The following is a 126,705-nucleotide window of genomic DNA, read 5'->3' on the forward strand; positions in this document are numbered from 1 at the left end:
CTGGGACTGTTCAGCCTGGAGAAGGGAAGACTGAGGGGAGACCTTATCACTGCTTAAAAATGCCTAAAGGACAGGTGTCAAGGGGATGGGGACAGTCTTTTTTCTGTAGTGCCTTGTGACAGGACATAAGCTGGAACACAGTAAGTTCCACTTGAACATGAGGAAAATCTTCTTTCCTGTTGAGGTGAAGGAGCCCTGGCCCAGGCTGCCCAGGGAGGGTCTGGAGGCTCCTTCTCTGGAGGTTTCCAACCCCACCTAGACATGGTTCCTGTGTGACCTGATGGAGGGGAACCTGCTTTAGCAGGATGTTGGGCAGGGTGATCTCCAGAGGTCCCTTCCAACCCCCACCATTCTGGGATTCTGTCCACTCCTGTTTGGTCTGGGGCTGCCAGAAGGACAACAAGCATCCTCTTTCAGCTGTGATCGTCACCTGGGCATTGTCTGCATCTTCATTATATCTGCTGGGGCAGCATGGGGCCAGCCCTGCACCCTCTTGTGCACTTACACCTTTATGAGCCCAGAGCCTTCAAACCTTGCTTGGATTTCAGCTTAAGCTGTTTGTAACCAATACTTAACCAATTGCTCTTACTCTCTGGTGTGAGCCAGGCTAAGAGGAATCTAGATGGACATTTGCAGAGGGTCTGTCTGTCTGCACTCTCCAAGGTATGTTTGTTTGAGGAGGATCAGTTGGTAGATGGGTACCAGCAGAGCACAGTGCTTCTGCCACTGCTGGCACAGGCACCTGCAGCATGAACCTCAGTCCTGGCTGTGGCAACCAGCTGGGGAAGCCACAAAACCACCTGAGCAATGATCTCAGCCTGTGTGCCAGTGTGCAGTCACCCCACCTTACCTCATGTCTGCTGCTCGCTGTGGTTGTTGGGTTCATCCTCATTTGGCCCCAGAAGGGCAGGAACTGCTGGCTACAGAGACACAAACTGTGTTAAAATGACAGCTCCAGGGTGCTTTTTCTTGGTTTTTTCATCCCTCTGATAGCCAAAGAAGTGCTAAGCTCCTTGTTGTCTCTGAAATACCATCTCTCAAGGGACTTACATGGGAATTACATGCTGGCTATTCCTAATTATTTCTTTCTGGGCAACACTCTCTTCTCCTGTAAATTAAAACTGATTAGTCTGAAGATTGTGCTTGTGGTAACTTAAATAAACACATGAAAGAGATAAGGTTAAACCTTGAACCCAAAATATCCTTCAGTGGTGTGGCTCCTTGAACAGGAGCGTGGGATGGGCACAGCCTGGCAGAGGGGATGTTGGGACCCCCTGTGCTTGCCCCACTCTGTGCACCATCCATCATCTCTCCAGCCACTGCCACTCAACATCCCTTGAGAGATCTGAGCTGGGAAGGCCCAAATGGCCCAGCCTCAAGTATAGCCAAGATGGAGAACTCCTCTGAGCAACTCCTGGTCAGTTTATCACCCCAGAGCCATGGGAAGTTTGAGTGGGGTTCAGGGTAGGTACAGGGGAGGCTCTGACTCACAGCTCTGCCGCTTGTAGCTGAGGAGGTTTGAACATCACCACGAGATGTTCACGCCTGCAGGTTCTCCAGAGGTGGTGGTAACTGCTTCATCAGCACAGCTAATGCTTCTGGAGCTCATGAGTCAGAGGTGTGAGTAAATGTGAAAACACACTGTCAGCAGAGCTCCTTTAATGGAAACACTCCTTCTTTTACACACTTAGGAGTCATAATTGTAATGAAATCTAAATGAGTAGAACACAGTATGAGCAAGAGCCAAGGAATTTATTTGCCCATGTGCTTGCTACCTCTCTTTCACACCTCTGTCTGTCTGCAGCTTTGGCCATGTACAGATCTGTGTGGAGTGAATATAGATCATTTTCTTAACGGGAATATGGGCTTTTTTGCATGGCTGCATTTGCACTCCTTGCTTAGCAGACAAGGGAGAAAGGAAGAGCTTTGGGGGGGTCTTGCATGAAGAAGAGCAGATGAACAGTAATAATGGCTCAGTTCTCATCAGAGGAAAAAGTTGTATCAATCTTAGCTAAATATTCAAGCTTCTGTGTCCAAATTGGTTTACCTTTCCCCCAGTTCTTAGCTCTCCTCATGGAGGGGGAAGAAGATAATGCTCAGAGCAAAAAGCTATGCTGTCTATGCAATTAGCCTGCAGCTGCTGTGGCCCCATTGCAGTGGTCATTGTGTCATGCCAGCCTCCCCATTGCCCCTGCTCAAGAAGGAGGAGGGTATTTATTTGCTCCGAGGACACATGTCTTTAATAGGTACTGGATTTTGGAGGCAGATTATTATGGGATCAAGGGAAAAACCCTGTGCAAAACAAAAGTGGATTGGGTACAAGAGGTGATGCAGAGAGCTTCAGAAATGCCCTTTCTGGAAAAATGCTGGCTGTGGTAGTCCCACTTTCTGCTGCATGTCTAAAACAAGGGTTCTTGCCTGTGTGACAAGCTTCCCTCCCCCATGGGTTGTGCTGAGCCCTGACACTTCATCAGCCACAGGCTCAGGAATGTCCCAGGGTTAAAAACCATCTCCAAAAGCATGTGTGGGCTCCTAATGCCCCCCTAAAAGAGGCTGTGTGCCTCTGGTGCTCCAGCTGGGCTTGAATTCATCTTTATGCCCCAATGCAAATCCCAACAGGAGAGACAGGAGAGGTCTTTGTTGGCTTCCAGAGTAAAGTTGCTCATGTTATAAAGTCCTCACACATGAAACTTCTCAAAAGCAAGAGCATGGACTCTCCAAACTAAATCCAGCCTAACAGAAACCAGTCAAAAGTGTGAGCACATGGCAAAATATCTGCATCAGTATCTGGGTGTAGCTGGATTTAGGGATTAGCTGAGATCAGCTCCAGCACCTGACTCCAGGGCATCAGGGAGCTGTTTCTGTGAATGGTACCTGTGAGAACCATCTGGGAGTGACTCAGCCAGACAACTTCACCATCCTTCAGCGATCACACCTCATTTCCCTACCCAGCTGTAATGCTGTGCTGCTTGCTGAAAGCAAAATTGGCCAGCTGAGGCGAATGGCAGCTGCATTACCAGCTGCCAGCCCCTTGGTTTGCAACAACTAGACCAATTACTCTTGGGTTTTTACCCAAAACAAAGTATGGAAATGGCCCTGGGAGCACCTGTGCTATCTCTATCTGAGGTTGTGGGAGAGCAGCACAGGCTGCAAAGTGCCACTTCCCAGCGTTGCTGAGTCTGTGCTGACAGTGAGATGAGAGACAGACCAGTGCTGAGGGTGCTGAAGCAGTAATTTATCTTGCTGCCCTGGAAGTCTTCCTTCAGGCCTTTTGTGGGTGTATGCCCAGCATTTCCTTTCAACAGCAGGCTGCCCAATGAACCAATATGAACAAGATAAATGCTTTTTTTTTTCAGATGGGCTGTTTAAAAGAAGTCTGGAGGTGTGAGAAACCTGCTGTCTGCTTGTCTTACACCAACGAGCTGAGATGCAGCAGTGATGAGATGCTTTATTTCTTCCTCCATTCATGTTTCTCTCTGTCCACATTTGTTTGCTCCTGGACATGTGTCCACTGAGCTTTGGATCATTTTCAGTTTAGTTAAAGATGTATCTCACTTATCCAGGAGGGTTTTCACTGTTTTCTCTGCTGCCATCACCCTTCACCACCCAATGAGTGAGCACTGCAGCTGCATCAGCCTTTGTTCTCCTTGCCAACCTAAAGTTGAACTCATTTCTTCCCATAGTCATGATCAAACAGGTGAAAGTCCTGCAGCCAATGAGTCCTGGGTTATGACCTGGTCACTTCAAGGTAGCATGTGCTGTCTTTCAGTATTGCCTGTTGGGTGTAATGACATGCAGGAGGCAAAGTTTTTAGGTCTCTGTGGACAGAGCATGTGTAGTCAGAACTAGAAGCTTTCCTGCCAATGAATCAAATGCCCAAAAATGTCAAACCATGGGTGTCCTTCACTGTTGATGAAGTGCAGTCACTGCTGGGCTGGGTCACTAGTGTGTCTTTATCACCTATGCTCAGCATTGCCCTGGCTCCAAAGGGATTCTCTCAGAGGTAGTTTGCAATTTCTGGGTGAACTGATCTGCTTGAGGACTCAAGAGGATTTATGACCCACTTCCAGCCTTACTGCAGGATCACTCTGGTGTGTGTCAATGTTAACAGTCACTAATATTGCACAGTCTTCACAACCTCTCCACCATGTCATCATCCAAGTTAAAGCTGGTCAGGTGCCTTAGGATGAACAGTATGAGGGCACTATCAGACCTTATCCCCAGGGCAAATGTTCAAGTGGGCCCCAGTTTTTACTTCACAAGGGCAAACCACCCCCTTTGACCAGATGCAGCCCCTCAGTGCCTTTGAAGACCATCCCTCAGTGGCTGGGGGCGCTGCTTTGCTTTGCAACATCCTCTTCTGAGGCCACAGAGCCCAAGGGAAAGCTGATGACCCATGTCACTTGACCATGTTAAAGCTTTGGAGCTTTTGTCTCTTTCCCCTCCAGTATTTCACGAGCACAAAGCATCCCTGGCTTTGTTTGCTGAGAGGGAGATGGTAGCGTCTCATGTCTCTTTGCAGCATGCAAAGCAGCATCACAGCGAAACAACATGAAAGAGACGGGGAATCTCTTTAAATCCAGACCAGAGATCTTAGTCATTTTTGCTCAGCTGTCTTTTGAGGCAGTGTAACTGCTTTCTGCTGGGGACTGTGCCTGCTTTCTCCAGTGAGAAGCAAACCAGAGAAACACAATAAGTGGAAAGCTTCAAGCTGTTGACATGTGAAGGAAAATGGAAGCGGTACAAATTAACCAGTGACTAATAGGACATTGTAACCATCTGCAAACACAACAAGGGTGTACACACTAACAAGTAAAGGAAAGCAATTAGGAAAACATTAGCCCTATACCTAAGAGAAGTAGAATGACTAATTGAAGGAAAGTGTAAGCTGAATGTTGGGAAATAATCCCTAACTGTGAGCTGCTCTGAGTTGTGGAACAAGCTCCTAAGAAGGGAAATGTGATTTCCTGAGCTGTTCAAACCTGAATCACACACTGAAGGTCCAAACCCACCACTGCCCTGGCAACAAACCAGCCCCTGAGCCAGTTCCACCTGAGCCTCTGGTCTTGTCACAGTTGCTTTAAAAGCAAAAACAATGTGACTGCCTATAAAATACAAGTTTCCACTCAGCCTTTACCACAGGAGCCCTTCATTTCTTGAAACTCCTGGACAGACACAGACCTTTGGTTCCATAAAGCAGCGAGGAGATCTCGAACTCTCACTGGGTGCATCTGCCCTGAACTCTTTCTGCCTCTTGAATTTGAGCAAAAAGCTGAACAACTTCCAGTCATTATTTTATCCTTATTGTCCACCCTGGAAGGCGCATTCATTTTCTGATTCATTTATTCCTGTGATCAGTGTCACCCTCATCTTCTAAATTGCCTCTCTAGGAAACCACTGCCTGCCTGGGAGGGGTGGTTTGGTGTTTTCCAGCTCCAAGGGTGCCCTGTGGAGCTGACCTCCGCTTGCCATTCCTTTCTCAATGTCCCTTGCAGTGCTGGCAGTACCCCTGGCCCTGGTGAGCACAGTGTGCCAGAGGAACAGGAAAAATGATGGCATCCTGACAAAAATTGCTATTGTGAAATTCTAAGCTCCAGGGGAAGATAGTAACATCATTGGTAATAAACAAAGGCAGCCCAGCACGCGGAGTTTCTGTTGATCTTGAATTTCCTCCAGCCTGTTAAGAAGGACTGAACTTTAGCAGAAAAGAGGGACACAGCTTTCAGGAAAACAGGCTGAGGAGAGTGCTCATCCCTGCCTGGCTCCATGCTAGGGGAAGGGATGGTGTGGGGGAGGGCTGGGAGTTGGTTAAAGGAGAGTGTTTATCAAACAGTTGCTTTTTATCTGCAACAAAAGGGCCAAAATCAGGGGGAAGAACAATGAAAATGATGTTTGGTAGAACCTAAATGCTTGATACCGAGAAACAGAAAAAAACACCTATTAGATCTTCCCTTTCATGCCCTGACAAGCACAGGGCTGCTCTGCAAGTCTTGGCTGGTTTCTAAAGCTTGCCAATAGATTCCACCAGTCTCCTCAGTGTAACGTACCACTCTGACAGGAAACATCTCTGAAAATTCAGCCCATCCTGGTCCTTGCTTTCCCTGTACAGCCAGTGCGTCACACACCACACGCTCTGACAGAGTTCTTGTATTGTTTTGACATCTTGGTGCAGGAAGGAGAAGGTGTACTGTTTCCCTGAATGGAAATTCCCTCCCAGCCTACTGAATACAGCTGTCTAGAGGATGTTTCAATTCCTACGAGGACTTTGGAGCAGTGGCAAAGTTTGCCTGAGAAGTGTCCGAGGGGCACACAGAGATGTGTCCCTGTTTGCAGGACTGATTTGTAAACCACCATGAGTTTCCCAGTGCTGCCAAAGTGGAGATATAAATCATGGATGACAAGAGAGGCTCCCTTGGGAAGGTGTGTGTGAGCACAGGCACACACAGGGTGCTTTAACAATTACCCAGGGATAATTCCCACCACACGCTGGTGAACTTTGTTCTCTTCACCACATGTCATAGAAAGAGGTAAATAATGTTACTTAACATTTGGCTGTTTTTCCCAGATTAGATGATGTTGACTCATTTGGTAGCTGCATAACTTCTTTGGAAAGGTTAAAGGCTTCCAATCAGCAGAAACAGAGAAAGATCACTAACCCAATGGTAGATGTGGACCTTCTGACCTTCAACTGTTGTTCCCAATGGGTCCCTCAAACTGCTTTGTTGTTCTTGTTCACATTTTTAATGCAGAATAACTTTCTTATAACCTCAGACTTTAAATTTGTTGATTCTGATGTCACTGATTCACGGCATAACGTTGTAAAATTGAAATCAGGTTTTGAGTAGAAAAGGCGTAACTTGAGGGTGTAAATGAGGCACAGATCTCATAAGTTACAAATGACAAATGTTCCACTGGTGCAGCAAGAGACTTGTGCTGAGACTGGAAGGATGTGACAGTGACAGCCCTTTTTGCATGCTACTAACTCAATAGCACAGATTAGACAAATAGAAAGACTTACATTAGTAGAAAAGAGAGCATTAAAAGCAAACAAACAAGAAAGAAAGAAAGAAAAAGCTCTGGCCTTTCTACAGACCCTTCGTTACTTCTAAATCTCATGTCATTTCAGAAGGTATATTAAGAGATATACACCTCTGGGGGGACTGCACAGGGCTGTGTTAGCCACTGTATACTCTGCAACCACACAGCACCGTGCATCATTTCCACCCACTGTGCTGAGAAAGGTTGCTGTGTTTATTGGATCACTCATTCAAAATGAGCCTGTGCCTGTGGCAAATTGCTAGTGAATGGTGGATGTCTGTTCAGCATCTTGTGCCCTGGGTACTAAAAATATTCTTGGCACTCAACACCCATGCTCAGCACTTGACCCACCTCTGCCCATGTCTCTGTGCCATGTCAGCCTCTGGTTGGGCATAGCTTTTCACTACAGAGGATGAGGGCCATGCTGAGCTCATCAAAGAGCTGAGCTCTTACTAAACGACAGGTTGTTATGCTTAAGTGGCCTTGAACTTTCTGTCCTCTTGAAATCTGTAGTGTGTCCCATCTTGATAGCCAAGAATAAACCTAAAGCCCTTCACAAACACACTTGCAGAGCAGAGCAAAGAGCCCTCCAGCAGGAAATAGATTTTCTGCCCAACTGATCTTTAAATGGCTCTTCTGCCTAAACCAGACACCTCTTGGGGCATCCCCTTGGGTGCAGCCATGGTGATGTGGTCAAGGATAGTCCCCCTCTACGTCATGGCATCACAGAAATAACACTTCCAACCAGGGCTCCCTGGTGATGAATTGTGACCCGCTCCTCCCTCTTGTCTGAAATTCAGCCAACAGAGAGGTATCATTGGATCCACTCATTTGCTAGTGTAAGGGAATCTGGAGAGAAGGGCTGTATGTCCTGCAGCAGTCCTCTGCAGGACAAAGATCACCCTGCCCATAGCCACTGTAGGTCATGTGTGCTGTCTTGCCCCTCTCTCTGCTTCGTACACCACTGACACAGGACCTCTGTGAAGCTGTTGCTTCAGTTACCACCTCAGCTGAAGGTTGGTATCGACGTTTCATCCATAGCAGGAGAAGCTTGTTCAGCAGAGGGCCTCCCTCAGCCTTGCTTCAGAAATCCTCACTTCCTACCTCTGAAACACTGCCATTATCACAGATTCCTTCTCCCCTTCTTTCTCCCACAGCCACAACCTTCCTGGTATTGTATCTGTGACTGGAAGCACTGTTCCTGGAAAAGGTTTCTCTGGAGTCATCGAGGGAATGATTTTCCAGTCTCATGTGGGTACCAGTACCAGAGAAACTGCTGGCTGGACTATCTGTCCAGCTGCTCTGTTGCCATAGTTGTGTGTATGTGTTCAAAAATCACATGGCCCTATCTGCTGGCACTCAGCCATGAAAAGACTACATTTGCAGTCTACTGTTTTTTCCTTCAGATGCACTGATGTTTTAATTCAATGTGTGTGTGCTGTGTCCTCAGCAAGATGACAGTTCTCCACTCTCACAGCTGAGACTCAGTACCATGTGTGGGGTATCATGGGGAGGGATCCCTAGGAGTTTTGCCCTGGACAGCCCATGGTTGCTTTGGTCATCAGCCACGAGCTCGATGTGATGCCAAGCTTGGAGCAGGACCAGGCTGTGCCTGAGCGTGCTGCTGCTGAACTCCCCAGAGTGCAAGGCACAAGGGAGTATAGATGACAACTAGCAGAGCAGAGAGTTTACATACCTTCATTTCTCAGCGTTGGGAACAAACTTAGGTCAGCAGCACGAATCTGCTTGTTCAGGGATCTTCAGTGTGAGGCTATAGGGTCTCAAATGTGGTCAAGCACCCTAAAACTGCATTTAGCTCTTGAATTTGTGGTCTCATGTTAGCACAGCTGAGCCATGTCTATCTGACACTACCTTGTGAAGCAGTCAGCCACCACGTCTCAGCTAAGCCATGACACAGTAGCATCAAGAGCAACTTGGGGTATCCCTTCTCCTGTCTCCTGCAGTTCACAGAGACAAGGGTCAAAGCTCTGAATGTTTCAGCCTCCCTGACAATGAAGTTTAGGTGAAGACTGCAGCCTATATTGAGCCTATTGAGTCTATTCATCAGCTTTTCATCTGCATTCTCCCAGAAAAAAATAAAAGTAATGGTGGCAGCAGCACTTATGCTGTAGTTTTCTGAGCTCCAGCAGCCCAGCCTGGGAACTCCATGAACCTTTAGTTGCTTTGCTTCTGCTCCTTCCTCAAAAAATGAATTAAAGTCACAGTGACAAACCTACTTTACCAATGCTGGACTCTGTCCAGAGCTTGAATACGTGACTGCTCAGTTATTTTCAGCTTGGAATCCCCTATGATTTTCTATCATGGTTTCTCAACCAAAGCACTGTATTTCAGAAGCAAGATAAATGCAAACATGATCTGGAAAAGGTCTACCTAATCTTGTCATCATCTCTTAACTGTGCGGTGTGAATGGTATGACGTATTGTGCACAATACTTGATCCAAACTGTGGATTCTTGTGCTTCCAGATGCTGTTTATCAGCTTTCCCGAGCAGTCCCTTGTGAGTACAGGGACACACTCTGCTCTGAGCCACACCAGGATGTGTCTGAAATACTTTAGTTGTCTGTAGTAGCATAACCGGATTTTTATCAATGTAACTGAGACGAGATTCTGTCCAAGATGTTCTAATAAAAACAGGAGTCTGCCCTGGGAACAAAAACCATGTGATAGGGGTTTTTTTTTTCTTTTCCAGCTCACTCAGCACTGAAGAGCTGAGAACAAGATGGTGCTGCTCACAAACTCATGGAGCTGCTGTCATTCCTCATGCCTTTCATGCTACGGGTCCGGCGTTACATGAGGCTCCCAATGTCTTAACGGACAGAGGCTTTGCATGGAGGTGAACTTTGGTTCTGACAGGCTCTGTTACTACCTGATGAAATATGTAGCAGGGGCAGGAGGTCAGAGAAAAGTAGGGGCATGAGGACTTGTTTTATGCACAGACACTCATGGCACTGCAATAACTAAGTGCTTGCACAGTTGCATGCTGCAATTTCTATCTTGTTACAGTGTTGGCACTGCCAGTTATATTTTCTTTTATGCCCCTGGATCAAGAAGGGAGTAATTCTGCAAAGGTGGTATATTGGCTGTACAGTACTTCATGGCTGATGGTGGATACATCACTTGTCAGCTATTCATGTGCTGCTAAAGTCCTCTGCCATAGCTTGCTGCTATTTTGTAATCAGATGAGCAGTAGTAACCAGTTCAACAAAAATGAGCCTTCATTACATCCACAAAATATGTGACAGGAGCACAGTCAGGTTTTATCCTGCCAGCAGGAGAGATGCATGACACAAAACTAAAGTAAGCACAAATGCAGAGCAAAACACACAATAGCACAGTGCTCATGTGGACGTGCCTCCTCCTTCCAGACACAGATTATCAAGCAAATGCCTCCCTGATCCACAGCATAGGGACAGATAAAATGCCAAGGCCCTGACTTCCCTTCTGATGGGCTGTCCAGAGGTGTCTTTGATTCCTTTGACAACAGCTAACTCTTCTCTGCAATGATCCCATGTTATACGTGAGGTTTGAAGATCTTACTGTTTCTGGTGTGTCCTCTCTGCTCATGTCTGTGATTTGGATGTAACCTCTGGCTCAGGAAGACCTTCAGCTGCTGGCTGCCAGAACTGGGAGTGCCTCTGAGAGAAGGGTTCATGCAAGTTTTGTTCTGCTCCTTATTATCTCTCCCTGATCATCCTCAGTTGGTCACAGCTGGAGGCAGAATACTGCTCAAGTTGGACTTTTGCTCTGGGCAGTTCAGCTTTTATGATTTTTCCTAAGAGATGTTTAATTTCCTACAGGATAAAATGTGTCTCTTAGTGAGATCATGCAGAGGCTGTTTGACAAGGCAGAGTCTGGGTTTTTTCTTTTGGGACAGGCCACGTGTTGAGGATAAGAGGAGACCATGCAGCTGGACCTTGCACAGAGCAGGGAGGACAAAAACCTCTGGGATTTGCTGTCTAATGTGGCAACGATCAAGGATTCACTTCTGCTGGTGTCAAACTCGCTCAGGAATTATGTCTCTCTATTATGCTGTCTTTCACCACAGCAGAGATGCCAAGCCCTCTCTCACTCAGCATGTCCTCTTTAGCCCTTCGTTTGCCATGTTGGAATGAGGTGGGAGACATACTGAGAGCACCCCTTGTACAAATCCCTCAGGAGGCTTCCAGATGAAGGGAAGTCAGCTGAGCCCAGAGAGATGCAGAAATTAATCCAGCATTGCAATTGCTGAGCTGCAGGCATGACCTCTGTCCTGTTCTACGTATCTGTGGTCAGTCCTTGGTATCTTCTGCTGTGGGAAGACTGTGGGATCACAGCCAAATGGGACATCCCAAAGACATCCCTGTCCTCTGCCACTGCCCACTGTTCCTTTTCTTCTTGGAAAGCAAATACCTTGTTATGGGAGCAGGGCAGGGTTGATGACGGCTTTATTGCTTGAAACATGAAGCATCCTGCTTCATGTAGTAAAAACTGGTTTGCCCTTTTCCAGAGCTGCTTCATAGGCTTTTGGGTTCACAGTAGTTCAGTCTCATCAGGTCAAAGGCAGCTGAGTGCCTACGTGCACGATCGTTTCACAGTGGGAACACAAGCAGAAATTCAAGGGGATGGGCTGACAGCCAGTCGAGATCAGTATGAACTGTACTCCCAGAGTGGGCAAAACTGCAAGGAGGGAACAGACGTCACCTGGGAGATGATGGACAGAGACTGGAAGGTTCATGAGCTGGAGTAAATGGTGTTATGGTGTAGGGGAAGAGAGTTATGGGACCACTTGTGCTCCAGATCTCCAGTTTACAGGTGTGTTGCAATCCCAGTGATGCTGATCGTGTGGATAGTGGCTGAGGTGGGAAAACACTCAGCAAATTATCAGAACCTGCAGGCTTGGACTAGACTGGGTTGTGCATACAGATGTTTCTGGTGTGGATATCTCGATGATACAGTCATGAATATGAACCTGAGTCCATGTCTACCTATTGCTGGCAGCACACACATGCTGACACTGCTATTCTGATTCTAACTATTGAGATCTAATTCAGGTCTAAACCAAAAACCTTTGCCAAGCCAAATTTTATTTGCATGGTCTTTCTACTCATTCTCCTTTTAGTGCCAAAAAGTTTTAGATATTGCACAACCCATTTGAAATTTTAAAAGTACAAAGATTTCTCTGTTTCATCACTGCACTTTTGGATCTGAAGGATCTACATGAATTTCCACTTTTAAGACGTGAAAGAATGTCTTCCTGACACTTCCAGAGTACATTATTCACTGTTGCACAGACATACAAGTGGTAACGTGGCAATGAAGTGTTCTGGTCCTGTTCCAAACACTATTCTTAAGCAATCCACTCAAAACTTGTCTCCTGATTCCAGATCTTCCACCTGGACAGTGTGTTGATAAGCCAGAGGATTGCAATGATGAATTGACTCTCTTTGGAGGTTCCCCTGTGGAACTGAATCACTGCATGACAGATTCCTAAGGTCAGGAGGCTGTGAAAAAGCCTGCAATCTCATAGAACACAGCCAGCATCTCTGACAAATGGCCAGATCCTGATGTCCTGCTCTGACAGCAGCAAATGAAAACAAATGCAAAGGCTAATGCCTGGAGGGACGTGTTACCTCGGGCATGGTGGAGTGCTCTTGCTCTTTTCCTGCTGGGACTGGAATAGTGCAGAGCTGACAGGACTTCACTGCCTGGTTCAGCAGCTTCAAAGCCTGTTGGTATTTCCTTTGAGTCATCTTGGTGAAGAAGCTGATAAGGCTGGTCCAAGACCCAGTGCAATGCCAGTGCCTCTCTGTATCTACCTGGAGGCACAGTCTCTGGGGCTCCATCTGGGCATGAGTCAAGGCTGGAGCTTTTGCTCTTGTTCCTGCTCAATACAAACATGCTTCTATGTGTACTGGCTGTTTTGGAGGAAAGCTCTGTAGAAAAGATCATGCCAACAGGAACTAGTTGAAGAACAGACCTCATACAGTGGATGGGGATAAGGATGTTCCAAGCCTCATATCCTAAAGCTTTCAAAACTTCCTCAAGCCCCTCCATGATATTTCATACTTCAAGACTGGGTCTGACACACATTTCTGACCCTCTGCAACTGTGGGAGCACAACATGCCCTAAGTATATTCTGAAGGTCCAACTCACACTTGCAAGTTTTCCAGGAGCACATGCGCTGCACAAGCGCTCCTGAGCCATCCAGCAGCAGTGGAATGTGGAGACAGGACCTTTATCAGCAAAAGAGCAAGCTGCAGTAATGTAGCTGTGTGTGAATGGAAGCTCTCTTTCAGGGATGGGCAAAATCTGCAACTGACTCTCTTAGCTGAGCTGTTGGTATGTGGCAGTGCTGGAGTCTGCAAAGCTGCCATCCTCCAGGCAGGTGCTGTGACTAATGTGGTAGGTAGCATAGAAAGGTCCCCTACCTGGCTGATTCACCTCCAAGGACTTTTAAAGACAGCCTAGTGATCACTATCTGAACAAGTCAGTGTATGTGTGCAGAACACCCTGATAGATCTTTAGAGTTATATCCCTGTGCCTAGTTTATGCTCTGATTTTGATGGCATTTCAATGGTTTTACAGCAGGAAATGTGCTTTGTGCTGTGATAAATGTAGCAGGGATGGAGCTATGACTTTGCTTTTTAGCAAAGGGTCAGTTAAAACAGATACAGGGAAGCTGGAACAGCAACAGTGTCCAAGGGGCTCATGTAAAAGGCTGGATGGGGTCATTTCCACCAGTCACTTCCAACTTCCCCTGTGATTCCCCGAAGTTCTTCCAAGACAAACAAAACCCTGTTTGCTGAGGCTTTCCCAATCCTCCCTCTGACAGCACAACTCTAGCAGAGACAAATTCCCTGAAGCTGTTTGCAGTAAGTGCTGTCTAATGACCATCATGCTGCCGATTCCTTACAGATTACTTCAAGATGCTGAGAGATCCTGGCTGTCTAATCCAATTAGCTTCACTTTGGATGCCTATGGGAGATGAAGTTGAACAAAATACATGTAAACTGAAGCAAAGCTCTGATGTACGCTGCTGGGGAACACTGCTTGTCAGGCAAAGGTCAGCTGCTGTCAGACTGCTGCTAAATTACAGCAATTTCTTTCTTCTCCTGTCTAGGAAACAAACTGAAACAATAGGGCAGACCTCCAGGTGGAAGAGATACAGACTTGAAGAGAAGCAGGAGTGGGCTGTATCACTCTCAATGGATGCTCTGGGCCACTGCTACCCAGGCAGTGGGAGAAAACCTGCTTTAAGGGCACTCGGAGCATCTGGGAAGCAAGACTTGGAGCCTCTTCTCTGCCACTGATTTCCTACATGTCCTTGAGCAACTCAATGTTTCCATATTTCATTTTCTCTTGGATTAAAAATAAAGAGCACTGATACTGTTTCTCTGCTTCCACAGGGAGCAAGGACCTTGAGGGGTGGCTCATGTTCTTTTAAGTCCCATAGATAGACATCAATTCACGTTCTCATGTCAAACACTTCAGATGGTTCCAAGCAAAGAGATAGAGCTTTGCATTTGCTATGGAGTGGTCACCACAAAATTATGTATCAGTCTGAGTTGTGCCAGAAAAATCTCTTTAGCTTGCTTTCCACAGTGAGGAGTTCTGTTTACATCAGCGTGTACAAACTTTAAAGAAGCTTCAGGCTTTCTGCACCAGGCTGGGAAGCTTGCAACAAAATCCTGGGATGAGGTTAACACTGTCCAGTGTCCTGGCCAAATGTCCTGTACAAACCCTGGAGTTTTCTGCACGTTCAAACCGTATCTAGACTAGTTTATTATGCTCAAAATCTAGGAGATATGGAAACAGGCACTAGGGATGATCTCCTGCAGCGTTGGTGGAACATTCATTCTGCACCAGGAGGAGTTCATCATGTATTCCTAGATGTCACCACCAAACAAAAGAAGAGGAAAGCTGCAAAAGCTCCTTGTTTGTCTCTGTGGTTTCTGTCTTAATCCCCCTTGTGCAGCTGCTGTCATAGCCACTGATCTCTGCTCTCACCTTTCCTTAGTCTGGAGGAGGAAAAGCAGAAATATGACGTACAAAGGTCCTTGACACTGGACACTTTATTTTCTTATAGTCTGGATAAGTTACAAAGTCTTATCTTGTTATTCTTCTAATTTACCTTCAGTTGAAACAAAAAGTGAAAAAGAAAGGAAAATCCAGAAAGCACCTCTCAGCAGAAGGAATATTCTCTGCAAGTCCTGGAAGAAGGATGTCAAGGAGGTATTCATATAGCTGGACAAACTTTTACCTCCACAGACAGTATGAAAACTTACTTGGTACTCACTGCATATCTGAAACAGGAGGAAGCAACAATAAAAACTTGTTTCTGTGCTTTCTTCGTGCCCTTGTTTTGCTTAGGACAGAGTTCATTTTCTTCCTAGTAGCTGGTACAAGCCCATGCTTTGGTTTTAGCATGAGAATGATGCTGAGGGCACACTGATGTTCCAGTTGTTGCTAAGTAGTGTTTATACTAAATCAAGGACTTTTCATTTGTTCATGTCCTGCCAGTGAGAAGGATGGAGAGGCACAAGAAGCTGGGAGGTGACACAGCTGACCCCAACTGCCAAAGGGCTATTTCATACCATGGGACATCATGCTCAGAATATAAACTGAGGGGGAGAGCTGGCTGGGGGCTGCTGCTCAGGAGCTGGCTGGGCATCGGTCAGCGAATGCTGAGTATCTGCATTCTGCATCACTTGGTTTGTATATTCGAATTTATTATCATTACCTTAAAAAACCCCAAAACTATTCCTTTTGTGTGCTATTAAACTGTCTTTGTCTCACCCCACGAGTTTTATCCATTCTTCTCTGATTCTCTCCCCATCTCACTGGGGGAGGACAGTGAGCGAGTGGCTGCACAGTGCTCGGTTACCAACGGAGTTAAACCACAGCAGTCCATAAAGCTGTTCCCTTCTCCTTTAATAAAGGCTTTGGACCTACAGCTAACAGAGGATGTGAGCACTAATAATCTTCATCTGCATGTCAAATACAGCCTTATCATAACCAGGCATCAGTAAGGCCTTCTTAATCTTGCCTTTACATGGAAAATGAACCAATTCTTGCCATGTATAATAGACTTTATCTTAGTGCTCCAGTTTTCACCTTTCTCTGGTCTGTGTCTAAATAAGAAGGACACAGTTTTTATGGATCTACCTTTCAGATTATTGTTCCTGGCACTTAAAAACCCCATTCAGTTTTGCTTTTCTTACTGCAGACAAGTGATGTCTTCCCTACTGTCACTTAGTTTTTTCTGTTAAGCTTTTTTGTCTTCTTCAGGAACAGTAGGGATGTATCTGAAAAGCCCTTTCCCTGCATTTTGCAATACATAGCTTTCCTCATTACCTATAACCACAGAGCCCAGTTATCATTTCCACATGTTGCTCCACTTTAGGACTTTGAAATGTTCTAGGATTTAAAATGCAAGGAGCAATTTCTCAGTACACTGCACAGCCACAAGCTCATTTCAGTGCTTGTAAATACAAAGTTTCACTGGGTGCAGAATATAGAATTCCTGTTGTTTTCTTATTAAAACAGTTTTGGACTGTGGACCTTAATACCCTATTTGGTCAGATATGAAGACAATTCACTACTAAGAGCACTGCCAGCTAATGTCCTAATCATTCCTCTGTTGCAGCGTGTTCCACCCCTTGAAGATGGAGTACAGTATGGAAATACAGAAGGATGAGATGAATTTTCATCCCTCTACCCTGAGGATGTCAGGAGTTTCAAATGCAAGCTCTGAATTATACTGAATGTAGAGTCAAGTTGAGCTCCAAGTGATGTGGGGTTTTATGCATACCCCTAGGAGACTAACTAGAAAGGCATCTTTTCATACTGTATGACAAGAAGCTGTAATAGGATTCCAACACAGATAACCTTTACTGAGGCAGACAGAACACCAGGTTTGTCCATATGGAATACCAAGAACATGAGCTGTGGAACAGGCAAACAGAAGCTTGAATAGTTTTAGGTGTTGACTGGACACTAACAAAATCATCTAATTATTAGACAAGCCTGGCTTGCCAGCATTGCAAAACTTCCTTGTAACTGCACATTGTTTCTTTCCTCTCATTCCATGTTTTCCTCTGCCTGCACCTGCTTTGGCTCCAAGCACCAAAGAAGAATCAGATCAAAGCTGAGATGAGGGCACCAGTCAAGGACCTGCTTGTTCCCAGCACAGAGGCCCTGCTGCTGCTCCAGCATCCCCTCTGCACCTCAGACAAGCCCAAACACCTGGGACCACAGTTTGCTTGTTTGCATCATTTATGTGGCAGCTCTGCACCAAACAGCCTCTGTCAGAGAAGCTGATGTCAGCCACAGAGCATTAGGGAGACAAGCTGTAGGCAAACAAACATTGTTTTTTAAAACAAGTCATCAAGCATAACTATATCTTCACATCGTGGCACCCAGATTATGCACAGGCACATGCACACCCCTCCAGCACATCCAGAGCCTGCCTGGTGAACACCAGTGTGTCATTTGTGAGCTCCCAAAGTTTTGCCTGGTGTCCATGCTGTGCTATATGTGTCCTCCATGGTGACACGTGTCTTCAGTACATGGGGTTCCTGCTCTGGCTTGTGTGCATTTAGAGACAGATGATGGAGCCTGTGACAGTGGGGAGGAAAAATAAACGAACCTTCAAGCTGAGAGGAAGAAAATCCTCTCAGAATTAGGTGAAAACATTTCTTCAGCAACTGTTTAGCTTCTTTCCTCTTTCTTTGTCTACTCCACTGGCCTGTTTTAAGGTTAATTACAACATTCAATAGCCTGTTAACAGCATGTCAGGAAGACGCTAGAAGAGGCTCAGTAGAGGGTCTCTGGTCTGTGCTAAGGCCAATTTTACAAGCACTTCTGTGTTGAAGCACTGCAGGGATAATAAAAGATCTTTCCTCCCTATGCTGCTACTAGAGAGAGTGTATTAGGATTTTACTTCACATCAGCAGTTCTGAGTCATCTCCAAGCACAGAGGCTTTCCTTGTTGAATAGAGGAGGTTCATTAGTGCACAAAGCAGCTACTCCAGTGCAACCACCCAGGCTGTGGTGCTTAACACCTTCAATCATTTCATTTGCCTCTTCAAATCAAATTACTGGAACTTTACATTAATAAAACTAGTGCTCACCCTTGGGTGGATTCCTCATTTTCCTGGGTATTGTCTCTTTACATCCCAGAACCTGGCTGCTCTGAAAACCAATAAAGGTCCTTGAGGGCAACTGACTGCCCTGTTCAGTTCTCCTCTGCCATTCTGAACTGTAAGAGCAAAAGAGGCTTTAAACAATTATCTCCCAGGTATGCTAAGCACAGTGCAAAAAGAGGTGCAGGGAGCAGCAGCCAGACACTAAGGTGTTGCAGGTTAAACTGAGTGCAGGCACATGTGTATTAAGTTAAAGCATCAAGACATGAAGAAGTGGATCAGTGAACTGGGAGGTAGCAGCAGTTGTTGGTCTGGAGTTCTCTCCCTGACACTTCTCTTTCTTTATCAGGGTTTTCCCTTCCTAATCTGATAACAAAACCTGTTTGTGTGGGTGAGTGAACAGCACTGGCACCACATGTCCTACGCAAGGTGGTAGACAAGCAGCAGATGGAGGGAGCACAGCGGAAAACTGTTCTTCCTGGGGAAAAAGAATTCAGGAGATCCCTCCAGCAGCACTACAGATCCATAGTAGCCTTTACCAAACCCATCTGTTTTCATCTCTTCCTGATTCAGGCAAACCCACTGCTGAAGAAGCTTCACACAAAAATAGAACAGTCACCACCTTTGCATGTCTTTGCCCTTTGTCCTGTCCCTGCTGTACCAGACCTTAGTCCCAGCTCCTGGCAGCATATTTATGAAGGACACTGACCTACTCAATTCAACCCTTCAAAGACCAATAGTGCTGTTGTGCCAAACCACAACTAAAAGCAATCTTTGAAAAAAAGATTATGAAATCCCTCCCTAATCCTTCTGTCTTGGCAGAACTTAAAACCCTGCTTTAATGAGTAAGTCCTGAGACATCTCCATGTATCCTCTTTTTCTCCTAGCCACCAGCATGATGATCAGAAACCTGCCTGTTTTGCACTGGACAGCACTCCAAGAGTTGCCATGGCCTGCCAGGAGCCTGGGCATGGTCCCTGGCTGTCACCCCTGCAGAGACTGTACCTTGCATGGCTGTCATCTCCTCTCTTCAGGCCACAAGCTGACAAGCACCAGTCACAGTAGCATTACAATGGCTTTAACCCCTCCCCTGGCTTTACAAACTGCTGTGCCAGGTGAAAGTGATCTTGAGAAAGGTGTTTGAAACTGAGGTTTCCTTGAGTGCTATGAGACCTTCTGCTGTGCAAAGGACACTGACAGCATGCCCTTCTCTCCATGACTGGCTCTTAGTGTCTCCTCACTGAAACTAAAGGCTATCCATCATGTGAAAGCAGTCTCCAAGAGAAGCAAATCAGACACCTTAGTTTCACTGTCAGCCAGCAGCAGCCATGGGCTGAGCTATTGATGATTCAGCTCTGCAGTCACCAGTAGATCCTTTTTTTCTCGTTTTCCCAGGAGAGCACTCCTGACAGTGCAGAACAAGCAACCACCCTTCCTTGAACAACTGCAAAAATGGGAGCTGGTAGCAACATCTCAGAGCATTGAGGAGCTCTGGCTGCCAATAAGAAGCCCATGATTTATAGTTTGCAACAGGAGCTACATGCTCATTTTTTTCCCCTTTGGGTGAAGGATCCAAAGTACACAAAGCTAAGTCCTTATCAGCAGAAACATTTGTTGGGGAGTGCTCCAAAAGTGACTCTTCTGTAAAGTGCTTTGTCCTATTCCCAGATGAAGCACATTTGCCTCCAGTTAAATCCTTTGAGCTTTATCAGTGAGTGTATATATAGATGTGAGTAAGAAAACAGTGATGGACCCAGTAGCAAAAATAAAATACCATAAGGCTCCTGCATTCTTTATTCCAAACCAATCCATTACATGGCAAATGGAGAGACATATCTGTGCTGTGCTGTATGATAACCAGACAGAGCATCCACTTCCCTAGCCATCATCCTAGAAGCAGACGTGGATATCCACCATCAATTATCCAATAACACATACAGAAAGCTTCAGAGATTAACAGATCCCTTAGAGATGAAGAACAGATGATTTGGCTCCACTGACAAAATGGATAAGAAACTCAGTAGTTCTTCCACCAGTAGGCTGGAGGGAACTATAACAGATGCACTAAATACATGTCATTTCTTTCCAGTCTTGGAGGTGTGGGTTTCTAAGCAAGTTCACAGGTCCCAGAGCACTGTTAGCCATGGCAGATTCTGCTCCCCTGGGCCAGGGCTCACCCTGCATGACCACTCTCACTGCTCAGCTACCTTTTTTTTTCTTAAAAGGCTGTACTATTTAATATTTAATTATCATCTACATAAAGAATAGCAAAGCAGCAAGCTTGCTTTTCATTTAGCCAGAAAGGAGGCAAGTAAAATTAAGATTTCACCCAAGAACACAGCAGACACTGCACACAGAGTGAAGAGTGAAGGTGGTTTGGGGATCATGTGGTAGTATTATATTCCTGGGTCTAATCTAAGGACATCAATGGAGTTTTGATGCATTTGAAGGAATACAGAACTCAGGAGGATTCTTCTGTAGTCATGATATGGACTTGAACTTGGAGGAGAGGAGCCTGAGAAGTGGCTGTGAATGAGGTGGTGAAGCCACGTTAAGGGCAGGGCAAAGGGTCTGCAGACTTTGTGCTCAGCTTTCACCTCCTATTTTTCCTTTTTGGGGTTCAGTATGAGACACCTGCTTCCTGACATGGGCTCCCTTTTGAAAGATTTTAACATCAGAGAAGCAGCAACCAGGCATGAAACACCATGAGCTGGGTCTCACGGGGCTGAGCCAGATGCCTTCATTCCTCCTGCTGCAGTGAAGCTCCTGTGAACTGGGGTCTCCCACATCTCCCACAAAAGCTGCTGACTTCACTCAGAATCATAATAATAACACAGACTGTGAGCTCTGTTTAGTTAATGAGCTTCACATTCTTGGGGGAAAAGAAAGAGTCAATGTCTTGGCTGGCAAATTGAGTGATGGAGCCAGGACCCAAGACCTCCTGGTCCCACACTTGATTTGAAGGAGAAAGTTGTTACTCTTGGCACCAGAGACCAGTGAAAAATGGCTGCTCCATATGCTCTGGACTGCTTTACCTGCTTCAATAAACCATCCACATCCCCCCTTGCTGGGAAATTCAACTGCTGAAGTCAAGTTGCTAGCAGGTGAAGGGCAGGGGTGTTGTTTATTTTAGCTTGGTTTACTTGAAGCCTTATAATCACTTTTCAAAAGGCTATATTCATGATTATTTACTTTGGACTTCAAACAGGATTTTCCCTTTTAAAATTGCACCCACTCAAACTTGGCAGCTGCCTTAACTCATGCAACAGGAATGAACTGAGACTTACAAGGAAAGGGAATGCATACCCTCCTATAAAATGTTTCTGTCTTAATAGGATCTGTTGACCACAATTACCCTAAAACTCTAAATCTGGCAAGGGACAAGGGGTTTTTTGCCAGTTGAGAAGTCTGGGATATGCTGCACAGGACAGTTATAGGTGGTGCAGTGGACATCAGACACTGCCAACCTCCAGGTCTCCTCCACACCTCTGCTTTGCCTGTGAAATCACTGTGGTCCTTTAACTTTAGACAGTCTCTTGGAAAGCTGTTTAAGTTGTTATGGAAACTGTTTAAAGGAGTGTGTTACTCTCAAAAGGAAGCCTTCACCTCAGTCACCTGCCATGATTTGGTGGCAGAAAGGCCTGTTCTACATTTAGTTGGTGGTGGCAACAGACCCTGACCTACCTTTGTCTGCAGCTGAGTATCAAAGCCTTCAATGAGAGCTATGCCCTAATGGGGACATTGTACTGGGGTTGCTGTGATCTCCTCAGTCTGTTTCTTTCAGCAGAGCAAGAGCAATTTAGGAGATGAAACTAAGGATCTGTTGCAAAACAAGGAGTTTGTAAACAGGACCAACTTACTCCCATCCTGATGGGCATAGCCTTGTGTTGTCAGCTCTGGGATGTGAAAGCTGCTCCTGTACCACCAGGGATGCACAAGGGGCTCTCCCTGTGAGTGTTTTACCCACAGGACACATGCATCCTGCTGGTTGCCTGTGGTTACATGACAAATGAAACAGGTTCATCAATGACAGGAACAACAGGGAGAGTGGGGAGCTGTGGTGACTTGCAGAGAGGTTAAAAGCTGGAATAAAAGCCCCCTGTGCTCCTACTGTGAAACACATGGTCTCCTCCTGTGCAAAGGAGGTGGGATGAGGACAGCCCAGCACATCAGCTCTGGTGCTGGGGTATAGTGGAGGAAAGCCTTTCCAGCTGCAGGATCCCCAGGACCTTTTTATTTTAAGGATGAAGTTAATTTGTTTGACTGCATCTGTGTTAATAGCATCCCCCCCACACAGAATGTACGACTCCACAAGCTTCATGCATGCTGCTCCTGTTTGGCCATGCAGCAGAGCTGCCAGGCACAGGTATGACCTTTTGGCAAAAGCATTCGAACTGTGTCTCAGAGAGACCGGGCAGCAGCTGGGAGAAGAGCTCAGTGTGGTTTTCAGGTTCATGAGCACCTCAGTAAAGGAGCCAGGTGGGCTGCTTGAAATCTCATAGGGAAAACCATGGTGGCCTGGAAGAAGGATTTCTGCCTCACAAGAGGGAATGGTGTTTCTGCCTTCTCCTCTCTCTACTCCTCAAGTAGCATCTACATTTACCTCTAGCTGTGTGTTTGGGAAATGCAGGATTCTCCCTTGTTGCACCACCTGCTGCTGCAGGTCTCTGGGACACCTCCCTGCTTTCCATTTCCATCAAAGGGTTACACAAGGGATTATGAAACCAAATGGCTTTGACCTTTGGAGTGGGAAATCAAGGGCTGGGCAGGGCTCAATTCACTGCAGAAATATTTATAGGAACATCAGAAACATTGTATTAATTTCTTTCATTCTGGGGTGAAGGCAAGGAGCCAGCACATGTTATGCTTGATTCTTCCATAAAGATCTTCATTATGACTCCTGGTTTTCCTGCCCTTCTGCCATGCTCTGGGGAGCAGCTCAGCTGCAGTGTGGAATTCAACGACATTTTGGGGCAAAAATGTTTCTAGAACTGGAAACAGAAGTGCAGAAAACTCCCCATGGACTCAAAGAGCTGGTGACTGGTTGTAGAGATTCCTGGAGAGCTACCCTCCTTTCTGTACTGGCTGCCACAGCTGGAGCATCCCTGCAGCAGCATCTCCAGAGATGGCATCAAAACACTGCTCAGGCACCATGCACAACTTCTTTTTTTGATTCAAAAATCTGAGTCTTTGCTATTTTCCTGGCGAACAGGGTGGGGAGAGCTATGGGAAACAAGGAGGAATTCTGCAGGATACAGGGTTCTCAAAGCTTTGAACCTGTGCCTCTGTTGATAGTCTTTGAAGAGGTAAATAGTCTGAGAGGTCGAGAAAATCCAGGCTTGCAGCTTCTCAATCTACTTAGCTGGTCAGACTTGCAACCTTTCTTTTATCCCAAGTGTTTTGCCATGAGCTGGAGGAAGGGAGGAATTTGAGTTTGCCAAGGCTAATTTTAGTAAGAGACAGCCTTACACCATTTCCCTCGGGGTTAGCTACATTAAAAACCAACCACAGATTCAAATCAGCCAATTACCATACTATAGCAAATAAAAACACCAGCCAGAGATGTAATCTCACGTGCTATTAAAATGCACTGAGACACAAAACACCATTCACAGATACCATCTCCTAGATGAATGCCACACACAATAGCCCATCTAAAAGCCATTACTTTCATTGTTTAAGGAGATCCACGCAGTGTTTGTTTTGACATTCCAGAGTGGGCTGGGACAGGTAAAGAGTCTGGGTGGTGATGAGATGAGGTGCCTTTCACTTTCATGTGCTGCTCTGAATTTAGCCCGACTTTCTTAATGAGCAGAGAAAATGAGGACTTCCTGAGGTATAATAGGTGGGATATGTGGTATGAGCTGGAAATGTGCTGCAAATTTCTCTCAGGGCTAAGGGATAAGTTAAACAGGCTTCACATCAAATGTCATGACCAGGCTGAGAGGGGGCAAGAGATGTGCAAGCTATGGAGACTGAATTCTGCCTACCTTCTTCTGTTGCACACATCACCTTCATATCGTAGTGCTTACCACTCTTCTTGCTGCTAAACATGGTCCCCAGATAGACAAATTTATTGATGACAACCAGCAAAATAAGTATCTTTGAATGTTCTGGAGACGTTTGTGTTCAAGACTCTCAGTGTGACCATCTTCCTCATATGCATGCACTTCTAAAGCATCCTCTTGTCCCCTAAACCTTGTGTAGGCATCGATTCACTTCCATGATAAGAGCAAAATCTCCACAATTCCTACTGCCAATGTCCAATCTCTGTTTAAAACAGGAAGGCTGATGGATGCCATTATACTGAGGCAGAAATGAGACAAGCCTGGGCTTAACCCTAAGCCACTTCTGAATTGTGGTTTCCTGTTTCCACCAAGGTGCTTAAGGAAAAGATGGGACCATATAGTTGTAACCACAGAGGAAACCAACCCTTTTAGCACTACTCTGTGAAGTCTGCTCCAGAAGACCTGACAGACATTAGCAGATGTCCTCTTGAGATGCCTGGAGAAGTAAGAATTGGTTGATTCTGCACCACTGCAGGGAAAACAGGAGATTCTGGGCACAATGACTGAAAATGTCTAGGAATCAAATGGCAAGAAGTATAGTCTTTACTCCTGTGTATTCACACTCAAGTCTGGAGCCACCTATGTAAGTGCTAAGCACCTGCCCAAGGGCTCAGAAGACACTGCAGCTTCACAGGGATTGCACAGCTTTTGACAGATGCCGACAGGATGGCCAGGCTTCTGCTGGCAATGTGGGCACTGCAGATTTGACCTACCTGTACTCAGGCTAGTCAGGGTGCCACAATCTCCAGCATGGGCAGTTGAAATGTGTCCAAGACCTTGGCAGTGCTGAAGCCCCTCCTCCTGCACCCTTTTTGCTGTGGTTGGTCCTCCTGGCCATCCATACAGTGCAGAGCTACAGCTACCACTAAGCCCCGTCTCCATTTGACCATCATCTCTATTGCAAACCTCAGTTTCCCAGTACCTTGCCAAGCACTGGGAACCCAGGCACTATACCTGCTCTCAGACCACACCAAGGGCCTTGCCCACAGTGGAAAAGGCAATTAAACTAAACCAAACCCCCCTCAGGCTTGCACCAGATGAAGAGTATGCACACAGCACTCACCATGGCCATGCCACCCTGCAGCAGTGCCTTAGCTCCTGAGCCATCCCTCTGAGCTGAGGGAAAGCTTGGTGTGACCAGCAGTCACACAAGCTATTTTGGGTTTAATATGCTGTAGATTTGATAAGAAAGCTCTCAGGAAAAAACAAATTTCCTCTTGGACTCAGTAGAACTGGGCACATATTCCAGCACACAGAGTTCCTTTTCCTATAAACTCATGAAGTAGCCTTCTAAAATAAGGATTGAGAGGTGAAACACTGGTCCCACTGCAAGCTGGGACCTATCCCCAGGACCAGGATTCACCTTCAGTGTACAGTAGACCCTCACTGATGGTGAGAGGTGAAGAGGGCTGAAGGCCCAGTGCTTTCTGTGTTGCTCCCCTGGTTTGCCTCCTATACATATGGCCACTATTTTGGTAAGTCAGAGGTTTACATTGGATCAGTGCAGGTGTCATACAATTTGCCACCTGCCTGATGATACTGAGCATTATCTGAGGAACTCAGACCACCTTGCAAGAACAAGGGCAGGAAAGAGGCTGGGAGTGAAAATGTTACCTGAGTATGGCCACAACTCAGTGCATCTTCCTATGCAACCTGATCTAGGTGACCCTGCTTCTGCAGGGGGGTTGGACTAGATGATCTCTAAAGGTCCCTTCCAACCCCTACCATTCTATGATTCTATGATCTGTGTTTGAAACAGGCTTGTTTGCCTCACGCCATGAGTGTGCAATTCAGCATGGCTCCAGCCCAGGTTCCCATGAAGTTAGGGCTACCTTTATGTAGTCTCATTTGCTCTATATCCCTGGATGCCTATTGCACCTGACTGATGTCTCCTCTGATCTGCTGAGTCAAGGAAATGGAGCAGAAATCACCTCTGTGCTGATGATGCTTGGAGGATGGGGTGCATTTTGCACCCAAAACAACTCCACTATGTGGCAAACTCCCTTGCTGCAGCCTCACACCACAGCTTTGCACCGTGCAGGGAAACAAGATACTGGGGAGTGGACAAGAAAAGACTGCTGGGCAGCATGGGCTTGGAGGTCATTGCCAGGGACAAGCCGAGAGGGAGGTGTGGGTTGGAGAGAGTGATCTCTGCTTATGAAACCATCTTCAATTATGGGAAAAGCAGGAATGAGAAGAAAAAAAATGTCTTGATAACAATCTTTTATCTCTATTATTCTGATGCTCTCTTCTGTTTCCTCTGCTGCCCTCATGTTGTGTCATTTTGTAACCTGTATTCACCATCAGTATTGATTTAAAGGCTAGCAGTTCAGTATTTGGCCCAGAGACAATGAATCTCTGGTGTTCAGCTGTTCCAGCCAGTGTCATGTTCCATATAAAGCACCTCAGTTTTCACTGGGGTCACTGCTCATATTCAGCAGCTTCCTTTTTCCATGGGCTAGCCTCAAAAAGAAAGAAGAAAAGGACAATAACTGCCTCCCTACAAATGCTGGTACTCCAGAGATTGCTAGCCATCATCTGCCAGCAAATGCACAGAGGATCGTGCCTTGGTGTGAGACAGGATCTTCCCCTCCCTCACTTTCACACCTCCACAACACCCTCACATGAGAGGATGTGGGGCTGGGTGCTCTTTAACAGCGGTGGCACCTGTGGTAGCGTTAGGTATGTTCCCCTAATGTCAGATGGATGCTCTCTTCAGGCCTTGCACACCATCCTGCAGCCCTCAGAGTGCAGAGAAGCCTCTCTGCTGCCCCATCCCTCTGAGGAGCACAGGGTGGGCATGGTCCATGCTGGGGCTTGGGGACAGCTCCTTGAGGGAAGAGGTGGCAGCATTTTCTGTCTCTTCTGCTGCCCTCCCTGCTGCAGGTGGGTGCCAAAGGGAGCATTGGGCTTCTCCTTATTGCTGCAGGCTCTTAAAGCAAGAGATGCCCCAGAGCTCCCACCAGACTGAGTAGGGGGCTCCAAGAGAGAAGTGAGCAAACAAAAAAAACACCCCACTTTATCACTCAAACCCCAATTTCTAATTGCACTATTGTTCCAAATAAGCCTAAACAAGATTAAAGGGACTGATGAGTCACAGGTGGCTCCCCCTCATGGCTTATAAAGCAGGAGAAACCAAGAGCCAGGAGGCTGCCTGCTGCTACCAAAGCTGCCCTGCTGAAAGCTTCCTGACCTTGTCAAGCTGCTTTGGAGCAGGAGAGTGAGGAAGGCAGAGGTGACCCTCAGAAAGTATCCCTGAGCCTGGTGAGCTGCCCCAGCACAGCACTTTGCTGCAGCAGTGCCAAATGGCCACCGATGCCCAGAGCTGGGCACACACAAACCAGTGCAGCTGGACCAAGGGGAAGGCAGCACAAAGCTTCTCCAGGCAGGCACTGCCAGATGCTCCAAAGGGTGCCTGGTGTGGCACAGGGAGAAGAATGTTTCCATGCTACCTGCATTCTGCTCTGACATGCCAGATAAATACTGCTACTTAACCAGTTCTCTGCAAGAAGAGAATGTTACACATGCCTCTCCCACCAAACACATGGGAAGACAGTCACTTCCAAGAGCTTGCCAAGGGCCTGATCTGGCCAGCTGCTTGACATCAGAGTGCTTTGTGCTTTCCATCTTGTGATAAGCATCTGGGAAGGCAGAGTTAAGGCCAGCAGCCCAGCTAGTCACAGTCCTGAGGCAGGTCTTGTACGCCCAAAAGCCTGGCTGCTTTTTCCAATTATGTCAGTTGAGCTAATAAAAGTGATTACCAATTTCTACCAACCCTGCCTTTCTCATTGATCCCACAGCTCGTTCTTCAAATGTCACTCAGCAAGGAGGGAGCACACATCCAATTACAGAAAGAGAAAAGATTAGCATGCTGACAAAGCAGCAGGGTCAGTGGTGCAGATGTGCCGCACGAAAAGAGATGTGCCTGGTTTTCACACCCTCCAAGCCCAAGGAACCCAGAAGGAGGCAACTTGGGGCTCTCCCCAGCACTTTAAGCAATTTAAGAAGTGCAAACTTAACTGCCTTCTTAACCTGTCCTCTGAGGTTTAGTATTGCATTTGCTTAAATAAGAAATCTGGAATATGCTGGAGAGCTAATAACTACTCAAAAGCCCAGATAAAGGCATGCAAACCTCAAAAGCAACTCAGGCTTTGAGTGATGACCTTTATATGAGGCAAATTCCTGCCTGCATTTTGAACCTGTGGTCACTACTCCCACTTGGTATGGATCATAGCTGGAGAGCCAAGGGTAGAAACCAGCTCAAGCCATGGACCCACCCCGGCACACCTCACAAAGGTGAATTGCCAACACATAGGTAATTCCCAACAGAAGCACAAGCTGCATAATCAAGGAAGAAATAAATCAGCCTGTCTCTGCTTCCTCCACCACACACAACCAAAGCAAAGGCTCAGGTTGCTTTCAATATAGCCCAACAAAGACAAAACACTTAGATGTAAGGTGGGCTCATTGATTTCTGTAGCCTGGACCACAGAGACTTCCAGGTTCTGGAGAGGGAGGTAGGACTGTTGCCAGGGATGTTCAGGACACTTGTTATAAAGCAGAGAATTTAGCATTGACTCTCCTGTGGCTGGTGTTTCCCACCAAGTCCCCAAATTTGCATCTCTTCCTTTTGAGACCCTGTGCCTCATGCAAGGACGCACATTTGTGTGTCTATTAGGATGAGGATTTAATACATTTTGAATGCTTTGATTTGGTGTCAGGGTATTCCCAGATGTTAGCCTAACAGCACAGCACCCTCGATGTGTTGTTACCAGAAACTTACCTTGAACATTCTCTAGAGCTTTCTGATAGAGCTCTTAAAGAAAGGTGAACAGAAAGCTGACAAAAACGTGTAGTTCTTCCCTTCCACATTCTGCTCTGCCTTCTCACTGTCATACTTCACTCATACCACTGCTTTTCCAGCAGCTTCTTGCCACGTTTTTCCTGCAAGGTGAGTGCTGCTGGCCCCCAGGGCAGAGAGGATGTGGGGCAGCCTACGGGCACAGGAGCTGGGGAGCTGATATTGCACCCAGCAAGTGCTAATGAAGCCTCCATCTGTACAGGCCAGACCTTCAGCTGGTGTGAAGCCTGTGGAAGCCAGTGAAGTGATACAGATCCACAGTGACTGGTTACAGTCCTATCTGTTGAGGTGTGTGAGGGAAAACCTTCAGCAGTGGGCAGGGGAAGCTCCTGGTAATTAGCTACAGTCATTAGCACTGCACATGTGGCTTCACCAAACGCCCCTGCTCTCTGGAAGCTGTGTTTATCTGCAGTGGAAGGGGTGCCCTGTGACCTTCTGATCAGGCCTCTTTGGTTTTACAACGTCTGAAGCGTGCAGATGCAGAAGCAGAGTGTGCAAACACTGCAGGGAAGCCACCAGGGGAGGAAGATTCCTGTCTTGACAGAAACCTCATAGCGCTGACGCTGCCTTTCATCTTGTTTCCTCATTCCAGCACCTCACTTGCCCCTCTTTTTTAAACCACAAAGTTTCCTCTTCATACACCCAGCTCTTCTCTATAAATAGCCCAGGCTTAGTCAGGGGTGCAGCACACAGACACACAGCCAGCCACAGCCCGGGGCTGGTGGGGCAAAGGGTTCTCCTCAGTCAGAATAACAAAGCCCCACCAGACTCTGGGGATGAGGTGCTTCAAATAAGATTTAACATAAATAAGATTAACTGTTTCATTGCTAACAAAGGTAGAAGTCCTCTGCTGCTTCTGCCATGGTTTCAGCACCCGACACACTGACCTGCACCTACTTCAGGTGGAGCTGGTGGCATGGGGGTAAAATTTAGCAGAAGCAATCATTTCTGTTCTCCCTTTCACAGGGCAATTTTAGAAGCACAGACATCAGGCTCATAGGCAGAGTGGTGTATCTCTGTGGGAGAGCAGCACGAGGCTGGACAGTGTCAGTGCAGGGCAACGGGCAGAAACAAAACTCCAGCAGCAGAGTTGTCGCCTGCTAGAAGGAAGTTTGCAGAATTTCTAAGTCCTTATTTAGCAAATTTGTTTGCTTTGGAGAAAAATCCTTGTGGCAGTGTCCAGGGCTGAGCACATGCCTGGCTGCAGCGTGGCCAACAGCAGTCACACAGCCTCCCCGCCTGGCCAGCGCTCCCGGGACAGCTGAGGGGTGTCTGTGCCCTTGACCTGCTCCAGGGTTTCTGGGGCTTGGCTGCAGCTCCAACGCCCATCCCGCAACCCTGGTGCCTGAGGGTCAGCCGCAGGGCTGGGCTGGAGGTGAAGGCGCAGCAGCAGGGCTGGGCTGGGGAGGCGGCAGGGATGGAGAGCTGGGTGACGTCCTGGCACGGAGGGGCACGGTGAGGGTGGGGGCTCACAGGAAAGCCTGGTGCTGGGACAGCAACAACGGCTCTCTGAGCACCTCAGCACTTTGCTGGTGCCGCGTGTCCTGGACACACCGTGGGTCAGGCAGCACGCAGGGTGCATGGATTGGGTGGGAGGTGCAGGGACACCACGGGGCACGGAGGGCACGTGGGGTGCGGGGTCGTGTTGCGTGGGGTGGTGGTGGGACACCCCTGAGTTAGCGGGCGCGCGGGTGGCACCCACGGCGGGGGGGGCGAGGAGCAGGGCAGGGCAGGGCGTGCACGTAGGGTGGAAAGCACAGGGACACGCTGGGGCGGGGCGGGGGCAGCGGCCAGGGGCGGCGGGGACGGAGCGCGTGGGGCCGGGACACGCGTGGAGCCGCGGCCGGGGCGGGTTGGGGGGGGCGGGGGGGGGGGGGGAAGGGGGGTGCGAGGTGCGCGCGGGGCGCGGCGCGGGCCGCCATTGGCTGCGGCGGGATGACGTCACGGCGCGTGTCGATATAAGCTCCGCGGCGCCTAACGGGCTCGCGGGTGCGGGGACGGGACGGGACGGGACGGGACGGGACGGGACGGGACGGGACGGGGCCGAGCCGAGCCGAGCCGAGCCGAGCCGAGCCGAGCCGAGTCGAGCCGGAGCGGTCCGGTCGCAGCCACGCGCAGCGGGAGCGCCTCAGCCCGCCCCGCAGCCACCGTCCCGTATGCGCGGCTCCCGGCTCAGCGCTGCCGCGGAGCAGCCGTAAGCAAAGGCAATCCCCCCACCGCCTGCCCGGGGGGCTGCCGGGGGGCCATGGGGGTGGCAGGCACCGAGCTGCCAGGCGTGAACGTCAGCGCTAACCAGAGCGCCGCCGACCCCACGCTGTCGCGGGACGTGTGGGTGGTGGGCATGGGGATCCTCATGTCGGTGATCGTGCTGGCCATCGTCTTCGGCAACGTGCTGGTGATCACTGCCATCGCCCGGTTCCAGCGCCTGCAGACTGTCACCAACTACTTCATCACCTCGCTGGCCTGTGCAGACCTGGTGATGGGGCTGACTGTGGTGCCTTTTGGCGCCAGCCACATCATCATGGAGATGTGGAACTTTGGGAACTTCTGGTGCGAGTTCTGGACCTCCTTGGACGTGCTCTGTGTCACGGCCAGCATTGAGACTCTCTGCGTCATTGCCGTGGACCGGTACTTTGCCATCACCTCTCCTTTCAAGTACCAGAGCCTACTGACCAAGAGCAAGGCACGTGTGGTCATCCTTGTGGTGTGGGTGGTCTCAGCCCTCACCTCCTTCCTGCCCATTCAAATGCACTGGTACCGGGCAGACCGTGAGGAGGCCATCCTGTGCTATGAGAGGGAAACCTGCTGCGACTTCTTCACCAACCAAGCCTATGCCATTACCTCTTCCATCATCTCCTTCTATGTGCCACTCGTGGTCATGGTATTTGTGTATGCCAGGGTCTTCCAGGTGGCCAAGAAGCAGTTGCAAAAGATAGACAGGAGCGAGGGCAGGTTTCACACCCAGAACAAGGAGCAGGAGCAGAAAGGGGGAGCTGGGCACCGCCGTTCCTCCAAGTTCTTCTTGAAGGAGCACAAGGCCCTCAAGACCCTGGGCATCATCATGGGCACCTTCACGCTGTGCTGGCTGCCCTTCTTCATCGTCAACATCGTGCACGTCATCCAGGACGACATCATACCCAAGTATGTGTACATCCTTTTGAATTGGTTGGGTTATGTCAACTCTGCCTTCAACCCTTTGATCTACTGCCGGAGCCCCGACTTCAGGTATGCCTTCCAGGAGCTGCTGTGCCTCCGCAGGTCAGCCCTGCAGATGTATGCTAATGGCTACTCCAACAGCAACGGCAGGAACGACTACAATGAGGAGGACAACGGCTACCCCCTGGCATCGGATAAAACCTGCGAGTTGCTCTGCGAAGAGGGTTCCTTCCCTCACCCCGAGGGCTTTTTGCACTGCAAAGGTACTGTGCCTAGCGGGTAGCTTCGAGACGTGGTGGGCTCTGGCGTGGCACACACACATTATAAAGAGGAGCCTTTCTAAGGAAAAACACACCCTTCCCTTAATGATAATAATAATAATGATCCTCTTTAGAGCTGCAAGAAACGTCAAACCTTCTGCAAACAGGCGGGGGGTGTCCCGGGCAGGGCTGGGCGTGCTGCTTGCAGTTTAGGGACACGAGCAGGAACGGGATGGGGGGGAATTTAAAGCTGTGCTGAAAGCTCGTCCCCGCAGGAGCTCCCTGGCCGTGGCCGGTGTTGAACTACCTCATGACCTTACCGGCGGCTGTCTGCGGGAGCGCCGGGCGGGACGGGGCTCGGGCTGCTCCTCCATGTCCTACCCGGACACCCCGTGAGAGCTTTCCCGGTCCCCTGCTTAAACTCGAGCCAGTGGCCGGGAAAGCAGCCTCGGGAGGCGGCGGTGCCGTCCAGCCCAGGGAATACTCTGCGACGAAACCGCCGTGGAGGGCATTCTTAGGAGTGGGGCTCGGTAGGGCTGTGTTGGATCCGCGACTAGTGCCATCGGCGGGATGGTCTAAAACAAAGAATGCTGGGGTATTTTTTTGCCAAGTGCTATAGGATTTTCCGCCGAAATAATAATGAGGCCGTGGCTGTGGGTCTCAGGAATGTGGTACTGGGAAGTCGGGATGAAATGCTGCTCCAACCACAGACCATCGTTTTGCTGAGCTTTTAAACTGCCCGGTTTGTTTCCCTGCAAAGCCTCAAATGACGGTGAGCCCGACGAGGTGGAAAGGGAGGAGGATTTTTGTTTTCCGGGGCAGACTGGAAGCTCAACTTTGGCCACGGGACGGCTGTAGTAGCTCGGTTTGTTCGTTCAGGGTTTCCTCCACCATCACCACCTTTCTGTATGCTTTGCGTTTCGTTGCCGGGTTGCAGGAGTTGGCGGCGGGCGCGCAGGGCTGTCAGGGGGGCGGCGGACACGGGTGGGCATATGTGGGCTGCGGGACGCCGCGGGAGGGGACGGGGCTGGCACTGCTGCCAAGGGCACGATCCCTGCAGGTCCCGAGGGGGAGCAATGATCGGGGTGGGGAACGAAGCTGCCCCCTCGCTGCCCTCACCCGCGGCTGCTGTGTGAAAGGCTGGACCCGAGGGCTGGGAAAACGTGCAAGTGAGGGGGTCTTTCCAGGGAGGAGCGGGGGGCAACGGTGCCCACAGGATCTATAGGCACTCCCTGGGGCCGCGATGTCCCGAGGGGGAATGCTCGGGCACCGTCGGTGGCTTTTCTTCCCTCCACGCACTTGCCCCGCACTAGGGGGGTTCTTGCTGGCGCTGCTGCTGGGGCCGTGCCGTGGGCTGTGTGTAGCGTCTGGGGGGGTCTCTGGGTCCCCGACAGAGCTTGTGGGGTGGCCAACCAGACTCCCGGAGCCGAGTCCCCTAAGGGCTGATCCCCCCGGCTGCAGGCAGCGCAGGGAGCTGGGACAGCGCTGCGAGGAAGCAGCGTGTGCTGGCCTGAGGAGGTCGGAGGCCGGGAGGGTACATGGAGCAAGGTTCTGGCTGCCGACATCTCTTTGCAGTCCTCATGTGGCCCTGGCTGACTTGGCTGCTCCGAGAAGGACTTGCCCCAGGCGCTGGTACCTAAAGGGGCAGCCCTGGGCTGGAGGGGAATCGCCCTTTGACGGCCGTGAGGGTGGGTGGAGGGGCAGCAGGGATTGCTGCTGCTCTCTGCTGCGGCTGCTGCAGGCTGCAGGGCAGTGGCAAACCCCTTAGGCTGTCTTCCCTCTCGTGGTAAAACCTCACCTGGCTTTTGTGGGGCTGAGGCATGGAAACTCCTAGTGCTCTCTTCCTTCTCTCCCAAAGCGGGTCCTGATCCTGACAAGAAAGGGTGCTGGGAAGGAGGAACAGCTGAAAGAGCTCCTCTAGCTCTGTGACTGGGGCACTTGTCACCTTTACAGCTCCACCACAGCAGAGGCAGGGGCTGTGCCAGAGAGCCTTTCCCTCCCACCTCTCCCCACTTGCTGTGGTACCCGTGCCTGTCAGAGCCCTCATCCACTGCCTTGTGGCGGTTGGCAAGGGTGCCCCTCTGCTTGGGCAAAGGAGGAGTGATGTACTGGTGTGGGGTGTGAGGCCTCAGGTCAGCAAAAACATCAGGTCAGATAAACATTAACAGGCTGTCCTGAGCAGGGGCAGCCCCAGCACAGGGCTGGGCGTGCTCAGGTGCTGTTTGCTGGGGCTGCAAAGGGCTGAAACGTGAGAGGCAATGGGCAGTGGCCGCAGGGAGACACGCCCGGGCTAGGGATGCACTTTGGCTCAGCCTGAGCCATGATTATTATGTAGCACTCAGGGGGAAGTGAGAATTAACCTCGTGATTGTAGCCATCAGTATCTGCGGGTTTCTAATCTTGCCAGCAGTTTGGTGTGAGAGCACAGGGGGAAGAGGTGTCCCACAGGCCTGACTGGGGGCCAGCCCACCCAAACTCCCACTGGCTTTGGGGCAGGAGCTTCATGCACAAAGTCCACTGTCCACATTTCAGTTGCTGTCTGTATTGTTACTATTGTTAATTACATTTTGTAGCACATGCTGTGGACCAAGACTTTGTCATCCAAAGAATCGCTCTGTTTGTTTGGCCGGCTGTGTTCATGCTTCAGATGTCCTGGCTGTATGTAGCCAAAGCTGAGAGATGAGCAAGTGGCTAATGGTAGAATCTCTGCAGCATCCAGAGCATGGGAATGTGGGAGAGATGGGACATTGGGCTGTTTGCACTGGGCAGTTGACCTCGGATACTGCAAGGCACAACTGTAGTGTTTGGAAACCTCAGGCTTGTGGTAAAGTCTGAGTGATGAAGAACTAATTGCTTTTCTCTAAGGCAACATTAGTAAAACTGGTGAAATACAAACTGCACGGTTCTGAGCTGGCATCGAAACAAAGGAATGTTGGAGGAGAAAATACAGTGGCACCGTCGAAGCCAAAGTGACAAAACTATCCTGGTCCGTGGCTCAAAAGCTGTGTAAAGGAATCCTTTGGCTTGTTGAAGTATTTTATAATGAAAAGATAGTTTTCTAGATACACAGTAGGCATTAGAAAGTGAGGCACTGCAGTCAGGGCACTAGCTGCTTAAATTGATTTTAGGGTACTTAGGATTTTACACTAGCAGAGAGCTGGCTCAGGTTAAACACATTTGATAAAAGACACAGCAGTGGCTTAGTCTGAGGGAAATCACTGTGACAAAACACTGAATTCTTCCTGCAAACAGAGCAGCCTACCTTCTGTGCTGCTGTGTTGTACCTTAAGCCACTGCCCACCCCCTGGGTATCAGTGTATACAACAGCTTTGCAGTTCATTCCCAGCTTTTAGTCACTTTAACCAAACAGAGTGTTATTGTTCTTAAAGTCTTAATTGAGATGGGCATCACAAACACAGCTTTTGTGTTGTTACCAAATACTGTCCTTGGTGTAGGTGCTGCTTGTGATTTGGGCAGCTGTAGTTTCCACATCAGGGGCTGTCTTTGCTTTGTCCTCCAAAACAGGCAGAGTGTGGAGAGCTGCTCAGCTATGTCAATCTTCTGCTTCTTGGGAGCATTCCTGGAGAGCTTTTGCTTTCTGAGAAGCCAGGCCTTGAAATACAACCTGTTGCTTGCTCTGGCACTGGGTGGGGGTGTGGAAGTGCAAGGGGAACCGGCAGAAGAAACAAGATCTGGATGAAGATCCCCACCTCAGAGTGCGATTGGAGCATCTCTTGAGGATGGGTCAGGGTGAGCCTGGCTGTGCCTGCCCCAGCCTTGCCTGGGCATCAGGTGAAGGTGAGACCTTTGCCTGAGGACACTGTTGAGACAGTGGGCAGAGCAGAGAGAGAGGGAAGAGGCTTAGGTTACCAAATGCACCCAAATGGTGGAAAATAGGCCAGTGATGTAGAAAGGAGAGCCCAGCTTCTCCGCAGAGGGAGCGGATGTGTGAGCAGGCACACAAAGTGCTCTTCAGCTCTCCCACGTCACAGCCGCTGGGCTTTTCAAAGGGCTTATTTATGTATTTATTTACTATAAGGGGCATGTTTTTGCCATAGAGGGGAGGGCACTGACAGGGCTGGCTAGGAGTAAACAGCAGGCTGCAATCTATCTCCCAGCATCTCTTGCCCTTCTGGTATTACAATGCTCCTGCTGCCAGGAGTCTCAAACACTCGCACTGGCTAAGGGCGGGGGGGGCTTTCATCCCTTCCCTTTGCCAGTCCTCTGCCTCCAAGTGTTTGTTTTCACCGGTGTGATGAATCCACTTCCCAAGGAGATGGGTTTATGAGCACATTCATTCCTCTGGCAAGAGGGAGGATGGCCTCTCTAACATGTTCCCTTCTCTGCTCTCTGTCAGCAGATAGAGAACGCCATCCTTGTAGAAGCAGCAGCAAGGAAGCAAGGATTTCCTGACTGTGGCAGTGCCTGGCTGTATCCCTGGGCTACAGGGATGCCAGGGAGAGCAGGGTAAGGTGCCTGCTGATGTGCTCACCAGTGTCACTCCAGTATTCCCCCTCCTCAGCTGCCTCTGCAGAAGCAGCCAGTCCTGGTGAAGCCCCTTGTACCTTGGCTGACTCACATCTGCTAGCTTGTCAGAGAAGTAGCGGTGCCTGCACTTCAGGTTTGCATTATGTGTGTGGTACTCAGGATGGTTCTTCAGGTTCAGATGAGCAAGGGCTGTTTTAAAAAGCCACCCTAGGCTGGGATGCTCTCAGCAGAGAGGTGCTGTGGCCCCAGGTTTCCTGGGGTTAATGTGCTGCAGCTTCCCTTTGTTGCTGTTTTTACACTTGTGCTTGGTTTCTCAGGTCCACGAGAAGGACCACAGCCTCTCTTTAGCATCTCCTTCCTGTGCAGCAAGGCCTCTTTCAGTGTGAAAGTTTGGTCCTTTTTGAGACTTGAACTTAGCAGCCCAAGCATTTCTTCCCCTTGTTACTCTTTTACTGGAGCTGTTTTGAAAGTCAGCATTAGCTCTAATCTTTCTTCCTAGGGGCAAAGAGAACATTTTGCAATGGACACTCATCCCAGGCTGTGAGGACACTGTCGTTTGACAGCTGGGGTAGCTAAACCCTCTTATCAGATGCTTTCCCATGGGACCACCAGCTACATGGGCCACCCCTGGGAACTTGGAGGTGCTTTTTGTCATATTACAGAGTAGGGCAGCAATATTTCACCTAGCAATGCCTCTTGGAGATGCACTACAGCTGTTCCCCAAGGGCCCAAGCCACAGCTGGTGTCATGGGCAGACCCTGTGGCACAATCCCTCCCTCTTGCACCTTTGTCCAAAGGACTGAGGCTCATGTTTGCCTGTTGCAGAACAAAGTACAGCCAGCTCAGACACTTCCCCAGAGCCTTAGTGACACAGTTTGAGTCTAGACAGAACCAATGGATGCTGGAAACTGGAGTTTCCACAGAACTTAGAAGGAGGTTATCTCTCCTAGTCAAGTGTTGAAAGAGCAGGACACAATCTCGATTCCCCTAGATTTGACAGTGGATATCTGCTGGAATTGCTGTGTGTAAGTGTGCTGAATCAAGCAGAGTATTTCAAAGGATACTTGGCCTTCATAAACTTTCTTTTGTCATGAGAAAAATGGGTTTGCTGCTTCTGCATGCATGCCCTTTCAGTGTTTCTCCTGTTTTCTCACCCTCCCAATGGCAGGAGCATACAATTGAGTTTCTGTGCAATATTGCCAGTGCCAGTGAGAGTGCACTGGGAAATATTTACTGGTTTACTATCCTTGGTAAGGTCATTTTTGCACAAGTGCAAATATATTTAGGTGAACATATATGTGTATATATCTTGGTTATGTATATACAGTGATATATAGATCTGTGTATAAAGAAGGAAACATAAAGGTGTTTGCTGTGCTGGATAGATACATAGATAAATGTCTGTATGTTCAAAGGCTTGAGTATTTATGGCAGGTCCTGTGGACTGACATTGTGTTTAAATAAAGACTATTTCTAATATGCTTCTAGTCAAGTGTCCTTGCCTAAAGCTATTTTGCTGGCTGGGTTTCCCTCATAGTCTTCCAATGAATCCTTTAGGGCTTAGTAAAAACAAAAACCCACACATAAGCAGCCTGGTGCTAGTGGAGAGGCACACACAGCCTCCTTGAGTAGAGAGTTTCATCAGTTTTTCCAGTGCTTTGAGCCCTGGAATTGGTGTGGAGGTTGTGGGTGCTCAGCACCTTGCTGTTAAAGGACTTCTCTGTTTTTCACCTTTTCTGTCAGTGTTCACAGACAAAGTGGTTTCTAAAAATTCACCTGCTTTTCTGGCTGTTTGGACTTGAAACAGTGGCAGTCTTGGATGGCTTGTGGCAGAGCAGGGCTGCTGCAGAAGCATGGACCAGTGCAGCTGGCCTTTAATCCTCTGGTGCCCATCACCAGTGCCAGAGTTCCCTGGGACTGCATGGTCCTGAAAGGCTGCTCATAGCAGTCAGTGTCTGGTTAGAGATCTGTGGTGTGGGAGGGGAAGGGGGATGCTTTCATGGTTGGGCTGGAGGGGTAGGTGGTACTCAGCATGACAGTTTTTTCCAGCACAGCCAGAGCAGTGTCTTGCCCTGAAAGGGATTTTGCTTTGCATTGCAATAGGATATTTTTGCCTTGAGGGCTGGTAAGGACCTGTCTTTTGCCAGGACCAGCCCTTTGAAGTGCCATGGCTCAGAGACACCCCTCCCCTTGTCTTCTCCTGGCAAGCACAGATTGTCCTCTTGTTTTTAGTTTAATGCAAGTGGAGTCACTGGTGAACTTGCCAGGGTTTTGCACAACAGAGATGTTAGCACACTCCCTGCCATGGGAGATGGAGCCCTGAGCAACATCAGTGATAGTGGTGGTGGTGGAGAGGCAAAGAAGCTGAGTGCCAGCCAAACCTGGATGGAAGTCCTGCTGCCCCCAGCTGAGATGCAAATATAGAGAGATAGAGAGTACAAATATCTACAGTTATAGATATGGAAGCGGGGAATGGCACAATCCACAGCATTTTAGGTTGATTCCTGTCACTTCAGCACAGCAACTGGGGCAAAGGGAGCTGTAGGGAGGAGACTTATGGGAGGAAAAAGGGAGGTTGGAATCACAGGAAGACATTTGGTCACTCAGAACAAGAAGGCCATTCCTCAATAACTGCACAGCATGATTTGACCACCTCATTTAAAGCTGGCTGTGTGGTTCACTGTCCCTCCAGAGCTCCCTGCTGCAGAGAAAGACTCTTCTTAAAAGAGGATCCTGATGGTACTTATTTATAGCATGGAAACCCCTCCAGGAGAGTCACCCAGCCTTGAATGAACATCTCCCTGTTGCCAGTAGCAGAGCGATGTACAGGCTGTTCCTCCTGCGGTCCCAGCCCCTCCTTTGCAGGGGCCCACTTGACATTTGCTATCAGACTGTAAGGGACAGTTGTGGCATCTCTCCCCAGTGCAGGAGGTGATGACACGGTGGCTGCCACCTCGCCAGGCTGACAGAGGCAGGAGGAGGCAGGGAGAGGGGCAGCAGGAGGCAGGGTGCCAGGCAGGGTGCCAGGTAGGGTGCTGGGTTGCACCGGCTGGGCTGCCTCTCACCAGGAGGTGGGGGAGGGTTAAGTGATGTGAGGCAAGGAGTGCGTGCTGTTCCCAGGAAGGAAAGGTCAGGGGGCAGAGAAGGGGCCCTTGGAGGGACCCCCAGAGTGGGTGCTGGCATTGCAGCAGCTCAGGTTTGGTGTCAGGTTTGGCTGGGCTGACTCAGTCCAAGCTTCTGTGCCTGGGTAAGCCACCACCAAGGTGCATGCCTGGACTCACTTGTTTGGCTCCATGATAGGATTTCTGTTTGTTACAGTCAGATGGCAAGGCTTTGGGGATTTTCCTTTCTGATAAGATATACCAAGCCAAAGGCTTCTAATGAAGTCAGGGTGATTTCAGGAACATTTTCCTTTTCTGCCTAAGAGTTCCCTTTAACACACACAATTCAGGAGGGGAAAAATGATGATAAAAGTGTTTGGACAGGCAACTGTTTCAGCATAGGTTTGGACAACACAGCTTACTGAGTGACTGCATCTGTAAGGAGGCTTCCATCAGCTCTGCCAGTAAAGTCATAAATCCAGCATGGACTGGCAATGAAAAACACAGAGAAAGAAAAGGACTCAGAGGAGAACGGTTGAAGGGACAGATGGAGGCAACTGAAGCACAAAGGCAAAACGTTGAGCCCCAGGAGAGTGTAAAAAGATGATGAAGAAACAAATGGAGATGAGAAAGGAGCCCTAGGAGGAACAATGACTCAAGCACCAGCAGGAAACTCAAGGTGGAAAGCAAGGTCCCATGTGGAAGAGAAGAGAGAGGCTGGAAAGGGATTGCAGGAGGAGGAGATAGGGCTGGAAAATGCCGTGACAGCAGGATCTGCATTTCAGTGCAGGCAGCCTGACTGGTGCCTGTTCCTTCTTATATTAGCTGTTCCTTGCCTGCTTCAGCCTGGGTGAGTTCGATTTAGCAGATCTGGCGGGAGGGAGGCGGCAGGAGGAAGGGAGAGGGGACAGTTTCTCCAGTGCTACAGCAGTGCTGGGGAACCCTGGGTGAAAGAGCACAGCCATCAGAGAGGCAATGCATGCACAGTTTGTTCCCTGTGTCCAAGGCAAGTGGCCAGTCTAATTTACACTCCCAGAGCAAGGAAGGTGAGTGTTGTTTTCGTTTTAAAGGCTATCTCCTTTGCCTTTCGCCATGCTGTCTCCTCCAGTGGGGTTCCAGTTTCAGGGAGAGCAGGGAAAAAAGCAACCCCAACCAAATTCAAACTTTCTGCCTTTGCCTGTAAATGACATCAAATATTTCTGTCCCAAATCATTACTCTTCCCTCCTGCCTGACAGAGCCAGTGCTGGGAGACCTCAGGAAGATGACCTGGGCAGGGAGCAGGCAGGCAGTGGGGCAGGACTTGGCACAGGGCTCTGGGGTTATATTTAAACCCAAGTCACTCCAGCAATGAGCATGGTGAGAGCACACTGTGCCAGGTAGCTTCAGACCCCACTGGGGCTGGGAAGGTGGCTGTGCAGCAGCACTGTGCCAGGGAACTGCTGACAAACAGGAGCTGGATTTTTTTCCATCCAAGGCAGAACAAACACTGATTCACTGAGAGGGGTGGTGAGAGATAAGGGGAGCACTTCCTTTGTTTGAGCACTTCCTCAGCTGAGCATTTCAGAGGGAAGGCAGGCTGCTTAGAAGACTCTCCTGTGTTGGTGCTGATGTCTTGTGCAGGGCTTGGTTCCTTCTGGGGATAGGAGATGGTGAGGAAGAGCTGGCTCATTGCAGGCCACTGGCATGCAAGGAAAAGCTCTCTGCAAACTGCAAGTAAGGGCTTAAGTGGCCCAAGTGAGGTGTTTGAATCAGGCAAGTGAGCAGAGCTCTATTGCTACTAATAACTAAATCAGCTGGGACAGGACAGTCAGACCTGATGAAGGGATGTGAATGGCATTTCCACTGGACACGAGTGAAAGAGAGACAACTAATCCTCCTGTTCAGTAAAAATCCAACAAGTCCTGGCCCTGCCTGTCCAGCCTGGATGTCACCTTTTCATCTGCCAGTCTCAGGGCCAGGGATTTCAAGACAATATCAAGCCAGTCCCTACTCATGTCCCTTCCTAGCCTGACACTGGGGAAGGCACAGACTGTGTCACACCCATGCTGTGCTGCTCAGGTATTCTCCTTGGCCAACCAAAGCTCTCAGCAGGCTCAGTACAGCAACTTTATGGCTCCTTTGCACAGCTGCAGTGGGAAGAAAAGCCAAGGATTTTGTCATTGGAGGAAACTCCTACTGCAAATCTGAGGTGCTTTACCCCAAGGGCAGGGCAAGGATGTCCCCAGCGTTCTGCTCCTCACTCCAGCATCACCCTCACGATCAGACTGCCCTGTGCAGGATCCTTTTGGATGGAGATGTATCTTCTCTTTGTGCTGCATATTGCAGTCTTGGATCCAACATTTCTTTCTCCTGTGTCTCCTTCCAGCCAGTGTAAATGCAGTGATGGGCATGAGGTAGCCTAAAGATAACATTTACCTAACCTTGCTAGAGCACTGGGACAAGCTGTGTGTGTTGGTGTGGGTGTGTGTGATAGAGAGGGAGATGACTGTATAAAGCCAGGTAACTGCAGATGCATTAGGGAACTCACTGTCAACTGCAATGGGTTTTATGTGAATCACTGCAGTGGGTATGCTGGCACAGCTCACTAACAGCACAAAACTCTGTGGTTTGGTTTTAAACAAGCAAGCAAATGAAGAAAGTTGCCCTGAAGTCACCCCATGTAGGCATTGCCTTGCCTTGTGTCTGCTTGGCAGTGGTGGCACATGTAGAGGCACCCTGTGTACACCTGTACCCCTGTACACCCTCTGTACCCTGGCTCTGCCCTGCAGCCACAGGGTTCCCCACCTCCAGAGGTAAGGCACCATGCCAGCGTTCAGCATCATCCCTGAGCTCTCAGCTGTTCCCAGCTGCTTTCTTCCCTTCTTGCTTTTGTGCCTGTATCTGTATCTCACTTTCCCATTGCACAGAACTCGCACCTCTGGCATCCCCGTCTGTGACCCCTTTGATGTGCCCACCAGCCCTTCCCTTCCTGCCATTGCAGCTTGGAAAGGGGAAGCCTTTCACCCCTTCCTCTGCTCTGTTTTGAGCTGCCTCTAGCCTCAGCCAAAACTTTACCCTCCATCTCCTTGGGGCAGTAGGAGGCCCCAAGGACCTGTGCTGGCAGAGCTTCCCCGACTGGGAGCAAAGAGCTGCAGGTCATACTCTGTTGGAGTAAACACAGGAGTACACAGAGAGTTGGAGGTGGGTAGCCAGGAGCTGGCAGCTGCTGATCCAAACAGTGGCTACAAAGGGAAGTCAGGCCATCAGTGTTGTGTTTTGCCAACAAGATGCCCGTGTGTGTGCCCATGTGGCTGATGGACCAGGATATCTTACCTCTCCTGTGCTGGCAATGAGCTTTGCCCGCTGCATCCAAGTGTAAAACCTCTGAGCGGCCTTTGCTGCTCTCAGAACTCTTCTGATGTGTCAGGAAGGTGTTTCTTCAATCCAAGCAGATGCTCTGATGGTGAAAAGAGACAGAGTCAGTTTCAGCCATGCAGCCAGGGCAAAGAGCTATTGCCAGCATCCTGCTGTGGCTCTTCAGCGCTGCTCAGGGCTTCAGGGACAAGAAACCTCTGGAGATTTCAGAGTCAGGCACTCCTGTCAGGCACCAGGACACCCACACAGCCCTGTCTGCTGTGTGGGAAGGAAATGAAGCTCACAGGGCTTCCTCTGGTACCCAGGAGCCCAGAGCTGTGTTATTTCCCAGTAGACTTGTACTGGAGTCGAGTGGCAAATGTGGCAATCTCTCTGCTTACATTTTTTTAAAGAAAGAGCTCCAGTGGATGGTTTGAAACGCTGTGGAGCATCCTTCAAAGCACCACAAATCAACCAGCCAGGAAAAGTCCCTGCCAAATGCATTGCTCGCTGAATAAAAGCCATGGCTGGGGAGACAAACATCTTGATTTGGAAATTGGAGCAGACGTGTTTGCATAGTGCCTGCTTGTTCTCTGGCAGGCATTAGCTGGGCTTTTTAACTTCCAGCATCCATGAGTGCTGAAAGAATTGGAAAAGGTGGCTTAGAAAAAAAGTAGTTTTAGTGTGTTTCCTATTAGGATCCTCCACGTGTGGATAGAGGTGTCTGGAAAAAACAGTGATGGACAACAGATGAAGAAAGCCTGGTATCCATTTCTAAAAACATACTCTCTACCTTAATAGAACATCTTTATTTCCCATATTTTCTACCCCTCCTTGTCTGGAGCTGAGGCATTTGAGTCCAACAACCTGGTTCTTCCCTGAAGCATCTTTTCCCTCCTCTTCCTTGCAGAGGACACGAAGACAAGCCGGTGCATTTGGAAAGTCGCCTCCCAACCCTCAGTGCAAGGCAGGATTACATAAAGCAATAATTTCCCATTTCCTCTCAGCCCCCAGATTCCTTCCAAGCTGTTGAAGCTTTGTGCAGAGCGATGATTTCCTCAGAAACAAGCAGCAATCTTGCTTCTTTCTGGGAGGCTGCAGAGGCGGTGCTGTCAGTCCATGGGAGCGGCTCTGACAGGGATGGGGGCAAATCAGCACAGCTACCTCCCTGGTACAGCCATGGCCTTGGCCAAAAGCAGGAGATGCAGCTGCAAGGTGCAAGTGTGGAGATGGGGTTTGCCCCAGGAGGAGAGCCATGAGAAAGGGATGGGTGTCTGGGTGGCACTGGAGAGGCTGTGTGGGCTTTGGCAGTGGCATCGCTCCTGGAAGCTTTGCTGCTCTCAATTTTCTTCTTATTTTTAGTCATTGTTTTATTTGTTTATATCATATGGGACTTGTAGAGAGAGTTCAGCAGAGGGCTACAAAGATGATGAGTGGAACATCTCATGAGGAAAGGCTGCAAGACCTGGGGCTGTTTAGCCTGGAGAAGGCTGAGGGGTGTCCTCAACACTTATTAATACTTAAAGGATGGGTGTCAGGAGGATGGGGTGATAGTTTTTTCTGTAGTGTTAGCAGCAAGCCCAGGAATGATGGACATAAGCTGGAACACAAACAGTTCTACTTAAACACAAGGAAAGAACTTCTTTCCTGTTGAGATGAGGGAGCCCTGGCACAAGGAGGGTGTGGAGTCTACGTCTCTGGAGGTTTCCAAACCTGCCTGGACACGTTTCTGTGTGACCTGATGGAGGGGAACCTGCTTTAGCAGGGGGTTGGACTGGATGATCTCTAGAGGTCTCTTCCAGCCCAGCCATTCTATGATTCTATGATTTTTATTTATTATCTCAAGGTGTCTCCACAATGCAAGACATGCCAGGCAGCAGCTGTGGTTTGGGAGGGACAGGCCAGCGTAGCTCACCTCTCCTGGCCTGTCCCTCCTGCACACTTGTCAGCGTGGCAAAGGGCCTGCCGTGCTGCAGCCGTACTATTTGCAGTGCCTGCAGTAACAGGAGCCCATTCCATGTGGCCACTGTCAACTCTGCATTGCTGAGATGGGGTTTTTTGCTGTGAGGAGGGACCCACAGCTGCACCGTGCCCCAGAGACAGTCAGACCTCCTGCAGGGAGGTGGGAGCCCAGCAGGACTGGCACTTAGGCAGGACCCTGGCCCTGTTAGGGATGTCAAGTTATCCATGCTCCAGATCTGGGCTGGAATTGTCTCGCTGTGCAAGTTGCATGGAGATACACCTCTTCTTCAGTGTCTGTAGCTGTTCCTGAAGAGCAGTCTGGGTTATATTGCCACTGGGTAGAGACTGTGCTGTTACTGAAACACATGCGACTCGGTAGCACAGTGCCAGTTCTCAGGCTTTGCATGTAATTCCTCAAGACCTCAATCCCTGTCTGAAGCACAAAACCTTTTATGTGAGGTCCTTGTTGAAATACAGCATGAAAATATCACCCTGTTCTGCAGCCACAAACATCCACAATGCAGGACCTAGATTAGAAATAGAGTGCAGCAAGGGCTGCAGTCTGCTGCGGTGACTCATTTCGTGTCTCTGTGCCTCTGTGCCACTTGCCTGCAAAATGGAGCCTGCCAAGCACAGGGCTTGGAAGGGCAGTGTCTCTGCAAGAGTTTGGAGAGACAAGGCTTCACATTTGCCAGTTATTGTCATTTCTTGGCTTCTGCAGCAGGAATCTGAACCTCAGCCTAACCTAGTTTCACTGAACAACTAAACTTTTGTTTCTTCACCAGAGCTTACCTAGAATGGTGTGAGGTTATCTGTAAGACAGCTGCCACTGGGTCAACATATCTGACCACTGAGGCAGCTAGATCACCAAAAGATAAGACACAACCTTTTGCAGCAAGAGGGCAACCCTTGCCTAGCAGCAGTAGAGAGCCACTTTGTGCTGTGCTTATCAGTTAGTCCTTCCGCCTAATCTAAGAGTGACTGCTTCCCATGTTCACTAACCCAAAGTGTGTGTTAAACTTCCTTCCTTCAACTGATGACAAAAAAGATTGTGTTTGCAGAGAACTTTCTTCCTCTCCCCCTGCCTCTTGCATGATTCATCCAGGGATGCCGCATGTCTCTGCTGGAGACACAGGAAGGCAGGCTGAGGAGGCAATTGCATCAGGAACATCAATGCAAATTGGGCCAGAGCATGCTAATGGGTACTTTTCTGCACACATGTTAATTATAGCATCACCAAAGACAGGTCCAAGCTGTGGCTTTTCCTGAGGAAATCCCCAGTGACTTTAGCCAAGAGTTCCAATTACTGTTTGTTACAAGCAAATGACTAATAGAAATTAGACCTGTTTGCATATCTCGTGCATTTCTGGAGGATTCTTCCACTGTGGTATTAAACATAGGGATGGGTATGTTGTGCTCAGAAGTCACCTGTAATATTTTCATGCTGTGTTTGCCCTTTGCAGGATGATGAGGTGCCTACCTCTTGCCTGGACAGAACTATCTGGGACACCCCAGAGGCACACCGTTTCCTATGCCCATGTCACAGAACCACTTTGCTCACAGTTATTCTGGTTTGATCCTTCCTCCTGAGCTCTCTGCTCAAGGAGGGCAGCAGAGGCATGCCAGGCCCCTGGCCACACTGCTCAGCCCATGCCTGTGCCCTGCTGTGCCTCTCACCACAGGCATCCTCATCCCCAGCCACAGCTCCTACAAAGGCTGGCCACGCAAATAACAGGCACTTTTATTGTTAATAATAGAGACAATTTAGAGATGAGCTGCTGAGTGATTAAATGGCTGGCTGGGCTGGCTTCTGAGGCAAGAACAGAGCTGAATCTCTGTGTGCTTCTCACCCCCTCCACCTTTTATCTTCCTTACACAGATGTGACCATTTGACTTCCAGTAATTTATGAAAAGCTCAGTTGTGATTTCGTCATTGGATGGTTTGTGTAGGAAAGGGACCTTAAAGATCATCCAGTTCCAGCCCTCTGCCATGGGCAGGGACACCTTTCCACATAGACTCCCTCAGGGTAGATTTCTGTGCTGCAGAAACCACTCTTTCATTGCACAATTTCATTGTCCTCTTGCAGTGAGCCCTTGTGTTGTAGGGTGAGATGTGGAGGAGCGAGGCGATGTCACACAGCTGCTGGTCACACTCCAGTGAGAAGCTGGAGGACCTCAGGTTTCGATGCTGTCATTCCTGTGGATGGACCATGCATTTTTACATGGGGCTTCAGGTGGCAGCTGGGCTTCTCAGCACTGCCTGTGATTGCTGCAGGGTCATGATGCTGTGAGGTAAGGTTTGGCCCATCCTAAAGAGCAAGGAAACTACAGTAAATAACCCAGTATCTCTTTAACATTCTGTACCTGCCATTTCTGCATGTTCCTGGAGAGGTTTTTCTTGGCTTTTCCTCTCCTTTGGTTGACTTCTGCAAGGGTTGTCTCACTTCCAGCTCTTTCTGGGAGCCAGGACAACAGATCTTGCTGTTGTGTTGTGTGCAGCTGAGATTTGCACTGGAAAGGATGAGTTAGGTGATCTCAGTCCCCCTGGCTTAAAAATCAGCTCAAGGCAGAAGTGGCTGCTGATGAAGGAAGGGACACTGGAGGAAGAGGGTACCCCCATAAAGTGCAGCAGGTTATCATGACTGAAACCATAAGATCATCAACACACCAAGCTTCACCTCCCAGGGAAATCTTTTCATACCCCCATTTGCTCACTCCCTGAAGAAGATGCTTGCCAGAAAGCAAAGCAGAAAAACCCCTGAGGGCTGCTGTGGTGCAATCACCGCCTCAAAGCCCAGCTCTGGGGAAAGAGGCCTTCTTGTGGGGGTTGTGTTTACCCAGGTGGGATGGCCAGAGTGGATTCCTGGCCCTGCCCATGGATTCCTGGCCCTTGCCTTCGTGCTGTTTGCACTGCAGGACTGGGTTGGTGCAGGGCTGTGTTGCATCTGCCTGCGATACCATCAGCCCTGTGCAGTATCTCGACTTGCCAGCCGCTTTGCTTTGATGAAGGGGACTGAAGTGTAGCATGAACTCTGCTGTGGTGAGGCTATTTCCTGCACAGGTTTAGCCCTGTAAACCCTAGCAGTATTTATCATCTCTGGCACAAACCTTTGTGCTCCACCCTTTCATGTGGGTGAGCAGGCTAAGGGAAAAAGAAGCAGACTCACTCTCCTCAAGTAACACCTACTCCTGAGCAAACGATTATCAGAGGTGATGTTGAAACTGAGGCATAAGCTCTGGAGTTGCTTTTGAAAAAGTTACTAGAGATTTGTTGCACAAGAGAGAAATAAAGGATGGCTAGGGCTCCATCTCTCTCCCTGCCCACATAGTTGTGTATTTCCAACATGGGTGTCACTGATTTAATGGGATGATAGAGCCAAGAGCGATGTCCTTAAGGCACCAATGATACAATCATGATTGCAGGTAATTGCCACTTAGACACTCCTTCACCTTGTTTGTGTGACTCTGTCACACACAGGTTGAAATGAATTAGGTTGCTTTTGTGTGAGGTGAAAAATAGGTTGGTTCTTTATTAGATGAAGTACCGTGAGGAGGAGGAGGTGGGAAGGAGTGCCAATAGATGCTCTACACTGAAGCCATGCATGTGGGCACTTCAGAAATTGTCTATGGGGAGAAGGTCTGAGGGGCATAACATTCTGCTCAGTCTTGGAAATAAGACTTTCTGCTTGTTCTTAGGTGGGAGACAGCATCATGTGGGGATCCACCTGCCTCAGGTCCAGTTCCAGTGTTGTGTTCTGCAGTTCTCCACAGCTCTGCTGCATTCAGCAGCCTTTTGTGGTCCCTCATTGCTCCTTGGCTGGGTGAGAGCAGGCCACTTGCACTGCTGCTCAGGAGTTTCCAGCCTTTCTTTAGTCTTGGGAAACAGAGGTGAGAAACTGCTGCTGTGGAAAAAACTCAGGCCAAGAGCTCCCAATATGGGGGGAGAGCCACTTTGTGCTGTGGTTAGGGACACGTGGAGGGAGGATGCTAGCTAAGAGGGAGTTAATGTCACCTCTACCTGCCCCAGAGCCACATCTGTCTGTCTGTCCTGCTCCATCAGGACAGTCAGCATGGCTATGGAGACACATTAACTGTATGGGCACCAGTGTCTGCCTTAAGAAAACCTTAAAGAACTGTGGCTTTCCTTTCTTCTCCCTCCCCTCTTCTCTTTGTCTGCTCCCCACTGAGCCATCAACACTCGTGCCAGTGTCAGGGTTTCAAGCGGCCATCGAGTATCTCAAGAGGCACCAGCCTATCTCTTACTTATCTCTCACTTCTCAGTGGCAGCAGCAATATCTTGCCAGGCCAAAAGTTGTCAAAATGTAAGGCTCTAAAAAAGAAACCCTGACCTTTCCAAGCCCTGTGACCACTCCTGGGAAGAGAGAGTATTTCCTGCCCTGCTGCAGCGTTAACGTTTCACCAGTTTCTCTTTCTACTTTGATTCCCAGTCATCAGAGAAGCTTCCCTTTTGCCCTGTGCACCTGCTTTTGAGCTGTGCCCTGGCCTGGACCTTCTCATCAAGCACGAATTTGTGTAACATGACAGAGGGATTTGTGATCACAGGAACTGAATTTCTCCCCCCATCACCTCTCACAGGTGGCTGCTGCTCTGCCCCTTGGCCACTTTGCAACGTCCCAACCCCAAGAAGTCAAGTAGGTTGATAATACACAGTTTTAGAGAGCAAGATCTTCTGTGGGAAAGGATTTGTTTGAGTAAAGAGTTTTCTTTGTGGGTGAAATGGCATCCTCTGTGTGTCTGAGTATAAACTAGCATCCCCATTACCTCATCAGTCATGTTAGTCATAAACTAGCATTAGCATTAGCTCAGACATTCATAAGGAGATGTCAGAACTGTGCAGGGTTGGCTGAAGATTGGAGATTTGGAAACCAGACTTCTATCACTAGTGGCTCTGTCTTTCTAAGCAACCTTGGTCACATCCTAACCCTTTATCTGCTGGGTGGGAGAGATAATGCTTCTTTCCCAGCTGCTTCAAGATCAGCAGATGAAACTGAAAACCATTCTGAAAACAAGGGAAACACTTCTGTGTTGGCATGAACAGGCAAATACCTTCCCTTCCTCCCAGACACCAGTGGGACCAGTGCTTCAACACAAGCCACCAGTTGTACATCACACAGCAGGAGCTGCAAGCTGGAGCACTTCTTTCCCTGCGGCGGAGAGCCACAAGAGCCATCTCCTCTGCCTGGCATCCCTTCAGATCCTTGCTGATATCACGTGGGATCAGCACCCGGTGTATGTCACACTCTGGCTTTGGTCGAGGAAAGACAAGAGCAGCATCTGTGCTGTGGGCTGGGCAGGAGCAGTGGAGGTGGATGGACACAAACTACCCATGTCCTTACCCAGCAAGGCTCTGGCAGGCTCTGCTCCTCTCCAGCAGGAAAGGAAAGCCCAGCAGCTGCTGTAGGGAATGGGTAGGAAATGGGCTGCTGCAGCTCAGCAGGGCACGGCAATTAGTTCAGTGTGGTGGAAGCGCCTCGCTCAGCCTCCCTGCGCTCTGCCTAGCCCCTGGGGCTAGCACAGAGTTCAGAAGCTGCCTGAGGAGAAGTGACTTGCTTGTAAACCATTTCCCACATCTGAGGCCATTCCACTTGTGCCCTTGGGATCACAGATCAGCCGCACTGGAGCTTTGCACGGGAACGCCGCCAGCGAGCGAGACAGCGGCAGAGCTGCCTGGAGCAGAGGCAGGACGTTCTCCTGTGTGACTCTCACTCTCTTGCTGCCTCTTCCCTCCAGCAAGAGTCTCCAGGGAACCACGGCAGCATCTCACAAGCTCACAGCAAAGCACAGATTGGGATGTTAAGTCTATATTTCTGAAGGGGGAGATGGTAATACCCGTTTTCACCTGGCCTGAATGCTACCTGTGACCTGGTCATTTGTTCCACCCTGGAAACGCTCGGTTTGAGGCAGCAGAATTTAAGTCAGAGCAATCAGAGTAGCAGTGGCTGTCAGTTATGGGTGTATACATGTAGGAAACTCACCCAGTTCCTCGAAAAAGAGAGATTTATGTGCTGTGCCCAGCCATGGGACAGCTGGTTTGGATGTTTGCCAGTGAATCGGAAGCAGAGATCTGAACCTTCTCCCCCGTTCTGTTATCTCCATCTGGCTCCATGGTTGTGGGTTTGGTCTCTGAATCTGGCTCAGTCCCTCTTTACTAGCAGTGATGTGCTAAGCATGGGAAAAGCTCACTCTTCCCACTTTGTTTAGTGAAAAGGAAGCCTTTTATGGGGAAAAGGAGCAGATTTCCCTCTGCTTGATACAGCTGGACCCTTGCACCAGTAAAGCATGGAGGTAGCCTTGAGGGACAGTGTGATGGCTTCATGCAGCTTTAAGGAACATTGTGGTGGCTTTATGATGGCTTCTGTTAAGCTGGCTGGCCTTTCCAACTTTGCTCCTAATTCCCTGTGTTTGCTTTTTCAAGTCAGATGTTTAAGAACTTTAAGTGCTGGAGCTTTGTGGAGATTGCTGACAGCTCATGGAGTCCCTCAGCCAAGCTGAGATGGATGTCTTCATGCCAACATCTCCCCATGTCATGAGGCAGCATGGAGAGGACATCCCTGCTTTTGGTGGTAGAAAACAAAACCCAGGCTGAGCTCTCAGTCCATTACTGCCCATGTCAGAGCTGCAGTGTCACTATTGGACTGTCCAAACTAAAAACTCCTTTGCATTTTCCCCTGACCCCAGGTTATTTTGCATAAAACAATTCAGTAGACCACCCCAGATCCCTTTACAAGGCTTCTCAGAAACCCTTGGAGCGTTTGAAGCAGTTAGAGGAAATCAGAGCTGAGACCTGGATTCCACAAGCGATGACGCTAAGTCTGGAGAAGGATTTTTCATTGCTTGAAGCCAACATCCACAAATGTTTCTTTCTTCAAACTTAGGACTTTTTTTTAGCATGAAGCCTCTCCAGGCATTCATAGGCAAGTACTGAATGACCTGCTGATATGCTACATATGTCACATTTTCCAGGTCCCTGGTCCTCTCTCATGCAGAGGGCCATTGTCCACTCTTCTCATATTTAGATTTGCATCTAAAAGCAGGTTGGAGAAGGCACCTGGGCTTAATCTCTGTGCTAATGGTGTTTAAATTTGATTCTCTTGATGGTCCATCTCAGTCTCCTGAGGCTGGCAGCCTGTCACTTCAAATATTCCTAGGCCAGAAGGAAGCTGTCTGAGTCTTGAGGAACAAGATGGGATCCCACCTCATCAAACCTGAGGAACAATGCTGCTGTGCTCTCTCATCAGTGCATCAGTTAGTGGCCTCCTGTTTAGCAGCTTCCCTCAGGTTCTTTGGATTGTTTATTTACAAGCAGCTTCCACAGCAACAAATCACAATGTAGCAGGAAAAATGGGGAACTTCTGAATGAATGTGGAAAAACACAGTTATAAATAAGTCAGTGGTGGGTTTCCACTTGAGCTGGTAGTGCCCATACTGCCAACACCTTGTCACTCAAATGCCAGTGACATTAAGCTGAAGGGTTCTTACTGTTGCAATTCACTGAGGTCTTCAAAAGCCCTTCTTTAGGGAAACTGCCACTGGAGCGCCCCTTTGTGCCAGCCTGGCAGCTGGAGTGTTCCCACAGCCCCACAAGCTCAGCATGCTGCCCAGAGGGCAGAAACCAGCCATTGCACAGGAAAATGGGGAGGTAGTCTTTGCTACTTCACAGCTGGCTATCAGGAAAGAGGAGCTGGTGACACCTTCATGTATATCGCTTTTCTGAGCCTGGCACTCAGCAGTGCTTCTGCCTGCCGTGTTTCTCAGGCCTGCAGAACAGTTGGGGCTGGCAGGCACTTCTGGAGATCACCCCATCTAGACCCCCTGCTCAAAGCAGATTTGGTGAGAGCAGGTTGCTCAGGGCTGTACCCTTTGATTATGGCAGGAGGGGAGCTGAAATGCCATCCCAGCACCTTCCTTTGCTGGGGTGTGGAGTACAGAGCGAGGGTGCTGTTTGAGTGTTCTGTTGTTCCTACAGGGAGGATGTTCTGCTCATAATTAGCTTGTTTGGTTTGGTTTGAAGCCTATATCAGCTGAAACAGCTGCATAGGAAACTGAGTGTAAGCCCAGCTTAAGGCCAAATCTACACTACATTGGCATCACACCAAGGAAAGGAAATTACAGTGTGCCACAAGCAAAGACAAAAGCATTGCCTGTATTATCTGGCATACAGGGCTCTGGCTTTAACAGCACACTTAGCTCTCTCACAATTGCAGGCTTGCAGAGCATTGAAAAGATGTGTTTTCCCTGTAGTCATGAAATCACATTTCTGTACCTCCAGAGCATGGTGAGATCGCACATACAGGTTATTTTACACTTAGATCATGTGTACAGGCAGTAGCTCATGTTTCAGAGCAAACCTCTCCAATTAAAGCTTCAGAAAGTATCTTCCCTTTCCACAGTCTTCCCATTTACCCTGATGGTTAGTCACAGTTGCAACATTTGAGTGAGGTCTATCAACGGCAAAGAGTTGCTTGCACAACAGGAGCACATGCTCTGGCACTATTGTCAGGAAAACAAAGGGAGAAAAAGACATAAAACCCCAGAAAAATCATTCCACAGAGCTCCTAACTCTCCAACAGCCAAGAGCTCCTGCTGGGAGATTGCAGGAGTTTACAGATTGATTTAATAGTTTCAAAGAGAATTGATGCTCTGTTGGGAATCACCTTCAATCTGTTCAATGATTAACAAAAAAAACCCCAAGAAGCAGAGCAAGCAACATCCTTCACACTTCCCCAAATTTCAGAAGAAGAAACAAACAACCCCTCAGAAAAGCTGGGGCAAGCAAATGCGACAGAAATGAGATAACACAGCTTTTAAAAGCCTGTTGCTTTGCAGCTGTTCACATTCTGGCTACTTTCCAGAGTTAGTTTGATGATCTTCTGCCAGGCAAAGAAAAAATAAAGAACCAAAGCAGCAAAACCAAAAGAACTTCTTCAAACCCAGAATTTGATGAGGACATTAATTCTTAGCAAAGTAAATGATGACCCAGGTTTGGGATTTAGTGATGGGACTGCCATCTACATCCATTTAAGAGCCAGTGATCTTCACCAAGACCCTGGCAGATTGGAGTGATATCCTTGTGGTGGGAGATCTGTGTTCTTCAACTAGGGTTAAGGGACAAAGAGGGCTTCAGGGAAGTTTGATGTGACAGCTAACAAGTAGAGATGTGCCTGGCTGGTGGGGAGCAAGCTGGGCATGTGCTGAGAGCTGACACTAACAGGCCAATCTACAACCTAAGGGCATGGAGGGATCTTTTTCCCTCTTCATCCTTTCCTTGATCCCTTGGCAAATGTCCCTTAGGGGGAGTTTCAAAGTCTCACTGTGATTGTGTGGGCAACAGTGGCTTCCCATTGATTGAAAAAGGTCATTTTTACCTTCTCATTGGATCTTCACCCTGTAGACAACCGCCCTTGATCATGGGATGTATTATGACTAATGACCAAACGTGATTTCATTGTTAGGCTTCCACCTCTTCTAGGGCTGTACTGAATCAAAAGAAAGGAATGTGAATGAGTGGTAGGTAGGTAGGTAGGTAGCAAGGTGAATGCATGTGGCCTGCCTCCACACATCCCTTGCTTTGTGGGATGTGGGTGGTCCATCCCTCCCATTGTGTTTAGCAAGCAAATCAGATAGAATGGTGTCTTCCCAAATCCAAGCTTCCCCAGGCGAACAGGCCCTGGTCAAGAATGGAGGCTGTGAGGTTTCTTCAGCTGCCTTCTGGTTTGAATGTTCTGTTTTGACTTGTGAACCCTGAGGAATTCAGATCTCGGGGCAGAGGAAATGTTGGAAGAGGTCAGGCGAGCTGTGCTCCCTCTGTGTCACTCGGAGCAGCAAATAGCACACGTTCCAGGGCAACATCTGATTTTCTGCTTTTACAAGGCAGATGTTTAGCATAAGTGATCTGCTGTTTATTTTAATTGCCATCTTCTAAGCCTCCTTTCTACGTGCATGCATACATTCAGAGGCCATAAATAAGGATTCTTCAGCTTATGCTGTTCTTTGGGTAGCTAGCCCTGTCTTCCATCAGTGCCTGGGCTGGGCTGCAAACCCAATTCCCCCTGTACATCAGTTTTACAGTGGTGTAAATCAATTAGGCCTAACTCCTTTCTCAATGACACTAGCATAAACCTGAAATCACCCCACTGACGTCAGTGCCATGATGGCAGTGCAAAGGGAACTTGGGCCCCCTTGGCTTCAGAATGTTGCTGCTGATTTACACCAGCACAAGAGCAGAAGTATGTCCCAGCAGTGTGTTGCTGAAGAGATGCCAAGAGTTTGCTCTGGGGTACAGTGGTGGTGATGGAGAGCAAACCCATGAGCTTTGCTGGCATTAAGTTGATGTAAACGAGTGGTACCTTCACCACACTTTGGGGCCTAAAGAGCTCCATATAATAGGTCATTAATGAAAAAAAAAGGGTAAACCACTGCTCCTGGGCAAAGCAATTAGTCCCATTGCCTGTCAGTATTCCATGAGAGTCATATAGGGATGAACCTGACCATTTGGCTTGTGTGTGATGGTGATGATGATGATGATGGGGAGCAAGGCAGTGGTACTCTCATATCTTGATGGACATCATGCTGGTTTTCGTGGTGATCCTAGCTGAAGACAGAGGGGCAAGTGGAGGAGGTGCCCTTACAACTGGTGCTAAGAGTTAGTCTGGAGGAGTGGGAATGTGGCTGTGCTTTTCTCCTCCAAGAGGACACAAGCAGTTGTTGTAAAGCATCCTGTGCTGGCAGCATTCAGGGTGCTAATCCTTACTCACTTGTTTCTCTAGATTTTCCCACCTTGTCTCTAAAGGGCTAGAAGTGAAAGCCTGGCTGTAAAAGGGGTGCTGGCCCCTCTCTCTGCTCTGCTATGGCTTCAGCCTGCAGACTGTGGATTTAAACAGAAGGGGATGAGAAGTGGATATTTCCTCTCTCTCGAAGCTGTAGGGCTTCCCAAACAACCTTACTGTTTAAAGAATTTTGGCAAGGAGGGCATGGATTTATAGTAGGTGCTCTTTGGGAAGTTGGAGAGCCCAGTGATCACCTCAGTCTTGCTCCATTACACCTCCTGATTTACACCCCTCTTCTGTTGGCATCTGCCCAGTCTCTTAATTGTTCATAAGTGACTTTCCTTTTCAATAGCACACGTTTGCTCCCAGCGGCTTGCACACAGTGAAATGCAGCCATGTGTGGCGTAACTGCTCTGAAGTCAGCGAGTGAAACGGGGTCCATGTGAACCAGCAGGTAGCCTGGAGGTGTCACAGGGCAGGACAGGGCTATGGGTATCCCAGGGAACTAAGCCCTCACCTTCCTTCTGTTTAAAAAAGCTGGGGCCATGCTTTGACCAACCTTTCAGTCTCCTCCATGCTGGCAGAGGTGAGAGGCAGCACAACATCAGAAACCAGAGAAGAACTGCAGTCCTTCCTTTTCCACTTATCTAAAGATCCAGCCACAGCTATCATGAACAGACAGGAGAAATAAAACCATCCTCCATGCTCCCAGCCCCAAGGAGCCCCAGCTGGGTGGTGGAGTGGTTCCAGCCATGGGCACAGATGGCTGATCCAAGCTCCAGACGTGGGTTTCAGCAGCCCAGGCTGAACCCATGGCAGCTTAGAAGTACATCACTCACACTCGCCTCTTCGCACACTCAGCTGGAAGGAGATGAAATGAAAGCTGAGGGAGCATGGCCCTACCTTTCCCAGCTGTTTTGCTCTCACTAGTGGTGAGTAACTCGGCTGATGCGTTTGTTCACTGGCGGAGAGCAGCAGTTCCTCAGCTGTGAAATGAAACTGAGATTATTGCTATAAAACCAGAGCTTCGACTGGAAACTCAATGGGGCAGCAGGAGGAGGACATTGGACTTCTGTGTCCTGTCAAAACTCATGTGTCTGGTTTGGGTTTGGAATAGCAGAAAGCCACTGTTACCATAATCCTGTCATTAAACATCCAGATATCAAGAAACATTGACTTTGGAGATTCCTGAGAAGAATTCAGTCAGGACCTCGAGGACTGGCACGTGAGGGTTGTTGGTAGCACCACTGCAAAGAGCAAAGCTCTTTTCAATTAGGAAAGGAGGTCCTAGCATGCAGAGTCAGAAATATAGCCTTGCTCTGCTCCATGGCTCTCTTTCCTGAGTGAAGACGTGCAATTTGTTTAGACAATTCCCTCCTCCTTCCCAACTGAGCTCTACAACAGAGCTTTGCCCTGGGAACTTACAGCAAGGTTCAGCTTTCCGTGTAAGCTTACAAGCTCCATCTATAGGTCAGTCGAAGAAGAGTCCTTTGGCTTCAAGCTGAAAAAGGGCAGAGAAGCTTCACTCAGAGACTCCAGTTTAGTTCTGGGAAAGCTCCAACATGCATGGCATGCCACACTGCACAAAGCCACTGGTTGCACCGTCAGTACTTCATATTTGAGTATAGCTTTCCTCCCTGGCTAAACTGTCAATCCTTGGTCCCATGCTGCATGACTGTGGGGATGTTGCTTGTGGAAACGGCTGGAGTTGTGGAGCTGCTCTTACTCCATTTAGGGCATCTCAGGGATTTTCTGAAGAGCTCTTGGTCTGCAAGACTTCTGGGCTACAGCTGTGATGCCTTTAGGTTTCAATAGTCCTCAGTGCCCCATGTACAAAAGTGAGCAGCAGTGAATAACATGGCCAAATCATCTCAAATCAGCTGATCTGGCAAATCTGTTTCTCCTTAGCTTGGTGTTAATGATTGCCAGCCCCAGCTCACACTTCACTGCACAGGCTGCACCAGCAGAAGTAATTTCAGTGCACAGGGGCATTTAAGAGGAGGAAACACAAAAGGTGAAAGACTTTTTTTCCCCTTTTTTTGGGAGCAAAGTGAAAACCTTATTGGCAATAAGGTGTGGTACAGACTGTGCTGGGAGGGGGGAAGGAAGGAAAAGAAGGGAAGGAAGGAAGGAAGGAAGGAAGGAAGGAAGGAAGGAAGGAAGGAAGGAAGGAAGGAAGGAAGGAAGATGGAGTGTGAGTGAGTAGTCTTTTTAAAGAGATGTTGGCAAGTGGCACTGTTGCAAATCACCTCTGTCAGGCTGGAACTTCATTGTTGATTTGCACAAGAAACACAACTGTGTTTTGGATAGAGGCATTGTGTTCCCAAATGAGAGAGATGTTTTTCTTCCTTTCTGCAGATCCATTCTGGTTTCAGATGCTGCTTTCTCCCCACACATGCACGGAACATAGTCTTTGACATGTACTTATTAAAATATCACTTTGAAACAACCAAAAGCACAGACATACCCAGTACTTGTTCCTTTCTGTATCTCAGGATTAATTTTCCATTTTTCCATCTATTGTGCCTGTCATTCAGGTGTCTCCACAACCAAGAAAAAGCCCTGTTTCTTCTGTTTTGCAGATTTATAGGTGTCAAAACCAGCAGGGAAGGTGTTCTCATCTCCTGTAGAGATGCATATGCTTATTCCAATTATTTGATGCAAAGAAGCTTTGCTTTTTGATGCCTCCTGTGGGAAAATGATAGCTGGGGTACTAAAGCACTCAGCTGTCCAGGGGGTGCAAGCTGTGGCATCACTGAGCATGGAGGGAGTGGGCTGTTCCTGATACTTGCTGGCTCCTTCATGGGGGTGTTCAGCAGCAGCTGAGGAGGGTGCCTGAAGGCTAAGAGAGAGCCAGTGGACACCACGCAGGACCAACCTCCTGCCTTCAGCATTTGAATCCCTCCTCTACCCCAACCTCTACCTTGCTAAACTGATGCATTTTCTCTTTCTTTCTTTCTCTCTCCCACAGAGATCCCTGGGTGTCCAGGAATGGTTGAGAGCTGAATGGGCTGATCTCTCTTCCTCACCATCCTGAGCTCATGAGGGCTCTGAAGAGATAGAGCAGGAGCATGACCTTGCTTCTCCTGAGCCTGGGGATGCTGTGGGAAGTGATTGCCTTGGCAAATGTCTTCATCCCAACCCATAGCCCATCGTGCATCATCTGAAGGAGAAGCTGATGAAGGATAACCAGAGGACCAGGAAAGGCACTGCTAGCCTTGGAGGAAACAGATGGGGGACCGGCACTGAGAGGCACTTTGCAGGAGTCCCTGCATGTGAAACCAGCTCTGGGAGTAAGCTACAGGAGCCCTGTGAACTGAAGGAGGTGAATGACCAGGTCACCAGAAAACATGCAGAAGGGCACAGCAACTTTGGAAAGCACTTTCAAAAGAGAAGGGGGTATCAGGACCACGTGGCTGGTGTGGAAGAGGCAGAGCAAAGTCCCTGCCTCACAGTCAGGTCAGGAGACTGTCAGGATGTGCTCAACAGCTGCCTGTCCACATGCTGGCTGGGGTTCCAGATGAAAGAGGAATCTGACCAAGACTGAGAGAGAAGCAAAGTGGAAGATTGCTTTGACTTATTCTGTGCTTGTTTCTCCTTCTGGTGTCTTCTCTGTCTACCTCTTTTTCTCTCTAGGAATACATGTACTACATGTGGGGCCCAGGCCCTCACAAACAAGCAGAAGTATTAGCACAGGGCAAATGCTGCCCAGTGCACATCTGTGCTGCCCAGTGCAGTGCTGCTGCTAGATGGGGCTGACATTGCACAGTGCAGCATAACGTGGCCTTTGTTTGCTCCTTAACGCCACCAAATCTGCAACTGTAATGTCTGGACTTCAGATAGGAGAAAGGCTTGAGCCTGACAATCCTTTCCCTTGCCAGCAGTCACAGGCTAGCGTGGCCACCCACACTTGAGAACCAAGGTTTAACAGCTGAGCCCCAAAACATTTCAGAGCATCCATTGCTCTCCTGCAGCTGTGGAAATGAGCATGCAGGCAGGCTGCACACCCAGCTGCTGCACCCTGGATTGTGGGAAACTCACTGAGAAGAGAGAGACAGAAACAAAGGGAGTGACAGGGGCTCAGGCAGAAAATAGTAGGAAAGACTGATTCAAAACCATAGGAAAATGTGCACTTCTTAATTGCAGGTGGTGCCCCAGAGTCAGACTCTCATGCCCAGCTGAGTGGCTGCAGCTCTTCTCACCGAGCTGCTCCCTGAGGCCTGGGCAAAACCTGCTGGTACCGACCTGTGCCAGGAGCCCCATCTCACAACTTCCCTCCTGGGCTTCCAGCTGCAAACCCCTTCCCTCATGTGCAATCCTATTTATTTATTTATTCTCTTGCTGCTTAATGCAAAGCTGCTACCTGGTCACCCTCCCCACTGACATGAGCAGCCCGAGGGGCTGATGTTTGCCCTGAGCAGGCTGGGGCTGGGCAGGCACACAGGGTGTGTGGATGAGGCAGGAGGAAAAGGCTGCAGTTAAACCAGAAAGCCTGGAAGCAACTTGCCCAGAGACACGTAGCCTGCACAAGCAGCTCTCCCAGTTGTAATGAAGCAAACTTACTATGTGTACATCCTGGCTTTGGACACACACAGGGGGCTATCTCCCCAGCCAGGCTCTTTCCCCACGGTGTGCTCACAGAGGCTTGGTACCTGGCAGCCTTTTCTGCTCTGTCCAAAAGAGATATCCATGTACAGATCCATTTAGCACAGCCAATTTGAGACCGGCAGGCAGGAGCCTCTCTCCAGGACAATGCTGTAGCTGGGCTCTGATGGTTTATGCTCAGCCTTGGCTCATCCTGCCCATTTTGTTAAAAAACTGGCATGCCAGCAGCATCTGCTCATGGTCAGGTGTCCCATTTTATGGACAGCCTGTGTATCCCAGAGCAGAGGGGACTGTTTGTTTGGGAGAGGAAGGCTCTCCTGTGCCCTGATGCTCTCCCACAGCTCCCACACTCGGGAAGGAGCCAGGGTGCCTGGGCATCCTTTGGCAGGGCTCCCAGCTGCTCCAGAGGAGCCTGGCTTCTCCCATACCCTTCCCTCTGAGAGTCCCACCAAGGCTTTGTCCAAACCTGTGTGGCTGCTGAATGGAAATATTTCCCAACCAAAACCTGTTCCTCAGAAGACTCCTGGCTAGCCCTAAGTTCTCTCATGTGCAAGAGCAGGTTGCAGTAAGTGAAACAGATAGACTTGCTCTGACAGTTTGCCAGCATGGCCCCAGAGCAATGGCCTGCTTATTGCTGATTGCTTCCTTGCAGAGTTGTAGAAGTTGGAGATAGAAGAGAGGTATTGCAAATCCATCTGCCTATGACCCTTCGGGCTCGTTCCATGTATTACATTTACCAGCGGTGTGCTGGGTCTATTTTTAAATGCCCTGACACCAGGGTTATTGTGCTGTCCTTTGGGAGATTGCTCTGTAGTCCGAGTCAGGAGCTGCTATTAGTATTCCACTTGCATTTCCTGCTGAAAACTTCATTCCATTATTCATAGTGATGCTCTTCAAATACCTGCTGCTCCTTAAGTCCCAGTCAGGCTCTACCACTTGACCTGCTCTCTTCTTTCCTCCTCCAAGAAGCTCTCTGGCTCCCTGATCACTGCCATTCGCTGTGCTTCCCAGAGCTGGGCACAGAGTGAAGCTGTTTGTTAATTCAGAGTGTGTCAGGGATCCATACCCACACGCAGAGCAGCCAGGACCTCTGGCAATGGCTCCAGTAGCTCTGGAGCTGCTCTCTCCCTCATTGCACGGAGCGCTGGAGAGGAGCAGATGCAGAGATGTGTCCAAAAGCAGAGCAAGCCTTGGCAATCCTATCCGGCAGGATAGGCTCCTCCTGTCCAGCGGGAGCCAACACCTGCTAGGGACAGAACACATCAAAGTCTCCATCTCCAAGCTGAGCCATGGAGGTGGATGATGCTTCAGTTTTGCCTCTGCAGCCGCAACCCGGCGATCACTGGGGAGCTGTGCCGTGGCAGCCAGCTGGTGTCTGTTCCTGCCTGGAAATCACACTCATGAGCCAGAGCTGCAGCTCAGAGGGAGGAAGCCCTGAGCCCTGTGAGCAGCACAGGGGCTCAGCAGGCTCAGAACACGTGGGGCACTTGCTCGGGGAGCCTTTGTGTGGGGCGCTCGGCTGGGGCACCATTGTGTCTGTAAGAGCTCTGTTCTTCTCACCGAACAAATTGTTCCTACAAATAAAGAATGAAAAACCCTCCTCTTCTCACTCTTCTGTACTATGAATCAAGCATTGCCAGAGGAAGAATTGCACCTGGATGACGGGAACAGAAAGTCACTGTGCTGCAGATGCCAGGGCAGCTGAGGGGAGGTGTGGGGGCTGCCTGGGGGAGGGGGCCAGGGCAGCTGAGGGGAGGTGTGGGGGCTGCCTGGGGGAGGGGGCCAGGGCAGCTGAGGGGAGGTGTGGGGGCTGCCTGGGGGAGGGGTTGGATGCAGGCAGAATAGCATGGGGAAGGCAAAAAAAAACCCCAACCAAAGTGCACCTGAGCAGATTGCAGGTTGTCTCCACGAAGCTTGCTGATGCTGATGGGTAACAGGTTGCAGTATCTGCAGGCACTGTGGGAATGGACTCATGGGACAAGGTTAGAGAGTTGCTGGGCAATAGCAAGGCAGGCAGTGTGGGTGCCAGTCCTGCATGTGCTGTGGAGCAGAGCATGAGGAAAACAAGTCAAAGAAACCAAGGAGGAGATAAAACAGACACATTAAAGAGGGTGCTGAATCTCCCAAGGGTTTCACAGGATGACCACAAAGGAATCTGAAGTCTCCTGCAAGACAGCATGTGGTCCTGAAGATTGACTCTTTGCCCAAACTTTAGATCAGTGACAAAGCACAAAGCTCCTTAATTCCTCCTGTAAATCCCCAGCTCTTCTCCCTGGGGCAGGGTGGCAGTGACAACATTACAGCATTTCAGAAGCAATTGTCAGGGGAATGGTTTGGTCCCGAAACAATGGAAGAATCAAAATGACACATTTCCAACAGAATTCATGATTACACAATTAATCATCCCAATTTAAAACATTGGAGGGCCTGGAGTGCCCTAATGCATAAAGATGTTGGAGACAGTGTTTGTGCTGTGGCTGTTCTCTGCAGGCACACTGCAGGTCCTCACAGCCTGGGGACTGCTGCCCTGCTGCCCCCTGCACACAGAGCTGCCAGGGGAATTTGGTGTGTCTCTCACCAAGAAACAGAGACAGCTTTCAGCTGCTGCAGAAGTCCTGCATGCAGGTCTCCACAGCACCATGCCTCCACTTTTAGCATGACTGTGAACCACAAAAACTCAGCATCTCCTCCCTGCTTTGTAAGGACGTTTCCAAAGCCATGTTATGGCTCAGACACTTCTGTGCCAGCCACATGCAGACCCAGGTATCTGCCCACCCACACTGAAAAGGACTGTCTCACCTCTGCAGGCCTCCAGCAAGCCAACAGCACAGATTTTCTCCATATCCCAGACTTTGTATCTGGGTTTGCTGAGCTCAGAGGTCAGTTTGGGACTGGATAAATTGTGAGCCTTCTCTGCTGACAGCACACACAACCTCACCGCCTCCAAACATCCCAGGTTGTGTCCAAATATCCTTCTAAAGTTCCTAAAGCTTTAAAGTGATCTGGAGGAAAGAGCTGTGAGGAGATTATTGCAGCACATAACTCCAATAAACCTTCTCTTCATCCTTTCATGGTTAGAGGTATGAACATGAATGATGGCATTTTAAACCTCTGGAGAGCAGCAATGTAAAATCACTTTCTCAAATGGCTGGTAAAGAACCTCGTTAAGCTGAGATGTCAGCACTGGCAAAGGCTGCTGTCTGAATGGGGCTATTGGATGAATCTGTTTAATCCTTCCAAGGCTCAAACAAACCCCTTCCCACCTTACCCCACTCTTGAGCAGCAGATTCAGTCTTTGCTCCTTTTTCTCTAACCTATTGCTTCATTCAAGGCTCTAGCACAGTCACCTCTTGCAGCAGGTGAGGTGCCTCATAACTTGCAAATGTAAACAGGTTAATAAACCACTCCACATCTGGCCAGCTTTCATGGTACCTGGCAAAGAGCAGATGCTGCAGAGGGGTCAGGGGCTTTTCACGTGCAGCCAACAGCAAAACAGGAGGAAAGACATGATCACTGGCTCCAGTTGTAACTTTTAGGGTTGTTTTGTTAGCTGCCAGGCAAGCAGGACTCCCAGCCCCAAGCAACCCCTGTAAGACACCTTCCTGCAGCACCCTGTTGCTTCTGGGCATGGATTTTCCTGGCAGCTGGAGGAGGATTGGAGGGACCATGCCCTCAAGGCTGGCTAGGTTCCCACACCAAGAGCTTGTAGCCACATCCCCTCATTCACTGCTCCTCTTCTTTAGCTTCCTTTTAAAAACAATCACACAGCTGGGCATAAGCAGCAAGTACTTTCCCTGCCTCACATGCCTTCTGGAGGATGTATCCCCTCCCTGGTCACACTTCCCTGGGCTGACACTGCCCTGAAGGGTGCTGCTGCCGTGGCACTGGTATTATTCCAGGGCCTGTCTGCTCTTCCCAAGGCAGAAGCCAGTTCTTGGGTCCCCCAGACACATCCCAGCCACAAATCCCAGTAAATGTCAGATTAAATAACTTTAAGCTGGAGATTTCCCATCATTTTGGTTATTATGGGAGAATATTTAAACCCCAGACTCTCTGTTTTGGTTTCCATGGAAATTGATAGAAGGGGTCACCTTTTTATTGTGGAATCCTGATAGGAATGGTTTTGCCCCATCAGTTGGGGAAGTGATGGGGGCTGAGTTATTTGTCTGCTTTTCTTTTTGTATGCCTCTGTTAGTGAAATTCATAATGCAAATGTGAATCTGGGAAGAGCAGGCTGTCATCTGACAGGAGACAACAAAAAACAGGAAGAAGGGGTGTTACAGAAATGGAAATGGTGGCAATTAAAACATGAAAAAGAGCAGCAAAATGTATCCTGGCATGAAATGCCAGGCTGGTTTATCCATGCTGCTTCTCTAGAGGCTGTTGCGGCTGGCAACTTTTGAAAGAGTAGAGAAATATCTGATGCTGCTGTGAACCATTACCTATTTTGCTGCCAATTTTGACTGCAAACTGCACTGGGAGCCTGTGTTTTCAAGAGTTAATCCTCATTCAAAGCCCACCCAAGCCAATGGAAAGGCTGTATTGGTGACCAGGGGTGCAGATGGCTATTCACTGTGTTTGCAACAGCAATAGCAACCGGGCAACCAAAGCTGGGAGCTGCACTGCTCTGGGTATCACACCGAGCATGTGGAAAAGGCTCTGGCCCTGCAGAGCTCAGGATCTAAATAGGCAAGAGGGGATAAGTAGAAGACTGCTAGGTGAGATATCCCAGGGGTAGCAAATCTAAGTGTGGACCCTGGTTAAGCAGAGGTCAGCTAAACATCAGGATGTTGTGACTCTCCTGTGCTAGGAGAAGCTGCCTCCAGACAGCCTGGTTTCCTACCAGCCTTCCAAAAACATTTTGGAGTACCTCAGCTGGAGACATCTGCCTCTGCTCAGACAAACCCTGGGCCTGGCTTTGTGGCAGAGGTGTGTGTTGCCCCTGGTGCCAGCCTGCCCAGGACAGGGCACAGAGCAATGCCCTGCTCTGGGGAACTGCCCACCCCTGTCCACATCCCTGCACACACCTGACAGCTGCAGGAGCATCAGCCGCCGCCTCTGGCAACTAGCACGTGCAAAGCAGTGTAGAGCCATAAAGCAGCTGCACAAGGAGCACCAAGCTATGCAAAGGCTGATTTTCTGGGGGGAAGACTGAAAAAAAATAATTTCTGTTTAAAAAGCAAGCAGGTCACATCTCCATTGCCACATTCTTCCCCTTCCCCTTTCTAAATGCTTAGAGCAGTGCACTGACCCCTGGACTGTTCCACTTTCTCCTGCAAGTTATCCACTTGAAGAAGTTTTGTGACTTTTTATTTCTTTCTTTATTTTTAACAAAGGAGGGGGAGGGGAAAAATGAGAACATCCCTCAGCATCACCCAGACAAGGGCATTCAGGGACAAAGCAAACGGGGAGGAAATTAACTTGTCCAGTTTTATCACCAAGCCCACAGCAAAACGAGTGTGTCAATCCACGGTGAAGTTTGCCCTGTCTCAGAGATCACCCTCTGAAAGTGTAATCAGAAACAGCCTTCTTTTTCCTCTTTGAGAAGAAGATGGTTTTGATGAAGCCTGATTCTTTGATCCCCAAATTGAGGCTAACCAGAGTTAAATGGCGCTTCCAGCTCTCCATCTTGTGCCTGTAGTTGAATACTTCACTCTGCTCCACCTATAAAATCTGGATGGTTTTGGTAACAGCCCAAGAGTGCTGCTTGGCAAATGAGCCCTTGTGCCACACAGACATCCCACATCCATCCCATGAGAAGCTGAGCACCACGTGATTTTTGGCAGGACACATGGGAGATTCACTGGCTGATTCCCCAGAAGGCTGTGCTTTCATTCAGTGAGATCTTGACCAGCTCTTAGAGTTGGGCAGAGAAGAGCCTCATGAGGTTCAACAAGGGCAAGTGCAAGAGTCCTGCATCTGGGGAGAAACAACCCCATGCACCAGCACAGGCTGGGGACTGACCTGCTGGAGAGCAGCTCTGCAGAGAGAGACCTGGGAGTGCTGGTGGGCAGCAAACTGAACATGAGCCAGCAATGTGTCCTTGTGGCCAAGAAGGCCAATGGCATCCTGGGATGCATCAAGAAGAGTGTGGGCAGCAGGTCGAGGGAGGTTCTTCTCCCCCTCTACTCTGCCCTGGTGAGGCCTCATCTGGAGTCCTGTGTCCAGTTCTGGGCTCCCCAATTAAAGAGGGACAGGGAACTGCTGGAGAGAGTCCAGTGCAGGGCCACCAAGATGATCAAGGGACTGGAACATCTCACTTGTGAGAAAAGGCTGTGACCTGTGAGAAGACGGAGGGGGGACCTCATCAACATTTATAAGACATCAACACTAAAGGGTGGATGTCAAGAGGATGAGGTGATACTTTTTCCTGTAGTGTCCACTGACAATTGGGGTAATGGACATAAGCTGGAACACAAAAAGTTCCACTTAAACACAAGGAAAAACTTCTTTCCTGTTTCAGTGAGGGAGCCCAGGCACAGGCTGCCCAGGCAGGGTGTGGAGGCTCCTTCTCTGGAGGTTTCCAACCCCATTGGACACGTTCCTGTGTGACCTGAGGAAGGGGAACCTGCTTTAGCAAGGGGTTGGACTGGATGATCTCTAAAGGTCCCTTCCAAGCCCTACCACTCTGAGATTCTATGATTCCAAGAGGGGCAGCCCTTGCTCACCCTCCCGTGCTGCCACCTGCACCCCAGCCTGGAGTGCATCCCCAGTGTGCCTGCAGGGAGCCTTGGGATAACAGCAGGAGGAATTTGGCTGTGTTTGCTTGAGGCCAGGGTCTGGGGGACTCTGAGCAGCCTGAATGGCCACAGCAGCCCCAGCATGGCACCTGTTGCTGCTGGGGCTGTGCTCTGTGAGGGCTCAGTGCTATTTTTGGAGCGTGCTTGAGGGCAGGAAGGATTAACATGCCCCAAATGCAGGAGAGCCAGGCTTGTTATGTACAGAGAGGGCTCAGATTTGATCAGCAACAAGGTCTGCCTCAGCCAGGGGTAGGAAGGGCTAACCTGGAGGCATGGAGGGAGCAGGTCTAGAGCAAGATGCTCTTGACTCACCATCAGCAGCAACGGAGACAGTAATGGCAACTTTGCAGCAATCCTGAGGCGGCTGAAAGGTGCTTCTCTACCCACATGAATCTGAGCAAAATGTCCTGCATCTACACCAGCCCTCAGATGGGGGATTGAAAGAGAGAAGAAGGAGGAAGAGATGCTTTTACTAGGATCAGAGAGGTTGGCTGAAAAGGGACAGTCATTGCACAGGTCAGGAAAACCACAGAGGAACTTCACAGGAGAGGATTTTCATGTTGATGGGAGCCAGATCATGTGGTAGCACCCATGGATGCCAGAGAAGCTCCAAAGCTGACACCCTGCATAAAGATACACCATCAGGGCAAGTCCCTGGAAAGCTTTCAAAGAGTGTTGTTTTCATCCTGCTGCAAACAAACATGCCACTTCTTCTGCCACCTGGAGCCCTGACTCCACCTGCAGCCTCCTCTCTCTTTTTGGGTCCTGCAGGGAGAGGGAATTGTTAGCCCAGAAGGTGCTTGTGCCAAATCCTAAAGGCTCATTCGTGCTTCTTTCCATGTGGATAGGGATGACCTCTGCCTCTTGGCTCCACAGCAGCTCAGGTGTGTTTCTCCCAGCCAAGGGTTGCTCAAGGGATGAACAGATCATACCACCAGTGAGATGGACAAAGGCAGTGGGTTTGGGCAAGGGAGATAAAGCAGGCACAGGGAGGCTGAGAGCAGAGCAGCTCTCCTCAGGTCTTGAAACCACAGGAAGCCCATGGTTCTGGGTTTGCCCCCATTTTTTTTCCTCTTTGTAACAGATTCCTAAGATATATTTGTCTAATGGCTGCACATCCAGAAAAAAAACAGTGGCCAGCACTCCTGTTGCCTCTGAGCCCTGTAGATCTGAAGCAACACAGTGCTGGCAGGTGACAGCAGCAGCCAGGTTTATCTGCAAGATGCTGCTGCAGAAGGATTTCAGCAGATGCAGTGCTGGGGAGTCACAGCTGCCACGCTTCAACTTCAGCACGTGGACAAATGTGGGATGGCACCTCAGGAACAAGGGAATGAGCCTGTCCCCAGAAGAGAAACAAACATTTCATTAGCTGAGGCTTCCCTGTGCTTATTCAGGCATCGATTCCTGCGGTGGCTGGGCGCTGAACAACGCTGATGAGCACTTACAGAACGTACCAGAGCAGCATCGTGGCAGCTGCACCTCCAACGCTCCTTTTAACAGGGAACCACTCATGGATAACTTTGAAGGAAGCAAATGTCTTTTTAAAGTCTTTTTCTTTGCTGTGAGTTCCCCTGAGCTTAGCACTCTATAGCTGTCTGATGAAGCAACTGCCTGAGTGGCACCTCCCTTCCTAAGACTGTTTTGTCTTCTTCTCCTTCTAGTGGGGAACGTATTTCCTCAGAGCCCACCCACACCTCCCTTTGCCACAGGTTGCAGAAGGAGCCTTCCAGCTCAGCACTGATCCCCTGTCTTCTACATGGCTACTGAGACAGAGTCTCTATCCATCCATTGGCATGTCTCCCAGGACAATGTCACATCCCCTCCTGCCCATCCAATGGCAGCTTTTAGGCACTCCTGGTCCCAAACTCCACACATTTGTCTCAAAGGCTGCAGAGGACCCATTTGGGGTTGACTTGCCCTGTTCCTTGGAGGTTGAGCTTCCAGATTCAGCCAGACGAGGGTATCAGAGAGCAATGCAAGGGGGGCTTTCCTCCAGCACAGCCTTTCTGCAGCCTTCCCACCTTCCCACAGCTGGGGAACCAGCCTGTTGGGTGCAGCCTAATGACTCCCCTGAATGAACCCAGATCAGCTTAAAATACAACATGGCTCTCTGAGTTTGAATCTTGCTCTATTATTAACTTGGCAGAGGAACAGGAAAACCTTGTGCATTTGGCCAGGGCTCACTGGCTTTGTGTATTCCCCATCTTCCTCTGGGACCTCAGGTCCCACTGTCAGGGACAGGATACTGGCCTCAATGCAAAGGTAGTGTCAAGCCCTCCTCTCTCCTGTCCTGGTCCAGAGAGAAGCCTCCATCAGATCCCCAGCAGCACTGGAGTGGTTTCCTACCTCCCATCAGGCAGGGATTTGGGCTGTAGGAGCCTATATCCACAGAGGTTTGGATGCCTGGAAGTCCCAGCAAAAGAATGGCCTCATCAGTATTCATCCCTTTCATGCAGAATCTCTTGTAACCACTGACATCTTAATGCACTGATGGGGTATTAATGGGTGTGCCCCAGGTGTTGCTGAGGAAGTGGCAGAGTGTTAGCAGCCCATCTTCACTTCCACTGAGTTCTCACAGGTGTTGCACACTGACTGCAATGTGCTCAGAGCAAGGTCTCCTTCCAGGCTGCCTCTCTGCTGCTGGTAGAGCTTGGCTGCTGAAGGGCAGAGGGCTTCAGGCCTAGGGGGAGCCTGACACAGAGGGAGACCATGAGGCAGCAGATACCTGAGGGAGAATCCCAAAGGTGAAGTCTGTACAGCTCCCTGTCCAACAATGCTTCCCCATTAGCTTCCCCTTGCTGTGCTTAAATCACCTCACGGTGCCTTCATGTGGAGGCAGGAAAAGACCTGCTCTCCCTCTGCCTGGGCTCCTCTGAGCAGCCTCAACCATGAGGAAACCCATCCCCAGGCAGAGGAAGGGAGATTCATCTCCTGGTTGCTCAGCTCATGCTCTGTTGATAGGCTGAAACCCAGGCTTTGGCACTCTGCTGCAGCCCGACATGCTGAGCATCCTCCCTCTGATCTGGGCAGGCAGCTGCAGTGGGAAAAAAGAGGGAGTTTTAATTAACCTCATAAAGAAAAAACCACTCAGACAGCATCTCTGGGGAAGGAGAGAAAAAAAGACAGAGAATCTGCACTCTGCTTGCAGAGCTGCTCCTGGCAGCTGAGGGGTGTCTGGGGCAGTGGGGAGATGGGAAAAGAGACTTGAGAAGAAAGGCTTCCAGAAAGAGCTGGACTTTGATATGAAACATTGAATAGAATCTATTTTATGGGTAAAACGCCTGCTGCTGCAGGAACCCAGGCTGCTAATTGGATTGACAATTCCTTTGATCTCAAATATAAGTCTCCTGGCTGATTCATGCTGAGACATCCTTGTGACCTTTTGAATATTCAGCATTTTGGGGGGGAAGCAAAAGGGGAGCAGCTTTCTTTTACCAGCCTGAGCAATGAAGCAGTCACTGGAGCAGTTCTCATTTTCTTCAGCATGATTTGTCAATATCTGACTAATGAATGTAGTCAATAGCTGAGTAACTTCACCTGCCAAGACTGTGACCCTACCACATGAAAGCAGCCTCACACAAACAGTAGTGCCAAGGCAGCAGGACCAGGTGTGGTGGGACAAGAAGCAGCTGTTGTTCCAGGGCTTTCTCAAAGGTGACTCCATAAAGTGGGTGTTGAGATCAGCTCAACCCAAAGCTGGAGACTGCCCAGAGCAGCAAGGGGAGTGAGAAGGGCATCAGCCCAGACCTGTGGTGCCTCCAGTGGATGCAGAGCATGGATGGAGTCCTGGGAGCCTGGCTGCCACCTCTAGCCCTCTTCTCCAGACAAGCCCATGTAGCCTCAGGGAGAAGGGTCTTATCTTCATTAGCAGCCCTCTGTATAGCCCCTGTGCAGACTGGTCTCTCAGTGATACTCACATTGTCTCCTGGCATGGCATTTACAGCATGAAGCATCCCTTCATGTCTCTAAGCAGGGGACCAGGGAGCTGGCACATTTGCCTGTCCCCTTGGCATGTGACAAAGGTTTGTTTATCATGGGAGCTTCCCATGAGCACCATTAATGTTCCCCTGGGAGAGACTGAGACTAAAATCTTTGGAAGATAAATAGAGCTTCTGCCAGGCTGGAGGGATTTCTTTTTGCAGCAGCAATTTATCCTTCACAGCTTTTCCCGGTATTTATTGCCATGCTTGTCTTCTTCTGGAACACAAAACCCCTGATGTGGGGATTTCTGCAGGAGCTCTGTGGGCTGCATGAGTGCTCCTTCCAGGGATGCTGTGCCCATATGTGTAGATGTGCCTGTTTATGGGATGGTGCTTCTTGATAAGCCACATCCAAACTGAAGCTCACCTCTCGCTTACATGGGTGTAAGTCCAGCACCCCTCCAGCCCCTGCAAAGTTCAGGCACAGTCAGGCCCTCCACAATTACTAAAGCTCTGGTGTTTTCTTCCTGGAAACCTCCCCTGCTCAGGCTTCCCCATGACCTCACATAACCCAATCCCAGGTCCCAGACCCTTCTGGGGTGGTATTATTAGAGGGGTGAAAAAGGGAGCCTGACTCACTGGATACTGCACCCACAGCTGAATTTCCCTCTGGACTTGCTAGCAGGGAATGCAGGCTCATGTCAGGGCTGTTTTTCCATCCCCTTTTTGGGGTTAATCTCCCTTAGGCAGTGCCTGCTGGAGGAGGCTCCCTGACTCTGGCCTGCTGCAGGCAGATGTCTGTCCGATGACAGAAGTGTCCTTCACGCCTGCCTGTAACCTTCATCTGCTGCAAGCTGGTCCCTACTGCTCCTGGGCAGGAGGGAGCAGGAGGTTACAGCCCACAGATGAACCACAGGCAGAGGTGCTCAGTCCTCCCCATGCACCTACAGCAAAGGGACAGGAGACCCAGCAAAGAGAGACCCAAAACCAAATGGACAAAGCTTAAACTTCACTCATGTGGATCAGCCTCTCCTCTTCCATTTCCTTCCACCCTCACTGGTTTCAAAGCCAAAGCAACAACCAGAATTCCAAGTGGGAAATGTCCTTTCAGCCCTGGATGCAGAGGGTTGAGATGTATCTGTATTCCTTGCTTAAGGGCAGGGATAAATTTTAGGGGAAGATATAGTTCTGTTTTAGTGATTAGTGCAGCCTTCAGCAACATAAAATGCTTCTGCTGCTGTTAATCAACAGAATTTATAAGCAAGAGGATCATTTACTGCATTAGGAACTGAACCTCAGGTCTTTCAACCCTCCCCTTAACTAAATTAAATGGATGTATAAGGTCATTCCCCTGGGACAAGGGCTCCCTCAAGCAGCTGGGATGGGGACAGATATCTGCAAGTAGAAATCTCAGTAGGGGCTCACTCCTGAAGCAACACCAGCCACAAAGATACCCTAATGAAACCCAGGAGAAGGGTCAGAGGAGAGCCAGCACCCTCTGCCTGGCTACCCACTGCAGTTTGCAGGTTAGAGCAAGCAGCCTGACTGCAGGGCTCAGCCTGGTTCCTGGCTGCAGAGAGCAGCTTCCCAGAGCAGAGGGTCACGGGAGGGCATCAGGAATGTAAAGCAGAGAGACAAGCATGAGCAGCTCTAACAAAACCTAGAGAGATCAAACCTAGACAGACCACACTTTCTCAGCTATAACCCCACAGCTCAGGTCATCCAGCAGCTCCCCAGCTAGGCTGTATTAGAGGCAAACTATGTCTTTATACCAAGGCAGAATGAGCTGCCTTCCTTTCGTTCTTGCCAGCAGCCACTCAGCCACAAATGAGTCTTTAAATTCTCCTCCACAGCTGGTCTTAATCTGCAGCTCAACGTTTTGTGGGTGTGCTGGGAGGAAACAGGAGCTGGTGTTGTTTTTAAAAGTAGCTCTGTAGGTGAATTAAAGAGAAGTGTTAATGGGGTTGCTCTTAAATCCATCTCAGAGGCAAAAGGTTGAGGGAGGAAGGTGCTATAGGGAGAAGAAAGGACGTGGATTGATGTTTTTGTATGTCTGAACTAGAGGATTTTATGGGGATATACCTACTGCTGATGTCAGAGAAGCTCATGTTGCCTGTGATGGTTCTGGCCTTCTGCAATCCTTCAGAGAAGGTAAGCTTAAAGGGGAGAAAGAAAGTAGAGGGGGAGAAACTGAGTTGATTTCCAAGCAGCTAACTCTTGTATTGGTAGTAATAGTTTTCCCCCCAGGAATGTGGCGATGAGCAGTGTGGCACAGGGCTGGAGCCTTGCAGTAAGGGGCCACTTAACAGGAACTAGGAGTGGTTTCAGGGTGATTTCATTGCCAGCTCATTTCCAGATGCCTTTGGAGAGCTGGAAACCAAGCTCAGCAACACTGTGCAGCGTGGCTAGAGATGTGCTTGCTGGTAGGCAGGATTCTGTTGAAGCCCTCATCAGTCAAACCCTCTCTGGGAACATCTTTGTTAGTGAATCATCAGTGTGTGGCTGGCTATGGCTTGAGGTCCCTATCCAAAACCACTAGTGGTTTTGAAAATCCCCACTCCTTGGCATACAAAGCTCCTTGGAGCATCTTTCTTGTATCTAGTCAGAGAAAGGAAGAAAAAGCCTGAATTTGCAATTACAATGATGAAAGCTCAAAGCAAAAGGTGGCCCATATGTCCAACCTCAGCTCACAGTACAGCTCACAGTACTCAGGATGATCTGAGCTGCTCAGGAATCTCCTAAATGAAGCACTAACTCCTTACTCTGCCTGTTTCTTACTCTGCCCCACTTGCTAACCTTCTCATCTCTGTGTTTTAAGGTTGATAAGTGAAATGTATCTGTTGTCATGAAGAGCCCTGGCCCTCCATAACTTGTTGCTGGGGAAGCTGGCAGAGTGGTGGAGATTTCTCCTGTGCTGGAAAGCAGGATTTCTAAATAGAAAGTTTGAGTCTGTTGAAGCCTTGGGGGAGACAATGGGACAAAAAGAAAACAGAAGTTCCAAACCCAAATTGTATTAATTGTAACCTAATCTTGAAGAGTGTATTCTTGGCTGCTTGATCCTCTCATTTGATGAGAAACTCTGCACCTGCTTTCCTTCACCAAGAGTTCATTTCACCTGCAAATCACAGCAGGATCATTTCAGCTGGAAGGGGTCCTGCTTTTGCATACAGAGCACTTAACATGTTTGCCTTGGTTTTGTTTTTTAAATGCACTCTGTCCCTTTCTATGTGTTTTCCTGAATGTTCTGGAGCAAGCAAAGCATTCTGCATTTGCAGTGCTCCTGACCAACCCTAGCCCTGCATAGGCAGGCTGTGCTGAAGCTAAAGACACACAAAACCAGGGGGTTTGTAACCTGTGGCAGTGATTAAGGAGATAAAAAGCAAGACAGTTCCAGAAACAGCTCTCGTGGAAGAGCAAACCCAGTCATTGCTGCCTTTATCCTGGTGTGATGGGTCAGAGCCAGGCTGGACGCCCCAGAGCATGAAGGCTTTGGGGTTTCAGCTTGTCAGCAGGCTTGGCATCAACACACACATCTGAAACTCAAAGCATTGCCCTTTGGCAGGTCAGAGCCTGGCTGCTTTACCTGTTTGTGTATGACCATTGCACATGCTATTTCACTGCTTTAAAGGAAGTCTCAGTGTCTGAATGTTTTCCTTCTCCTTCTGGCTAGCTCTCCCCATAGGAGAAAAGAATGGCTTGGATTCTCCAGGAGAAGCCCAAACCCTCCCCTGTCCCTAGGGATGGTCAGACAGGTGTAAAACCTGCAGGTGGAAGTTGGACAGAGGATGCCAAAAACAAACCCAGAGAGTGCAGGCTGGAGGTGTGTGTGCCAAGGGGGCTCAGGAAGCCTCTCTGACATCCAGGCTTTTCCCTAAAAACCACAGCTTCCATGTGCCCTGCTCCAGCAGACCTCACTTGACATGACCTGAGCTTGGTGGGGAGGGGAGCACCAGGCAGGAGGCCTCTGTTTCTAAAAATAGCCCTGACAAGTGCCTTTGACATCCTGACACCAGCATGACAGCGAGAGCCGTAAGAGATCCCAAAATGGATTTCATCTCAGTGAGTCTAACCAGATGGAACCCTGGATCTCTGGGTCACTTTTGTTTGTCCCTCTCCTGTCAGTCACAGAGAGCTGAGAGCAGAAACCCGCCCATGTCTCTGTGTGCACAGCAGTCACCTCGCTGCTGACGCACGTGGCCTTGGGCTGGGCTGAGTCTGTAGTGTGTCCCCATCCCAGGCAGGCACATGGCCAGTCCCTCCTCAGCAGGCAGCCCTGGGAAGTGCTGGCCTCTGCTGCTGCCTGCCATAGACTGGTCTTGCTGAGTTGCAATCTGTCTTCCCTCTGCCCCTTCTCATAGGGTTTCTGTGCTTTTTCAGGTCAGATCTTTTCTTTTCCCCTTGACTCACTGATTTCACATCTCCTTTTTAAACTTTCAGTAACTAGTAGCAACTCAGCAGTTTCACTGCTGCATTCCTGGTTTGCCTTCCTTGACTTGTGCTGTCTGACTTAAAGACAAGATGAGAAATAAATGCAATGACAGCTCTCAGTAAAACTGTGCCCCAGCTCACCTGTAGCTATTGCCTCAGACACATACAGTGATTGCATCCTGCTGGTCTGACATGCAAACATGTTCCTCCTTTGGATTTAAGTCTGGATATTTCCTACAGAGACTGTGACTCTGTGCTGGATGAACAGTGTTTGGCTGCAGAGACTTCTGAGGAACTATTGGAAGGCAAAACTGCACAATGCATTGCACTGGGGTTTGGGGGATTTCTTCCCAAAACTTGCCAGGGGATATTGGGAACATCACCCAAATCACCTCATTCTGTGTTTTGAAGTCGTTCTGACTTCCCCTATAAATGCATGAAGTTCTCTCCAGGACAAGCACCAAGTTTTGTGGTTGTTATTCTCCCTGTCTGAGGGAGCCTTAGGGATGCCATGCATAGACAGGCACTTGGCAACCATCTGCCTTTGCTGGGAGCTCTTCTGTCCTGTCCTCCAGCCTCTGGTATCCAGGCACCATTGGCTCAGCCTGTGAGACCTGAAGGATGTGATGGCTGTAGGGGAGAAGACTCTGGAGATGACAGTGTGCACTATGTCAGTTGTCTGATTAAGCAGGGTGATGTGAATCCTTCAAAGATGGAAGTTTTTATTAACAGGGTGTAATTCTGCCTTTGCAGAATGACACAATGTTCCACAAAGGGGAAAAAAACCCAACCCTCAAAACAGTAACTGAATGCAACCCACCCAACCTCAAAATGGTAAATCCAATCAAGCTTTCCTGTTAAATGCAGGCTTTGAAGAACATTGTATTTGATGATTAACAGTGCTGAATCGATATGAATAATCTGAAGCGACTTGGAGCAGCAGGGGCAATGTGTGTGTGCAAAGAGATGAATATTGATGCAGCCATGGCAAGTGCAGCCTGAATGCTGCACAGCCCACTCACACTGTAGCCTGTTTGTGGGCCACTGGGGAAGGGTCCCCACAGCTGCCAGCTGGATGGAGGTGGAAAAGTGCACTGAAAATATGTAGGAGGCTGTTCCCTGCCCAGTGTGGACTCAGGGTGTGCAGCTGAGTAGCAAAACCCAACTCAGGCTGTTTTCTATGCCTTTTCCCTCTTCTCCTCTTGCTGGTAACAGCCATCAGGTTCACACCACCATCCAGGACCAAGTGATGCTCACCCTATCCCTCTGCAGACTCAGTTTTCAGTACCAGGCAGTTGCCTCACCCTGATCTGCTGCCCACCCTATGGGGGAAGGAGATACCTCAGAGCAGACTCTGACCCCCTGACCTGGGCTGGTGGCACTGTGCAATGAGCAAGGTGACATGGTTACTCTCACAATTAAGTTGCATTTGTAGGTTTAGGGTATCCCAGCTGACTTCAGCCTTATCTTTTCAGTGACGAAAGGAATGTCCCAGGGCACTAGAGTGATGCTCTCTGCCTTGAATCATTTGGTGGAGAACAGTGGTGGGTGGGCATCGGTGTGTGAGTCACAGAACTCATAATTGCAGCCCTGGATTAATAGGCAATGGCTGAAGTTTATGTTTACTCCTATTTGCTGTCCTATTTCTCCTTTTAGCCCAGCCATTTGACAGTGGTTATTCATTAGAGTGGGGTTTACTTGGACAGTTTGAGAGGCCTGTTGATTATTGGCACCCAGAGCCAAAGGCTTTTTGATGAATTCTCATGAATTTCCCACAGATGGGAAGGAACAAAAGAGCCAGAGGAGAGCAGATGATGTCCAGGTTCTGGGAGTGCTCTACAAACAACTCTGATGATTAAAAAGGCAAGGGTGCTCTTTTAATAACAGGGTTTGTCAGGATTCAGCCAATTAATTTCAAAGAGAAATGAGCTGTTTTGTTAAGGCAGTGACTTGAGCTTCCTTCTCTGTTCCGTTTCTCTTCATCTTCACCGTGTCCTAGGGCTTCAGCATCTCATATGAGGGGAGCAGAAAAGCTCTCTGGTTTCCACAGGGACTTTGCAGAGGAATGGCTGTCTTGAGAATCATAGAATTGTTTTGTCTTGAAAAGAGCTGTAAGATCAAGTGCAGCCACTAGCATCACACTGCCTATGTCTCTCAGCACCTCATCTGCACATCTTTTAAGTATCCCCAGGGATGGGGACTCTACCACCTCACTGGGACAGTGTCTAACAACTCTCTCAGTGAAAAAGTTCTTCCTAATCTTCAATTTAAACCTCCTCTAGTGCAACTTGAGGGTACTCCCTAGTGTTACTGCCATGCCAGCTTCTCCATCCGATGGGACAGCTTTGTGGGTGTTTCTTGGAAATGCATGTAAAGTAGACAAGGAGATGCCTCAACAGAGGGCAAGTGTGGGGGATCAAGAGCTCACCTTGATGCTACTGGAAGGAGAGTGTGGCTCAGCCCTCTCCAGGGCAGCCACCACCTGAGCCATCACCCTGCTGGCAGACCACAATGGATATCGTTGTCATCTCTCCGTGGGCTGAAGAAGCATTGCCCACCATCCATGGGAAAGTGGTTGCACTGGCAGGAGAAAGTTCAGCCATGGGATAACTAGAAGGGAGCTAAAAACTGCACTGAAACCCCCCAGGAGGCCATCCTGTACCCAACTGGCAGCAGTCCCTCCCTGCACCCTGGGGATGGGGGCAGCCACAGCTCTGCTGGGTACCATCTTCTGATGGGAGAGGTTCAGAGCTGCTGATGACTTCCAAGAGTTTTCCACCACAGCCCTCAGATCCCTTTCCCTAATACAGTGCATGGCTACAGCATTACTCTGATACCTTGCAGTACCCAGGGACTGGAGCCAACTGTTTTCTACCCTAATCCCTGTGATTTCTTTGATTTCCCTTTCTCTGCATCATCCCTTCCCCTCAGCATTTCAGACCTGTGGGGGGAAAAAAACCCCGACAAACAACAAAAACAACCAACAAAAAACACATTGCCTGATGAAAAGAGTAAAATAGTTTTAAAGTCTTACTTAACACCAGTAACTTGGCACAGCTTGAGCACTTTCATTCTCCCACACAGACCTCTCCCAGCCAGCCACATCTCTCTGACAGTACTGAGAATGAAGATGGATTTGGTAAAAGACAACAAAACCCTCAAAAGAAACATGTAGGTTTGTTTCTGAGGGTTGAAGTGGGCTCACTCTTTATGCTGGTTTAACTCTTTATCCATATTTCTCCAAACATCTTACCCCCTTCCCATTTTAACCAATGTGTCATGGTACAAGAGGTCAAGTTTGAATTCCTGTTCCCAAGGAAAAGTATCAGAAATGAAAGAGAAAATGCCTTTGGACAAACTATTAACATAAAAATTATGGGTGACTTGGAGGTAGTGGTCTAATCCATTCCATTTTTGTGAAAATGGAAGATTTTGATGGCTTTTCTCCAATTTGAAGTAGTTGAGAGAGTATTGATCTGGGAGGGCAAAAAAAAACCAAGTAACAAAAGTCTAAATGACAATTGGCAGCTTTTTGAAACAACTTTTCTGTCTCTCTAGTCTCACAATCTGCAATCATACAAGTGAGCTTCATTAACTGGGGGTGAAAAATGGAATAAAACAGCTTCAAAGAGAAAGTTAATGGAGTAATCAAAGTGTGTGCCTCCATGCTGGTTGCTGGGTTTATAAAATAGAAGGAGTGACAAAAGGAGAACAACTACATTTTGTTGGTTATCAAGGGAGATGCTTTACAGAGACAAAAGAAGCTCATACAAGTGGCTTCTATTGCCTGATGTTGGATATTCTACAACTTTACTGCCTACCTGACTGCATGGATACAGTGTAGTCCCACATATCAGGGCAGTCCTCCCTATCTCTTGTCACGTTTTTCTCCTAGCCCTCAGTGCTCTGAGTAGGATGCTGCCCTGCTTTTCCTGCAGGCACTGCTCAGGCAGGCTGTATGTAGCATCTCATGTGTCAAAACCCCCAGCAGTGCAGTCAGCAAAAGCTGATGCTTTCCTCAGAAGTTACTCTGCATGGGCATTGTAGAAGATAGATGTGTGTGAATTGGAATGTTTGGTGCTGAAAGCCTCAAGAATGGTTGTCTACCTGATCTTTCCCAGGAAGGTGATGTCTTGACACACTAAGGTGGGTGGTCAGCAGAAGCTGGCCTGTGTTGCCCTGTGGTCCCTGTGGTGGCTGCTGGCACGGGGATTCAGCCAGAGACCTGTCCATCACATGGTGCTCTGCTCCAGCCCCTTCTCCTGCCAGGACACTAGACACTCCCAGCTTAGCAGAACCCCTCTCCTAGCTGGGAATGCCATGTTTCTCCTCCATGTTTGTTAACACTTCCCATGGTACCTGGCCTGAAAAAAAGGTTTCTGAGCCAATACTGCTAACAAGAGCCCTGTAGTGAATCATCCACCACCTAGAGCTGGGCTGTCAGCTATCAAACTAATTTGATTAGTAGTTACTGCAGGCTTTCAAGAGGCACTTGTGCACTGCACGTGCTGCAGTGGCCTCAAAGCCATCTGGCTGAGCCTCACCATGCAGCCTGTCTCCTCAGGGGAAATGTGGGCAGGATGAGAATGACAAACCCCCCACGCTGTGGCATAGTGCAGAGTAGCACAGAGGAAAAGTTGCTTGCAAGAAAAAGAAGGCATGAAAATGAACCATGGCTGTCCTCTCCTGTCATGCTAGCACTGGCACCAAGGGTCTCAAAATAAAGCCAGTGAGGAATCAGAAGGGAAGGGAGAGAATGAGCATGGAGAACAGGGACACATGGGGTGAGGAGAAGGAGCAGGGAGCCTGGGTGACCTCCCAGAGATGAGGGACCAAGCCTATTCCCAGTTTTGTCTTGGTGTCCCTTAGTCCCCAGTCAACAACTCACTCTTGCCCTCTCCAGCATGTTACACACAGAGAGGTGCCAGGGTTGGGAAACACCAGGGCACCTCGGGCAAGGCATACCCAGGGAGCTGAGGAGGCCAGTCCCAGGCTGCTGGTCCCTCTGCCCTGCTCCTGCTGCCCTCCCCTTGTTGTACTTGGTTAAATAAATGTCTCTTTTTGTGCTTAGCTGCTGCTTGTTCACCACGTACTTGCAGGGAAATGAAGAGCTGTGTTTATACCAAATGGCTTTATTGAAGTATCAGAAAGCACAGATCAATTTACAAATGAAATTATCTGGTATCAGGAATCAAAACTGATAAACACCCAGATTTGCTGTTAAATTAATAGCAAGCCAAGATCAAAAGCAACACAGTACCTAAAATGAGTCGGGTACAATATACTCCCCTAAAATCTCAATTTCAGAGCTAAATAACCGGCAGAGGGGTTTTAAAAATCAACATTGGAGGCTACATGACACGTTCCAGAAGGGGCTGTATGCATCTTGCAATGGAGGCTTTCCTCCTGCCTTCCCTTGCCCCCACGAGGCTGGAACAGCTCTGCCCGTGGCCTGGGCTGCAGGAGGAGAGCACTGGTAGAGCTTCTGCAGCAAGTTCTTTCACTTAGCAAATTGGTTTAGGCAGAGGCAAGTTGAGCACTGTCTGCTCTGCCTCTTGGCTGAGGACCTCCTCATGTCCTCCTCTGGAGGATCAGGAGCTGGTGTTTCCTTGGCTGGTTGTACTACAGGGCTGAGAGTGTGCAGCCCTGCAGAGCTGGGGAAATGCCATTTGTCTGGTAAATTAATTAACAGAAGAGATGAGGCTGGCAGAGAGGGCTCAGGGGAAAACAGGAGCAGAGCAATCATCACCCACCCATATGACTAACAGGCACCTTGGCTTCCCCAGGGCATCTAATCAGCTCCAGTGCCATAGAAGTGCTGTAAGGCTGGAAATCACCCTCGGAGGCTGGAGGACAGCCCCTGGGCATCCAGGCTGTACCAGCACAACACATTCTGGAGATGCCCCCTTCACCCTGCTGTGCAGTGCAGAGGGTCTCTGCTCAAAGCCAGAGCTGTGGCTGCTGATGGTGCTGATAGCCAGGAGATGCCCTCTGGGCAGGATGGGGCAGAGGCACCATGCTCAGTGTATTTTCCCACTAATAGAGCTGTCCTAGCATGGCACAAGCATCTGCCTGCGCTCCCTCTTCATCCTGAGCGACAGGAACAAGATGCCCAAAGTGTGGCTTTCGCAAAGGGCAGCACCTTGGGCTTTGCTTTCTGGGCTCCTTTGACATTTTCACACGTGTTTCGTAGAGCTGCTCTGAGTTCTGCCACTTGCTCTTCTGTCCTCTAATTAACTAACGAGACAGATGACGAAGCCATGACATGCACAAGAAATGACAAGGCCCCTGCAGCACCCTGTGAAGCAGCAGGCAGCGGGCAAGCTCTCCAACAGAATGTGCTAATGGCATGGGGATGGGAGCACTCTTAAAAGTGAGAATAGCACGTCCCTTGGGAGAGGCTCTTTAACCCCCGGGGTGCTCCCACCTCACCCAGAGCCTGGTGCTGCATGACATGGGCAGGAGGGGTGTGAGAAGATAGCTGCTGCCCTGGGAGCCTGCCTCTGCTCTGCTTTAAAGCCTCTGTAGTTATTGTGGGCACTCCTAGCTGGAGGATGTGTGCTGAAACTCTCCTGGAATGTTCCAGGCTTTGAGCTAATAAAGCTATTATATGTAAATTGTTATAGATATCTAATGTTAATCTCTTTGTTTTTCATTGCCTTTTGTTTATGAAACTAAATACAACGATGCATAATGATAATTAGGGATCGGCTGATGAGCAGGAAATCAATCCCTGTCTCCTGGGCAGTCTCTGAATATCACTCATGGTTTAAAATCTGTTGTTTTCCATAAACATGCAGTTATTGTCCTACTAAAACTGAATTAACAAGTTCAGCTGATGTGTGTCTCTACGTAAAGCAGCTCTGGCAGGTGGCAGCGATTTCTACAGGCTCTAGCTTGGGCTTCTCTCTGAGAGAGGTCCAGGGTGATGCAGCACAGCTCTGCTTCAGAGCTGTCACTGCTCCCTGCCATGGTAACACCTTTCTGCCTGGCCACATGCAGCCTTCCCACCTGCCCACCCACCACAGGATGCTTTCCTGTGTGACCTGATGGAGAGGAGCTTGCTTTAGGAGAGGGCTGGACTGTGTGATCTCTAGAGTTCCTTCTAAACCCCACCATGCTGGGATTCTGTGAACAAAAGTCTGGGTACAGAAGCTGAATCTGAGCTTGCCACTACAGCTGTGTGGGAGCCTGGCACGGGAGTCAACCCTGGTGTCTCAAGGTGGGCAGTCAGCATCTCTTTCAGCTGCTTCTTGGGGGTGGGAACCTCCCTTGACCTGCTGGCCACACTCTTCTTGATACATCCCGGGATGTCATTGACCTTCTTGGCCATGAGGGCACATTGCTGGCTCATATTCAACAAGCAGTCTCAGGTCTCTCTCTGCAGAGCTGCTCTCCAGCAGGTCAGTCCCCAGCCTGTGCTGGTGCATAGGTTTGTTCCTCCCCAGGTGCAGGACCCTGCACTTGCTCTTGTTGAACCTCATGAGGTTTCTCTCTGCCCAGCTCTCAAGCTGTTGCCTCTTTGCTGTCTGAGTGTGCCTGTGGCAGCCTCATGTCAGCACTTATTTCTGTTCTAAAGATGTGAAGTGGCATCAGACACCTCTGTGAGCATGACGAGGGCATTTGTACCTCGATGTCCCTCTTGGTGCTTTTTCATCTGCCTTTGTAAATGGTTTGTATCTTGTCTTACGTGAGATTGTAAAAGCTTCAGGACAAGGGGTTGGGTTTTGCAGTGTATACACATCACCTTGCCTAACTGGAGGCAGCCAGAAAAGGGTTGTGTTTATTAAGCAGCGGAACTGAACATTAAACACAGATTTTAATAGGTGGGAGCAGTATCAGAAGCAGCGAGCGCGATGCCAATCTGAACTGCAACATTCAGCCCATTTTGGAGAGCAGTTCTCTCTCCTCTCCTTACAAAGCTCCCTCAGCACACAGATGACACTTGTAACTCTTGCCAAGGTGCGCTCTATACATCAGAAAATGAAAAGGGTCTGGCAACCCGGACTCGAAGTGACAGATTAAAGAAACTCAATCTCTCTTCTTTGAATGAGAAGACAGATGGGGTGACTTGATTACAGGCTGTGAATGCCAGCTTGGAGAAAAGCTTTGTGATGATAAGGTCTTCAGCTGAGTAGCAGAGGACACAGGCAGATCCAGAGCCTGGAAATTGAAATTAGACAAATGCAGAATAGGAAGCAGATGAAGAAAAGGCAGAGCAACGTGAACAGGGATGAGGTGGTTCACTGGTACTCACAGGCTTTGAAAAACAGGACTGGAAACCTTTTTAAAGGCTAAAGCAGGAGATCCAAGGCCAACAGGGGAACGTGTGTGAGTGTCCTGGGGAGCCCAGAATGGTAACTTTCAAAATTATTGTTGATTAGAAACTTGAATAATGAGGAAAGGTTTAGGATTTGAAGAGGTGTGACAGGGGAAAGAGCTGGGGCTGTGATTCAGTGGATGCTGGAGCACCACTTGTTTTCAAGACCTTTGAAAACTCCAGCCAGCAGCAGGGAAACACCATGGGGCAATCCCAGGATGGTGCACAGTCTGCAGGTGCCACCTCTGCAGCAGGTCAGAGCCTGACAGCCTGAAGGACATCTCCTGAGGCAGCTGTACCTTCTTCCAGGCTGCAGTTCAGTCCCTGCTGCTTTCACATCCGTAACAAAGCCCATTTCTGTCCATATTAGCACACAAACATGCATAAGTTACAGCATGCACCCCAGCACGTGTTTCAGTCCACTGAGGCTGGCCTCTGCTTGTTCACAGGGTGGGGTGATGAGCTGCTCAACACTTCAAAGGTGGGAGGCTGAGCAGGGATGCAAAGCTCCTCCAACCAGCCTCTGGTCATCAGGAACTGCTGGCTGCTTTCCAGGGGTGAGGGCACCAGTGTCTGGGCTCAGTGGGAGCTCCTCAGAGCCTCACTGGATGAGCCTTTTGTGGTCCAGAAGGATAATTTAAGTGTTTACACAATGCCAGTGTCAGAACCTGACAACCATTATCATTTACAGCAGTTTAATTGCATGAGAAGCAATGCATAAACTGTTACCCTGGACTTGTCTTGACTTGGAGCGTCCCCAGCTTAATTAATGCTTCTTAGAAGAGAAAAAGACAAGGCTGGCTGGCTGCCACATTCCCAAGTGAGTGTTGGCTCATCTCTGCATCTACAGGCCACTGTGGTCTGAGATCAGACAACTTACCTCACTACAAGAAGCTCAGGGTGACAAAGTGGTCCCCTACAGCTCTGTCTCCTGTCATTCCCCATGCTGCCTCTCCTTAGGCAGACACCAACACAGAGGACAGGTACCTGCAGCCTTCTAGCAGTGATTTGTGCTGCATCTTTCCCTCACTCAAGCACCACTGGAGAGCTGACTGAGGGATCCTCCATCCTAAACCAGGGCTGCAAAGCATCTCCCCTCTAAGGACATTCCATCTTGCTTGCACTTGATTCCAGTGCATCTCCACATACCATCCCTTCCTCCTCTTCTGCTGCTTGTGAGCAAGATAGGACAGAGCAGGAACATTATGTGCTCCAAAGCCTGGTGCAAACAGTGAGTGGAACAGCTCAGTGTACCCCCATGATGGCAGGTACAGATGGCTCTGCTCTCAGGCCTGGAAAGGGGCTGTCCATGAAGGGCTGCAGTGGCAAAGGGATGGACAGCAGAGCAATGCTTCAAATCCCCACAGCTCCCAGGAGTGAAGAGCGACTCCAGTTCCCCTCCTCTGCTGCCTTCATCCCCTTGCCATCACACAGGTGCTGGACAGCACTGCTCTGCATGTCAGCACAGCTGTGAGCTTTTTGGAAAGTGACACCCAAAGCAGGGAAAGCAGATGTAGGGAGATGAGCTGGGCTGCCAGGGACTGGTGGGGACCTCCAGGAAAGCCTGGTGCCTGGGGAAGGGAGGAAAGGCACTGTTTACAATAGCAGCTGGCCCAGACACTCGCCTTTGTCCTGATCAGGGTTCATGTTTATTTTTTACATCAGCCAAGGCCTCTCACCCTTGTTTGAAGGCAAGGGAAAGGAAGGAGCTCGTTTCCCTCAATCACACAGGAATGGCAGCTGTGATTTGGCAGGGGATGTGTTCAGGATGCCTGTGAGAGCTGAGCTGTGGCTGTGAGGCTGCTCGAGGTACTGACCTTTAGCCAGGCCATCAGGAAGTATTAATGAGCTGTTAATTATTCCTGAGCTTCTGTCTTTCTCTCACATACACCCCCTGCACACATGCACTCACAGAGACCTGGGTGAAGGGGTGTTGGCAACTTCTCAGCTGTCCAAAAGGGTGCAATTCTCTTTGCTGGGTTTTTTTTTTGTCTCTCCTCCCTGTGCTCCAAACCCTCTAGGCCCACCCTTCCATCATTTCCCACACATTCACCTGGCATTTGGGCATCTTCATCTCCTTGTCCTCGGCAGAGAAGCTATGAATGCTTCCCCTTCCCTGTTTTTTTCACTGCAGAGGGAGCTTGTCTGAGAGAGGGTAAGTTTGCTGGGTGACTGAAACAGGCTCAGCAATATTCCACAGTCCAGCAGAGGAAATGAGGGGAAAAAAAAGCAAAATACATCCAAGAGGATGTGCAGAGATAAAATGCAGAAGAGAAAGATAACTGCAAAGAAATGTCTGTGGGCGGTGCTGAGAAGAACACAACAATGGAAAATGACGTGAATACAGTTCCTGTACGGTCACCATGGCAAGAGAAACTGTTACCCTAAAGCTTCCAGAGCAGGAAAGCGAGGGAATGAGCCACCCTGTCAAAGCCATGGCTGAGGGTTTCTGCAATGCCCATGGGTGACACTGCAGGTCCTGCAGATTTGAAGATAAATGAGTGCCCAGGCTAGCTCAGACAAAGCAAAACAGCTGCATGCACATCAGCTTCAAACTCAGTGTCACCAGGGGATTTGCGAGTGACTAGAAACCTCTTTGGCTCTCTGGAAGTGGGAGTGGTACAGCCCAAGCAGGCAAAGCCAGGAGCTACAGCTACATGCCATGGGAAGCATGCCAGAGACTTTGGTTAGTGTGGGCAATACCACCAGCTTATAAACTCAGTGCCACCAAACCTAAGAGAAGTCTTTGTGTGTTGCAGGCAGAAGAAAAACACAAGCAAGTGCCAAATGCAGGTGACATACTGTGACACAGCTCTTCTAACAGGAGTAAAGTACTCAAGATGGGTTTCCAGAGGAGTCTTACAGAAATGGTACCAGCACAAAGCATGATTTGTGCAGAACAGGATCTGCACAGAGAAGGACTGCACTGGATGTAAAAATAAGGGGGGGGGGAATGAAGCAGATTGGAAGAGAAGCTCCTCCACCAACAAGGCAAAGCTTATCACCCGTTCTCAGTCCTTCATGTCATCATCCTTCATCCTCAGTCCATCAGCCAGATGTAGACAGTCACAAACCTGAGTCAAAACGCAAGCAGAAGAACAGGAGAGCCAGCAGCATGCCAGGCTGGCAGGACAACAACACAGCAGATAACATTCTGGGGTTGAAACACCAGCCACTACAGCCTTGGCTTAAGTCTTTGAGGAGAGGCAGGAGCGGGTTTCAGCTTGGAAAAAAAGCAAGATGACATTTTCAGTGACTGTGGCACCACTGAATGGGCACCTGCTGACTTCCAAAGCCAACAGCTTTCCTGCCAAAAAGCACATGCAAATCACCAGATGTCCTTTCAGAGGCAAGTTAGATTTGTAAAGTATCTAATAGACACTCTTGCCTAAGTGTTTCTTTATCCATTGTACCCTTCTGCATGAAAGCACAACAGATAAGCAAGATCAAGAGACTGACCATCTGAGATGAATACCAAGAGTACAGAGGGAGATGTCATGAAGAAATAGTTCTGTGCTAATTTTCAAAGCAGGTTTGGAAAGAATCTGAGAACTAACCATATTGCTAGTGCTCAGGTCTACTAGATCATCAGAGCCAAGGAGATTTAACGTGTCAGTCCCAGACAAAGGTACTTTAAGGAGGGGTTCAGCAGGACACGGAAGGAAAGGACTGACAGAAGCCAAAATAGACTCACAAACCCCACACTGCAGAAGCAGCCAGGTATAAAGCAGCCTCTGTCATCCCCTCTGTCATGGAGCTGCTGGACTATCAAATATTTTCCAAAATAGACAAAAGGTGATGCAGAGATGGTTCAGAAGGCAATGATAGGAGGAGAAACTCTTTTACCTGTTGAGGTGAGGGAGCCCTGGCACAGGCTGCCCAGGCAGGGTGTGGAGGCTCCTTCTCTGGAGGTTTCCAAACCCCCCTGGACATGTTCCTGTGTGACCTGATGGAGGGGAACCTGCTCTAGCAAGGGGTTGGGCTGGATGATCTCTAGAAGTCCCTTCCAAGCCCATCATCCTGTGATTCTGTGACATCCCTGCAGCTGGATAGTGCTCCAGTATGGTCTGCCCCAAGCATGCCCATCACCGGAGCACACAGCTGGGAAAGCCCAGCTGATGGGCCAGGGAAGTCTGGCAGACACTTCAGAAGAACACAAGCCCAACACACCAGAGTCATTTAGGAACTTCTGCCAACCCTTCCCAAAGCACTGGAACAAGGGGGTTTTTAATGTCATTTATATTGTACTAATACTCAGGGATCAAGAGTGGCTTAAGTCTTGGACATTGGTAAGAAAAAGTCATGCTGCAATTAAAAAACCACCTGCAAGGAGTGGAAAGTTTCCCAGATAGAGTGCAATCTTAGGATATAAATGCTGTAGCTGTTGCTCCCTGCACTCCCAGGGACATTTGTGCATTCTTGTGTGGCCCCAAAGCCACTGTCAGAGCAGCTGCAAAGGAAAGAAAAAAAACCCCAAAACAAAACAGCAAAATAACCCCCCACCCCCTAAGCAGTGCACAAAGGGAATTTGGTTATGTAAGAATTTATTCTTCCTCTCTCAAAAACTGTCTGCTGCTCAGAGTCTCATTTCTTTGCATTCATCCCAGCTCCTGGCCTGTTTCCCAACAGCCTTTGTGGCAGCCAAACACTGAGTCTTTTTTCAGGGTTTTTCTTTCCCTTCTCCTGCAGTGTGACAGGAATTGTTGGCACTTGTGCTGTTTCCTACACTTGTCTCCAGTGCTGCAGTGAGGGGAGCCTCTTGCTGCCAGGTTTCCTGCCTGTGTTTCCCCTCAGAGGAGCGTGGCTGTTGGGAAGCATGCAGGAGCTGGGAAGCTTGAGCAGCTTAGCTGGGACCCTCGGTGCACCCTGGCAGCATCATGTGTGTCTGCAGCACTGGGACAACGCAGGAACACAGAGCTCTTTGCCCAGTGACTGGTGCCCAGGAGAGCCAGTTGCTTGGCCATGTGTCCCTGTCACCAGCACACATGGTTTCTACCAGCTGTATGCTTGGAAGGGATAATGTTTTCTGCACCATGTTTACCAGTTCTCTCTCTCTGCTCTCTCCAGTCCCAGTGATATGTTTTCCCTGGCAAAGCCCAGCATCCAGTGTGGGTGTCCCATCGGCCCTGCCTAGCACAGAGTGCCCACAAGAGCAGAAAGTGACTCTGGAGATCAGCACTGGTAAGTCCTGGGGATATCTGGGTGCCCTGTGGCCAGTGACAGCAGAGGTGACAGCTCCAGGGTTAACCCATGCCTGGTACCATCTCAAGCACAAGAAGTGTTTCATTTCAGCTGGGATTTGTTGGGTTTTTTCCATCCAGACTCGGCATTCCCTGACCACAGTCATCAGCCTCTTCCCAGCTGCCCTATCCTTCCTCCCTTTTTGGTTTTGCTCCCCCAGGGACATGGCAAGCTCCTCTTGCCACAGCCCTCACCTCAGCACACACAGGCTGCATTGTCCTGCTGCCTACCTTACCAGGGGGCAGGGCAGGGAAGGTTTATTTGCACACACACAGTCACAGTTGGGGACTCTTGGCTGTTGCTCAGCCTCTCAGCATCACCCTCTGACATGCCTTCTGGCATACATATTTATGATCCCAATTATCACTGAACAAAACCCCAAGTTACTGCGAAAAGGAATGATTTTTAATCTAAATTGCCCAGTTTACATACTACACTCATCTCTGCTTAGCAGAACAGCTGGTGTTTACCAGCTCCTTGTTCTGTTCCAAGCAACACAAGGAGATGCTGGCTGCAGAGGACCAGCCGCTTCTGAGATAAGATGAGCTCAGGTGTACCTCTGCCTCAGACTCTGCTCCTCCACATCACTGACGAGCCTCCAGCAGAGGCAGGTTGTGCTGGAGGCCAGCCTCTGTCAGAGTCCAAGGCTGATAGAGATGGAGAAATGATATAGCATCCATGTGAATACCAGCTACAGAACCTGGGTGCTGGGATGCAGAACAGCTCTGCACAGCCACCCTGTGCCTTTAGCAGGGTGATGCAGCAGCAGCAGCTGTGGGTGGTTCCTCTGGATAAGAGAAAGGCCAGGTGAGAGTCTTTGGGATGGGAGAGGTGGCTCCCACCCACAGCCTGGATCTGCACTGTCATAGAATCACAGAATGGTAGTGTTGGAAGGGACCTTTAGAGATATGATTCTATGATCATCTAGTCCAACCCCCCTGAAGAAGCAGGTCCACCTAGATCAGGTCACACAGAAACACATCCAGGCAGGGGTTGAAGACTTCCAAGGAAGGAGCCTCCACACCCTCCCTGGGCAGCCTGTGCCAGGGCTCCCTTACCTGACCAGTAAAGAAGTTTTTCCTTATTGAGACTTCCCTCCCAAGCAGCATGCACCTTCTCTGCCCAACTGCCAGTGCTCAGAGAGGGTTTCTATCCCTCACTTAACCCCTGGGATCCAAGGCATGGAGTGCCTGAGGGCTGGCTCAGAGCTGGATGGTACAGACAGGAACAGGATGGTCTCTCCATCTCGCATGAGCCCAGTGAAGATTTGCAGCACTGTGCAGTGAAGGAATGATGAGAGGTATCTGCTGATAGTTATTATTACTGTTGGGTGTTGTATTTCTACAGGAAAAGAAATAATTTCCATGTAAACTAGAATAAATCTAGCTCTCTCTACACTTCTGTCCATCTCTGTGTTTACAGCCAGCAGCACTTCCTTTCCCCTCTCTCCTCGGGAGGCTCACACCGGAGCTGAGGTGTTCCAAAAATTACTCTTGTTGCAGTATTTCCACTGTCCAAGAACGAGCATTTGTTAAAGCAATCCAGTCTGTCTTTATTCCAGGCCTTAAACAGCCCCCTGAGGCATTAAAGGGGGTCAGAGTGCCAGTGTTGGCTCTTAGATAGGACTGGCGCCACTGGTGCCCAGAGGGTCACACTGGTAGAAGAACGGAGCGAAACAGGTTGGCACCAGGTCCAGACACTGGCATGAGGAGGCATTGGAGCCGGGGCCAGGAGGTTCCACCAGCACCCTTCACCCTTTGGAAGTGCTGGGGAGGAAGGTGCTGCTTTTAGCAGCCGTGTGAAGGCATGTGCTGCTGCACGTGGTCCCCAGCAGCCCTATTTCCAGCTCGGCTGGCTGAGGACCGAAGGAAGGGAGGAGAACTCCTGGGACTGGGCATAGAGCAGATGGTCACATGTGGCTCAGAAATAAGTCACAAGCCACAGCAAGATAACAACACCTGGTGTAAGAGGAGATCTGATCTATCCTTTCCCTTTCCCCTATTTCTTCCTCCCTCTGTTTGGGCTGGCATCAGTGCTGGTGAAGGAGGACTGGACACTGGTGGCCAATACCTACTGTAGGATAGAGGATGTAGGACCTCCTGGTCCTCTACATTCCTGCTCTTGCAGCCTTCTCTTGGAGCAACATCCCAGCTCAGGCCAGGCCCTGCACCCTGCAGCAGCTGGGCTCTGTGGTGCTCCCTCCATGTGCACACACACAAGTGGTCCTTGATGTGCTAAGGACAGACAGTTCCCAGTCACTATGCCTGGGAAGGATGGACTGCATCAGTCCCTGCCCAGGAAGGGGCAGAGGACAATAACCCCCAGCCTGGCTGCCCCAGGACCTGGGACATCACCTGGTGACCTCCTCTGGCACAAGGTCCCCCAAAGGATTGATTTCTCTGCCCATGAAGCTGCATTGGCTGGAAGGAAAAGGCACCCTCACCCTCCCTTGGGCACAACCCCAGGAGCTGGTGTGCACAAGTGACCACCTTACACTTCATTGTCAACTAGTGTTATGGAACTTAATTAGCCCTGGCCACTGACTTCTTATCCCAGTAGTAAAACAGCCCAGCTCTGTCACAGCAGGCACATGAGGGAGGGAGAGGGGAAATGATATTTTAAGGGATGTTACAAAGGAGCAAGTCACCTTTTTTTTACCCTCACCAGGCACTACAAATTTGTTTAAAGATGACACATTTGCTTAACCGTGGACCAGATCCACAACCCCTGCAAATCATCTCTGTTTGACTTCATGGAGCTTAACTGATTTAGACCAGATGAGACACTGACCCTCTATGTTTAAACAAAGCCTTTGTTTTTCTCACTGGTGCTAGACAGAACAGCCTTGGGTTTGGCTCTGGAAGGGATATTTTAGAGAGGATGCTCTCTGCATGATTCACCCTGCACTGGGCTTAACTTTGACAAGAACCACCACAGCCACTCACCACTGATGTGGGTCTGGGGGCTCTGCCACAGAGAGGCCACCAAGTGCAGAGTCTGGCCAGCAGCACAGCACCAGCAGCTACAACCACTGGTACCAGCAGCCACATTGTGGTCTTGGGCCTCATCTGAGGGCCCTGAAGGCACTGCTGAGGAGCAGACAGTCTGGGTGCAGCGGGTGAGCTACTGTAGGGCTGGGCAGCACCCCTGAGTGAGCTGCTGGGGCTGGCAGGAGAGATGAGTGGAGATCCTGATGACAGGGCAGGGCACTTCTGCACCTCACAGACCCTCAGGTGCTCCAGAGCCATCCAAGCTTCCCTCCCTCCCCTCACCTCAGTAGCTTGATGTAGCTCTTGACCTGCCTTCTGGTACAAAGACATGAGACTCTGCATTTCCCCATACATGCAAGAAGGGGAAGTGGCCTGAAAACCTGCACAGTGAGCACCAGCCACCTGAACTGAGGACAGGCAGCCCCAAGGAGGGAGGCAGGAAGGTTTTGGGTTCTCCCCTGAGCTTGCTGTGTTTCAAATGGGACCAAGATTTACCTCCTCTGAACTGAGGGCTGAGGCTCCCTTAATGGCACTGCAGGAATGCTCAGTAAACAGCAGTAAACTGTTCATTGCCCTCATGATGGATGCCTCAAAAGGAGAAGATTAACTCAGTCTCTGCAAAGAGCAGCAAGGAAATGTTCTGCATTTAGTATTTCCAGGCAGTGGAGCATGTCAGGGAGGTGGAAGAACTTGGAATAGGGTCTCTCTGTGAAGCCCCAGCTGGGTGTCCAGCTGCTGCTTGTCAGAGCAAAGAGATGAGCTGGGAAAAAACTGCTCATTCTTCACTGTGCACCAGCCCAGGCTGAAACCCGAGGCCGGCATTAGCGGGGAAGCAGCACTCGCCTGTGTGAGGCTGCAAACGTGGGTACTTATTGCTCTCTGGTGGTGAGACAGGCTGTGAGGGAGAGCTGTGTGCTGCTCCCGGTGATGAGCAGCTCTCAGGGGAAGCCTCCAAAGTGCCTCCCACTCCCCCTACTCACTTTTACAGAGTTTTTACTTCTCCATGTAGCTCAGGACACTTGGAGGCAGCTTGCTGCTCCTTGGGCTGCCAATCACCCATGGAAAGGCACTGCAGCTGCCTCTTGTTGCACTAAGTTCCCCTGTGCCCCATCAGCAGCTCTGCCCTGGGGGCTGGATGTGTGCCCAGTGCAGAGTGCCCAGCACAGCCCAGTGTGCCCAGCCCCACTGCCTGCTCCTTGGTGTTCCTGCATCCCATGGCTCTTTGCAGCCTGGGGGAGAGGCTGGGGAGGGTGCTGGGCTGCAAAGCCTGGGCTGGGTCGGCACTGATGGCTCTTCTCCCATGCAGGACACATAACATGCTCATGCTTTAGATGCTGCAAGTGCACAAGGGCCACCCCACTGCTCAGGTGTCAGAGCTGAGGCTGAAGGGCAGGGCTGGGGTGAGGGTGAGCTCTGCCTGCCCCGAGCAGGACATTCACCTGCATATGGAGCTTGTCCCCAGGTGAAGTCTGACCAGCCCCTTTCTTTTCTCCTCCTTTCCCTAATTCTGCCTCTCACTGTCCAAAGCTTTGGTGGTGCTTGGTATGAGAGATGCCCCAGTGTCTGCTCTTCAGAGATCTCTGCAGAGCAGATAGGATAGAAAGCAGATAGGAATAAATAAAGGAGCTGCTATTCAAGTTAAAATACTTTTGGGTTGGGCTGAGCTGCCCCATGGGACCTGAGGTGTGTGAGGCAGCTGAGGGGACAGGTAGGCACATGGCAGGACTCTCCTGTCCCTGTCCCAGGCAGGGCAGCTGCACTCTTAAATGCCATCTGCACTGCGTGCTCCAGCACCGCTGCTGGGCCCCATCCTGTCCTGCCCAGACATCCAGCCTCAGTGGGTGCACAGTCCTGCTCCTGGAAAAGGAGAGCAGGGTCCCAAGTGCTCGGTGCTTTGCCTCTCAAGGACAGGACACCAAAGGCTGCCAGCTCCTTAGGATGGGGCGCAGGACCTCTCCTGGGCCAGGTGTTCTGGAGAGCCGTGGCCCCGTGCCAGTAGCGTGGCAGGACGCTGTTGCACAGCTCAGACTGCAGTCCCCAGGGTGGGGGGTCGGTCAGACGACGTGGCCACCCTCACTCAGCCACCTGGGCCGGGACGTGGCACAGCCTGGCGTGGCCTCGGGTGCCCGCGGGGCAGGGGGGATGTTGGCCAGCTTGGCACGGATGAGGCCCTGCAGCTCCTGGTCTCCCAGCTCGGTGGCTGCAGCGAGGGCCAGGAGGAAGTAGGTTGCTGCATCCTGTTCATCCTAATGGTAAAGGACAGGACAGGCGTTAGGAAGTGGTTTAATTGAAGGTCACGGGGTATAAGGTTGCTGGAGCAGAGCCTGGGGGTTCCAGGCAGAACCCAGTAACACCTGACTTCATCGAAATGGGCTCTATACAGTCATAGCTGAGTGCCAGCACTTCTTTCCAAATTGCCTTTCCCCCTTCAGACCCTGGTTGTGCCAGCATTGTGTGCATTTATTCTAAAGCTGCAGATGGGATGTGGTCAGAGGATGCAGCTGTCTACACAGAATCACAGAATAACTTTGGTTGGAAAACACCTTTAAGACCATCAAGTCCAACCCTTGCCCTCACACTGCCAAGCCCACCACTAACCCATGTCCCTCAGCTACACAGCTTTTAAGCATCTCCAGGGACAGGGGCTCCACGTCCTGTCAGGGAGTTGTAGAGAGTGATCATGTCTCCCCTCAGCCTCCTCTTCTCCAGACTGAACATCTCCAGCTCTCTCAGCTGCTCCTCATCAGACTTGTGCTCCAGACCTTTCCCCAGCTTCACACGTGTGGCCCCTCCACTGGCAGATGTGATACTCTCCATCCAGACTAGAATGCTCAACACAGCACCATGGAAAGGTTTCCTACCTTCAGTTTGTTCAGGGTCAAGTTGCCAAGGTGGCAATACACTTTGCAGTAGTACAGGGCCTCTCCTGAGCACTGCAGCAGGGAGGGACGCAAGGCAAGGGTCTTCAGGTAGCAATCTTCAGCCATCTCATACATGTGCAGGAAATAGTAGACTGTAGCCAGGCGATGGAATGCAACCAGCTCTTGCAGTTGGTCTCCTGCAAGAGAGTTGCTGATAGAGTCAGCCTGCAGCACGCTCATTCCCAGCTGAGATACTTGGGGGTGCATCGGCTCAACAGCCTTGGGGCATGGAGATCTTCATGAGGAGACATCATGAGGAGATGTCTTCATGAGGAGACACTGAGCTTAAAGATGGTTGAGAGAAAACAGAGCCATGAGCGGGGTTGCTGATATCAAGGCTGGACAGATTGCCCAGGAAGTATATCATTAAGCAGGGGATTTCTTGGGTGCTGGAAAGAGCTAACACAAGACTGGCTCCATCTCAGACATTTAAGCTAGCATTTTGCCCAAACTATTTCTGCAGTGGGAAAGGGTTTATCAGAAGAGCCAGGGCAGAGAGGAACTGTTTAGCCCTCGTCTTCATCAGACTTCCCGTGCTCCAGTGTGGCAACAACAACAGCAGAGCCCTCCCATATGGCTGTCACGCAGCTTCAAAAGGGAAGTGGCCTTACAAAGATGTTGCCACTTTGGGTAAGAATGGGTCCAGCAGTCTCATGAAAGCAGGAAATCCCCCTTTCCCGTGCAGCCTGCTCTCACGTGGGTGTGCATCACTCACCGACCCTGATGCTCAGCCTGGCAGCCAGCGTGGCAAACTCCAGCGCCTTCTCGTAGCCCTGCAGCCCGATCTGCAGCTCTGCCAGCTTATTGAACAGCCTTAGCTCTGTCTTACTGGCCTTTAGTTTCCTGGCCAAGGGCACAGCACCTCCCTGAGGAGAGAGAACAGTGAGTTCAGGCTGTTCCTGGAGGTATCAGTACAGCTCTGCCCACAGAGGGATGATGGAGCAACAGGAGGAGGATGGAGCGACAGGAGATGGGCCGAGAGCTTGGCATGGCAGGAAGTCAATGGGGTGGTTGCTGCAGGTTCAAGTTCTATCCCAGAGCATGGTTCCCAAAACCTGAGCCTCATGTCTCTGCCCTTGCATAGCTAATTGAAATACTGACTCTGAGCACATCTCCAGGAGCAACCAGCTCACACCTAACACTGCCAGGCTTTGCCAGCTAGAGACTCTGTTCCCACTTCCCAAATAATCTCCAGTGCAAAATCTAGCTATGCTCTAGGCTTTCACCCTGCAGCAAGGTTTGCACTCTGGCACACTCAGAACCAGCCCACCTCTCTTCACCCTCCATCCCTCCATCTAGGCCATGAGTGCTGCAGCCAGCCCTGGGGCAGAGCTCCCCATGGTCATCACCTCGTGGGGATACAAGGACAGAAGTGCTCAGAGGGATCAGTACCCTGTAAAACTCCACTGCTCGATCTCTGCTTCTGCTCCCATTAAAAAAGGTATCACCTGCTTTTTCATACAGATCCATGGCCAAGGAGAAGTTCTCTCGTTTTAGGGCAGTCTGAATGGCTGCCTAGAAGGAAAAAGAACTGGAGTGAGACTTGGAGACAGACATTTGCATATAGACATTGGTATGATTAAATAAAACCAAGTCAGTGCACAGATGAGCAGCAGTGCTCCAAACAGCACAGAGACAGGTTGGACAACAGGGATCTGGTACTGTTGTGCTGCATTTGCAGGTGATAAGTGCAATGATGGAGCCAAGAGACAGATAACCCATCCCTGTGCAGGGTCAGCATGACAAACTGATCAGCTGGGATATCCAGCAGTGTGAGGATTCAGAGCTAGGACAGAGCAGCTGTCCTGGCCCTGGTCTGTCACTGATGTGATGGAGCCAGTGCAAAGATTGATGAGGGGAATGGAGAGCTTGTGGAGAGAAAGGGCAGGGGCAGCAGGAGGGAGAGCAGGGATGCTAAGTTCTGGTAAGAGCAGTTCTTTGTGCCAATTATGCACCTGGTCCTGGTGCCACCTTCCAGCCAGAACATGTTTTCCTTTACCCATGACAATTGATCATTGCCAGTGATGTTGGCTGGGAAGGGACCGCTCAGGGACTCAGATGTGCCCTACTGAGATCTGGCATCCACTGGCTCTTCTCAACGGGAAGTCAGCCCAGCTTTAGCCCCTGCCTCTCTACTGAAACCATCAGTCAGAGAAGTAATGACAGCTTTTTGTTATGGGCCTCAGCTCTCCCTTGTGAATATTAGGACACAGGCTGCCACCAAAGCCACGTTCATTCCACCCGTGTCACTGAGCAGACATCGCATACCCCTGCTTCAGCTGCCCTCACTGAGGGTCAGGCTGGTGTGGCTGATGGGAAAGGATCCTCTCCTCTTTCTCACCACCATGTACCTCAGTCACCCAGCCCTATCAGTTCAGAAGTGCTTTTGGGCAACAGAGTGAGGACCCAAAAAGTCCCCTACATGTGTCCAAGCTGGATACCTCAGCTCAGTGCAACCTCAGTGACCCAACCAGGTTCTCCCCTGCATACTCTGGGCACATGAGAGGATTTCCCATCTTTTAATAGAAGCTGCTCCCTGAATGAGGGAGACCTAAGACTTTATGAGCTACTCTTCCACTTTGCAGCTCAGCTGATACAATAATACTTGAGATGGAAAGAAGCCAGTAGTCTTCTACTCCAAGAAGCCTCCAAGCACTTCCACAGCACCCTTATCTGTGTGTACTTCAATGGGAACCAATCATTTGGCACCTTTCCAGGTCTTCCAGCCCCAAAAGGCTCCTCCAAAGGATCTGTGATGGGAATGCAGCAAGTCAGGGTGGGGATGGGACTGCTTCAGCCACCTCCTCCATACCTGAAAGTACATTTCCACCAGCTCATCCTCCTGCATAAGATAGTAGAGCCTTCCTGCCTGCAGCCAGGCTTCTGCTGCTTTCACAGTCTCCTCAAGGTCAATGAAGATCCTTAGACTCTGTTTGGTGCAGTCCAGGGACTGTCTCAAAGCCCTGTGATGGTAACAGGCAGAAAGCCATTACAGAGAAACCACAGGACACCTGCAGCAATCAGCTGCCCCAACACCTCCCCACTGGCAATCCATCCTGCCTTCTCCTCCTACAGTTGCCAAGTTAGAGGCAAATGGACAGCCACAGCTCTGAGCAATTTTTTCCTGGCAAAATCATGGAAGCTTCCAGGCTTTAGTGCACATGTGTGTATCACCTGGCAACCTTATTCCAGCCTGGGCCCCCAATGCTCAGCACAGCCCTAGGCAGCCTGCTCCCCAAGGGGCTGCTCCCCACTACTGCTTGCTGCAGGTTACCTGCAAACCTCCCTACACTAAGCCCCAAAGTCACTCCCAGCTTCAACATAGGAGCACAGGGAGAATGTCTGCACCAAAGAGGCAGATCTGTAGCTACATGTCCTTATAGCCCCTTTTCAAGGCCCTGGTCACTAAGAGACAAAGGGACAGGCAGTAGGACAAGGCGACAGGCTGGACACACTGCCTGCAGACAGACAACTGTGGTGAGAGGAGCACTGGGCAGTGCTCAGAGCATGTTTGTTTGCTTGGTGTCTCGCCTGCTGGAAACTGGGCTCCAACTGTCCTTCAAGTCCAGGGAACAGGATGCTTTGTGATCTGAAATAGCACTATTCACATGATAGGAGTCTGCTTCTTAAATACCTTCCCTCTGAACTCGCTGTGACCTAGCATGAGAAAGTTAACATCCAAGGTAATGGCAGCCCCTGCCCATTTGCCCATTTGGGACATAGAAGCTACAGCTGTCCACTATTTTACACTATTGCCTTCAAAGACCAAAGAAAGTCTGTAGTCTGTTCAAGTCTCTTTCTCTCTCCTCCTGTTTAATCTAATCAGTCACCTGCATGTGTCAGCAGAAGATTGAAAGGTGAGGTAATATGGGGCCTTAAGTACCTCCCTGGGGGAAATACTCCAGCAGAGATAGGAAGGGCAGACTCAGCAGCTGGAGGCTGAAGCCAGACTTACTCAGACAACAGATAAGGAACCTATTTTTACTGGTGAATGGTGATTAATCACTGGAATAAGCCTCCAAAGGAAGTGATGAATTCACTGTGCTGGGTCTCCTCTGATCAAGGCTGGAGGTCTCTCAAACTGTGTTTGGCCAGACCTCAGTTCTGTCCCAGCTGTTGGGACACTCTGGTTGGCATTGAACTGCTCCCCTCTTCACTGCACAGCACACTCCAGCAGCACATCAATGACCAGCCTACCTGTGGGGGCAGCTAGAGCTTCCACACACCTTCCCTACCTCTCTTGAGAGGCACTCCAGGAGAGCCACTGCTCCTGCTTTGGGTGAGCAGGGACCTCACTCAAACATAGACAGGACTTACTCAGATGTGCCCAAATTCTGGTAGAGCTGGCTGAGGGTCTGCCAGACATTGCCTTCCAGCTCTCTGTCCTGCAGCTGTTGTGCCAAAGATACCCAGTGCTCATGGTAGGTAATGCAGGCCTGGAGATTGGGAGACACTTTGCTGTAGAAATGGCAGAGAGACTCAGTGATGTGAAGCTGACCTGTATGGGACAGGGAAGGGAAAAGGACAGGTCAGGGGACCACGTTAGGGACCTGACAGGGTGCTGCACAGAGGGGGACGCTGCCCTGGTTCCCGCCAGCAAAGCTGTACTCACTCCTCACGTTATGCCACTTCAGGGCAAAAACCAACGCCAGTTCATAACACAGTTTGCCATCTTCCATCCTCTGCCCGTTCACCATGGCCTGGGCTAGCCACAGCAGCACCTGCACCAGCTCCATCTCCAGGTCTTCGCTGCCCTGGAGCTCAGCATAGAGCTGAGCTGCCTGGAGCAGGTAGAGCTCAGAGAGCTGGTTCGCCTGGCGCCACAGGTTCAGCTGCCCCAGGTTAGCCAGGGCAATAGCCTGGTTCCTCTTGTTCCCGGTCTCCTTGGCTTTCTGCAGGGCCCAGAGGTAGTTCTCTGCAGCCTTTTGCACCTGCCCTTCTCCTTTGAGGGCAATGGCCAGCAGATTGTGCACAGCTCCCCCCTGAGTGACACTGTCCGTCCCGTGCAGAGAGAGCAAGAGCTGGCGCATGATGCCTGCAGCTGGGCCCGGCTGCCCGTGCAGCAGGTACATCCACCCCAGGGAGAGGGAAGACTCAAAAGCCTCCTCCTCTCCCATCAGCCTGCTGAGGGTTACAGCCATGGCTGCATAGCAAACTGCTCCATCCAACACACCATGCTGGAGGTACATCCTGGACAGGATGGCGCACAGCGTCCTCTGGATGGGCACAGCTCTGCTCTCACGGGAGAAGTGCAGCGCTTGCTTGAGATAGAAGCAAGCCAGTGCTGGGATGCTGCTCCTCTCCAGTTGGCTTCCCAGGAGTTTGGAAGCATTTTGGAGGATGAAGCCAGCTCGCCAAATGGGTGTGGGTGCCCCCTTGACACCACTGGGAAGAAACAGCCTGGCAGAAGCCAGTGCGATGTTTGGCAAGTACTTCTTGTCATAAAGGAAGCTCAGGATGGGAGTGACATCCAGTGGTGCACAGCCAGTGTCTGGGCTGAGTGAAGTGGTGGTGAGACATTGGAGGTGTTCAGTAAAGGGCAGCACTTCATCAGTTTTGCCTAGTTGTAGGAAGAGCTTGACAAGAAGGAAGCAGACCCGTCCCTCCAAGGGAGCGTTACCCACAGCAATGGCTTCCCTCAGGACATACAGCATGACCTCCAGCTCGTTCTCAGAGCTGAAGGAGCGGCCAGGCAAACAGACAAGCAAGGTCACCATCTTTCCCAGCAGGGAGGAGAACTTGTGCTTCATGTTCTGCTTCAAGTAGATGGAGGCAAGGTTCACGTGCAATGCAGCCAACAGGGGCAGGTCCCCAAACCCTCTGTCCAGGACGCTCATGGCTTCCTCAAAGTAGACTCGAGCCTGGGAGAACTTCACTTTTTTGATGCAGAGCTTACCCAAGAGGAAACAGAGCCTGACATGAGCCCACACTGAATGAGTCCTCTTAGCCCAGTTCCTGGATGTCTCAAGGTACAAGACCAGCTCATCCTCGTCAGAGAAACCATAAAAAGTGGAGTTGAGAAAGGAAAAACTGAGATCATAGAGGCTTTGAAAACTGGGCACATAACCATCTTGGTTAAGGAAGGTCAATATAGGGTCAAAGACATCGGCATCTTCCATGTCTCCAGCATTTAAGTCAATAAAGAACTTGGGATCATCAAAATCATCCAGCTTCTCCAGGAGAACATCTTCCAATGTAGCAGGGGTTGATTCGCTCCCTGGGCTAGACAGCTCAGAGGTGGTAGTTGTAGCCAAGTCATTTAATTCCTCCCAAGACTGGAGCAACTGGATATCTTTACAACCATGGAGAATAGCCTCTGGAAGGGAAAGGTAAACCATTGTGAGATGTTTCCCTGTGTCAAAATTGACCCTCAGAAGTCATCATAAAAGCATCCCGTTCTGTCCCCTCCACATACTCACCTGGTGGCACTTTTGGGAACACAGCTGTAGGTTCAAAACCATCTACACAAAGAGACAAACAGAAAACATAAAGCCCAAAGCCTTGGTCAGTGTTAATGTGCAGACATAGTGCTTATATCTCACAGAGGTTCCTGCTGCTCTGTCAAACCTCAGACATGTAGGTGGGAGAGCAGGCTCACTTCTGGCTGCAGACACCATGTCTGCTGGGGCTTGGCTCTGTGTAAGACCATGAAGGGTCTGACCAAGGGGATCTACAGCCAGGACAGCACCTGACAGGGTGACCCACAGCTGAAGAGCTGCCTTGAAAGCAGAGAATACCCCTACAAACTGCAGTGTGGCAGCGCCCAGCTCTTGAGGGTATCTACAACCTCTTTGACCAGGTTGAGCAGAGGGCTTAGAGGCTGTCTCACCACAGCAGTTGTCTCCCCTGCAAAGCCCCAAGCAGGGAGCTCTCTAGACACTGCCCAGTGTTTCTCTACATGGGAAGCCATGGGGCTGGGCGCATCAGGAGAAGGGAGAGAAGCTCACCCAGGCGGTACACGGACGTGATGTCGGTGCGTGCCAGGTCACCGAGGAGGGTGGTGAAGTGCTGCTCACCACCATTGCATGGGATGTGCAGCAGGGGGGCTTTCTCTTCTTCACTCAGAAACATCAAGCCCTTTTCCCTAGGTTGAGGCAGACATCAGGAGAAAACAGTCAGTGTCTCCCCATGCCCTGACACTGCAGCTGTCCTGTGGGATGGGATGGGATGGGATGGGATGGGATGGGATGGGATGGGATGGGCTTTTCCATCCCTCCTCTTCCTCCCATCAGACAAGCTCTGCTGCAGATACATACAGGAGTCTGGACATCTTTCCCATCAGGGCTCTGGGATCCAGGTTCTCCATGGAGGAACCAATGGATGCCAGAGGGAGGGACCTACTGGTCTTTCTTGTCTCCAGAAGCCCTTCCTGAGGCCAGGGCATCTAATCTCTTCTCTGGAATGTCAGAGAAAAGTGCCTAAGACTCATCTTGAGTGAGCCTGACCCAGGAGAGCTCCACAGACCTAGCTTAAGACCTCGTCCTCCCACACACACTCTTGGAGGAGAAGCCTTTTTGGGTGGGTGTAGAACTGGAGCTACGTCGTTAAGCCACTAACAGACAACTACCTGGGTCATCAGAGTGGGGTTACATCACCTTCCCTTCCCAGACAGTTCTTGTCTGTGTCCTTGGGAAGGTGTTTAGTTCTGCTCAGTGAGGAACTGTGCCAGTGGCCGTTCTGCCTCAACGTCCCATAGAAAGCAAAGGGGCCGAAGGAAGCAAAGCAGGACTTGGTTTTCCTCGGCAGTGATTGCTCTCCCCACCTTTGCCAGACTCCTCAGACAAAGCTACAAAGTCAAGAACATTTCTAGGTGGAACTGTGAAGCCATCTTGTCTGGTACTCAGATGTCCTGGCCTGCTTTAGCATAAAACCAGGTTTAGCCCAGGGCCAGATCTGTTCCTCTCCAAAACTCACTTCAGGCAAGTGAAATACAATTGCTTTGTCTGGGCAGAGACTCCTGCAGTCTGTTGGCAGCAGAGCTTGGCCAAGGCTGCTGGCCAGACCTCAAATGAAGGCCATGCAAACCAAATTACCTGCCCTGGACTCTCACATAGCCTTGAGCTGGGACTTGGAGTCTTCCCTACAACTTCAGGAGAAAAGTTTACTTCAATCTAGATGGTAGCAGTAAACTTACAGAGGTTGGCAAGCCTCGGGATTTATGGATCGGGTGGGGACAAAGCCAACACTGCCACTGCTGAGGGATTTGCCCACAAACCATGGGAGTCCTGGAATGAAGAAGCCGATGACTTCTATGCTGTCTCCTTTGGAGAAACTCAGCTCATCCCATGCTGCTCCTCTGTGGTCCTCTGTGGCCGTGCACCTGCCTTTGACTGGGAACCAAGGCAAACAAAGGCATTTGAGTGTGAGGCCACTGTTAAAACTTCCACACTGGAAAAGATGTGGACAAGGGGAGACCATGATTTCAGCCTGAGAAGGCTGAGTCTCCGTCCCCTAAGATTTCTTGTGCTCTTAGACTCAGGTCTCTGCAGTTTCTTCGTGAGAAGAGGATTATAATAAAATATATGAGGCATGGATAACCACCACACAAAGACTCAAACCTCTAAGAGCTGAAGTATGAAAGGCGGCTGGAAACACAGAGCATCACAGAAGCTCCATTGTCTCAATTCTCTGTCACAAGTGAAGTGTTTAACAGTGCAAATGTTCATCACACTACTTGTCAGATTCACATCTGTGGTGACCTCCCATGTCCAGCATGCTCTGAACAGTGCCCACGTCCAGGCAGTCATGGCCTGGAGCTAACGAGTGACTGCAGGGCACAGGTTTCAAAAGGACACTGGTGGAAGCCTAATTATTTAAACTTCACTCCTGAAAGAATTAATGGAGAGCTAAAACTAGAGAACAGAAAAACTCAGTGGCAGAAAGATGCCACCAGCAGCCCTCTTGTGTTCCTGACATCAGCCTTCTAAGTACATGTCCTTTGCAAGCTCTGTTCCCCACTGAAGTGAGTCCAATGGTGCAGTATTCTCTTAGAGCACCTTGCAATGGAGTGTCATTGCCAGAACACCAGCTGGGCCCTTCACATTTGTGGCCAAACAAAGGCTTGCAAGAGCCATTGCCTTCCTTGGGAAGGGCAGCTGCATTGCACAGGTATCACTCACCAATTGGCTGAGAGGTGGTCCCACTGATCTCCTGGGAGATGCCAAAACTCACGGTGTAGTTCTTCAGGAACCACCTGCAAGACAAAGGGAAACCACACTGATCCTCTCTGAGCAGTCCTGTCCTCAGGGTAGCACCAGGAATGGTCTCACACAAGCAGGACAGATGTTCTGTCCCCAGTTCAGTCAGAGATGCTATGGAGCATGGCCAGCATGGCCAGTGCAGTAATTCCTTGTAATGGTGTTACTGGACAGTTTGCACCTCACAGCTGCAGCCTCACACCACAGGGAAAAAGCAGGATAAATGTGCCAGGCTGTAAAGAGGATTTCACCACGCGAGTACAAGAGGAGCTGTGGGTATCTCTGAGGATCAGCTACATGTCCAACACGAAGCCCCACTTTGACTGGCATTACCTAAGTCTTGGGCTATGCTTTTTCTCCCACTTATTCACCTGTAAATCACAAATCTCACATATGATGTAAATCAATATCATATGAGTGATATCTTAACTATGTCCTTGCTCTGTCCTGTTAACAGGACCTGAATCAGTTCCAGTGATTGTCTTTATGCATGATGTATATCCAAAATGGTGTAGAGGCAAGAGCAGTTTCTCAGCCCAGAGTTGGTGCCTGCTCATGCATCAGGATCAGGAAACAGTCTTGGCTTGAGTCCTATTAATTGGGCAGTCTACTTACTGGTGAAATGGGTGAGGTATTGGCTCTAGAGCTGCCACAGGCACCAGGGCTCGTTGACCTGTGAGTAAGGACGTCCCTTCCCACTTGGACTCCTCTCCAACGCTCTTCACATGGATCAGCTCATTCCTGAAGAGCTGCAGGCCCTCCTGCTCTGGCTGACAGACACCAGGCACTGCTCTGGAAAAAAAGTTACCTGCAGACAGAAAGAGTCATGCCCAGGTCAATGGCATCAGTGGGCTACAACACAGCCCCTGTGAGATGTTTTCCCTGTGAGATGCTTTAGAAGAAGTATGCAGGGGTATCCCTATGTATGCAGTCCCTTCTCACCTTCCTGGAGTAGCAGACCCACATATATGGTGGCTAAGTGATCTTCGTCCACGCTGACTCTGATCTCTGTGTCCTCCATCAGAGCACAGTTTAGCCAGTACTCCTGGTCAAAGAGAAGCTGTTCCAGGCAGCTGCCCACGTACCCTAAGAAACCAAGGGGAAAGCAGTGTGAGCATCCTCCTACTCTGGGCTCTTTGAATGACTCCCAGCCTGTCATCTGCAACCATGCTGTTAGGCAACAGCCTCTAATTCTTTCTCCATCCCCAAAATACAATATAGGGATGACTCAAAAGGCGCCCTCCTGGGTCTCTTTCACTGACCCTGTTACATTACAGGTTTTTTGATGTCAAAGAATACCTTCTCCAAAAATACTTCTCACACTATCTGTTTAGGTGTCCCACACTCTGAAAACATTACCTAAAGTCAGATATGTGGAAAATTTCCATACTTCTTCGAGGGTTTTGAAAGTGAGGAGGAATCGATCCTCCTGTGCTTGCATACAGACCAGCCTGGCTGACAGCTCCTACGCAAGGAAGACAAAGCAAGATTAAGGGATGGTCCCAAGATGCTGACAGGGGGTCTCCTTTGTCAATGTGGGAGTAATATTATACCCTGGATTGAGACTAGGCACTCATTTATTAGCATAGTTGAGACACAAACTCTGTGAGTCGGATGCTTGGGGTTAAGGGAAGGGTGCTCCAGACAGCTGAGTACCCACAGTGGCAAGTCCCCATGCTGCAGCAGCGGGAGGGCAAAGAAGCTTCTCCTGCTATAAATATTTTCCCCTGGATTATACACCAGAACCACTGTGCTTTTGAAACCCAGACACTTGGATATTACTATACATGAGTTAATGTGTCTAAATAGTCAGGACAGGCACAACTTCCCAGCTGCAGCTCTGAGGCAGAAAACACTGAGAGCCTCAAGGGAGAAGCTCTCCTTTCAATATTGCTGGCACGAGTATGCCTGCACTGTTCCAGATCTTCTGGGAAGCTCTGCAGGGAGCTCTGAGGCCTTAAAAACTAGCAGGGAAGGAGTTCAGTCCAGGAAACATCTCTATACCTGTAGTGATTTTTCTATATGAATCCAAATATTGTGAGAACCCCTGTGTGCGGTTGTTCAGATACCACTTCCACTGGGGACCTGAGTCTGGCACAAAGCTTTGGTAATCCCAGCCCTGGGAAATGCTGGGTGTTTGGACTCACCCCAGAGCTATCTGCATGATGCCTTAGGCAGCCCAGAGCCTCCAACATGAGGCTCCTGTCATGAGGCTCAGCTTTACATTTGCCTGTCGCCCATTACCAGTTCAGTTCTCCCCTCACCCCAGTCCCCTACAGAGTCCCCCTGGGCTGGAACACACACTTCAGCAGCCTTGGAGGAACTTCTCTTTCTCAGCTGGCTTTGATATCCCATCACACATCCCATTGTCCCAGTACACACTCTGCCCTGCCAGGCTAGGGCTCCTACCTTGAACAGGGCACAGACACCTCTGTCGTCACACTCCAGGGCCCACAGTTTCTTTCTGGCTGCTTCCTGGAGCTGGGAATTGAGGCATTGGGAAGAGCGGCTCTCAACAGAGAAGAAGAGTGAAATCTCTTGAAAAGGAAATGCTCATGTTCAGGGGGAGAAGGAGCTCCATGCCACACAGCTGCTTTTGCCACACTGCCTCCCTGCACCCACCAGTAACCCCAGCCCACGTCTGCTTGCGATGCTCAAACTCCACAAACCCAGCTCACCATTCCCCTTCAGCTACAAAGATGAGAAACTCAAGGGATGACAGAGGTCATTTGGCTACAGGACCAGGCCTTGCTACATCCAACCACTGGAAATCTTAGTGATACCAAAGGCAGCATCTTACCTGGTGGAAAGCCCTCTCCACCAGCCAGTAGCACCAAGGAGCTGTCCGAGGAGCCTTCTGCTGCCTCAGTAGCAGGGTTGCTTGGCTCCAATGCCCCAGCCTTACCTAGCAAGGAGGGGAGACATGGAAGAGCTGCTGTCAGATTTTGTGGCAGAGGTCTAGGCCATTCTGCCTAACCATGCCACCTGAAAGCAAAGCCCATGGTTTGCACTGCAGATCTGGCTGGGGATTGCGTGACTCTGGTGCCACCCTGAAATCATGCTCAAGGTTGGAAGCAATATCCATGGGACTGATCTGTCCTAACTACATGATACCCTGATAAGTGGGTTCTTTTTGGCTTTGAAGTGAGGGGATTTTCCCTCCTTGGTCTTGGGACAGGCCATCACTGAATAGATCTGGTAGAAGGATGACCCCATGACATAGAGATTCTTTTCTGAGGAGACCACAGAGCAACAGTACTTCCTCAGCACAGAAGAGCCAAGGGCTTGCAAAACTCTTTGCTCATCAATTTGACAGTCAAAACGAGATTTTTCTCCCCAGCCTGCTCTAGCTGGTATCTGAAATCCAAGCTGCATTCTCTCTGCTTCACACATCGTCATCTATTGTCATAAAGGATTCGGGAACTGAAACTTTAGCTGATAATTATGTCAATGAAGGCTGAGGCACATAAAAATCCAGCTTACTCTTCCTCAGTTGTATTGGCTGTGGAGGGGTAACAAGATTAAAAACCAATTTTTGTCAGTAATCAGATTGGACTTGTAAGACAAACGTGTACCCAGAGATCTGAAGCTGGAACGTGCAGCGGCTTTTGTAAGTCGCTCCTGTGACCATAACTACACCCTGCAGTTCTTTTAACTGAGCCAGCTTTGCTAGTCAGTCAAATAAACTGTTATTTGCACACAGAATTATAATCCTTATTTATAGTTAGCAATAGAAAAGAATAGCCCAAGGCTGGACACGAGCAATGAATGAGCTTTTCTTTGAAAGAAAAGCCTCTACATTTCTGGACAGCTGATTTGAACACACTTTAACAAAGGACTTCATCCAGCAGCTCAGTCCCCTTCCACACGTTGGGCAAACAGAGGCAGGGATGGGAAACAAGCCAGAGGCAGAGCTAAACCCGAGCTGGCTCCTGGGCTGGGCTTGCCTGCCGGTTGCTTCCCCCGTCCCACCCTCCTTCCCTCCCTTCCTGTCCTCCCTGCATCCCAGCAGGGCCCGGTGGGCAGGGGCTGTGCCCCCCTCCCTGGGGATAGGTACCTGCTGCCATGATCTTCTCCTGCCACCATGTTCCGTGTCGCTGGGCTGCGATGCGCTGCAGGCTGTCCCCACGGGGCAGGGGCAGGGCTGAGCGGGGGCAGCAGGACTCACACACTGTGCCTGGAGAAGACAGGCGGTGGGGAGAGGCGGTTGGACCCCTGTCAGAATGCTCCCTGCCCGATGGGTCTCTCTGTGATGTGCTGAAGGAGGTGGCAGGTTGGACACTGGTCATGGCACCTCCACCAGTGGCAGGACCGTGGGTCTCAGAGCCTGGCAGGGGCTGAGGCTCTCTCGGGGGAGAGCAGAAATGAGTTTGCTCCCGGCAGCACTCACAGACTCAGTGTTTATTTTTGCTTGAGACACGCTCAGAAAGGGAACTGGGAGCTTTTTCAAGCCACCAATTGAAACTGCAGATAGGGAGTCGTTCCCAGTTGTGCCAGTGACTCATTTACCTCCCTGATGCTGAAGTATTTTGTAACAGTGGGCAGGAAACAGCCCCAGCCCAGTGCTGAGAGCAGGTCCCTGTGCTCAGGGCTGCACCCCTGGCAGCCAGGCATGAGGTGCTTGTGGCACCCGCTGGCACTGGCTCTCCCGAGAGACATGTGGCCACAGCTTCTGGCCCTGAGCCACCTCCCTCCTCCAGCCCCTTAGCACAGCCCCGTTAGCTCATTCTTAGCTCATTCAAGCACTCTGGTACTGGGATCATGCCTCAGGGGCTGGCAGCACCCCATGGGCTCTGCAAGCTCTGCCACGCTTGAGGTGCTCCTGGGCAGAGAGGCAACAGGACACGGGTGGCAAGGAAGCTCCTGAAAAGCAAACGGCATGGGAATAAACCAAACCCCGGAGTCATCCTCTCCCTTCCCTGGCCAAAATGCCCTGCCTTGTTCCCCACACACCCAAACTGAGTGACACAGCAAGTGCCCAGCAAGAGGGGACACCAGTGTCCATCTCGAGAAGGGCAGGCAAGCAGCCAGAGAAGTCAGTGCCCACTGCTGGCATTTCCCAACATCCCCGCCAGCGGGGCGAGCTCTGCAGCCACAGGTCTCAGCCCTGGCCGTAGCATCCCCATGGACAGCTTACCTCTGCACCCCAGGGACAGGTCCTGCCAGGGGGTCCCCAAGCAGCAGCCCATGTGTCGAGCAAGACAGCCGGCCCCGAGCCGTGGGGCTGCAGCTGCTGTGCTGGCAGGGCTGAGGGCTGCTCGCTGCCCGGCCCGCACCGCGCTCGGCCCCAGCCACAATGCACAATGTGCCTTTTGAGCAGGCACTGGCTGCCGGCGAGGCGGGGGCGAGGGCACCGAGGCACCCAGTGCTCTGGGTTAGGATCACAGAATCGAAGCATCGTTTAGGTTAGAAAAGACCTTTAAAATCATCAAGTCTAACTGTAAAAGTAACACTGTCACACCCACCACTAACCTGTCCCTCAGCACCACATATACACCTCTTTTAAATACCTCCAGGGATGGTGACTGAACCATTGCCCTGGGCAGCCTGTTCCAACCCTTTCAGTGACAACTTTTTTCTTAATGTCCAATCTAAACCTCCCTTGGCACAACCTGAGGCCATTTCCTCTGTCCTATCACTTGCTACCTTGGAAAAGAGACTGACCTCCCCCTTACAACTTCCCTTCTGGTAGTTGTAGAAGGTGATAAGGTCTCCCTTGAGTTTCCTTTTCTCCAGACTGAACTGCCCCAGTTCTCTCAGCTGCTCCTCATCGGACTTGTTCTCCAGACTCTTCACCAGCTTCCCTGCCCTTCTTTGGACACGCTTCAGCACCTCAGTGTCCTCCTTGTAGTGAGGGACTCAACGCTGAACAAAGTACTTGAGGTGTGGCCTCACCATACTCACCAGTATGGCCCTGTCCAGCCAAGTACAGGGGGACAATTGGTTCCCTAGTCCTGTTGGCCACACTATTTCTGGTACAGTCCAGGATGCCTTTGACCTTCTTGGCCACCTGGGCACACTGTTGACTCATGTTCAGCTGGCTATCAACCAACACCCTCAGGTCCTTTACCACTGAGCTGTGTTTTACAGCAGAGCCAGATTAAGGGCTTTGGCCCTTCTAATTTTCTCCCTGCATAACCTCATGAAATCTTTGTTGTCCTTCTGAGTTGCCTGCCCCTTCTTCCAAAGACCATAAACTCTTTTCTTTTTCTCCTCAGTTCCAGCCAAACTCTCTATTCAGCCAGGCTACACTTCTTCCCCACCGACTTGTCTTTCAGTACACAGGGACAGCCTGCTCCTGCACCTTGAAGATTTCCTTCTTGGAGACAGTCCAGCCTTCCTGGGACTCCTCTGCCCTTCCAGACTGCCTTCCAAGGGAATCTGTCAACCAGGCCCCTAAGCAGGCCAAGTTCTCCTCTGGAAGTCCAAGGTGTTAGTTCTGCTGACTTCTCTTCTTATTTCTCCAATTACTGAAAACTATATCATTTTGTGATCATCATGCAAAAGGCAGCCTCTCTCTGACCATCACATCACCCACAAGTCCTTCTCTGTTCACAAACATCAGGTCCAGGAGGGCTTTCTCATGTTGGCTCCCTCGCAGCTACATCAGGAATCTACCTACTGTGCACTCCAAGAACGTCCTAGGCAGTTTCTTCTTTGCTATACTGTATTTACAGCAGAGTATCTGGTATCTGGTAAACTGAAGTCTCCCAAGGGACCTCTAAAGACCTTGTTCCAACCGCCCTGCCATGGGCAGGAACATCTTCCACTAGATGAGGTTGCTCAAAGCTCCATCCAGCCTGGCTTTGAACACTTCCAGGGAGATGGCATTCACAGCTTCTATGAGCAACCTGTTTCAGTGTCTCCCCACTCTCACAGTAACTAATTCATTGCTTATATCCACTCTAAATCTACACTCTTTCACTTTAAACCCATTGCGTCTTGTCACTACAGGCCCTGGTAAAAAGCCTCTCTCCATTCTTATAAGCCTCCCTTAGGAATTGAAAGGCTGCAATAAAGTCTCCTCAGAGCCTTCTCTAGGAAGGCCTTTTCTTCCTAGGAGAGGGGTTCCAGCCCTCCATTTGTTTCCACAGCCCTCCTCTGAGTCCTCTCTAACAGGTCTTTCCTGTGCTGGGAGCCAGGCAGCGTGTCTGCCCTGTGCTGGCCCCTCGGTCCCTGTGCTCTGCTCTCAGCCTCAGCCTTTGGGAGCGTGTCACTCAGCCCACGTGGCACATTCCTCTCATTCCTCCCACTGGCTGTGGCATGAGGAGACCCATGGTCTGCTGAGCCTGCCCCAGCTTGCAGCTGGCCTCCCCACCTCCAAAGGCAATTCTGATCCTGACATTGCTGTCAGCACCTGCCTCGGCTGCGGGGATGCACTGCCAGGGCTGGTCCCAGATCCTCCATCCAGGGCTGTCTGTGCAGCCCCTCCTGGACCACCTTCCTGCCCAGCTGAGCCAGCACTCTCCCTGTTTCACAGCAAGGGCAGCTGGCAGCACTACACCAACCTCAGCAGTGCAGAGCTACATCCAGGCAAGACACAGATGGAGTACAAAGATGGACACTGCAGGCTCCTGCAGGGCTGCAAGGCTCGTCTCACCTCTGAGATCAGAACTGTCTCACCACCAGATGTAAACACCATGAGGAACTGGTTTGGCCTTGGGCTGTCCAGGATGGAGTCTCATTCCCTCTTCACTGACATGCTCTGACCTTCCCCAGCCTCCATGACCAGGACTCAGTCTGATTGTGTATTCTCACTCTGTTAAGAGTGGCAGATGTCTGCAGAGCATCTCTCGGGCACAGTCACACAGCTCCCACGAAATGAAAGCCAAAAGGTCTAGGGAGAGAAGCCACAGGTAGGGAGGTCTTTCAGGGATGGACTTTTACTTCAGCAACCAGTCAATGCCAGTGCCACCACAGCAGTGACTTGTTGGCTGTGGTGTGTTCTAGGAGCATCGCTGCCTCTCCCAGACACCCGGCTGGCATCTCAAAGCATGACAAGGCCTTGAGCTTCTCCAGAGTAATTAGTCCAGTGTGTAGTTTGTCACCAGACTGGTTCCTGTGCTGTGATGGGAGCTGCCTGGCACCACTGCAATAACCCTAGAGCAAAGCATGAGGACAGGCTGTGACAGGATGGAGTCCCAGCTCCATAGATAGGAAACTTCTAAAGTCAAACCAAAAGGTATTGCAAGGAGAGTTGCCCTGAGTAATGCCCCTGTGCAGTCCTGCCCAGGCACCTGTCTGCCTGCCTGGGAGAAGGCTGAAAATGTGGGGATTTCTTGTCCTCATTAGGAGAAAGAAGCTGTCAAAATGTTAAGGTTGCCTGGGCCCATCCTCCTCATCCTCTTCACTGCAGCTCACCCGTCCTCTCAAGCCCCCAGGAGTCAGGGTGCAAAGCACTGTGGCTCTCTCCTGATGTGCTAAAGTCAAGCTGCTGTTTCCCATACAAAGCTGCAGGAAGGTGAGCTCCTAGGACAGACCAGCACTGCCCTCCCCATGGCAAGGACACTGTCTATTCCTGTTGTACGCTGGCCCTGGAAAGCTCTGAATATAGCAAACTCCCCCAGTCGACCCAGGGATGCTCTGAAGGGGCAAAAACTAGGGAGGATGGATTCTGATCCAGGTGCAGGTTTCAGGCTGCTGCCTGTGCTCTGAGCACACAGCCTGAGCTTCTGTCATGACGTCTGGCACATCTTCACACCAAAGACGTTGCCAGTGCTCAAACAGGGCAGGTGTTTTCAGACAAAGCTTTCTGCTTCATTCAGAATGCTGCTGGTGTTAGCAATACCTGCTCACCAATTTGCTTCAAATTCAGGGGAAAATCACATTTTTCTTTTTTTAAATCAACACAACATCATTTCATTCTCTAAACAGACTTGGTTTCATTTGTGGGTTTGAAGTTTCTTTTTGCTTTTAAGTTTACCTAGCTAACTCAGTGACTAAACTCACCCCTCTGCAAGGAAAGGCATCGACCTCCTGTTTGATCTGAAATGTAATTTTCTTCTTGGCCAAGAACCCAAACTCTCCTGTTCTAGTCCCTACGCTGCTGCTTACCAGTCCTGGATCCCCTAGGAGAGTCCCCACTGCTGCCGCTGAAGCCCTCAGCCTTTTCCCTGGGAAAGCCCAGTCCTAATAAGCAGAGAAGCAATTCCCTCTCAGCCTGCACTGGCTGTGTGTCTCTGCTGTGCTACATCTCCAGGGTCTCTGCTCCTGTTGCAAACCCAGTGTAGCCATGCCAGCCAGGCAGCGGCTGCGAGCCGAGTGCCAGCTAGACACACTTCCCTCCCCAGGGCACAAAAACGGGAGGCAGGATGACTTGTCCAGGGAGACACAGACACCTCCAGTCTCCAGGTCTGTCATGCATCCTGGGAACCAAATCCACTTTCCTAAATCCAGCCTTTTCTGCTGGCATTTCTCCTGTCCTTCTCCTATCAGTTCCTGGGTACAAAAGGACCCACACCAAACCTGTCCTTCCCCAGCCTGCTAATCACAGTGGAGATCTGAGCCTCAAATTCGCCAGATCTGAGCCTCAAATTCAGCCAGGACCAGAAACGCAAACTCTGTGCCCCAAGCTGTGTTTATGCAGCCGTATCCCTGTGCTGGACTGCTCCAGCCACCCGCAGCCACCGCGTCCCGGCTGCGTTTGCTCAGCTGGGGACGAAGGGCGCAAGCATGTGACCAGCACCCAGCAGAGTGGCTGCCAGGCCAGAGCGGGGCAAGCAGCTGTACTGACCTGCTCCCCCGCACCGCTTTCCTCCCGGAGAGCTCTTGGCCACGAAGCTGCAAGCTGTCCAAGCCGTGTTCCCCGAGGGAACGCCGCCGGCAGCGGGCCGCGGCGCGCAGCCGCCCGTGTGCACAGGGCTGTGTACGTGTTTGCAGGGCAGGCGAGCGTGCCCAGCTCCGCCACTCCCTCCACGAGGAAAGGAATTTCTTCCAAGAGCAGCTTATCATCTTGGGAACCTCCGCTTCCCAGCAGAGCCGCCGGCGTGGAGGTCAATGAGTTACCCGGAGTTATGCTATAAACAGCCCGCCGGCTCCCCAGGGGAAGCACGAACACACAGGCACCACCTTCGCCCCGGCCCTGCGGTAAACAGCCCACAGCCACGGCATCAGCGAGCAGCTCCCACCACGGCCCCGCAGCTCCCTCCTCTCACAAGCGGCTGCTCTTGCACCAGCAGCTTCTCCAGGACTCACCCGTTCTCTGCTCCCAGCGCTGGTGCTGCGTCCTTGGGGCTCAGGACCTCCTGTCCTTGCCCTGCAGTGACTGCCTCTGCTACAGCAAAGCCCCAGGGAGAGGCTTTACCTGCGCCACGGTTCAGGCATCCCAGCTCTCAAACCCCGTCTTCTCCGACAAAATGCAAACAGAGACACACAGAACAAGAGACCTGTGGACCCAGCAGTATTTGTGCACCCAGCTAAACTCTGCAAACAGGGGCAGCGGAGAAAAACACGGCGATTTTTACAGGGATTTTTTCTCTCTCTCTTTCGAAAACAATGACAGATTTAATATCAAGCTTTTCTAACATTCCTGTTTCCTTCTGGGAGCTCTCAGAAGCTGGCCATTCCACAGCAGGTTCAAAACAAGCTCTATTGCTTTTCACTCTGTTATTTAAAAACGAACCAGAAAGAGAAAGGAAGTCAGCCTAAACCCGACTTCATCTGGAGAAAAATAGCAAACAAACAAGATGAAATGTTTTGGTTTGGGTCAAACAAGCTCCTGTTTTGTGGCTTTGATGCACTGGTATGAGTGGAAGGGAACCGTTTCCTCCTTCTCTGCAAGCCCGCCCAGTCCGAGCACCCGCTGCAGCCAGGGAAGCCCCAGAGACACTGGCAGGAGCAAGTGGGGCCACTGAGGACGTTTCCTCATTCTTGCACTCTGCTTTTGCTTTCACCCTCTGCAAATGGGCACAGAGCTGTGATAAGCACCTGCCAGTACCATGCCCACCTCCTCCATAATCCTGGGCCCTTCAGGCTAACTTCAGGTGTCTGCCTGCTTGGGTGGGGAGCAGAAGCCCCTACCTGCCTCTATTCATACCTTTGCACACCCAGGACTGGGTGGCATTGGGACAGCATCTTTCCCAGTGTGCTGGCAGCTGGGGACAGCTCACGCACAGCTGCAGGACACTGGGGAAGTGTTTTGCAGCAAAGCACGCACGGCAAGTCACTGAAATGCAGCCAGATAGGCCTGGCTTTAAGATACTTACTTTTTGTCCATGGTCCTCACTTTCCTTGAGGACCTTCCTTTCACCTCCAAGACCCTTCTTACTTGTCTCCATCCTGTGCAGCACACGGCAATGCAAAGCTGCTGCCAGCCACAGGGAAATTTGCTCCATCCTGCACCTAAGGGGTTAAGCAGGCTCTGGGTCTGAACTAAGCTGAACTCAGCGCTTAATTTTCAGAAATGCTGAGGCCTGCTCCTCTTGCATTGTTTTCAGCCAGAGGCAGAGGAAGTAAATGCTCTTGGAAAACAGACCATGTGTGTGTCGGCAGTGCCCGGTGGGTCAGGAGGCTGAGAGCACCCTTCAGCACACACAGCGGCTGCCCTGCTGCTGGGGGCTGTGCAGGGAGCAGCCCAGCACCTGCTTTGAGGTCTCCTTGCTGGCACTGTGGTGTGAACCCCAAGCATCCTCCCTGCTCCTGCCGGTGGTGATCCGAACGTGACCACTGCTTCAAAGGCAGCGTCATCACCCAGGGGAGCCTCCAGACTGCGTGGAGACAGAGCCAGGGGAGTGGAGGCCACAGATAAGGCATGGGAAGGAAAAAGGAAGGACCAGAGCCAGCCAGCTGAGCTGCAGGGTTTGAAGATCACTGCAGTCCCTGCTTGGCACTGTGTTGTTTGAAAGGAGCTTTCTAGTTTACCCCTGTGCAAACACCTTGGGGGTATTTCCAGTTCATTGTGCAGGAAGGTTTGGAGGCGTCAGGGAAAGCCCCACTGTAATAATCCATGTGCAAGTGTCTTAGAGGCACCAGTTTTGCTACAGAGAGCTCAATGTTAAGGTGTAGGAGAGCGATAAGGAGTAGTAGGCACAAGTATAGAGCCCCACAGTTCTGCCTCTCAAAGCTTTTTTCAAGCCCTTTTGGTCATTGCACCCTTTCCTCAGCCACCCTGCCTTCAGCAGTCACTGCTCCAGCACACTGGAACACCCTTGCCCAGGCGTGGGCAGAGCCACAGCACCACCACGTTGCAGAGGGGACAGCCACTGCATCACACATCACTGCAGTTTTTAGGCATAGGACTATCAAGGAAAACCACTTTCTGCCTCTAGAACAGCTTCTTCCAAGGTCATAGAGGTAGCCCAGACCTCACATCCTCTGCAAGATCTGAGCTAACAGCTCCTGAAACCGCCACGCACCCTGGAGACACTCCTCCCAGCTCCCTCTGACTCCTGTCAGCTTTCTCCCACCTCTAACACGACAAGGTGGCAGGGATGAGGGGTGAGGTGCCAAGCTCTCTGCCCCACAGCAACTCCATCCCCTGCAAAGACACCTGCACCCCAGCAGAGGACATAAGGAGATGCATCACGAGCTTCTGACTCTCCTAGCTTGTCCCATGTCCCCAGGCAGCCCAGTCCCAGACCCATGACTCTCCTGGGATGAAGCAGGGGACTGTTCTCCACATCACCTGCAGAAGAAGAGGCCTTCCCACTGCCCCTCTAACCAGTGCCTCTCCCAGAGCTGCTGTGCCCCCTCTCACTCCCAGCACCACTTTCTCAGCTCTCCCACCACCACGAAGCCTGGCTGTGCCATGCAGCCAGCCAAGATGGGTACTCAGCCCAGGAATCAGCCCCCTAAGGATGGACTCACAGCTGGCAACCAGATCCACCCGATTTTCACAGCAGAAGAAGGTTTGCAGGTGATGAAAAGTGCTTCTCTCGTGGCTAATGGAAGAGCTGCTGCAAAGAGGCTCTCCCAGCTCCACCCTTCCCACTGCCCCATCCAGTCACAACTTCTCTCCTTGGACTCCTGCTCTGCTCCTAGGGCTGGAAGTATCTCTGCCCAGCTCTGGCTGTAATCCTATCAATAATGCAGGAGAATTGATGGCAGGTCTCTTGTAGACAGCTGCCAACCTCTGAGTTGAGACCTCCCTGAGTATGGTCAGGCAGGACCTGGGGTGCAGATAAACACTTGCAGCCCACATTGGGTTGGTGAGCTCAGGCAGGGGGTGACTGGGAGCCCTCCTGCCTTGCCCACCTCTCTGGATCTGGAGACACCTGAAGGGATCTTCTTTGTTGGCCCACGTGAAGTGGCTGCTCAGGGGCCAGAGGAACACAGGGAAGGCACTGGCTGGACACAGTTATGTGCAAGCATCCACCTCAGCCTTTGTACAGTGGCCTTGTATTTGCTGGGCAGGTTTTTTGGCAGCCCCAGGCAGCCTATGGCTATCAGGCTGCACTGGGAACAGTAGAGGAAGGTCTCTTGGATGTGTCCTCTGTGTGTTAGGGAGCTGTTGCTAAGCCCAGAGGCTGTGCTATTTCTGTCCAATAAAGGGAAGATGGTGGCACTGTGCCTTTCTTAGCAAAGGTGTTGAGAAGGTGATTGCACCAGGGCTATGTGCCCAAGAGAGGCGAAATCAGAGCTAGTTTCCTACAAGTTGCTCCTCTTCCTGTGGCAGGGCACTGCAGCCAGCACGGCGCTGCCCTGTCAGCAGAAGGGAGATGTGTGAGTGCACTGGGGTTCTGCCAGCTGGGAACTGGGGGGTCTGCTATCTAGAGACATGCAGCATCAGGCACAGCCCTACCTGGAGCTTGCTGCTTTGCCCAGCTCCCCACCATGAAAAGGGCAAGTGGTTGAGGGATGCTCTGTGCTGCTGGGAGACTGCTGTCTCCCAGGGTGAGTTTCGGATGCAGACCTTCAGCATGCAAATCCCACTGCTTCCATGGTGCATACAACCTCCCCTAGGAAGGGCAGAGATGCTGCCACCAGCATCATAGAATCAGAATTGGTTTGGCTGCAAAAGACCTTTAAGATCATCGAATCTAACCCCTCACCTCACGCTGTCAAGCCCATCACTAACCCATGTCCCTCAATACCTCAGCTACACAGCTCCTAAACATCTCCAGGGATGGGAACTCCCCCACCTCCCTGGGCAGCCTGTGCCAGTGCTTAACAACTCTCTCAGTGAAAAAGTTATTCCTAATCTCCAATCTAAACCTCCCCTGACACAACTTGAGGCCATTTCCTCTTGTCCTAACACTTGTTACTTGGCAGAAGAGACGGACCTCCACCTCACTACAACCTCCTGTCAGGTAGTTGTAGAGAGTGACCATGTCTCATCTCAGCCTCCTTTTCTCTAGGCTAAACACCCCCAGTTCCCTCAGCCACTCTTCATCAGACTGGTGACCCAGACCCCTCCCCAGCTTTGTTGTCCATCTCTGGACAAGCTCCATCACTTCAACGTCCCTCTTATAGTGAGAGGCCCAAAACTGAACACACTATTTGAGGTACAGCCTCACCAGTGCCAATTACAGGGGCTCTAAGGAGCTTTGATCTTCTCCTAGGCTTTGAAAGAGGAATGCCTAACCTCTGCCTTCCCCTCTGTGCTTTTCAGGCTTGGTGTGCCCCCCAGCAGCCCCACAGCCAAGCTCAGAAGCTGGTAGGTACCAAGCTGTCAGAGGAGCACAGTGCTGCCGGGCTCTCCCCCTCCTGCATATTCATTTCCCAAAGCCATTAGATGGCAGCAACTACCACATCACCGGCGTCCTGCTCCCTGCACACTCCCAACACAGGGAAAAAGGGCTGGGAGCCAGGCTGCCCACAGCCCCCAGGCACCAGCAGCCTGCTCTTGGTTGCCAGGGTGGACCCAGGGATGGGGCAACCGCTGTGGGTCTGGAGAACTGAGCTGGCAAGGGAAAACGAGGGAAGGACTTCCATCCCAAGCAGCACCATGGGCTCAGCAGGGACATGAGTGTGACCAGCCAGGTCTGGAGGACATCTCTGGGGAAGATGGCTCTCTGGAGTCCATCTGCAAGGGATTGCTGTGAGCACACAGCTGGCAAGTGCTGGTTGCTGACTGGCCAAAGCCATCCTCTGTGCACCACGCCAGCAAACACTCACTGAAGCCACACTCATTTCCAGCCCTGGTCTTGGTGTCTCTGTTAAGGGTCAGGTAACACACCTGGCACGTGCAGCCAAGGCTCGTTCAGGTGCTGCATTGCATAGAACTGACTGAAAATCAGGAGGAGAAACTGCTCAAAGCATTGAAATTGTTCTCCTTGGGGAGGTTTCCAAAGGAAATGTGCTCCATTGCCAAAGATTTCTAGAAAATCAAACTTTCAAACTATTTCACTTTAACTTCTGTTTCCCTGTATTTCTCTTTCTTTTCCTTTGTTATTCTCCCCTGCCTCTGCTTTTACCCTGTTCCTACTTTGCCATTGAAACAGAAATGAAGAGGAAGGAGAACTAAAAATGACAGAGTGAGCACAGATCTCCAATTTTTCATTTTCCAATTTCGCCCACAGTAGGAAAATGGTCCTGAAAATGCATTTTGTTCATCTTTAGACTACAAACATGTATAAAACCCCAACCTCCTTATTACTTTTCCTCCCAATATCCACAGGGTGAGTTGCAAGAAGCTCAATAGCCATCTCCTGAACATATTGCACCAAAAAGCAAACCCACTGCTGCTCTCCCCACCGCCAGCCATTGGCAGTGCCCACCACGGACCCTGAGCAAAGATTCGTGTGAACCATCCCATCTAATTCACACACCTCAAGCTCAACCATACAGCAAAGGGAAGATATTTGAAGACATCTTTTGATAAACTGGGAGGAGAAATCAATATTTTTAGGCTTTCCTCTGAAAGGAAAAAAAACCTGATGAAGATATTAATTGCTTATGCTGATCTAGGGGGTTTTATTGAGGCTTTTAATGACCCAAGCTGCTTGTAAAGGTGTTGCTCTTGATGCAATTTCCTTTCAGAAAGCAACAAAGCAGCTCAGTGAAGTTAAGCATCTCATTTTGATATTTTCAGGGTGGAACATTTTTGAGTTTTCAAGTTACAAAGCTTTGCTGCTTTAATCTTTTTTGTACATAGAGCCGAGGCTTGAATCAGAACGAAAGCCTTCAGTTTAAGCTAATGAATCCCAAGCCTTTGATTCAAATCCTGTTGTGTTTTCTCAGTTTTTGTTCTCCAGGAATTTATTTTAAGTATCTGCATTCCATTTTTAGACTTGAGGGGGGGTGAGGGGGAGTGAGATTTCCTAGAAAAGAGATAACCCACTGCTTGCCTGCAGCTAGCCACTCTGCAGCATTTCATCTGCTCAGAAGTGTAAAAAGAATATGTCTTGTCTTAATTACATCTTTTGGTTTCCTTTTGAACTGCACCAGCAGCGTGGTTCAGAGACCTCGTCTGAACTTTGCTGCCAGCCCCCAGAGTGAGGAGGAGGCCTGAATTCTCCAAATTCTCCTGGAATCATCCTGATTTTCAGTTTCCCCGTGAAACAATATGAGGAACAAATAAAAAGGAAACCAAGTTATCGTGATAACTGCTCTTTCTGAGGAGATGATGCTCCCTGAGGAGCTCTGGGATGACTGAGGTGTGGCAGCCAGCTTCCACGAGCACAGAAGTCCAAGGGCACATGATGGGCAAGGCTGTCCATCAACAGCTCCAGATCCTGACCTAACAGCTGATAAGAGGGAGGATGTTCCTTCCTTCCATCAGTCCTCGCTGCTTCAGGGAAACTTGAAGGGGAAAACTAAAAATAAACCCAACTTCCTATGACCTTTAATGGGTTGAAACATAGTTGGCAATGGGAAAGCAGGTCAGGTACCTCGGGGGTGAGAGCTGCAGCTGGGAGAAACTCCCTTTGCGTGGCTCTGCTGGTGCAGCTCTGCAGGAGCCTCTGGCCGGGCTCTGTGGGGCAGCTGTCCCCAGGACAGGGGCTGCACCAATGTTGGGCACATGGGCTCAGATACACAGGAGAGCAGGAAATGAAGTAGCCCTCAGATGCATGACCTCAGATAATGAGCCCTGATGTTACCTGGGAGTCCCAGCCTTGCTGCCTGTCATAACCGTGTGCTCCTTGGCTTTTGTGCTCCATGCTGCTGTAGTGGAGGTCTGTGCAGGGACATTGGCTCCCCTGAAGGGCTAGAGAGTGAGGATTCTTCCAGGTTTTAGGACAATCATTAGTTTCCAATGCCCTAAAGCCTTTGCTGTTACCCCTCCTTTAGGGAGATGATGCAGCACCTCACTTTTCCCGGTGTCCTGCTCTTTCAGGAGGGGAGGTGAAGGCCCAGCACATGTCAATGCAGAACCAGTCACTCTAGAGCTTCTGCAGCACTCATTTTCACTCATCTGCTTTTGATTGGGGAATTTGACACGGGGACTCAGCCCCTGTGATGATAAGAAGGATCTGTAGCTCCTCCTGTGTAGGCATCCCTGTGTTCTGAGTTACAGATGGGCTATGATGAACACCAGCACCACCTGCAGCAGATCCAGCCCACAACCGTTCTGCACCGCCTGGGCATGGTTTATTTTCACTGAAACTATTTGCACAGCACTACAATTAATGACTGAAAATATGAGTTTGCTTGAAAATAATGTATCAGTTGATTATCACTTTACTGAAGGCAGCCAGGGGAACATCTGCCTCTGCGTGTCTGTATCTCCTCCTGACAACACAGGGAATCACTGGGAAGGGCTGTTGTGCTGTTGTGTAAACTGGAAAAAAGCCAAAGCCCTGGCAAGCAACTTAGTGGTTGCTGTGACTGAGGAAGAAGTGTGGGGTCCTGTGCTGGATGAGGCACTAATTGTGCTGTCAGGCTTCACCACAGCCTCCCAGGGTCCTCTCTTAAAACACCTACCACCCAGTTCACTGTCTCTTGATCCAGTTGCTACATTTTCCAGGGACTCCCAAAGTAAAATGCTATCTCCATCATCTGGAAAGTAATTATGTCATCACTACAGGAGCATCATTAGTCTGGCTTTCCACTGGGGCAGAGGGTAGCAGCATCTGACCATGCCTGACTTTACCTCTGTCAGATGCCAGCTCATGGGAGAGTCAGGGGACAAGAGAAAAATGGGTGGGGTAATAGCCAGCGAGGCAGAATTTCATTCATCCTATGACACAGCCCATGTGCTGTGGTATAATGGGGTCTCCAGACCCCTTAGGCTTCTCTGCTGCCTTTTGGGAACATTATAGCCCTGGACTTTGAGGCTTTTTTTGGAAAATGTCACCAGCTTCCGATGAGTCAGAGTCAGAGTCCTGCTTCTGTGCAGCCTGCCCAGTGCTGGGGTCCCCACAGGCATCTCACTGCCCTTGTTTGGACTTCAGTCTTCTTGCTGAGGAAGGAGAGCCCTTTGCTGCTAGCACAGATGCTAATGGGTGTGCTGGGAGCTTAAGCTGGCAGGGCCAAGTTGGGGCAGCCAGTGCCTATGGGACAGACAGACACATCCGTGCTACGGCACCCTGGAGCAAAGGCTGCAGCTGGGATCTCTGGCCAGGATTTCCTCTCCTCATGCTACTGTGATTCACAGGGTGCAGCAATGAAGGTTGTTCAGCAAGATGACTACCAGTTGAAGGGGAAAGTGGGTGGAAAGCCCAGGGCTCATGCAGAGAGACCTCTGGAAGCTGTTCCACATGGCTGTGCATGCGTGTGTTTGCAAACACGTATGTAAGCATGTGTCTGCACCCAGGTGTGCTGAAAGGGATGCTATGGCTTCAGATAAACCAGAAATGCCAGCACCAAGGCTGTTGCTGAACCATCCCCTCATGCTTACACAATCTTTTAACCTCTCCTAACCCTGGGGCTTTCCCTGGGCACCCCTCTCTGCAGCAATGGGATGGGGGTTGTCCCTCCAGCCCTGGGAACTAGTTTCATTTACCAGGGACAGCCTCACACAGAGACATGTGCATAGTGGGGATCTCTCCCCACCTTGTGGGGCAATCTCATTGATATTTACAAATATCTAAATCGTGGATGTCAGGAGGTTGGGGCAGCACTTTTTTCTGTTGTATCCAGTGACAGGACAAGGGGTGATGGAAAGAAGCTGGAACACAAAAAGTTCCATTTTAACATAAAACTATTTTCCTGTTGAGATGAGGGAGCCCTGGCACAGGCTGCTCGGGGAGGCTCTGGAGGCTCCTTCTCAAAACCCACCTGGACACTTTCCTGTGCAGCCTGATCTAGGTGGACCTGCTTTGGCAGAGGGGTTGGACTAGATGGTCTCTAAAGGTCCCTTCCAACCCCTACCATTCTGTGATTCTATGATTCAAGCCACCAGCAGGAGAAGTGGTGAGCCTGTTTTCTCAGGTTCCTAGTGCACATACGAGATTGTAGCACATTTTGAGCCCAGCTCCTGGTGATTCCACATGCAGCCAGCCACTTGCAGCTCTCCCCAGTGATCAGCCAGCCAGTGTTCAAGTCAGGCATCAGGGAATGAAAAAACACAATTATCAACCAGGTAGGGAAAGTCTGGCTCAGGTGATTCTCTCATCATCTCACAAGGGCAGGGAGGCAGGGATGAGAAAACCCAGTGACCAGGGACGTAGTCAGTAACATTCATTTAAATTAGCACCTTATTTTTCTTCCAGCCTTTCCCCCCAATCACTGCCATGTCCCTTTTCTCTGACTGATGGCAGAGCCCTGTAGGCAGCAGCTTCCTCTGCACAGCCTGAGCTATGTGGTACATGCTGGGTACTGAATGAAGCAGGCGCCTTCTGGGAAAAATACGCATCTAATAATTGCCGTGAAAGCCTGTGTTGCAATGCACAGACACAAAGGGATGAAAGGGGGCTGCAGTAACATCCTGACGTTTCCTTACTTCTGACTCCTTGTCTCAGGCATCCCTGACACCTTTTTACGGCAGCTTTTGCAGCCAGTTTCTTCAAAGAAAAGGAAACAGGATTTCCAAACCATCCTGTCACAGTGCTGGTGGTGAAGGTGTCCAACCAGTGCCATGCATTGCAGGTTCCTGCTGCAGCCTGGCCAGGGGCAGGGCCCTGTGCAGGTGCAGCTGCCCAAGGTGAGGGTGGCAGAGATCTGAGCTCCCTGCTGTCAGCTCACAACTGCCAATACCCAAAAATCCATGGCAGGGGCACCTTGGTGCCTCATCCACCTGCCCTGCTGGCAGCATCCACTACCCTTTCCCCCCATTGTGGTGCAGCTTCACAATGCCTGGGACCATACAAATAGGAGGGGACAAAGGGGAAGAAGTTCTGCACTGATGTCCCCTGAGCTTTGCCAAAGCACCCTGTCCCTCTCTGCAGCCCCTGTAATCCCATCCCCCTGAGCTTTTCCAAAGTACCCTGTCCCCCTCTGCAGCCTCTGCAATCCCAACCCCCTGAGCTTTGCCAAAGCACCCTGTCCCCCTCTGCAGCCTCTGTAATCCCAGTTCCCTGAGCTTTGCCAAAGCACCCTGTCCCCCTCTGTAGCCTCTGCAATCCCAGCCCCCTGAGCTTTGCCAAAGCACCCTGTCCCCCTCTGCAGCTTCTGCAATCTCAGCCCATCCACTGGAAATTCCAAGTTGCTCTGAAGGCAGCAAGTTAACAAGATTTGGAAATGAGGTCAATGGGAGAAGCTTAATTAGCTCACTGAACCGTGGGGACCAGCTCACATCGTGCCTGCTTTCTTGGCTCCTGGACATTATTGATACAATGGGCATGAGCCTCGCCGTGACCTGGTCCTGTGCTCTTCCCTCAAGGAGGAGACACCCAGGGTACTTGTCAGGTACAGGGAAACTTCACAAAGGTCTCCAAATCAACACCATGGGACAGCCCACGCTGTATCAGCAGCACTGCTTTCCCCTTGCCTGTTCTCCCCAGCCCTGCAGGGACCACTGCACCTCCGCTCCTGCTGCTCTTCTCACCCACTCACCACCCCTGAGGAGGGCACAGAGCCGGAGGGGTCTGGCTGCAGGGCTTGCAGCAAGCTGGCTGCGTCACCAGCAGCACAGGCACAGCTCACACCACTGCTACCTGTCTTATCATGTCACCACAAACATCTGCTGCTGCAAGTAAACCAGCAGCAGAAAGGAGAAGCAAAGACCTTTCTCCGGGCGGCACTGCAGCCCCGGGAGCGGGAGGGATGCGGCGCCTGTCACGCTGCATGAAAAACCCCTTTCATTAGCAGCAGCACCGGAGCTCGCCTGTTGGAATCCCGGCGCAGCTTCTCGGGGCTCTGCAGGCAGGGTGGGCACAGCCCTGCCTCTGCTCACACCCTGGGAGCAGCTCCGATGGGTAGGGCTTTATTCTGATAGCTTCTCACAAACAAAACAAGGCACTAAATGGCTTTGAAGCCCTTCCAGGAATCCTGATGTGCTGCTGGCAGACAAGGATGCTTGCTGTTTGTGAAGGAAGAGACCTCTCTCCATCCTGCAGCCCTCTCCCTGCTCGTGGTGTGGGACAGACACCAGATTGCCAGGACAGCTTGGGGTGGGCAGCCTGGGCAGCTGCTGGAAGGGAACATTGGCACTAGAGGAAATGCAAATTTTCAGTGTAAATTGTACCCCTCTCCCCCACTTGTGTCCTGGGACAGTGTTGCTTTGCACACTCAGGTTCCACAGAGCCAAGCCAGTGAGTGAGTAGCCCGGGACTGGCAGCCAGACTCACTCAGAGCTGGTTGGCAGCAGTGCCAGGCTGGGTGAGAGCCCCATGGCGCATGGGGGGGGGGAACCTCACAGCAAGGGGGAATCAACCTGCGGGCCCTGGGAGCTGCGGGCAGTGCCAAAGCGCAGGGCAGCAAGGAGGTCCCCAGGCAGGGCAGGCTGCAGGAGCCAAAGCGCAGGGCAGCACCAAGGGCAGGGCAGTGCAGCGGGCAGGGATGGACTGCGGGCTGGATTGCAGGCAGGGCAGTGGGCAGGACTGCAGGCAGGGCAGAGGACAGGGACGGGTGGCAGGCAGGGCGGTAGGCAGGACAGCAGGCAGGGCTGGGCAGCAGGTGGGGCAGCAGATGGACTGCAGGCAGGGCCAGGCAGCAGGTAGGGCAGCAGGCAGGGCTGGGCAGCAGGCAGGGCAGCGGGTAGGGCAGTAGATAGGGCAGTAGGTAGGACTGCAGGCAGTGCTGGGCAGCAGGTGGGGCAGCAGGTGGGGCAGCAGGTGGGGCAGTAGGTGGGACTGCGGGCAGGGCTGGGCAGCAGGTAGGACAGAAGGTAGGACTGCGGGCAGGGCTGGGCAGTAGATAGGGCAGCAGGTAGGACTGCGGGCAG

The 126,705-nt window shown here is 50.3% G+C and overlaps 2 protein-coding genes across 7 annotated transcripts; one reads left to right on the plus strand and one right to left on the minus strand.

Annotated features, from left to right (window-relative positions):
• Positions 1-31,160: 31,160 nt before the first annotated feature.
• ADRB2 (adrenoceptor beta 2) lies at positions 31,161-62,401 on the plus strand. Its single transcript, XM_062001974.1, has 2 exons — positions 31,161-32,531; positions 59,171-62,401. Exons 1-2 carry the CDS (start codon positions 31,358-31,360, stop codon positions 59,203-59,205), a joined length of 1,209 nt encoding a protein of 402 aa, XP_061857958.1. The 5' UTR covers positions 31,161-31,357; the 3' UTR covers positions 59,206-62,401.
• On the minus strand, positions 43,527-112,239 carry SH3TC2 (SH3 domain and tetratricopeptide repeats 2). 6 transcript variants are annotated; one of them, XM_062001969.1, is made up of 18 exons: positions 112,162-112,239; positions 108,619-108,738; positions 107,362-107,466; positions 106,971-107,042; positions 105,921-106,026; positions 105,504-105,647; positions 105,177-105,369; positions 104,484-104,557; positions 103,499-103,694; positions 102,312-102,448; positions 101,784-101,825; positions 99,977-101,680; positions 99,682-99,862; positions 98,177-98,327; positions 96,757-96,879; positions 96,080-96,230; positions 95,305-95,501; positions 88,200-94,689 (listed from the first exon to the last, which is right to left on the minus strand). In XM_062001969.1, the coding sequence occupies exons 1-18, from the start codon at positions 112,201-112,203 to the stop codon at positions 94,498-94,500; spliced, it is 3,930 nt and encodes a 1,309-aa protein (XP_061857953.1). In that variant the 5' UTR covers positions 112,204-112,239; the 3' UTR covers positions 88,200-94,497. The 6 variants fall into 6 exon arrangements, with proteins under 6 accessions (XP_061857954.1, XP_061857953.1, XP_061857952.1 ...); XM_062001968.1 differs by having other exon boundaries at positions 106,971-107,096; XM_062001970.1 differs by lacking the exons at positions 88,200-94,689; positions 112,162-112,239 and adding an exon at positions 43,527-43,553 and having other exon boundaries at positions 106,971-107,098; positions 108,619-108,872.
• Positions 112,240-126,705: the final 14,466 nt, after the last annotated feature.

This window comes from Colius striatus, chromosome 9 (assembly GCF_028858725.1).
Source record: "Colius striatus isolate bColStr4 chromosome 9, bColStr4.1.hap1, whole genome shotgun sequence".
Taxonomy (NCBI): domain Eukaryota; kingdom Metazoa; phylum Chordata; class Aves; order Coliiformes; family Coliidae; genus Colius; species Colius striatus.

What these genes read in the sequence shown, in the direction of transcription:
- SH3TC2 (XM_010199818.2), bottom strand. Translation starts at nt 108,850, where the DNA reads ATGACCAGTGTCCAACCTGCCACCTCCTTCAGCACATCACAGAGAGAC. An exon ending in CAGAATTTGGGCACATCTGA is followed by an intron (nt 98,328 to 99,681) that starts GTAAGTCCTGTC and finishes TTACCATCACAG; the next exon opens with GGCTTTGAGACAGTCCCTGG. An exon ending in GAGCAGTGGAGTTTTACAGG is followed by an intron (nt 96,231 to 96,756) that starts GTACTGATCCCT and finishes CTCTCTCCTCAG; the next exon opens with GGAGGTGCTGTGCCCTTGGC.
- ADRB2 (XM_062001974.1), top strand. Translation starts at nt 31,358, where the DNA reads ATGGGGGTGGCAGGCACCGAGCTGCCAGGCGTGAACGTCAGCGCTAAC. An exon ending in GGGCTTTTTGCACTGCAAAG is followed by an intron (nt 32,532 to 59,170) that starts GTACTGTGCCTA and finishes TCTCTCCCACAG; the next exon opens with AGATCCCTGGGTGTCCAGGA.